The sequence below is a fragment of the Oncorhynchus kisutch genome, linkage group LG16 (genome assembly GCF_002021735.2).
Source record: "Oncorhynchus kisutch isolate 150728-3 linkage group LG16, Okis_V2, whole genome shotgun sequence".
NCBI lineage: Eukaryota > Metazoa > Chordata > Actinopteri > Salmoniformes > Salmonidae > Oncorhynchus > Oncorhynchus kisutch.
The window spans coordinates 16,731,738-16,867,586 of NC_034189.2; the positions used below are offsets into that span (position 1 = coordinate 16,731,738).

Consider the following 135,849-nt stretch of genomic DNA (forward strand, 5'->3'; position numbering starts at 1 on the left):
TGAGTCTGACCAGGGTCTCTACTGGTGTCAGGGAGAGAGAAGATCCAGACCCACATCTTCATCCATCAGTGATGATGTCTCTGTGTCTCTATTCACTGTGAATAGTGAGTCTTTTAGTTGTTGTTGCTGTTGTTGTTATCTTATCACTCAAACCTATTGAAATACCCACAGATTATCAGCCAAAGACCACACTGACTTCAGACAAAGAGAACATATTCACAGGAGACAGAGTGACACTGAGATGTACTGTAGATTCTCCTGGATGGAAGTTTTACTGGTACAGACACAGACCAGACTCTACACCAGTAACCACAACCTCTGGATACTCCTACACACTCAGCTGGGTCAGTGTCTCTGATGGAGGACAGTACTGGTGCAGAGCTGGGAGAGGAGACCCAGTCTACTACACTCTGTACAGTGACCCAGTCCAGATAAACATTACTGGTGAGTCGAAAACAGTTTTATGATAAATGGATGTTATTTTATATGGATAGACAGTAATCTATGGTATAATATTTGTCTGTTAACTGTATCACAACAATGATAGATAACTTGAAGCTATAGTGCAACAGTTTATTCAGTTAGTTGTCTGTGTTGTGTCTGTGCAGAGAGGCCTGTTGCTGTTCTGACCCTCCAACCCAACTGGACCCAGATATTCATTAGAGAGACTGTCACTATGAGATGTGACATACAGGGAGGAGGAGACACTGACTGGAACTACAGATGGTATAAGAATAGTCCGGTAGTGACCCTCTTTAGCACAAAGACTGAGTACAGAATCAGTCCTGTCTACATGTCTAACAGTGGATCATATACCTGTGAGGGTGTGAAGGGGAACAAGTTCTCCAAGACCAGTGAGGCTGTACAACTGACTGTGTCTGGTAAGTCTATCGAATCAAGTATAAATTAAATTGGGTTCAGTAGAATACTTTCTAAGACTGAAAGGTTGAAACCTGTCCTCTATCAAATCACAGATCAACCTCAACCTGTCCTGAGTATCTCTCCTCAGTGGCTGAACCCTGGAGACTCAGTGAGTCTGAGCTGTGAAGTTGACAAAACGTCTGCAGGCTGGAGGTTCTCCTGGTACAGGACTGTTCCCTACAGAGCTGGGTTACCCTCCCTATCAGACAAGTCTTACTCTCTACAACCCCTATCTGACAATGTGACTTGTGAAGACTCCTACACTCTGATCCCTGCTGGTCCTACTCACACAGGAGGATATGTGTGTAGAGCTGGGAGAGGAGACCCAGTCTATGATACATTCTACAGTGAACCTCAGTTTCTCTGGTCAGGAGGTAACTAACTGCATTGAAACTGTATTGAATCATATTTAAGTTACCCTCATGTGTCTATATAACTATAGGTCTGACTCTGTCTCTCTTTGTTTCAGATCTGCAGCCTTCAGCGTCTCTTACAGTAAATCCCAACACAACTCAACATTTTACATCAAAGTCTCTCTCACTGATCTGTGAGCTGAAGGGGAACTCTACTGGATGGAGACTGAAGAGACACACAGAGACAGCATGGCGGTCAGAGTGTCCATCTACCTGGAGATCAATAACAAAATCCACCTGCACCATCACATCATTGACAACATGGCACAGTGGAGTGTTCTGGTGTGAGTCTGGATCAGGAGAGAACAGTAATGCTGTCAACATCACAGTAAATGGTATGTCTATTGTACAACATTCACTAATCTTTCATAAATGCATGTATAATAATATGTTCAATTCTGTAACTGAATGACTGCATCTCATAAATATACACTCATAAGATGTTGATGTATTGTGAGTGATGACTCCAGATTTACAGTATTATTTATATATTACGATACACAGATGGTGATGTGATCCTGGAGAGTCCTGTCCATCCTGTGACTGAAGGAGACTCTGTGACTCTGACCTGTACATTTAGACATCAGGGAACAAATCCTAAACTCAAGACTGATTTCTACAAAGATGGAACACTCATCAAGAATGAGACCACAGGAGAGATGACCATCCCTACAGTATCCAAGTCAGATGAAGGATTCTATAAGTGTAAATCTGATGAAGGAGAATCACCAGAGAGCTGGGTGACAGTGAGAGGTGAGAAAACATTTATGATCACAAGTTAGTTACCTTTTTATTATCTGTGTTAAAATCATGTGATTTAAGTATTAATGTTAAAATAGTTTTAGATTTCCACTTCCCTAGAAAATATGATCTGTCAACTAAACTGTCAAAAGACGGGCCAGCCTACTTTATTTTCATGCTCTATACCATAAATATATATCCTCTCTGTCTGTCCTGTTCTCTCACCAGTCTCTCCAGTCTCAGATACATACAGGAATTGAATTACTTTATTTATTTTCCACCTCAGAGTCTGATGGTGTTGTGCTGTTCCCTCTCCAGTCTCTCCAGTCGTATCTCCTGGATCCTCTACATCAGTCCTAGTATTAGTGGTTGTGGGTCTGCTTGTTGCTGGTGTTCTACTGGTCATTCTCCTGGTCCTGCTGGTGAGATATCAAAACAGAAAAGGTGAGACTTTTGAAATGTATCATTTAATATTATTATGTTTAGGATAAAAATGTCTAAATAAAAATTAAAATAGTTGGAGAAAGTTCAGTACATAACACAATGTGTTTGTCATTACAGGTTCCTGTTTCAACAGAATATTCTGGTTAGTACACCTGTCTCTCAACTATATTGATACATACAGTATAACATCTTATCTGTGCTTCTTATGCTGAGTGTCTCTCTCCCTGTAGGCCCCCTCAGCCCCAGAGAACCAACCAGGACCCCCAACAGGACCAAGGATCTACCCAGGGTCAGGCTCCTGATACTGTTTATACATGTCTACATGGTCAGTCTCTCAGCCCAGACCTCTACCAGTCTCATCTCTGTAACCTCATACACTGACTGATCAACATCCACTTTGTATAACAACCAGCTTTGGGGACAAAATCATTTAAATTCCGGTCAATTCAGAAAGTAAACCAAATTCATTATACTTCCTGAATTGACTGGAATTTAAATGGAATTGATCCCATTGATCCCAATTGATCCCTAGTCAAGCTTAGGATAACCAACCTAAAAACCAAAACAAAATATCTCTCTTCTCTGACCAACAGGTGACACTAACATCTACGACACAATCAATTCCTCAGACAACAATGATAATGGTAGTGTAATGTAATGTTTTCAGTATGAATGTGTAGTAGTCTGCTGCTCTTCATTTAATATGACATGTAGAGTTTGACTAAGTGGAGGTGTTTGTGTATTATGTCTCAGATGTTGCTGGTGCTTCTGCTGCTGGACCAAGTCATGTGACTTACGCCCAGATTCAACTGAAAAAGTTGGACAAAAAAAAGAAAGGTGACCCTCAACTGTGACAAATGTAGCGGTGTATCCCAGAGGGAAAAATAATCTAATGTAATTGTACTGAAAAGAGTTGTGTGAGAAAATGGCGCTATGATTTGAGAACTGGAATACAGATGGTTCTTGTTGCTGCCTATCCTTGTATATTCTGCAATAATTGGCTGTTGAGACTGTTCTGTAATTATTATTTTTTCATGGCAATTCACTACAAAAGTGTAATCTACATTTCATGTAGATGTGTGTACATAAATATATATTTACAAATTCTATGCTCTTCCTTCTTCTCCTCAGAAAAGAGAAATTATCCTAAAGAAAATCCAGTCTACTCTGAGGTGAAGACAGGGAAAGCCACAGGTAAGACCCATTCTACAGGTTGGCAGTCATTAAAACCTTAATTCATCATTTCTGAGTTTGGGATGAAGAGGCAGAATGTTCAATAATCTAAGTCCTTCATTTGTTGACTGGAAATGTCCATTGTCAGCAGCAGCTGGACGTTTTGATGTGACCTATGCTGAGGTTGACCTCCAAAAGAGGGCCAAAGCCAAGAAGAAGAGAGGTAAGACTGAACATCCCTCCCTCCATATTCCCCTTATCAGAACCTCATATCTCTTTGACCCCATAGTGAATAACTGTATAAACGATTCTGCATATAACTGTATATTATTCCGTTTTTTATTCTAGATATTCATCTGTATATAACTTCATATTACTCTGTATGTCACTGTATATTATTCCATATATAACTGTATATTATTCCATATATAACTGTATGTTAGTCCATATAGAACTGTATATAACTGTATATTACTCTGTATATTATTCCATATATATAACTCTATATTACTCTGTATGTAACTGTATATTATTCCATATATAACTGTATATTATTCTGTATATAACTGTATATTAGTCTGTATATGACTATATTATTCCGTAAATAACTGTACACTATTCTTTATATTATTCTGTATATAACTGTTATATTATTCTGATGTGTTATCCTCACCCCTACAGAAACAGCAACCCCACCTGAGCCAGAATCTGTCTATTCTCTAGTGAAGCCATACACAGCCCCCGGTAAGATTAAATCAACAATCTATAGAAAGGATATGAAACTATATGTAAGTATGTCCTAACAAACTGGTGAGAAATGTTTCTGATCATGTTACCTTTTTATCATCAGTGTGATGAACTATGGATTCTAGTGTTGATGTTACGTTTGGATTTGCACTCTCAAAGCAAATATTATTTTGCAACTAAATTGTCTGAAGATACAGGCTGGCCAATTGGGAAGCAGAATATGCATTAAGCTAATTCCATCCATTTGTTGACTGGAAATATCCATTGTCAGCAGCAGCAAGACCTGTTGATGTGACCTATGCTGAGGTTGATCTCCAAAAGAAGAACAAAGCCAAGAAGAAGAGAGGTAAGACTGGACATCCCTCCCTCCATATTCCCCCTATCAGAACGTCGTATCTCTTTGACCCCATATATTGAAAAGCTGGATATTATTCTGTATATTATTCTGTCTATAACTGTTACATTATTCTGTATATTATTATGTATCTAACGGTTATATTATTCTGTATATAACTGTTACATTATTCTGTATATTATTCTGTATATAAGTGTATATATTTCTACATATTACTCTGTATATATCATTGTAATATTCGGCATATTATTGTGTATATATCTGTATATTATTCTGTGTATAAGTGTATATTATTCTGTATATAACCCTGTCCTCTATAGAAAGAGCAACCCCACCAGAGGCAGATTCAGTCTATTCTCGATTGAAGCCACGCTAATGCCCCGGTAAGACTAATAGCCATTTGTTATTGATACTAAAATGATATAAATCTGGAACTAATGTTCTAATATCAAATTCTAATGTATCTATTTAAAGTACAGTGGGGCAAAAAAGTATTTAGTCAGCCACCAATTGTGCAAGTTCTCCCACTTAAAAGATGAGAGAGGCCTGTAATTTTCATCATAGGTACACTTCAACTATGACAGACAAAATGAGAAAAAAAGTCCAGAAAATCACATTGTAGGATTTTTTTATTAACTTATTTGGAAATTATGGTGGAAAATAAGTATTTGGTCAATAACAAAAGTTTATCTCAATACTTTGTTATATACCCTTTGTTGGCAATGACAGAGGTCAAACGTTTTCTGTAAGTCTTCACAAGGTTTTCACACACTGTTGCTGGTATTTTGGCCCATTCCTCCATGCAGATCTCCTCTAGAGCAGTGATGTTTTGGGGCTGTTGCTGGGCAACACAGACTTTCAACTCCCTCCAAAGATTTTCTATGGGGTTGAGATCTGGAGACTGGCTAGGCCACTCCAGGACCTTGAAATGCTTCTTACGAAGCCACTCCTTCGTTGCCCGGGCGGTGTGTTTGGGATCATTGTCATGCTGAAAGACCCAGCCACGTTTCATCTTCAATGCCCTTGCTGATGGAAGGAGGTTTTCACTCAAAATCTCACGATACATGGCCCCATTCATTCTTTCCTTTACACGGATCAGTCGTCCTGCTTCACAGTAGGTATGGTGTTCTTTGGATGCAACTCAGAATTCTTTGTCCTCCAAACACGACGAGTTTTTTACCAAAAAGTTCTATTTTGGTTTCCTCTGACCATATGACATTCTCCCAATCTTCTTCTGGATCATCCAAATGCTCTCTAGCAAACTTCAGACGGGCCTGGACATGTACTGGCTTCAGCAGGGGGACACGTCTGGCACTGCAGGATTTGAGTCCCTGGTGGTGTAGTGTGTTACTGATGGTAGGCTTTGTTACTTTGGTCCCAGCTCTCTGCAGGTCATTCACTAGGTCCCCTTGTGTGGTTCTGAGATTTTTGCTCACCGTTCAAGATGGCGTAGCAGTAGGTCGTCCTGTCCTGTCGTGTCCCTGTATATATCGTTTATTTTTCGTTTTTTTACATATTTTCTCCACATATCTCTTTGAAAACATTTTGCTAAACCCTAAGCTTCCAAATACTCTCCTGCAACCCGACTCACCCAATGTAGCTATTTTTCCTAAGTATTTATATTTACTTCGGGACCCCTCAACTGAAGCTAGCCAGCTAACCAGCGGGTATGCTAGCGGTCTCCAGCTAACCGGTCATCAGCTAACCTGTAGTTCGGAAAGCTCTCGCCTGTTCGTACAACGTGACTTTAACCAGAGCACAACGGACCTATTTATTTTTCATCCCCGGATTCCCACCGCAAACGGAACATCTTTCAGCTGGAATTTTCAGCAACTAGCTATCTAGCTAAACCGCAACCTCGGATTACTCCTGGCTAGCGTTTCCACCCACTTAGCTTGAAGCTAGCCCGCCCGACCACAGTAGCATACTCCTGAGCTACAATACCCGGGCCCACGACCGGTCTACCGATGTCATCGCATGAAGAGGAATAAACAGACTCACCCCATCGCGACGTCCCCCAAAGGCTAACTCTCTAGCCCTCGCTATCTCCCTGCTTGCTAATTCGGCCTGCTAACTGCTAGCTTGTCCAGCTCCGGCCCGCTAACTGCTACCTTGTCTAGCCCGGGCCTACAAACTGTTAGCTTGTTAGCACAGGCCTGCTAACCGCCTGAATCGCCGCGTCTCAAACGCTCACCGGACCCATATTTACTTTCTATCTCTTTTGACTTTTAATTTGTTTATACCTTCCGGAAACCTGCCTCACCCAATGTGATACGGAATCGCTATCATTTTTTATTTATTTTTAGAACACACTCAAGAACCTCCAGAAGCTAACCAGCTAACTAGCTACAAGCTATTTAGTCATTGTTAGTTTTTTTTTTTTTTACCTGGATAACACTCGCCAGGCCAGCTTCCCTGCCCCATCCACCGCTGCCCCCTGGACACTGATCTCTTGGCTACATAGCTGATGCACGCTGGACTGTCCATTAATCACGGTACTCCATTCTGCTTGTTTGTTCTATCTGTTGGCCCCGTTGCCTAGTCTACGCCATTTTACCTGCTGTTGTTGTGCTAGCTGATTAGCTGTTGTCTCACCTACTGTTTTAGCTAGCTTTCCCAATTCAACACCTGTGATTACTGTATGCCTCGCTGTATGTCTCTCTCAAATGTCAATATGCCTTGTATACTGTTGTTCAGGTTAGTTATCATTGTTTTAGTTCACAATGGAGCCCCTAGTTCCACTCTTCACGCCCCTGATAACTCCTTTGTCCCACCTCCCACACATGCGGTGACCTCACCCATTACCACCAGCATGTCCAGAGATACAACCTCCCTCATCATCACCCAGTGCCTGGGCTTACCTCCGCTGTACCCGCACCCCACCATACCCCTGTCTGCGCATTATGCCCTGAATATATTCTACCATGCCCAGAAACCTGCTCCTCTTATTCTCTGTCCCCAACGCTCTAGCCGACCAGTTTTGATAGCCTTTAGCCGCACCCTCATACTACTCCTTCTCTGTTCCGCGGGTGATGTGGAGGTAAACCCAGGCCCTGCATGTCCCCAGGCACCCTCATTTGTTGACTTCTGTGATCGAAAAAGCCTTGGTTTCATGCATGTCAACATCAGAAGCCTCCTCCCTAAGTTTGTTTTACTCACTGCTTTAGCACACTCTGCTAACCCTGATGTCCTTGCTGTGTCTGAATCCTGGCTCATGAAGGCCACCAAAAATTCAGAGATTTCCATACCCAACTATAACATCTTCCGTCAAGATAGAACTGCCAAAGGGGGCGGAGTTGCAGTTTACTGCAGAGATAGCCTGCAAAGTAATGTCATACTTTCCAGGTCCATACCCAAACAGTTCGAACTACTAATTTTGAAAATTACTCTCTCCAGAAATAAGTCTCTCACGGTTGCCGCCTGCTACCGACCCCCCTCAGCTCCCAGCTGTGCCCTGGACACCATTTGTGAATTGATCGCCCCCCATCTAGCTTCAGAGTTTGTTCTGTTAGGTGACCTAAACTGGGATATGCTTAACACCTCGCCAGTCCTACAATCTAAGCTAGATGCCCTCAATCTCACACAATCATCAAGGAACCCACCAGGTACAACCCTAACTCTGTAAACAAGGGCACCCTCATAGACGTCATCCTGACCAACTGGCCCTCCAAATACACCTCCGCTGTCTTCAACCAGGATCTCAGCGATCACTGCCTCATTGCCTGTATCCGCTACGGAGCCGCAGTCAAACGACCACCCCTCATCACTGTCAAACGCTCCCTAAAACACTTCTGTGAGCAGGCCTTTCTAATCGACCTGGCCCGGGTATCCTGGAAGGACATTGACCTCATCCCGTCAGTTGAGGATGCCTGGTCATTCTTTATTATTTTTTATTTCACCTTTATTTAACCAGGTAGGCTAGTTGAAACAAGTTCTCATTTGCAACTGCGACCTGGCCAAGATAAAGCATAGCAGTGTGAACAGACAACACAGAGTTACACATGGAGTAAACAATTAACAAGTCAATAACACAGTAGAAAAAAAAAGGTCTATAAACATTGTGTGCAAAAGCATGAGGAGGTAGACGAATAATTACAATTTTGCAGATTAACACTGGAGTGATAAATGATCAGATGGTCATGTACAGGTAGAATATTGGTGTGCAAAAGAGCAGAAAAGTAAATAAAATAAACAGTATGGGGATGAGGTAGGTAAATTGGGTGGGCTATTTACCGATAGACTATGTACAGCTGCAGCGATCGGTTTGAAGTTGGTGAGGGAGATAAAAGTCTCCAACTTCAGCGATTTTTGCAATTCGTTCCAGTCACAGGCAGCAGAGAACTGGAACGAAAGGCGGCCAAATGAGGTGTTGGCTTTAGGGATGATCAGTGAGATACACCTGCTGGAGCGCGTGCTACGGGTGGGTGTTGCCATCGTGACCAGTGAACTGAGATAGGCTGAGATTTACCTAGCATGGACTTGTAGATGACCTGGAGCCAGTGGGTCTGGCGACGAACATGTAGCAAGGGCCACCCGACTAGAGCAACAGGTTGCAGTGGTCGTGTGGTATAGGTGCTTTAGTAACAAAAATGGCACTGTGATAAACTGCATCCAGTTTGCTGAGTAGAGTGTTGGAAGCTATTTTGTAGATGACATTGCCGAAGTCGAGGATCGGTAGGATAGTCAGTTTACTAGGGTAAGTTTGGCGGCGTGAGTGAAGGATGCTTTGTTGCGGAATAGAAAGCCGACTCTAGATTTGATTTTAGATTGGAGATGTTTGATATGAGTCTGGAAGGAGAGTTTACAGTCTAGCCAGACACCTAGGTACTTATAGATGTCCACATATTCTAGGTCGGAACCATCCAAGGTGGTGATGCTAATCGGACGTACGGGTGCAGGCAGCGAACGGTTGAAAAGCCTGCATTTGGTTTTTACTAGCGTTTAAGAGCAGTTTAGAGGCCACGGAAGGAGTGCTGTATGGCATTGAAGCTCGTTTGGAGGTTAGATAGCACAGTGTCCAAGGACGGGCCGGAAGTATACAGAATGGTGTCGTCTGTGTAGAGGTGGATCAGGGAATCGCCCGCAGCAAGAGCAACATCATTGATATATACAGAAAAAAGAGTCGGCCGAGAATTGAACCCTGTGGCACCCCCATAGAGGCTGCCCAGGACTGGACAGCATGCCCTCCGATTTGACACACTGAACTCTGTCTGCAAAGTAGTTGGTGAACCAGGCAAGGCAGTCATCAGAAAAACCGAGGCTACTGAGTCTGCCGATAAGAATATGGTGATTGACAGAGTCGAAAGCCTTGGCAAGGTCGATGAAGACGGCTGCACAGTACTGTCTTTTATCGATGGCGGTTATGATATCGTTTAGTACCTTGAGCGTGGCTGAGGTGCACCCGTAGCCGGCTCGGAAACCAGATTGCACAGCGGAGAAGGTACGGTGGGATTCGAGATGGTCAGTGACCTGTTTGTTGACTTGGCTTTCGAAGACCTTAGATAGGCAGGGCAGGATGGATATAGGTCTGTAACAGTTTGGGTCCAGGGTCTCCCCCTTTGAAGAGGGGGATGACTGCGGATGCTTTCCAATCATAGGGGATCTAGACGATATGAAAGAGAGGTTGAACAGGCTGGTAATAGGGGTTGCGACAATGGCGGCGGATAGTTTCAGAAATAGAGGGTCCAGATTGTCAAGCCCAGTTGATTTGTACGGGTCCGGGTTTGCAGCTCTTTCAGAACATCTGCTATCTGGATATGGGTAAAGGAGAACCTGGAGAGGCTTGGGCGAGTGCTGGGGGGGGCGGAGCTGTTGGCCGAGGTTGGAGTAGCCAGGAGGAAGGCATGGCCAGCCGTTGAGAAATGCTTGTTGAAGTTTTCGATAATCATGGATTTATCAGTGGTGACCGTGTTACCTAGCCTCAGTGCAGTGGAGCTGGGAGGAGGTGCTCTTGTTCTCCATGGACTTCACAGTGTCCCAGAACTTTTTGGAGTTAGAGCTACAGGATGCAAATTCTGCCTGAAGAAGCTGGCCTTTGCTTTCCTGACTGACTGCGTGTATTGGTTCCTGACTTCCCTGAACAGTTGCATACCGCGGGGACTATTCGATGCTATTGCAGTCCGCCACAGGATGTTTTTTTGCTGGTCGAGGGCAGTCAGGTCTGGAGTGAACCAAGGGCTATATCTGTTCTTAGTTCTGCATTTTTTGAACGGGCATGCTTATCTAAAATGGTGAGGAAGTTACTTTTAAAGAATGACCAGGCATCCTCAACTGACGGGATGAGGTCAATGTCCTTCCAGGATACCCGGGCCAGGTCGATTAGAAAGGCTGCTCACAGAAGTGTTTTAGGGAGCGTTTGACAGTGATGAGGGGTGGTCGTTTGACTGCTCCGTAGCGGATACAGGCAATGAGGCAGTGATCGCTGAGATCCTGGTTGAAGACAGCGGAGGTGTATTTGGAGGGCCAGTTGGTCAGGATGACGTCTATGAGGGTGCCCTTGTTTACAGATTTAGGGTTGTACCTGGTGGGTTCCTTGATGATTTGTGTGAGATTGAGGGCATCTAGCTTAGATTGTAGGACTGCCGGGGTGTTAAGCATATCCCAGTTTAGGTCACCTAACAGAACAAACTCTGAAGCTAGATGGGGGGCGATCAATTCACAAATGGTGTCCAGGGCACAGCTGGGAGCTGAGGGGGGTCGGTAGCAGGCGGCAACAGTGAGAGACTTATTTCTGGAGAGAGTAATTTTTAAAATTAGTAGTTCGAACTGTTTGGGTATGGACCTGGAAAGTATGACATTACTTTGCAGCTATCTCTGCAGTAAGACTGCAACTCCTCCCCTTTGGCAGTTCTATCTTGACGGAAAATGTTATAGTTGGGTATGGAAATCTCAGAATTTTTGGTGGCCTTCCTGAGCTAGGATTCAGACTCGGCAAGGACATCAGGGTTACAGAGCGTGCTAAAGCAGTGAGTAAACAAACTTAGGGAGGAGGCTTCTGATGTTGACATGCATGAAACCAAGGCTTTCTCGATCACAGAAGTCAACAATGAGGGTGCCTGGGGACATGCAGGGCCTGGGTTTACCTCCACATCACCCGCGGAACAGAGAGGAGTAATATTAGGGGTGGCTAAAGGCTATCAAAACTGGTCGCCTAGAGCGTTGGGGACAAAGAATAAAAGGAGCAGATTTCTGGGCATGGTAGAAATATTCAGGGCATAATACTAGTGGTCTTGGTCTTGAGACCACTCAGTATCTAGTGGTCTTGGTCTTGAGACCACTCAGTAATCTATGGTCTTGGTCCTTGAGACCAATCAAGAACACACAAATTTGGTCGTTATGATCGTGGTATAGGTCTCAATTCACTGGGTCGGGATAGTGGGACCAAATGTTTCTAGGTCTAAAACTGGGGTTACCAAACAGTATTAGCAAAACCCATAGGACGTTAGATAGACATTGCATCAGTGTCTACCTGTAATGTCAGCATTATGGCTATCTGTCGAGAGATGGGCAGCTTCAATTGAGGCCAGCTTCCCATTTAGAAAATCGTCAATTGTCTTCTACTATTTCTATGAGTTGGTAAAAAACAAACAGAAAGGGTTCACACTGCCACCTATTGTTGTTGTTTGAAATGTAAAAAGTCAAGGTTGGCAATTTACTGCCACCTGCAGTTATGGAATGTTTACTCACAATTATAATTCATTGTCTGATCCTTTGATGACCAGAATGGAATTATGTGATCCTTTCTTAACCCATAGGAAGTCCAACCCAGTTGAATACTTACAAATTGTGAAAGTCCTCAATAGTGCTGCTCATGCAGAAACATGCTTTTGCGCACTAGAGTCCTCTATCTTTGTCTATGAGGCAACCCAATTGGAGGAAGACAATATTCTTTGATCATTGGCTGATCACTCCCAAACCATAGGAATCCCCACCCAGTTGACTACTTTTTGATGGTGGAAGCCGTCAATGGCAATGTTTATAGTCAAATTAGTTTTTTTCCATCTAGCGTTCTCTATTTATCTCTATTTTAAAAAATGAAAAAATGAAAGGAAAAGTGATAACTAAACATTAACAACATAATGAATTAGATGCATAAGTAAAAGTCAATCAACATGTTCCACATTCATACAATCAACATTGAACATTTTACAGAGAACAATAGAGATTACATTTCTGTAAATTCAATTTAAAGGTTTTGAAAATTGGTTAAACATCATGTTTTTACTATTTAGTTAATTTGTTCTGCAAATACATTCACATATGAATCTGTAATAGGTTCATCAGAATGATCACTACTGTGCATCCCTTTACTGCTTATATTTCACTATGTTTCTGTAGTGACCCGTTTAGTGTGGTGGTAAGGAATTCAGGTATACAATAGAAAGAAAGTGTGTGAGAAGTATCTTTGTCTATCTGACAGATGCTGGAAGACATGTGTTGAAAGTTGGGAAAAATAGGATACAACTTAGAAAACAAATATAAACCCCTAAAGTGCACCAGTTCTGTAGAACAACCCATAAATTAATGATAGTTTTAACAATGTTTTGAGGCTTTACATCGTCTGTTTACATTTACATTGTTTACACACATTGGAGTAAAACCAGATTGTATTCTTCAATAATCAATGGGTATGAATGGGTATACATTATATCATTCATTTATAAGTACAAAAATGGACGTAGTAACTAAGTATTATAGCTTTAAGTTCAACATACACCTATAATGAACTTTCCAAAACAGCTACATTTATGGACATTTCTAAGGTTTCTGTATGTTGATATTCAGTGCTCTTTTCTCTCAGCTCTGCCTGAAACTACAGTGAAACCCTGTGTTCACCGGAGAGACAGTTACTCTGACGTGTTCAGCTGGGTCTTACAGTGACTGGAGCTATAAATGGTACAAAGACAACAGTGAGATTAGCTTGTCCCAGTATAAATACCATAATACCAGATCCACCATCAGTAGAGTTACTGAGTCTGACCAGGGTCTCTACTGGTGTCAGGGAGAGAGAAGATCCAGACCCACATCTTCATCCATCAGTGATGATGTCTCTGTGTCTCTATTCACTGTGAATAGTGAGTCTTTTAGTTGTTGTTGCTGTTGTTGTTATCTTATCACTCAAACCTATTGAAATACCCACAGATTATCAGCCAAAGACCACACTGACTTCAGACAAAGAGAACATATTCACAGGAGACAGAGTGACACTGAGATGTACTGTAGATTCTCCTGGATGGAAGTTTTACTGGTACAGACACAGACCAGACTCTACACCAGTAACCACAACCTCTGGATACTCCTACACACTCAGCTGGGTCAGTGTCTCTGATGGAGGACAGTACTGGTGCAGAGCTGGGAGAGGAGACCCAGTCTACTACACTCTGTACAGTGACCCAGTCCAGATAAACATTACTGGTGAGTCGAAAACAGTTTTATGATAAATGGATGTTATTTTATATGGATAGACAGTAATCTATGGTATAATATTTGTCTGTTAACTGTATCACAACAATGATAGATAACTTGAAGCTATAGTGCAACAGTTTATTCAGTTAGTTGTCTGTGTTGTGTCTGTGCAGAGAGGCCTGTTGCTGTTCTGACCCTCCAACCCAACTGGACCCAGATATTCATTAGAGAGACTGTCACTATGAGATGTGACATACAGGGAGGAGGAGACACTGACTGGAACTACAGATGGTATAAGAATAGTCCGGTAGTGACCCTCTTTAGCACAAAGACTGAGTACAGAATCAGTCCTGTCTACATGTCTAACAGTGGATCATATACCTGTGAGGGTGTGAAGGGGAACAAGTTCTCCAAGACCAGTGAGGCTGTACAACTGACTGTGTCTGGTAAGTCTATCGAATCAAGTATAAATTAAATTGGGTTCAGTAGAATACTTTCTAAGACTGAAAGGTTGAAACCTGTCCTCTATCAAATCACAGATCAACCTCAACCTGTCCTGAGTATCTCTCCTCAGTGGCTGAACCCTGGAGACTCAGTGAGTCTGAGCTGTGAAGTTGACAAAACGTCTGCAGGCTGGAGGTTCTCCTGGTACAGGACTGTTCCCTACAGAGCTGGGTTACCCTCCCTATCAGACAAGTCTTACTCTCTACAACCCCTATCTGACAATGTGACTTGTGAAGACTCCTACACTCTGATCCCTGCTGGTCCTACTCACACAGGAGGATATGTGTGTAGAGCTGGGAGAGGAGACCCAGTCTATGATACATTCTACAGTGAACCTCAGTTTCTCTGGTCAGGAGGTAACTAACTGCATTGAAACTGTATTGAATCATATTTAAGTTACCCTCATGTGTCTATATAACTATAGGTCTGACTCTGTCTCTCTTTGTTTCAGATCTGCAGCCTTCAGCGTCTCTTACAGTAAATCCCAACACAACTCAACATTTTACATCAAAGTCTCTCTCACTGATCTGTGAGCTGAAGGGGAACTCTACTGGATGGAGACTGAAGAGACACACAGAGACAGCATGGCGGTCAGAGTGTCCATCTACCTGGAGATCAATAACAAAATCCACCTGCACCATCACATCATTGACAACATGGCACAGTGGAGTGTTCTGGTGTGAGTCTGGATCAGGAGAGAACAGTAATGCTGTCAACATCACAGTAAATGGTATGTCTATTGTACAACATTCACTAATCTTTCATAAATGCATGTATAATAATATGTTCAATTCTGTAACTGAATGACTGCATCTCATAAATATACACTCATAAGATGTTGATGTATTGTGAGTGATGACTCCAGATTTACAGTATTATTTATATATTACGATACACAGATGGTGATGTGATCCTGGAGAGTCCTGTCCATCCTGTGACTGAAGGAGACTCTGTGACTCTGACCTGTACATTTAGACATCAGGGAACAAATCCTAAACTCAAGACTGATTTCTACAAAGATGGAACACTCATCAAGAATGAGACCACAGGAGAGATGACCATCCCTACAGTATCCAAGTCAGATGAAGGATTCTATAAGTGTAAATCTGATGAAGGAGAATCACCAGAGAGCTGGGTGACAGTGAGAGGTGAGAAAACATTTATGATCACAAGTTAGTTACCTTTTTATTATCTGTGTTAAAATCATGTGATTTAAGTATTAATGTTAAAATAGTTTTAGATTTCCACTTCCCTAGAAAATATGATCTGTCAACTAAACTGTCAAAAGACGGGCCAGCCTACTTTATTTTCATGCTCTATACCATAAATATATATCCTCTCTGTCTGTCCTGTTCTCTCACCAGTCTCTCCAGTCTCAGATACATACAGGAATTGAATTACTTTATTTATTTTCCACCTCAGAGTCTGATGGTGTTGTGCTGTTCCCTCTCCAGTCTCTCCAGTCGTATCTCCTGGATCCTCTACATCAGTCCTAGTATTAGTGGTTGTGGGTCTGCTTGTTGCTGGTGTTCTACTGGTCATTCTCCTGGTCCTGCTGGTGAGATATCAAAACAGAAAAGGTGAGACTTTTGAAATGTATCATTTAATATTATTATGTTTAGGATAAAAATGTCTAAATAAAAATTAAAATAGTTGGAGAAAGTTCAGTACATAACACAATGTGTTTGTCATTACAGGTTCCTGTTTCAACAGAATATTCTGGTTAGTACACCTGTCTCTCAACTATATTGATACATACAGTATAACATCTTATCTGTGCTTCTTATGCTGAGTGTCTCTCTCCCTGTAGGCCCCCTCAGCCCCAGAGAACCAACCAGGACCCCCAACAGGACCAAGGATCTACCCAGGGTCAGGCTCCTGATACTGTTTATACATGTCTACATGGTCAGTCTCTCAGCCCAGACCTCTACCAGTCTCATCTCTGTAACCTCATACACTGACTGATCAACATCCACTTTGTATAACAACCAGCTTTGGGGACAAAATCATTTAAATTCCGGTCAATTCAGAAAGTAAACCAAATTCATTATACTTCCTGAATTGACTGGAATTTAAATGGAATTGATCCCATTGATCCCAATTGATCCCTAGTCAAGCTTAGGATAACCAACCTAAAAACCAAAACAAAATATCTCTCTTCTCTGACCAACAGGTGACACTAACATCTACGACACAATCAATTCCTCAGACAACAATGATAATGGTAGTGTAATGTAATGTTTTCAGTATGAATGTGTAGTAGTCTGCTGCTCTTCATTTAATATGACATGTAGAGTTTGACTAAGTGGAGGTGTTTGTGTATTATGTCTCAGATGTTGCTGGTGCTTCTGCTGCTGGACCAAGTCATGTGACTTACGCCCAGATTCAACTGAAAAAGTTGGACAAAAAAAAGAAAGGTGACCCTCAACTGTGACAAATGTAGCGGTGTATCCCAGAGGGAAAAATAATCTAATGTAATTGTACTGAAAAGAGTTGTGTGAGAAAATGGCGCTATGATTTGAGAACTGGAATACAGATGGTTCTTGTTGCTGCCTATCCTTGTATATTCTGCAATAATTGGCTGTTGAGACTGTTCTGTAATTATTATTTTTTCATGGCAATTCACTACAAAAGTGTAATCTACATTTCATGTAGATGTGTGTACATAAATATATATTTACAAATTCTATGCTCTTCCTTCTTCTCCTCAGAAAAGAGAAATTATCCTAAAGAAAATCCAGTCTACTCTGAGGTGAAGACAGGGAAAGCCACAGGTAAGACCCATTCTACAGGTTGGCAGTCATTAAAACCTTAATTCATCATTTCTGAGTTTGGGATGAAGAGGCAGAATGTTCAATAATCTAAGTCCTTCATTTGTTGACTGGAAATGTCCATTGTCAGCAGCAGCTGGACGTTTTGATGTGACCTATGCTGAGGTTGACCTCCAAAAGAGGGCCAAAGCCAAGAAGAAGAGAGGTAAGACTGAACATCCCTCCCTCCATATTCCCCTTATCAGAACCTCATATCTCTTTGACCCCATAGTGAATAACTGTATAAACGATTCTGCATATAACTGTATATTATTCCGTTTTTTATTCTAGATATTCATCTGTATATAACTTCATATTACTCTGTATGTCACTGTATATTATTCCATATATAACTGTATATTATTCCATATATAACTGTATGTTAGTCCATATAGAACTGTATATAACTGTATATTACTCTGTATATTATTCCATATATATAACTCTATATTACTCTGTATGTAACTGTATATTATTCCATATATAACTGTATATTATTCTGTATATAACTGTATATTAGTCTGTATATGACTATATTATTCCGTAAATAACTGTACACTATTCTTTATATTATTCTGTATATAACTGTTATATTATTCTGATGTGTTATCCTCACCCCTACAGAAACAGCAACCCCACCTGAGCCAGAATCTGTCTATTCTCTAGTGAAGCCATACACAGCCCCCGGTAAGATTAAATCAACAATCTATAGAAAGGATATGAAACTATATGTAAGTATGTCCTAACAAACTGGTGAGAAATGTTTCTGATCATGTTACCTTTTTATCATCAGTGTGATGAACTATGGATTCTAGTGTTGATGTTACGTTTGGATTTGCACTCTCAAAGCAAATATTATTTTGCAACTAAATTGTCTGAAGATACAGGCTGGCCAATTGGGAAGCAGAATATGCATTAAGCTAATTCCATCCATTTGTTGACTGGAAATATCCATTGTCAGCAGCAGCAAGACCTGTTGATGTGACCTATGCTGAGGTTGATCTCCAAAAGAAGAACAAAGCCAAGAAGAAGAGAGGTAAGACTGGACATCCCTCCCTCCATATTCCCCCTATCAGAACGTCGTATCTCTTTGACCCCATATATTGAAAAGCTGGATATTATTCTGTATATTATTCTGTCTATAACTGTTACATTATTCTGTATATTATTATGTATCTAACGGTTATATTATTCTGTATATAACTGTTACATTATTCTGTATATTATTCTGTATATAAGTGTATATATTTCTACATATTACTCTGTATATATCATTGTAATATTCGGCATATTATTGTGTATATATCTGTATATTATTCTGTGTATAAGTGTATATTATTCTGTATATAACCCTGTCCTCTATAGAAAGAGCAACCCCACCAGAGGCAGATTCAGTCTATTCTCGATTGAAGCCACGCTAATGCCCCGGTAAGACTAATAGCCATTTGTTATTGATACTAAAATGATATAAATCTGGAACTAATGTTCTAATATCAAATTCTAATGTATCTATTTAAAGTACAGTGGGGCAAAAAAGTATTTAGTCAGCCACCAATTGTGCAAGTTCTCCCACTTAAAAAGATGAGAGAGGCCTGTAATTTTCATCATAGGTACACTTCAACTATGACAGACAAAATGAGAAAAAAAGTCCAGAAAATCACATTGTAGGATTTTTTTATTAACTTATTTGGAAATTATGGTGGAAAATAAGTATTTGGTCAATAACAAAAGTTTATCTCAATACTTTGTTATATACCCTTTGTTGGCAATGACAGAGGTCAAACGTTTTCTGTAAGTCTTCACAAGGTTTTCACACACTGTTGCTGGTATTTTGGCCCATTCCTCCATGCAGATCTCCTCTAGAGCAGTGATGTTTTGGGGCTGTTGCTGGGCAACACAGACTTTCAACTCCCTCCAAAGATTTTCTATGGGGTTGAGATCTGGAGACTGGCTAGGCCACTCCAGGACCTTGAAATGCTTCTTACGAAGCCACTCCTTCGTTGCCCGGGCGGTGTGTTTGGGATCATTGTCATGCTGAAAGACCCAGCCACGTTTCATCTTCAATGCCCTTGCTGATGGAAGGAGGTTTTCACTCAAAATCTCACGATACATGGCCCCATTCATTCTTTCCTTTACACGGATCAGTCGTCCTGCTTCACAGTAGGTATGGTGTTCTTTGGATGCAACTCAGAATTCTTTGTCCTCCAAACACGACGAGTTTTTTACCAAAAAGTTCTATTTTGGTTTCCTCTGACCATATGACATTCTCCCAATCTTCTTCTGGATCATCCAAATGCTCTCTAGCAAACTTCAGACGGGCCTGGACATGTACTGGCTTCAGCAGGGGGACACGTCTGGCACTGCAGGATTTGAGTCCCTGGTGGTGTAGTGTGTTACTGATGGTAGGCTTTGTTACTTTGGTCCCAGCTCTCTGCAGGTCATTCACTAGGTCCCCTTGTGTGGTTCTGAGATTTTTGCTCACCGTTCAAGATGGCGTAGCAGTAGGTCGTCCTGTCCTGTCGTGTCCCTGTATATATCGTTTATTTTTCGTTTTTTTACATATTTTCTCCACATATCTCTTTGAAAACATTTTGCTAAACCCTAAGCTTCCAAATACTCTCCTGCAACCCGACTCACCCAATGTAGCTATTTTTCCTAAAGTATTTATATTTACTTCGGGACCCCTCAACTGAAGCTAGCCAGCTAACCAGCGGGTATGCTAGCGGTCTCCAGCTAACCGGTCATCAGCTAACCTGTAGTTCGGAAAGCTCTCGCCTGTTCGTACAACGTGACTTTAACCAGAGCACAACGGACCTATTTATTTTTCATCCCCGGATTCCCACCGCAAACGGAACATCTTTCAGCTGGAATTTTCAGCAACTAGCTATCTAGCTAAACCGCAACCTCGGATTACTCCTGGCTAGCGTTTCCACCCACTTAGCTTGAAGCTAGCCCGCCCGACCACAGTAGCATACTCCTGAGCTACAATACCCGGGCCCACGACCGGTCTACCGATGTCATCGCATGAAGAGGAATAAACAGACTCACCCCATCGCGACGTCCCCCAAAGGCTAACTCTCTAGCCCTCGCTATCTCCCTGCTTGCTAATTCGGCCTGCTAACTGCTAGCTTGTCCAGCTCCGGCCCGCTAACTGCTACCTTGTCTAGCCCGGGCCTACAAACTGTTAGCTTGTTAGCACAGGCCTGCTAACCGCCTGAATCGCCGCGTCTCAAACGCTCACCGGACCCATATTTACTTTCTATCTCTTTTGACTTTTAATTTGTTTATACCTTCCGGAAACCTGCCTCACCCAATGTGATACGGAATCGCTATCATTTTTTATTTATTTTTAGAACACACTCAAGAACCTCCAGAAGCTAACCAGCTAACTAGCTACAAGCTATTTAGTCATTGTTAGTTTTTTTTTTTTTTACCTGGATAACACTCGCCAGGCCAGCTTCCCTGCCCCATCCACCGCTGCCCCCTGGACACTGATCTCTTGGCTACATAGCTGATGCACGCTGGACTGTCCATTAATCACGGTACTCCATTCTGCTTGTTTGTTCTATCTGTTGGCCCCGTTGCCTAGTCTACGCCATTTTACCTGCTGTTGTTGTGCTAGCTGATTAGCTGTTGTCTCACCTACTGTTTTAGCTAGCTTTCCCAATTCAACACCTGTGATTACTGTATGCCTCGCTGTATGTCTCTCTCAAATGTCAATATGCCTTGTATACTGTTGTTCAGGTTAGTTATCATTGTTTTAGTTCACAATGGAGCCCCTAGTTCCACTCTTCACGCCCCTGATAACTCCTTTGTCCCACCTCCCACACATGCGGTGACCTCACCCATTACCACCAGCATGTCCAGAGATACAACCTCCCTCATCATCACCCAGTGCCTGGGCTTACCTCCGCTGTACCCGCACCCCACCATACCCCTGTCTGCGCATTATGCCCTGAATATATTCTACCATGCCCAGAAACCTGCTCCTCTTATTCTCTGTCCCCAACGCTCTAGCCGACCAGTTTTGATAGCCTTTAGCCGCACCCTCATACTACTCCTTCTCTGTTCCGCGGGTGATGTGGAGGTAAACCCAGGCCCTGCATGTCCCCAGGCACCCTCATTTGTTGACTTCTGTGATCGAAAAAGCCTTGGTTTCATGCATGTCAACATCAGAAGCCTCCTCCCTAAGTTTGTTTTACTCACTGCTTTAGCACACTCTGCTAACCCTGATGTCCTTGCTGTGTCTGAATCCTGGCTCATGAAGGCCACCAAAAATTCAGAGATTTCCATACCCAACTATAACATCTTCCGTCAAGATAGAACTGCCAAAGGGGGCGGAGTTGCAGTTTACTGCAGAGATAGCCTGCAAAGTAATGTCATACTTTCCAGGTCCATACCCAAACAGTTCGAACTACTAATTTTGAAAATTACTCTCTCCAGAAATAAGTCTCTCACGGTTGCCGCCTGCTACCGACCCCCCTCAGCTCCCAGCTGTGCCCTGGACACCATTTGTGAATTGATCGCCCCCCATCTAGCTTCAGAGTTTGTTCTGTTAGGTGACCTAAACTGGGATATGCTTAACACCTCGCCAGTCCTACAATCTAAGCTAGATGCCCTCAATCTCACACAAATCATCAAGGAACCCACCAGGTACAACCCTAACTCTGTAAACAAGGGCACCCTCATAGACGTCATCCTGACCAACTGGCCCTCCAAATACACCTCCGCTGTCTTCAACCAGGATCTCAGCGATCACTGCCTCATTGCCTGTATCCGCTACGGAGCCGCAGTCAAACGACCACCCCTCATCACTGTCAAACGCTCCCTAAAACACTTCTGTGAGCAGGCCTTTCTAATCGACCTGGCCCGGGTATCCTGGAAGGACATTGACCTCATCCCGTCAGTTGAGGATGCCTGGTCATTCTTTAAAAGTAACTTCCTCACCATTTTAGATAAGCATGCTCCGTTCAAAAAATGCAGAACTAAGAACAGATACAGCCCTTGGTTCACCCCAGACCTGACTGCCCTCGACCAGCACAAAAACATCCTGTGGCGGACTGCAATAGCATCGAATAGTCCCCGTGATATGCAACTGTTCAGGGAAGTCCGGAACCAATACACGCAGTCAGTCAGGAAAGCTAAGGCCAGCTTCTTCAGGCAGAAGTTTGCATCCTGTAGCTCCAACTCCAAAAAGTTCTGGGACACCGTGAAGTCCATGGAGAACAAGAGCACCTCCTCCCAGCTGCCCACTGCACTGAGGCTAGGTAACACGGTCACCACTGATAAATCCATGATTATCGAAAACTTCAATAAGCATTTCTCAACGGCTGGCCATGCCTTCCGCCTGGCTACTTCAACCTCGGCCAACAGCTCCGCCCCCCCCGCTGCTCCTCGCCCAAGCCTCTCCAGGTTCTCCTTTAACCAAATCCAGATAGCAGATGTTCTGAAAGAGCTGCAAAACCTGGACCCGTACAAATCAGCTGGGCTTGACAATCTGGACCCTCTATTTCTGAAACTATCTGCCACCATTGTCGCAACCCCTATTACCAGCCTGTTCAACCTCTCTTTCATATCGTCTGAGATCCCCAAGGATTGGAAAGCTGCCGCAGTCATCCCCCTCTTCAAAGGGGGAGACACCCTGGACCCAAACTGTTACAGACCTATATCCATCCTGCCCTGCCTATCTAAGGTCTTCGAAAGCCAAGTCAACAAGCAGGTCACTGACCATCTCGAATCCCACCGCACCTTCTCCGCTGTGCAATCTGGTTTCCGAGCCGGTCATGGGTGCACCTCAGCCACACTCAAGGTACTCAACGATATCATAACCGCCATCGATAAAAGACAGTACTGTGCAGCCGTCTTCATCGACCTTGCCAAGGCTTTCGACTCTGTCAATCACCATATTCTTATCGGCAGACTCAGGAGCCTCGGTTTTTCGGATGACTGCCTTGCCTGATTCACCAATTACTTTGCAGACAGAGTTCAGTGCGTCAAATCGGAGGGCATGCTGTCTGGTCCTCTGGCAGTCTCTATGGGGGTGCCACAGGGTTCAATTCTCGGGCCGACTCTTTTCTCTGTGTATATCAATGATGTTGCTCTTGCTGCGGGCGATTCCCTGATCCACCTCTACGCAGACGACACCATTCTATATACCTTCGGCCCGTCTTTGGACACTGTGCTATCTAACCTCCAAACAAGCTTCAATGCCATACAACACTCCTTCCGTGGCCTCCAACTGCTCTTAAACGCTAGTAAAACCAAATGCATGCTTTTCAACCGGTCGCTGCCTGCACCCGCATGCCCGACTAGCATCACCACCCTGGATGGTTCCGACCTAGAATATGTGGATGTCTATAAGTACCTAGGTGTCTGGCTAGACTGCAAACTCTCCTTCCAGACTCATATCAAACATCTCCAATCGAAAATCAAATCAAGAGTCGGCTTTCTATTCCGCAACAAAGCCTCCTTCACTCACGCCGCCAAGCTTACCCTAGTAAAACTGACTATCCTACCGATCCTCGACTTCGGCGATGTCATCTACAAAATGGCTTCCAACACTCTACTCAGCAAACTGGATGCAGTCTATCACAGTGCCATCCGTTTCGTCACTAAAGCACCTTATACCACCCACCACTGCGACTTGTATGCTCTAGTCGGCTGGCCCTCGCTACATATTCGTCGCCAGACCCACTGGCTCCAGGTCATCTACAAGTCCATGCTAGGTAAAGCTCCGCCTTATCTCAGCTCACTGGTCACGATGGCAACACCCATCCGTAGCACGCGCTCCAGCAGGTGTATCTCACTGATCATCCCTAAAGCCAACACCTCATTTGGCCGCCTTTCGTTCTAGTACTCTGCTGCCTGTGACTGGAACGAATTGCAAAAATCGCTGAAGTTGGAGACTTTTATCTCCCTCACCAACTTCAAACATCAGCTATCTGAGTAGCTAACCGATCGCTGCAGCTGTACATAGTCTATTGGTATATAGCCCACCCTTTCTCACCTACCTCATCCCCATACTGTTTTTATTTATTTACTTTTCTGCTCTTTTGCACACCAATATCTCTATCTGTACATGACCATCTGATCATTCATCACTCCAGTGTTATTCTGCAAAATTGTAATTATTTGCCTACCTCCTCATGCCTTTTGCACACATTGTATATAGACTCCCCCTTTGGTTTCTACTGTGTTATTGACTTGTTAATTGTTTACTCCATGTGTAACTCTTTGTTGTCTGCTCACACTGCTATGCTTTATCTTGGCCAGGTCGCAGTTGCAAATGAGAACTTGTTCTCAACTAGCCTACCTGGTTAAATAAAGGTGAAATAAAAAAATTAAAAATCATTTTGACCAAACAGGGTGAGATCTTGCGTGGAGCCCCAGATCGAGGGAGATTATCAGTGGTCTTGTATGTCTTCCATTTTCTAATAATTGCTCCCACAGTTGATTTCTTCAAACCAAGCTGCTTACCTATTGCAGATTCAGTCTTCTCAGCCTAGTTCAGGTCTACAATTTTGTTTCTGGTGTCCTTTGACAGCTCTTTGGTCTTGGCCATAGTGGAGTTTGGAGTGTGACTGTTTGAGGTTGTGGACAGGTGTCTTTTATACTGATAACAAGTTCAAACAGGTGCCATTAATACAGGTAACGAGTGGAGGACAGAGGAGCCTCTTAAAGAAGAAGTTACAGGTCTGTGAGAGCTAGAAATCTTGCTTGTTTGTAGGTGACCAAATACTTATTTTCCACCATAATTTGCAAATAAATTCATAAAAAATCCTACAATGTTATTTTCTGGATTTTTTTTCTCATTTTGTCTGTCATAGTTGAAGTGTACCTATGATGAAAATTACAGGCCTCTCTCATCATTTTAAGTGGGAGAACTTGCACAATTGGTGGCTGACTAAATACTTTTTTGCCCCACTGTATGTCTCTATGTTTTATTCTTAGGGGATTGTTTTACTTCATGCAGGTCCTTGAGGGAGATGGAGGGATAAATAACTTTGTGTGGTGATATGTTACAGGTCCTTGAGGGAGATGGAGGGATAAATAACTTTGTGTGGTGATATGTTACAGGTCCTTGAGGGAGAAGGAGGGATAAATAACTTTGTGTGGTGATATGTTACAGGTCCTTGAGGGAGAAGGAGGGATAAATAACTTTGTGTGGTGATATGTTACAGGTCCTTGAGGGAGATGGAGGGATAAATAACTTTGTGTGGTGATATGTTACAGGTCCTTGAGGGAGATGGAGGGATAAATAACTTTGTGTGGTGATATGTTACAGGTCCTTGAGGGAGATGGAGGGATAAATAACTTTGTGTGGTGATATGTTACAGGTCCTTGAGGGAGATGGAGGGATAAATAACTTTGTGTGGTGATATGTTACAGGTCCTTGAGGGAGAAGGAGGGATAAATAACTTTGTGTGGTGATATGTTACAGGTCCTTGAGGGAGAAGGAGGGATAAATAACTTTGTGTGGTGATATGTTACAGGTCCTTGAGGGAGATGGAGGGATAAATAACTTTGTGTGGTGATATGTTACAGGTCCTTGAGGGAGATGGAGGGATAAATAACTTTGTGTGGCGATATATTACAGGTCCTTGAGGGAGATGGAGGGATAAATAACTTTGTGTGGTGATATGTTACAGGTCCTTGAGGGAGAAGGAGGGATAAATAACTTTGTGTGGTGATATGTTACAGGTCCTTGAGGGAGAAGGAGGGATAAATAACTTTGTGTGGTGATATGTTATAGGTCCTTGAGGGAGATGGAGGGATAAATAACTTTGTGTGGTGACATGTTACAGGTCCTTGAGGGAGAAGGAGGGATAAATGACTTTGTGTGGTGATATGTTACAGGTCCTTGAGGGAGATGGAGGGATAAATAACTTTGTGTGGTGATATGTTACAGGTCCTTGAGGGAGATGGAGGGATAAATAACTTTGTGTGGTGATATGTTACAGGTCCTTGAGGGAGATGGAGGGACACTTCATCAGAGGAGGAGCAGGATAAACCTGGGAATATGGATTATGCACACACACACACACGCAAGCGCACCCAAGCGCAAGCGCACCCACGCAAGCGCCCTCACACATACACTTACACATACACTTACACATACACTTACACATACACTTTATATGTATATATAACAACATCTATATTTGATTTAATATTGTTTTTTGTGTATAACTGCAACAGCTTTTAAACAATGATATGTTGTTATGGATATTATCTGCACCTACAGTAATTGTATAAAAAAAATAATTAAGTATACATTTTGACAGTAATGAAACTGGAAGGGATGATAGATGATCAGGGAAGCAGATCTGATGACACCGAGGTCTGAGGAAGCATTGACGGTCTGATGATCCTATGAACAGAGGGAGCCGCTCAGAGTAGAAAGACAGTCAGGGTCCGTAGCCTCAGCAGCACACCATACTGGTGATGCTTAGCTTAGCTGGCTAGCCACTCCTCTCCACTAACTCTATGTAGCACCCACTTGGGTGATGCTATTATGCTGCCACAAAGATGCTGGAAGAATAACATTAGCAGTTAGAGTATCTTATCCACTAGTCCCAGCCATCTCCTCATGCAGTCCTCTCACTTCTTCTGCTTTTCTCCAGTGTTATGACATTCTAGTCCATTCATATACACACAGTCTCCAAAGCTAGCTTGTTAGATAGCAATTGAGCCAAAACTGGCAAATTCGAACTTTAAAATCATTATTGATGACCAATTAATTATGGATTCTAAATTACCAATCAAAAAACTAAAAGCTGAAAAATGGCCATACAAAAAAACGTAAAGGCCCAGTGCCGTCAAAAAATGTGATTTCCTGTGTTGTGTATATACACTGAGTTAGGAATTACTGCCTAATATTCAGTTTGCCCCTTCCCACTCAGACCACTCCCAGACATTCATAGCATCATTCTTGTTTTACAAATTGCTCTTTGCTTAGAAACTATTTTTTATTTTTTATTTTACCACAATCACAGTAAGATTCTTACTTGTTACCCAGAAATGATTTGATATTGAGATAAAAGTGACTGCATTGGACCTTTAAAAACCACTAAATATGATTAAATGTGCAAAACATTTATGAGAACGATCATCCATGGCTTCCATAGCGGCACCATCATGGCTATTTTATATTTATTGTTTATGTTGTCAATGTCTGAAATGTATTATCTTTGATTCATTTTTCTGTCATTCCATGATATAATAACATATTTCTTTGTGATTTTTACAGAATACTTTCAGTATTATACATGTTTTTCTATTCAACTGTACTTTTTGAATATCTTTGCATTGCGCTTTTTTAATAAACTTCAGTTTTTCATCCACAAGATAGAATGAGTGGATGTTGTCATCAATGTCAACTCTTCCATACAACCTACTTTGTCCAGCCCTCCCTTCAGCCTAATCAAGTTATTGGGCTCGTCAACGTGTGAGTGAAAGGGTCAATCTGTGATTGGTACATCCATTTTGTGACTTTTAAATTAAAGACATGCTCTGGAAATTTGGAGACTACAAAGTACACTACATGACCAAATGCATGTGGACACCTGAACATCTCATTCCATAATCATAGGCATTAATATGGACTTGGTCCCCCATTTGCTCCTCCACTCTTCTGGGAAGGCTTTCCACTAGATGTTGGAACATTGCTGCCGGGACTTGTTTCCATTCAGCCACAAGAGCATTAGTGATGTCGAGCACTGATGTTGGCCGATTAGGCCTGGCTCACAGTTGGCGTTCTAATTCATCCCAAAGGTGTTTGATGGGGTTGAGGTCAGGGCTCTGTGCAGGCCAGTCAAGTTCTTACACACCGATCTTGACAAAACATTTCTGTATGGACCTCGCTTTGTGCATGGGGGCATTGTCATGCTGAAACAGGAGAGGGCCTTCCCCAAACTGTTGCCACAAAGTTGGAAGCACAGAATTGTCTAGAATGGTATTGTATGCTGTAGCGTTAAGATTTCCCTTCACTGGAACTAAAGGGCCTAGCCCGAACCATGAAAAACAGCCCCAACCATTATTCCTCCTCCACCCAACTTTACAGTTGGCACTATGAATTTGGGCAGGAAGCGTTTTTCTTGCATCCGCCAAACCCAGATTTGTCCGTCGGACTGCCAGATGGTGAAGACTGATTCATCACTCCAGAGAATATGTTTCCACTGATCCAGCATCCAATGGCAGTAAACTTTACACGATTCCAGACAATGCTTGGCAATGCACGTGGGGATCTTAGGCTTGTGTGCGGATGCTCTGCCATGGCAACCCATTTCATGAAGCTCCAGATTAAAAGTTATTGTGCTGATGTTGCTTCCAGAGGTAGTTTGGAACTCGGTAGTGAGTGTTGCAACCGATGACACACGATTTTCATGCGCTACGTGCTTCAGCAGTCGGCGGTCCCGTTCTGTGAGGTTATGTGGCCTAGCACTTCACGACTGAACCGTTGTTGCTCCTAGACGTTTCCTCTTCACAATAACAGCACTTACAGTTGACCGGGGCAGTTTTAGCAGGGCAGAAATCTTTCTAAATGACTTGTTGGAAAAGTGGCATCCTATGACGGTGCCACATTGAAAGTCACTGAGCTCTTCAGTAAGGCAATTCTACTGTTTGGGTATGGCGATTGCATGGTTGTGTGCTTGATTTTATAGACCTGTCAGCAACGGGTGTGGCTGAAACAGTCAAATCCACTCATTTGAAGGGGTGTCCACATATTTTTGTAAATATACTGTAGTGTATTACGTAGTATGAGCAGAAGTACTGTCTTACCCTAATTAGTAAGGAAGTCTGGGGGTTTTCTGGAAGCTGTGCTGCACCATTTTACCTTAATTTTCCCCACCTGGGCAAGCCCCCTAGCAATTTGAGTTCAACCAATGAGCTTCAGCCCCTTGCCATATGAGTGACATCTAGCAAGAGGTACATCATGCACCCACAGCAGTGTGAGAGAGAGAGCAATCTGCACATATGTGACGTAATACGCAATTTCAAGGACTACTTTTGGCTCATGAGCGATACTTTCACAACTACTTGCTAAAAAGTATACAAGTGTTGGAGAATCTCTTTAACGATATATACCCATTGAATCTTGAAGAATATAACTTAACCTTAACCTCATGAGCTTAGTTCAACTGCTGTACCCCATCAGCTGAAGACCCATTGAGATTTTCATAATGACTTTTTAAGGAAGGGTGTGCCTGAAAAGGACAGTTTTCTAATGTTATATCCTCTCTGCAGCAGTTCTGATGAGCTGGTCAGTACTGGTACTGTGTATCACTTCTTCTTTACCAAACCAGGAAAAGTGCTGGGGTGGCAACATTTCAGTTTCAACCACATTGCTGACAGCAAAACTCTATAATTGAATGTCTGGCATTACATTGGAATACCCCTGATAATAAAACCTAATATAATAGTATATACTATATTATAATAGTATATACTATTATAGATAGACTAGAAGAGAAATTCATTTTAGAATAAGGCTGTAATGTAACTAAATGTGGAAAAGGTCAAGGGGTCTGAATACTTTCCACAGTGTGTCTGTGTGTGTGTGTGTCACGGAGACCACCAGACAGGAAGTGACACAAGATGTTACCTGAAATGTAGAAGGGGACATTTGTCAGTAAGCTAGGACCCACTTCCTCCCAAAAACACACACGTTGCCGGGTTTTTCATGTACCTCAACCACACTGAACAATGAGCATGCAGGAGAACTCATGCAAACCTTCTGCAGGCATACGACACCTACATGAAAATCACACAGACACTGTTCTGATACCATCAGCCTGATCCGTACAGTAAAAGACCCCAAACACACCCACTCCTCATGGTCTAACTCTCAAGCTGAGTGAAGGGGTATTTTCAGAGAACGACTATAGAGTGTGACTTCCTTTTTAACTAACATACCGGGAGTATTCTAGAACAGCAGCGCTCATCAAAGGAAATCTCTTCTTTCTCTTCTCTACTCTTCTCAGTGTGTGTTTGTGGGTCTAGCTAGCTACCAGTCAATCACTTAGAGATAGGTAGGACGTACAGCCAGAGGAAACAGACATACAACTCCTAACAGAGATGTCTGGTGGTCCCCTCTCCTCCTTCTCCAAACAGGGAATACTCCTACTCTCTATCCTCCACTATGGTTAGTATTGTATGGACTCTTTACTTTCTGTTTCTCATGTTTTGTATCAGTAACATTTGATTGCATGATAAAGTTAGGATTAAACGGTTAACTTCCTTGTTGCTTTTAACTAACTTTAACCCTTATCCTAACCTTAAACTTTACACTAAACATTATTTTAAACCTAACCTTAACCTTTACACTAAACATTATTTTAAACCTAACCTTAGCAAACATATGCTTATCAAATGATAGTTTGTTGATAGTTTGACCATCTGTAGATCATCTACAGTGCATTCAGAATGTATTCAGACTCCTTCCCCTTTTCCACATTTTCTTAAGTTACAGCCTTGTTCTAAAATGGAATAAATAAATACAAATGCTCATCAATCTACACACAATACTTCATAATGACAATGCGAAAACAGGGTTTTAGATGTTTTTTAAAATATATTAAATATTGAAGAAACGGATTCCTTACTTACATAAGTATTCAGACCATTTACCATGAGACTCGAAATTGAGCTCAGGGGCATCCTGTTTCCATTGATCATCCTTGAGATGTTTTTACAACTTGACAGTCCACCTGTGGTAAATTCAATTGATTGGACATAATTTGGAAAGGCACACACCTGTCTACATAAGGTCCCACAGTTGTTAGAGCAAAAACCAAACCATGAGGTGGAAGGAATTGTCCGTAGAGCTCTGAGACAGGATCGTGTCGAGGCACAGATCTGGGGAATGGTACCAAAAGTCTGCAGCATTGAAGGTCGCCAAGAACACAGTGGCCTCGATCATTCTTAAATGGAGGAAATTGGAACCACCAAAACTCTTCCTAGAGCTGGACTTGGTCATGGAGGTGACAAAGAACCACATGGTCATTCTGACAGAGCTCCAGAGTTCCTCTGTGGAGATGGTTGTCCTTCTGGAAGTTTCTCCCATCTTTGCAGCATCTCACCAATTAGGCCTTTATGGTAGAGTGGCCAGACAGAAGCCACTCCCCAGTAAAAGGCACATGACCGCCCTCTTGGAGTTTGCCAAAAAAACACATAAAGGACTCTCAGAGCATGAGAAACAATATTCTCTGTTCTGATGAAATCAAGATTGAAATTTTTGGCATGAATGCCAACCATCGCACTTGGAAGAAACATGGCGCCATCCCTGGTGAGGCATGGTGGTGGCAGCATCATGCTGTGGGAATGTTTTTCAGCGGCAAATACTGGGACACTAGTCAAGATCGAGGGAAAGACGAACAGAGCAAAGTATAAAGAGATCCTTCATGAAAACCTACTCCAGAGTACTCAGGACCTCAGACAGGGGCGAAGGTTCGCCTTCTAACAGGACAATAACCCTAAGCATACAGCCAAGACAATGCAGGAGTGGCTTTGGGACAAGTCTCTGAATGTCCTTGAGCTCGGACTTCAACCTGATTGAACATCTCTGGAGAGACCTGATAATAGCTGTGCAGTGACTCTCCCCATCCAACTGGACAGAGCTTGAGAGGATCTGCAGAGAAGACTGGGAGGAAACCACAAGTACAGGTGTGCCAAGATTGTAGAGTCAAAACCAAGAAGAATCGAGGCTGTAATCGCTGCCAAAGGTGCTTCAACAAAGTACTTAGTAAAAGGTCTGAATACTTATGTAAATGTGATATTTCAGGGGGGGGTTTATATATACATTTGCACACATTTATTAAAACCTGTTTATGTTTTGTCATTATGGGGTATTGTGTAGATTTGATGAGGGGGAAAACAGGTTTTTATACATTTTAGAATAACGCTGTAACGTAACAAGTGTGGAAAAAGTAAAGTGGTCTGAATACTTTTCTGAATGCTCTGCATATGGGACTATCCAAATAAAGTGTGTCCAAATGACTCTTAAATTACACTGCAGGACCAGAACAACTGCTGTTATGTCCTACATACTAAAGTTTGTACTGCAGGACCAGAACAACTGCTGTTATGTCCTACATACTAAAGTTTGTACTGCAGGACCAGAACAACTGCTGTTATGTCCTACATACTAAAGTTTGTACTGCAGGACCAGAACAACTGCTGTTATGTCCTACATACTAAAGTTTGTACTGCAGGACCAGAACAACTGCTGTTATGTCCTACATACTAAAGTTTGTACTGCAGGACCAGAACAACTGCTGTTATGTCCTACATACTAAAGTTTGTACTGCAGGACCAGAACAACTGCTGTTATGTCCTACATACTAAAGTTTGTACTGCAGGACCAGAACAACTGCTGTTATGTCCTACATACTAAAGTTTGTACTGCAGGACCAGAACAACTGCTGTTATGTCCTACATACTAAAGTTTGCTTCCTTGTAACTGTTTTCTTTCATTCTTACTTAATGAAAGAAAACGTTGTTTAAAGGTTAATAATATATGATTGATTGTAGACTGCCATGTATGTATATGTTGTGACATGTTGTTTATATGTATGTATATGTTGTTTATATGTTGTGACATGTTGTTTATATGTATGTATATGTTGTTACATGTTGTTTATATGTATGTATATGTTGTTACATGTTGTGACATGTTGTTTATATGTATGTATATGTTGTTTATATGTTGTGACATGTTGTTTATATGTATGTATATGTTGTTTATATGTTGTGACATGTTGTTTATATGTTGTTACATGTTGTTTATATGTATGTATATGTTGTTTATATGTTGTTACATGTTGTTTATATGTATGTATATGTTGTTACATGTTGTTTATATGTATGTATATGTTGATTATATGTATGTATATGTTGTTTATATGTTGTGACATGTTGTTTATATGTATGTATATGTTGTTTATATGTTGTTACATGTTGTTTATATGTATGTATATGTTGTTACATGTTGTTTATATGTATGTATATGTTGTTTATATGTATGTATATGTTGTTTATATGTTGTGACATGTTGTTTATATGTATGTATATGTTGTTTATATGTTGTTACATGTTGTTTATATGTATGTATATGTTGTTACATGTTGTTTATATGTATGTATATGTTGTTTATATGTTGTTACATGTTGTTTATATGTATGTATATGTTGTTACATGTTGTTTATATGTATGTATATGTTGATTATATGTTGTTACATGTTGTTTATATGTATGTATATGTTGTTACATGTTGTTTATATGTATGTATATGTTGTTTATATGTATGTATATGTTGTTTATATGTTGTGACATGTTGTTTATATGTATGTATATGTTGTTTATATGTTGTGACATGTTGTTTATATGTATGTATATGTTGTTTATATGTTGTGACATGTTGTTTATATGTATGTATATGTTGTTTATATGTTGTTACATGTTGTTTATATGTATGTATATGTTGTTTATATGTATGTATATGTTGTTTATATGTTGTTACATGTTGTTTATATGTATGTATATGTTGTTTATATGTATGTATATGTTGTTTATATGTATGTATATGTTGTTTATATGTATGTATATGTTGTTTATATGTATGTATATGTTGTTTATATGTATGTATATGTATGTATATGTTGTTACATGTTGTTTATATGTATGTATATGTTGTTTATATGTTGTTACATGTTGTTTATATGTATGTATATGTTGTTTATATGTATGTATATGTTGTTTATATGTATGTATATGTTGTTTATATGTATGTATATGTTGTTTATATGTATGTATATGTTGTTTATATGTATGTATATGTTGTTTATATGTATGTATATGTTGTTTATATGTATGTATATGTTGTTTATATGTATGTATATGTTGTTTATATGTTGTTACATGTTGTTTATATGTATGTATATGTTGTTTATATGTTGTTACATGTTGTTTATATGTATGTATATGTTGTTTATATGTATGTATATGTTGTTTATATGTTGTTACATGTTGTTTATATGTATGTATATGTTGTTTATATGTATGTATATGTTGTTTATATGTTGTTACATGTTGTTTATATGTATGTATATGTTGTTTATATGTATGTATATGTTGTTTATATGTTGTTACATGTTGTTTATATGTATGTATATGTTGTTTATATGTTGTTACATGTTGTTTATATGTATGTATATGTTGTTACATGTTGTTTATATGTATGTATATGTTGATTATATGTTGTTACATGTTGTTTATATGTATGTATATGTTGTTTATATGTATGTATATGTTGTTTATATGTTGTGACATGTTGTTTATATGTATGTATATGTTGTTTATATGTTGTGACATGTTGTTTATATGTATGTATATGTTGTTTATATGTTGTGACATGTTGTTTATATGTATGTATATGTTGTTTATATGTTGTTACATGTTGTTTATATGTATGTATATGTTGTTACATGTTGTTTATATGTATGTATATGTTGTTACATGTTGTTTATATGTATGTATATGTTGATTATATGTTGTGACATGTTGTTTATATGTATGTATATGTTGCCCATGCAGTGTATGATGCATTTCTGGTGCATAATTACACTGTAAACACATTGTGTAATAATATTAATAGTTCAAATAATAATAACAATTATAATAATAACAATAATACATGGCATTTATATAGCGCTTTTCAAGGATCCAAGGTCTCTTACATGTGATGGTTGCATATCCACATAAACTCAGCAAAAAATAAACATCCTCTCACTGTCAACTGCGTTTATTTTCAGCAAACTTAACAAGTGTAAATATTTGTATGAACATAACAAGATTCAACAACTGAGACATAAACTGAACAAGTTCACACAGCCATGTGACTAACAGAAATTGAATAATGTGTCCCTGAACAAAGGGGGGGTCAAAATCAATAGTAACAGTCAGCATCTGGTGTGGCCACCAGATGCATTAAGTACTGCAGGGCATCTCCTCCTCATGGACTGCATCAGATTTGCCAGTTCTTGCTGTGAGATGTTACCCCACTCTTCCACAATGGCACCTGCAAGTTCCCGGACATTTCTGAGGGGAAATGGCCCTAGCCCTCACCCTCCGATCCAACAGGTCCCAGACGTGCTCAATGGGATTGGCTCTTCGCTGGCCATGGCAGAACACTGAAATTCCTGTCTTGCAGGAAATCACACACAGAATGAGCAGTATGGCTGGTGGCATTGTCATGCTGGAGGGTCATGTCAGGATGAGCCTGCAGGAAGGGTACCACATGAGGGAGGAGGATGTCTTCCTTGTAACGCAGAGCGTTGAGAATGCCTGCAATGACAACAAGCTCAGTCTGATGATGCTGTGTCACACTGCCCCAGACCATGACGGACCCTCCACCTCCAAATCGATCCCGCTCCAGAGTACAGGCCTCGGTGTGGAGCTCCTTCCTTCAACGATATAAGCAAATCCGCACATTCACGCAGATGAGCAGAGACCCTGGGCATCTTTCTTTTGGTGTTTTTCAGAGTGAATTGAAAGGCCTCTTTAGTGCCCTATGTTTTCATAACTGTGACCTTAATTGCCTACCGTCTGTAAGTGTCTTAACAACCGTTCCACAGGTGCATGGTCATTAATTGTTTATGGTTCATTGAACAAGCATGGGAAACAGTGTTTAAAGATCTGTAAAGTTATTTGGATTTTTACTAATTATCTTTGAAAGACAGGGTCCTGAAAAAGGGAAGTTTATTTTTATGCTGAGTTCAGTTTGTACGTGAGCAAAGGAGCATGTATTGATAAAGATCCACCCCCACTTCTCTTTTCCTGTAATCTCCTCGTGTTCTGCTGAATGTGGGGGAGGAGTGGACTTGAATAAAGTAAAGTGTGAAACCCATTAAATAATGAAATCCATTATTATCTATTTGGTGGTGGGGTAAGACTTTACATTGCAGTCTATTATTGTGTTATTATTTGTGTAGGCACACTACAGTGTAACATGAGTAATTACAATACTTTCAACACTCTACTTTCATTAACAATAATTACACAGTAATAAGAGCCCTGTAGTGTAAAGTGTAACCATTGATCAATGTCAGAATGTCATGTTGTGTATTTGTGTGTTTCAGGTGTGGGTATTTCTCTGTTCAACAAAGCAGTGGGGGACTCAGTGGAGCTGCCCTCAGGCTTAGAAAGGGAAGGTATCAAGTCAATGGAGTGGAAGTATAAAAAAATGGTCATTGCAGAATTTGATAGGAACATTTCCTTACCAAAATCACAGTTTAAGGGGAGACTAGAGATGAACGACAGTAACTTCAGTTTAACAATAAGAGAACTGTCACTGCAAGACTCAGGGGAATTTCTAGTTTCTGCCGCATCAAACAAAGGAGGACAGATTCCAACCAAGACCATCCATCTTCAAGTCCATGGTAGGCTGCTTTGTGTTATTCCATCTTTTTATCTTGTATAGTCTTTCTCCTGGAGGTATGGTCAATTTAGAATGATTATCTCTCTCTCTCTTTGTTTCTCTCTCTGTTTCTATCTCTCTCTCAGAGCCTATATCCAAGGTGGAGATCCAGAAGGAGATCAAGCTATTGGCCAACCAGTCCTGTTCAGTGTGGCTGCTGTGCAACGTGTCAGTCGGCTCCAACCTCTCCTACACCTGGGAGAGAGGGAATGAAACATATAGGGACGACCAGCAGATACACTTCTCTCTGTCACCAGCAGACGGAGACATCAGGGTAACCTGCAACGCCTCCAACCTAGTCAGTGAGAAATCTGCCTCTACAACAGTAAAGTGTAGTAATGACACAACCACCCCAGGTAACTAAATATCATAATAATGACATTGGGTAGATGTAATATACAGTATTATGTAGAACTTGTGATGACATTGAGTAGATATAATATTCAGTATTGTGTAGAACTCGTAATGACATTGGGTAGAAAATATATACAGTATTATGTAATACATGTGATGACATTGGGTAGATGTAATATACAGTATTATGTGGTACATGTGATTACATTGGGTAGATATATTATACAGTATTATGTAATACATGTGAGGACATTGTGTAGATGTAATATACAGTATTATGTAATACATGTGAGGACATTGGGTAGATATAATATACAGTATTATGTAATACATGTGAGGACATTGGGTAGATGTAATATGGAACTCTGTAGGCTTTAGCATATTGCATAGTCTAATCCAGTATTTCCCAGCTCCAGTCCTCCAGTACCCCCAACAGTACACATTTTTATTGAAGCTCCGGTGACAAGCACACATTATTCTACTTGTTATTAATCATCAGGCCCTCAATGAGTTAATTAAGGAATCATTTTTCTGGTGCTACAACATAAAATGTGTGCTGTTGGGTGTACTAGAGGACTGGAGCTGGAAACCACTGGTCAGTGTTAATCCTGGTCCTGGGGACCCAAATTGGTGCACATTTAGGTTAATGCCATAACACCACAGGAGTGATTCCACTAAGGTATGATGATGAGTTGATTAGTGGAATCATGTCTAGGGCAAGAAATGAAACGTGAACCCCTTTGGGTCTCCATGAGCAGGTTTCAGAAACACCAGTCTAATCACATCTGTGTTATAGAGTATGACACATGGATGGAGTGGTATAGGATCTACATCGTGGTACCAGTAGGCGTCGCTGTATTGCTGATCCTCACTGTAGCTGTGGCAATGTATTACTGCAGGGGGTGCTGTAACACGGGTATGTACAGCATAGGGGTCTCATCCTTACTTAAAGGGACATTTAATGCTCTGGAAGTATTCTTAATATCCCTTAACCCAAAATGTTGGCCTTAGGAATATTATGAATACCAGAAAAAGTGTGTAATTTATTCATTCTTGGGTATGTTTGTAGATATCCGGTTTGGTATCTATCTGATTGTTTGATATATTGTTCTTGTCATACACAGCCGATCTAACTGACGACACAAGAATGAAAGATGTGAGTATGCATTGCCAATATTATGTATCTGAATGTGTCTAAGCCCATGTGGGTCGTTCCACCCACGGTTGCAAAGGGAGGGAATGTTGCTGGAAACTTTCAAAGTTTACCAGTAAACTACCAGAATTTTGGTAACTTTCAAGGTTTTTATGTAATTTATGTAACTAGTGCCCCTTTTGGGTATTTTAGATTTTCACAGGTGTCTACAATTATCTCTGGCCCCCTGTGTGGCCTTATTACATGTAAAATATATGAAATAATTAAATAAGATGATTTTAAAATACAAAAATCGAATCACAAAGCTGTAAAAATGTATCTGAAATATAACATTGATGTTAAATATGAGGGTTTCAGCATGAAATATCCTTTATAAGTGAGGCGTGAATATTTAATTAATAACAGAACGACGTAAATGCAGACACAGGAAGATACTGAGGAAGTGACAGACATAGGGGAGGCAATCAATAAGTAATCAAGTCCAGTGGAGTTCCATGAAACACTGACGCGAGTAACGATGGTGACAGGTGTGCGTAATGATGGGCCGCCTTGCACCCTCGAGCACCAGAGAGGGGGAGCTGGAGCAGGCGTGACGTTATATTTGTTTTACACACTTGTCTGTTGTGAAAAATGTTAATAGAAGAGTTACAGAGTTAATTGCTATTTTTTTAAATTAATTACTATATTTTCTCTTGAACCATATGGTCTATCCACTAGAAACTCACAGACAATATGGACACAGCAGAGGTGTAAAGTACTTAAAAGTACTACTTAAGTAGTTTTTTGGGGTATCTGCACTTTACTTAACTATTTATATTTTTGACAACTTTTTATTTTACTCTGCTATATTCCTAAAGAAAATAATGTACTTTTTACTCCATACATTTTCCCTGACACCCAAAAGTACTCGTTACATTTTGAATACTTAGCAGGACAGGAAAATGGTCCTATTCATGCGCTTATCAAGGGAACATACCTGGTCATCCTTACTGCCTCTGATTTGGGGGACTCACCAAACACAAATACTTTGCTTGTAAATTATGTCTGAGTGTTGGAGTGTGCCCAAGGCTATCAGTAAATTTAAAAAACAAGATAATTGTGCCATCTGGTTAGTTTAATATAAGGAATTTGAAATTATTCATACTTTGACTTTTGATATTTCAGCAATTAGCAATTTGATATTTGAGCAATTACCTTTCATACTTAAGTATATTTAAAACCAAATACTTTTAATCGTAGTATTTTACTGGGTGACTTTCACTTTTACTTGAGTCATTTTCTACTAAGGTACCTTTACTTTTACTCAAGTATGACAATTGGGAACTTTTTCCACCACTGGGACACAGATATATATATAAAAAAGAATACTATATGTAATATATCTTTTTTAAAGTTATTCAAATATAAATTAGCAAATTTTACCATAGATTGCCATATATTTTCTGTTGACTACCAAAATTACTGAAGATTCAGAAAACGTAGTTTTGTAACCCTAGTTCTACCAATTCAGGGCCTTTTGAGAAAGCGTATCTTGGTCAAAAGAAAGTTGTAGATTTCACAAAATGTTTACATTCTGTCATAAAAAGCCGGTTCAACTCCCTGAAAACACGTTTTCCAATCTCAAGAGGTATTTTTTTAAATAAATACCATAGTAAGTGCATATTAAGTGTGTTTCCTCCAACACATTGTTGCGGCTGGCTTCCGGGTTAAGCGAGGAGGACGCATTGCTAGTCCGTATGGGGGTTGCAGCAATGAAACAAGACAGTAGCTAACAATTGGATATCACGAAAAAGGGGGTAAAATAAAAAATAAAAAAAACATATTCCTAGAAGGCACAGGGTGCACGAAGGGACATGTCAAAATGTTGCATTTTGCCACTTTAGCAAATTTGTATTCATATAAAAATGCAGATTTATGGAATTCTCCACGTAGTCTAAAGGGTACTTCATGTAATATCACAGCCTTTTAAAATTACAATTTACAATTTCTACATAAAATATTATTGGGATGTTCCTCTGGATTATACTGTTGAAGTCAAAAGTTTACAGACACTTAGGTTGGAGTCATTAAAACAGTTTTTTCAACCACTCCACACATTTCTTGTTAACAAATTATAGTTTTGGCGAGACGGTTAGGACATCTACTTCGTGCATGACACAAGTAATTTTTCCAACAATTGTTTACAGACAGATTATTTCACTTATAATTCACTGTATCACAATTCCAGTGGGTCAGAAGTTTACATACACTAAAGTTGACTGTGCCTTTAAACAGCCTCGAAAATGACAGAAAATGATGTCATGACTTTAGAAGCTTCTGATAGGCTAAATTACATAATTTGAGTCAATTAGAGGTGTACCTGTGGATGTATTTCAAGGCCTACCTTCAAACTCACTGCCTCTTTGCATGACATCATGGGAAAATCTAAAGAAATCAGCCAAGACCTCAGAAAAACAATTGTAGACCTCCACAAGTCTGGTTTATCCTTGGGAGCAATTTCCAAATGCTTGAAAGTACCACCTTCGTCTGTACAAACAATAGTATGCAAGTATAAACAACATGGGACCACCCAGTCATCATATTGCTCAGGAAGGAGACGCAATCTGTCTCCTAGAGTTGAACGTACTTTGGTGCGAAAAGTGCAAAATCAATCTCAGAACAACAGCAAAGGACCTTGTGAAGATGCTGGAGGAAACAGGTACAAAAGTATCTATATCCACAGTAAAAGGAGTCCTATATCGACATAACCTGAAAGGTTGCTCAGCAAGGAAGAAGTGACTGCTCCAAAACCACCATAAAAAGCCAGACTTCGGTTTGCAACTGCACAAGGGGACAAAGATTGCACTTTTTGGAGATTTGTCCTCTGTTCTGATAAAACAAAAATAGAACTGTTTGGCCATAATGACCATCGTTATGTTTGGAGGAAAAAGAGTGAGGCTTGCAAGCCGAAGAATACCATCCCAAGCGTGAAGCACGGTGGTGGCAGCATCATGTTGGGGGGGTGCTTTGCTGCAGGAGGGACTGGTGCACTTCACAAAATGGATGGCATCATGAAGGAGGAAAATAATTTGGATATATTGAAGCAACATCTCAAGCCATCAGTTAATGCTTGGTAGCAAATGGGTCTTCCAAATGAACAATGACCCCAAGCATACTTCCAAAGTTGTGGAAAAATGGCTTAAGGACAACAAAGTAAAGGTATTGGAGTGACCATCACAAAGCCCTGACCTCAAACCCATAGAACATTTGTGGAGAGAACTGAAAAAGAGTATGCGAGCAAGGAGTCCTACAAACCTGACTCAGTTACACCAGCTCTGTCAGGAAGAATGGGCCAAAATTCACCCAACTTACTATGGGAAGTTTGTGGAAGGCTACCCAAAACATTTGACACAAGTTAAACCATTTAAAGGCAATTCTACCAAATACTAATTGAGTGCATATAAATTTCTGACCCACAGGGAATGTGATGAAAGAAATAAAGCTGAAATAAATAATTCTCTCTACTATTATTCTGACATTTCACATTCTAAAAAATAAAGTGGTGACCCTAACTGACCTAAAACAGGTAATTTGTACTCGGATTAAATGTCAAGAATTGTGAAAACTGAGTTTAAACGTATTTGGCTAAGGTTTATGTAAACTTCTGACTTCAACTGTATGTATCAACTGGTAGCTCTGGAGACTGTCTCTGATGTGCAGGCACTCTTTCGTGGAACGACCCATGTTTGTGTACTGTATTACACTATACTGTGTACTGTAATGGTTGATTGCTGTGTATTTTTTAGCAGTAATTTTGTGTTTTTGTGCAATGTTCATCCATTTTGTTTATTGGTTTAAGTACCTTTTTCTGTTTTTATTCCAGACAAGAACAAACAGTCAGGTAATGTCCATCTATGAGACCGTAGAAGATCTGGCTGTCCCAATTCTGAACATGGTGAGAGCATACCTGATATCTTTGAACATAAATAAAATAAAACAGTCTCTGTGTGAAAGGGAGACTATGTAGTCTACTTGGAAATTGTCTACATTTCATAATGCTGAAACAGTTTGTTCTTGGTTGCTTTTAACATTTAGCCGCAGACTCTATATGACAAGATCACATTTGGACGCCAGCCAGAAGACCCCTCTTCTTCCTACCAGGAAGTACTGTGAGCTGAACAGGATGTGGTCATAAGCTGTGCTTCTATAGATATAGAACCCTCTGCATCTTCTGCATCCTACATGTGTACCTTCTGTAATAGATGTTACAGTTTCATTTCATCACAACCTGCACATTTCTGTTTTTATTTTCTTACTTGTTCAGAACTGCAACCTTCATCTGTTCATGGTCATTGTGTGGTACAACTTGTTATTTTCAAGATAGTCAGTGTTACATAACTTTTTGTTAGGTTCTATTGCATTCTATTGATACATTAACTGTTTATATTTGTGTAATAACGACTAATGGCAATTCAAAACTATATTCTTAAAGATTGCCGGGGTTTCTGTTTGGAAACAAGTTATTTATGTTTGTATATATTGTAGTTTAGATGTGTCTATTGTACAGTAAAATGTTTTACATTCCACAGACATGCTTTGTGGAAATCACATAGGCCACATTCACATCAATTCATCATATACTCACTAACTATCTTTTGTTGTTGTGTGAAATCAGACAATGAATAGACCTTATTAATACAATAATACCGTCTTTACATATTGAGAAAAGGGAGAGAACATCCTAATAAATACAATGATTTGTAGAAATCATAACGCATAGATCATATACTGATTCACAGTAAAGAGTGCAGTATTTGAGAAAGGCTACCTTCAAGTGATAGAAAAACATTAATTACAACAGAAAAAAATATATATTTTCAGGTGTGTGAATAATAATAATAATAATAATAATATATGTATTATATATAGCACTTCCATTTAAGAACCTCAAAGTCACTGTAAAAAACTGATTGGCTTCAACAGCTTCAGATGGTAAGGCATTGAGGTAGTATAGGTAGGCAGTAGCTTGAGTGGGGGAGCATACAGTGGCTTCACCCCCTTGGCATTTTTCCTATTTTGTTGCCTTACAACCTGGAATTAAAATAGATTTTTGGGGGGGTTTGTATCATTTGATTTACACAACATGCCTACCACTTTGAATATGCAAAATATTTTTTATTGAGAAACAAAAAAATAGATAACTTGAGCGTGCATAACTATCCCCCCCCCCCCACCCAGTCAATACTTTGTAGAGCCACCTTTTGCAGCAAGTCTCTTGGGGTATGTCTCTATAAGCTTGGCACATCTAGCCACTGGGATTTTTGCCCATTCTTCAAGGAAAACTGCACCAGCTCCTTCAAGTTGGATGGGTTCTGCTGGTGTACAACAATCTTTAAGTCATACCACAGATTCTCAATTGGATTGAGGTCTGGGCTTTGACTTGACCATTCCAAGACATTAAAATGTTTCCCCTTACACCACTCAAGTGTTGCTTTAGCAGTGTGCTTAAGGTCATTGTCCGGCTGGAAGGTGAACCTCCGTCCCAGTCTCAAATCTCTGGAACACTGAAACAGGTTTCCCTCAAGAATTTCCCTGTACTTTGCACCATCCATCATTCCTTCAATTCTGACCAGTTTCCAGTCCCTGCAGATGAAAAACATCCCCACAGCATGATGCTGCCACCACCATGCTTCACACTCGAAAAAATCTCAATTTTAGTCTCATCTGACCAGAACTACCTTCTTCCATATGTTTGGAGCCTTTTTGGAGTTTGTGCTACAGGATGTAAATGTCTGTTTGAAAAAGCTAGCCTTTGCTTTCCTGATTAATGTCCTCCTTGCCTGGTCTGTGAGTTGTGGTGGGTGGTACTCTCTGGCAAGGTTATTGTGGTGGCATATTCTTTCCATTTTTGCTCCGCAGGATGTTCAAAGTTTCTGATATTTTTTTATAACCCAGCCCTGATCTGTACTTCTCCACAACTTGTCTCTGACCTGTTTGGAGAGCTCCTTGGTCTTCATGGTGTCGCTTGCTTGGTCGTGCCCCTTGCTTAGTGGTGTTGCAGACTCTGGGGCCTTTCAGAACAGGTGTATATTTATTTTTATAAATGTTTTATTTATTTCACCTTTATTTAACCAGGTAGGCCAGTTGAGAACACCTTTATTTAACCAGGTAGGCCAGTTGAGAACACCTTTATTTAACCAGGTAGGCCAGTTGAGAACAAGTTCTCATTTACAACTGAGACCTGGCCAAGATAAAGCAAAACAGTGCGACAGAAACAACACAGAATTCCACATGGAATAAACAAATGTACAGTCAATAACACAATAGTGTGCAAATGAAGTAAGATTAGGGAGGTGAGACAATATATAGGCCACAGTGGCAAAATAATTACAATTTAGCAATTAAACACTGGAGTGATAGATGAGTAGAAGATGAATGTGCAAGTAGAAATACTGATGTACAAAGGAGCAACAACGAAAAAATAAGAATATGGGGATGAGGTAGTTGGGTGGGCTATTTACAGATGGGCTATGTACAGGTACAATGATCTGTAAGCTGCTCTGACAGCTGATGCTTAAAGTTAGTGAGGGAGATATGAGTCTCCAACTTCAGGGATTTTTGCAATTTGTTCCAGTCATTGGCAGCAGAGAACTGGAAGGAAAGGCGGCCAAAGCAGGAGTTGGCTTTGAGGGTGACCAGTGAAATATACCTGCTGGAGCGTGTGCTATGGGTGGGTGCTGCTATTGTGACCAGTGAGCTGAGATAAGGCGGGGATTTACCTAGCAAAGACGTATAGATAACCTGGAGCCAGCCGTAGAAAAATGCTTCTTGAAATTCTCGATTATCGTAGATTTATCGGTGGTGACAGTGTTTTCTAGCCTCAGTGCAGTGGGCAGCAGGGAGGAAGTGCTCTTATTCTCCATGGACTTTACAGTGTCCCAGAACCTTTTGGAGTTTATGCTACAGGATGCAAAAAAAATTCTGAAAAAGCTAGCCTTTGTTTTCCTAACTGCCTGTGCATATTGGTTCCTAACTTTCCTGAAAAGTTGCATATACTGAGATCATGTGACAGAGGCTGGAGTTTTGGTTTGACGGCTTCGATGTTCAACTCCTCTCTATAGGTAGGCTGGAGTTTTGGTTTGACGGCTACGATGTTCAACTCCTCTCTATAGGTAGGCTAGAGTTTTGGTTTGACAGCTCCGATGTTCAACTCCACTCTATAGGTAGGCTGGAGTTTTGGTTTGACAGCTCCTATGTTCAACTCCTCTCTATAGGTAGGCTGGAGTTTTGGTTTGACAGCTCCGATGTTCAACTCCTCTCTATAGGTAGGCTGGAGTTTTGGTTTGACAGCTCCGATGTTCAACTCCTCTCTATAGGTAGGCTGGAGTTTTTTTCAACTCCCGAATGTGTAGTACACAACTTGTTGATGCTTCGACTCCTGTAAAAATGCACGAAAATAGACATGTGATGTACATACCCACTGGTCAAACACTGGTTGAATCAACATTGTTTCCATGTCAATTCAACCAAAACAATATGTTTGAGGAGATTGAATCAATGTGGAAAAGTGATTGTATTTGCAAAAAATCATCAATGTAAGGGCATTTCATCTTTTTTTTCACCTAATTTTTCACCTAAATCCAATAGCATGCAGATTTTTGGGGGTTGATTTCATGTTGAATTCACAATAGTTGACAACTGATTGATGTCTGTGCCCAGTGTGAAGTAGATTCTAAAGAAAAGCTACTTACTTGTTGAACCTGATTGATAAGCATGTGAGGGACTCTATGATAGACATAAAACAAGGCAGTCAGTGATATCTTCTATTTTGCACCTAGTACACAAAAGATTGGGCCTGCATTTCAGCTTGAATTTAAATTAAGGGAGCATATATTTATACACAAGGCACTGTGAAATTTTATAGAAATTCAAATGTGTTGTCATTCAATTCCCACTCACCTCTGAAAATATATGTTAAAAGACATCCGAACAGAAATCCTAAGAGCAATTTTATGATCCCGGGGACGCGGTTCTCCCCCTCCACCACCATGTCAGGCTTTGGCTGTTCATCTGAAGACATAGGGAGAGAAAAAAATAGTATGGTATCAAGGTAAGAACACAAATAAGGACTCACTTTGTTCAAAAATTCAACCGCAAGCTTGACCAGCTTCTCCAATAATTCCTCCCTGTCTCACTGCATAGCTGGCTGGCATAAGAATTCCTCACCCAAAGATTGATGAATACATCAGTTTTTCCTGGTCAGGTCATGTGTTACTGAAATATATACTGGCCCTAGAAATGACTATACCTTGGCATATCTCCCTCACAACCTTAGAGGCGTTAGTGAGCCCGTTGCTGGCAGTACAGATGAAGATGACATTTCTGTTGGGGCTGTAAGACGCCCAGACAACAGAGACGTTAGCGTTGGGACCCCCCCTCGAGAAGGAGCCGTCAAACGAAGCTTCTGGCTCCCAAGAAAATCTGGTGTCCTTCACCGAAGAGGAGCACTGAAGAGCCATCACACAGTGTCCGTCCTTCAGAACGCTGAAGACCTTTTGAACACTAGGCTCAACGAGACGCTCTGGACATTTGAAGAGAAACGAAGGAAGGTCTTGTAAATAGATAGCACATTTTACATTAGAAAAAAATGCAATGAAATTTGAATAAAGTAGAGATAAAAATGAAAAAAAACACTGAAAATATTTTAAAGAATAGTTTTGCCTATAATAGGCTAGCATACTAGCGAAATGTACAAAACGTCAAATTCCCAAACTCTGGAGGGTGTTTATGCCCAACGAGTTACATTTTTGGGGACTCTTGACATTTTTGGCTCACTTTGCGCCCCTTGAGGCAAATCTTGTATAGATCTTACAGAGTGCTCCTTTAAAACAGGGCACAGTTGTGACTGAGACTCTTACCTGTCACAGTGAGCGGTACCTTACTGATCTGCTGCTCCCCCTGACTGTGTGTGAGGAGAACAGAGTAAACCAGTTCATCCCCTCTCTGAACATCTCTGATCTCCAAGTCACCAGACGAGGTGTTGAGACTCAGTCGACTCTTAAACTTCCCGAACCATTCTGTGTTGCTATTTCTGCTCCTGAATGTTGCGATCCAGGTGTCGTTGTTGTATATGGACCACGTTATCTTGGTGATGTGCCAGGATGGATTGGCTCCAGAGGATAAGGTGACAGACTCTCCCAGGTAGCCAATGGTATCTCCCATCACCACTGAAACATAACAATCAATCTGTTACTGTAATAAAATGTCTGTTCTGATGGTGGTGTTTACAGGAATAACTAGATGAATCATTTATTTAATAGTAATATAACAGTATATGTTTCTCTTTGGATATAAAATAATCATCATCATCAATATTCTGATGGTATCAACATAAATTACTATTTACATTATTAGCTAAATTAATTATTATTCAGCAGAAAAAACTGCAAAGCAGGTTGTATGATAACTGTAAATTAATTGAAACAGGAATAGTATAGATTTAGGACACATATGACATCATTCACATGACTATGTTTTTTAAATCTGGAACTTTCTCTGAGTTTCCTTTTTCTGTTTCGATCATGTGGTGAGACTTTCGCAATACATATCAAATGGAGGATTTGGTATCTTAACCTTAAACACATTGTATCAAAGCTAGAACAATGTTGTCAAGACACAGAACTCTGTGGCCTTTTGAAAAACAGGAAACACATTTTTCCAAATGTATTTGCCTTCTCAAAACCTAAATGCATTCACCCACACTATATTATACTTCAAAATTGCAAATATATTCAACAAAAGAACACGACTTCCTGCAACAGGATGAATGCAACCATACTTATCTCTTGAGTCCAAGCAGACAAAACAGTATGTTTTAAAAATCCCAGATCAATACATTTTTTTTGCAGTCACTAAATCATGATGTTCAAAATTGGAAGTATAGCTATTCAAAGGTGCAACATTATGGGAAATGTCTCTCCATTTTATGCATAGATCACCAAACAATGTCATACACATCAAATCAAATGTTATTACAGAGCTTTTTTTAAGTATTAAAAGAAGAACATTGTGTGCAGGATTCATTCATCGGTATCATCATCATCACAATTCAATTCCATGTTTTCAAAACAAAGGCTGGTTTTCTCATAGTTTTGTAGACTTTCCATTGGCATATGGAAACACAATCCACAATAGAAATAGAAAGGATAGGTGAATAGAATGGAGCAAAATAACTGAATCTTTAGGCCTCAATCCACACCAAAGCAAAGCTCTATAATGGAAGGTCACAATGTTGGAGATGATGACTTAGGTGTAACCCACAGTTACATATAGGTAACCCAACTCGAGTCTCTTTTTTGTTACCTTTATTTAACTAGGCAAGTCAGTTAAGAACAAATTCTTATTTTCAATGACAGTGGGTTAACTGCCTGTTCAGGGGCAGAATGACAGATTTGTACCTTGTCAGCTCGGGGATTTGAACTTGAAACCTTTCGGTTACTAGTCCACCGCTCTAACCACTAGGCTACCCTGCTGCCCCATATCTTGTCTAGATCTTTCCATATATTGTACATGGTTTGACACTGATGGAATTATTTACTATTCCATGCAGTAATATGTATTTACTGATTGTCGGGAACAGTGAATAAAATTGCACACATTTCTCTTCTGATGAAAACAATGTGTTTATGTTCTGTGATCCAAACACTTAGCAGTGAATTGTGTTTTCAGTTATGACATTCGTATTTAATATTTTGGAAAAGGTGGTATGCAAGTCAGGTACAAAGTCAAGAAACTGATCAGAAGTTCTATATATGTATTTGATCAGTTGATCATTGCTGTTCTGCTATAGATACAGTACGTTAAACGCGATTGAGAAGAACTATAATACTAGATGTGATATGGACAGAGGAAAGTTGACTGTATATCTTGATGTTTTGCTGCACACCAGCAGTGGTGGAAAAAGTACCCAATTGTCATACTTCACCAAAAGTGAATATACCTTAATAGAAAATGACTCAAGTAAAAGTGAATGTCACCCAGTTAAATTCTACTTGAGTAAAAGTCTAAAAGTATTTGGTTTTAAATATTCTCTTAATAAGTGTGTGAATTGAAATAATGTTCTGTCCTGCTAAGCATTTGAAATGTAATAGTACCTTTGGGTGTCAGGGAAAATGTATGGAGTAAAAATGATTTCATTTTCATTAGGAATGTAGTGGAGTAAAAGTTAAATTGTCAAAAATATAAATAGTAAAGTACAATACAGATACCCCCAAAAACTACTTAAGTAGTACTTAAAGTATTTTTACTTAATGAAGTACTTTACACCACTGCACACCATTAGATTTCTTAAAGTGAAAAAGGTGACATCATGGCAAGTGCCCTCGTCAGGGTTTGAGGTCAATCCCATTTAAATGTAGGAGATCATTTGAAAGTCCAATTCAAAGATTTTCTTTAAATTCCAGTAATATAATTTCAATTGACATCCTAGATTGAAATGGAATTCACCTCAATCCTGCCTCTTGTAGCTAATTTCTGAAAGATGACAGACAATATCAACAACAACAGACATTTATCAACACTACCAAGCAAAATGGAAAAGTACATTAAGCAGCCTACCTGATAAGACTGTTAGGAGAGAGAGAACTAAAAGTTCTACACGTATCATCTTCAACAGGACTTTTAAAATGGACCCTGTTCGTCTCTGACATAGCGTCTTACTTATAGCGTCAACTTCCTATTTCTGCCATTTACAGCGCCTCCAGAAGGTGTTCACACCACTTGACTTTTTCCACATTTTGTTGTGTTACAGCCTGAATTTAAAATGGATTCAATTGACATTTTGTGTCACTGACACAACAGCCCATCATGTCATCATGTTTCTTTGTAGAACATTTTATAAAATAAAAAATGCCTTAAGTCAATAAGTATTCAACTTTGTTATGCCAAGCCTAAATAAAAATAAAAATGTGCTTAACAAATTGCATAATAAGTTGCATAGACTTATTCTGTGTTCAGTAATAGCGTTTAATGTGATTTTTGAATGACTACCTCATCTCTGTACCCCACACATACAATTATCTGCAAGATCCCTCAGTAGAGCATTGAATTTCAAGCACAGATTCAAGCACAAAGACCAGCGAGGTTTTTCAATGTCTCGCAAAGAAGTGCACCAATTGGTAGATGTGTTAAAAATAAAACAAAATAAAAAGCAGCCACTGAATATCCCTTTGAGCATGGTGAAGTTACTAATTAGGCTTTGAATGGTGTATATATACAACCAGTCACGACAAAGCTACAGGCGTCCTTCCTAAGTCAGTTGCCGGAGAGGAAGGAAACTGCTCAGGGATTTCATCATGAGGGCAATGGGGATTTAAAACTGTTAGAGAGTTTAATGGTTGTGATAAGAAAACTGAGGATGGATCAACAAAATTGTAGTTACTCCACAATACTAACTTAAATGACAGTGAAAAGAAGGAAGCCTGTACAGAATACAAATATTTGAAAACATGTATCCTCTTTGAGCAAGGCACTTAAGTAATACTGCAAAAACTGTGGCAAATAAATAACATTTTCGTCCTGAATATAAAGTGTTATGTTTGGGACAAATCCAACACAACACATCACTGAGTACCACTCTTCATATTTTCAAGCATGCTGGTGGCTGCATCATGTTATGGGTATGCTTGTCATCGGCAAGAACTAGGGAGTTTTTAGTATAAAAAGAAATGGAATACGCACAGGCACAGTCCTAGAGGAAAACCTAGATCAGTCTGCTTTCCAACAGACACTGGGAGACAAATTCACAGAGCAGCAGGACAACAACCTAAAACACAAGGCCAAATTTACAGTGGAGTTGCTTTAAAAGATGACATTGAATGGTCTAGTACATTTCTTGTTGTTGCCTAAATCGGCTTTGAAAATCTATGTCAAGACTTAAAAATGTCTAGCAATAATCAAAAATCAACTTGAAATAGCTTGAAGAATTTAAAAAAGAATAATGGGAAAATATTGTACATTTCAACTGTGCAAAGCTTTAGAGACTAATCCCAAAACACTCACAGCTGTTATCGCCGGCAAAGGTGCTTCTACAAAGTATTGACTCAGGGGTGTGAATACTTACTGTATGTAAATTAGATACTAATGTATTTAATGTTTTATACATTTGCCAAAAGATCTAAAAACATGACTTTGTCATTATGGGGAATTGTGTGCAAGCCAAAAAAAGTAGCGCACACAGTTCTTTGTGAATAAAATATTCCTTAGCATGAACTCGAACTATGAAAATAATTATCAATATCATCCCAATACGAGGCTAGCAGAAACAAAAAGAGGCTCATTTAAGAACTATTCTAGGGCACGTGTTATAAGCCTATCGAGGCGTATAACAGAAACCTCCCTCTCCCACCCCCCCTTTTCACAGTAGTTAACCACAGTCATTTTCTGTTAAACTTGCACCTGCAAAATGTTCAGTGGAAGAAAAAGTACACAATTGTCCTACTTGTGTAACAGTAAAGATACCTTGATTGAAAATGGCTCAAGTAAAAGTCACCCAGTAAAATACTACTTGAATAAAAGTCTAAAAGTATTTTGGTTGTGTATCAAGGAAGGAAAAAATACAGATACCCCCAAAAACGACTTACTGTAAGTGGTATTTAAAAATATTTTTACATAAGTACTTTACACCACTGAAAATGTTCACAAAGAGGTGATGACGGCCCAGGGGAAGCAGTTGATACACTATTTAAGACCATTTATGTATTAATATTAGCAGAATTGAGAAGTGTTTGAGTAGAGGAAGTATCTTCTGCGTGACTGGCGTAACACTACTCGTTTCAACCCCTTTTTCCACAGAATTGACTGACATTTAAACAGCAAATGAATCATGCCCCCCACACACACCCACGCAGAGCTTCCATGACAATGTGGTCTGTAGGGTCTCTCTGCTGACATGAAACTTCCCTCCTGTTTCCAAACAATGTTGAGGTCAACTCTGCTCTCACTAAGAACATACAATACATTGTGATAGAGCGTGAGAGAGCAAGAAAGAGCGAGAGAGAAACAGACAGACAGAGAGAAACAAGCAGAGAAAGAGAGAGACAGAGAGAGGGGGGGAGGGGTTAGGGGTCTTTAAACAACGCCACAGAGCATCATATCAAGAGATCATTTATTAAAAAGGCTGGAACAATTTTGTCCTAAAATGATCCAATATTTAAAAAAAAATTCAACTTCAAATGTCTTTACATCACATTGGTCTTAAAAAACAAGGTTTGGGACTTCACTTCGACATGAAATGAAACAAAAGAAAATGCAGCAAAAAATGTAACTTTACAAAACGTCATGTAACTACATGCATCAGGGTTCATAATGAAATGAAGGTCTAAGAAACATACCGTCCACATGTAAAAAAAGGGATCAAACCATTTATACACAACAGACTACTGTAGCTGTTAGCCGCCAAAAAGGACAAGAACCATTGTGTGTGCAGGACCTATTAGGACTGTTACTGATATTCACCTCAGCCTGTGAATCGAAACAAATCATTAAGCACAATGTCACATCTTAGTCACACCTTAGTCACACCACGCACTCAACACAAGAGGCTGCTGAGGGGAGGACGGCTCATAATAACAGCTGTAATGGAGAGAATGGAAAGGTATCAAATACTATTCCATTCCAGTCATTACTATGAGCCCGTCCTCCCAAATAAGGAGCCACCAACCTCCTGTGACAACGGTGTTTTTATTATTTTGTACTTCTGTGTTTTGGTCACATGTTCAGAACAGTAGTCATGTGGTACACTATGGCTCTGTCCCAAGTATCGCTCCTTCCTCAAAGATGTCACTTGACTTGTTCACGTCCCTTCACCGATGTGATGACTGGTATATGAAACATGGTGGAAACTCCCTCTAGCCCATGCCTTTACCAATCCCATGCTTTCAGACTTGTGGGAAGTAGTACAAAATTGCACACTTCAGGAGAAAATAGATGTTATTGGGACGCGCCCCTGTATCTGGACTTGAGTGGGATTTGGCACAAAAAAACTAAATAATGTCTCATGACAAGTGGTTCTGTTTTCTTGTATCTGTTCCTCCTCCTTCATTATAAAACCAACACTGGAATACAGATAAAAAGTCCAACATAATATTATCCATTAACGTCACAAAAACATTGTATTTCTTAATTTAAAAAAATCTAAAGCTGGTTAGTGTTTCACCTAAACATTCGTCAGCTGTCTCTTGAAGAACCCACAGTAAGCAGATTTAGTCCAATAAAAATAACAGTCCGTTTATTGGTCTATTCAGTGATATTTCAATCACCTGATTGGTTGATGTAGTAGCTGATTTGCAACTACAGTTTTTACTTGAAACGTGACTTTTCTAGTTATTTTTCATACATGTAAGTGTTCCTATTCACATGTATCTGTTCCTTGAGCCTATACTGCTTAACAGCCCATCAGCTTATTGGTTAGTAACATCAGGGGCGCAAATGAAGTATTAGAAGTGGGGGGGACCTAATTATTATTATTATTATTATGTTAATTTTTGGTCTGATAAACACTCCAAACAGCCTATCCAACCACTCGGAGGTGTCCGCATGGTCCTAAAGCACACCGTTGCATCGTTTTGTATCACATTCCAATGATAAAACTGGGGAGCACAAAATGCAATTTCAGAATGTGTGTGTGTGTGGGGGGGCATGTTCCCCCGTCCCCAGTGAAAGTTGCGCCCCTGAGTAACATAGTAATGTCAACTTCAATAGGCTGGTTGTGAATGTAGTGCAGTTATTGCCAAGGAATGACAAACATACTGGTCCCAATGACTGTAACAAAGTAACACACACACACACAGTTAATTAAACAGGACGGCCACAGAGGTCTCTCCTCCAGCCCTTGGTGGCAGACGCCACATACATTTCCACTGCTTTGTGTGAAAAGAGATAGCTGTCTAGACAGTGCTACATCTAGGATGCATCTGAAATAACCCTCCATTCCCTATATAGTGCACTACTTTTGACCAGGGCCCATAGAAAATAGGGTACAAATGTAGCACACTATATAGGGAATAGGGTGTGTATATATGCTGTGGAATGTAGAACCAAGAAAGTCTACTATGAGTTTTTCTAACCAAAAGCCGGGGATTTTGAGAAAACACAGCAATTGAGTTGCGTTGAACAGTCATCATCATCATCGTAAAGGGTTTGGGGTGGCTTTAAATCACATAAGGTGGTTATTACATCGTTATAAACAGAGCTATGAGCTGTATTAAGGTCTGTGTAAGTGTAATAACTCATTAGGACTCTGCACAGTCTTGGTAACAGTATCAAGCTTACATGGTGTCAACACACTCAGGTCTAGGTGAAGTGTCTGATTGGTCAGTTAAAAACAGTAAGAGAGGACCCAGAGAGTTGGGCTCTGAGTAAAATTGAAAATGTGCCACTCTCTCTGTTCCTTTCCCCATCTCATATTCTCTCTACCTCTTCATTCTCTCCTTCTTTCTTTCTTCACCTTTGTGTCTTCTCTCCCTCTCTCGCAGAGGTCAACGCTGAGAGTTGGGCTTTGAGCAAATTTGAAACATAGTCTCTTTTCCTCACTCGTATCATCTCTTCTCCCACCTCTATCCTTTAATTTCTTGTCTTCTCTCCATTTCTACACAGAGGTCTCCGACTGCAGCCTCATGACGAACTTGTGGCTCTTGGGGTCGATAAACTCCTCCCCCAGGTGGAGGAATGGGAGGGGCGCCACAGTGACGACCAGGGAGAAGTCGAGTCGGCGCAGGGAGAAAACCAGACCCGGGCGCAGGGCGGACGTCACCGGCTCCTCGCTCACCAGGGTCCACTGGCGCCCCCTACCATTCTCCCGTTGGTACTGCATGGTAGGGCCTGGGGAGAGGTAGCGCTCTAGAAAGGCCTGAAAGAAACACACAGAGAGAATGAGATAAGACAGTCTGACAGGGTGCCACATCTTGTCATATCGAAGGTGGGGCAACAGCCATGGGTTCACTTTCTCTCAGGGGAATGTTAAGTAGGCTAAATATGATTCATCGAGTGAATCAGGCTTATTCTAATCCCGTTATGGTCATGAATACCTCAAGTTGAATATCAGGTCATGTATGGCTGTTATTTTTAGTGGTCATGTCAAGGGTATAGAGATCACATCAAGAGTGTATGAATCTAAGGGGCCATGTTGTAAGTGTGTAGGGGTTATATTAAGGGTGTAGGGGCTATATGAAGGGTGTAGGGGCTATATGAAGGGTGTAGGGGCTATATTAAGGGTTTAGGGGCTCACCTTGGGGGTCATGTTAAGGGAGTAGTGGTCAGGTTAAGGGTGTAGTGGCTCACCATGGGGGTCATGTTGTGCGTGATACAGAACTGCAGGTGGTTGATAATGCTCTCCATGCTGTGATAGGGCTGCTGGCGCGTGGTCCTCAGGTACTTCTGCATGGCCCGGGCCATGGGGGCAAAGATGGCCTGAGCCGCCTCCCGGGGGTCCATCACCTCACGGGGGTGTTTGGGGGACGAGGCGGCCGGCTCGTCGTCCTGGAGACGCTTGATGTGCGTGAAAGCCTCCTCTACCGCCACCACCAGCCTGGGAGGAGGTAGGGCATGTGTTATGGATGTGACGTTTTAGACTGGCATACACTTCCTGTATGCCTTGTCTTGGGGGCACCAATGGCAGCCTTTTTAAGCATAAATGGCAGGTTTTAAGTACTGCCACCCCTGTCTGACAAGCTCAGTGTGTCTCCTCTCCTCACCTGGCCTTGCGCTTGCGGACTCTGCGCTCCATCTCTGCCTCCTCGTAGTAATACTCGTTGTGGGAGTTGTCTCTCCTGCGGGCCGCCGCAGCGATCATCGCTCTGGACTGACCTGTCGAGTTATTGGTGCTGTTCTCTGGAGGATAAATCACAATCAAGAAAAAAACAATCAACATAAAAAATAAATGCTATTCATTGAGCAAAGAAATGGCATCACTATTGCAAGACAATAAAGACAGGGGTGAAAAGTGAGTGAGGGAAAAAAGGGATGAGAGGAGGAGATGAGGAAGGAAGGAAGGATAGTGTCGAGGCTTACCTTCTCCCAGAGTGTAGACTTTGAAGCCAGAAGTCTTCTTAGAGAGGATGGACTTGGGCAGGTTGAGGAGAGCAGGGTTGTAGACTGGGAAATCACTGTAGTACTGGTCCAGCACCCACACTGCTGCTCTCTGGATACTGGAGAGAGAGACACACGGGAACCTTTAATGACCTGCCATTACTATTTCAAAATGTGTTTTATTCATTTAACTAGGTAAGTCCGTTAAGAACATTCTTATTCGTTTGACCTACACCGGCCAAACCGGGACAACTGTGCGCCACCCTACGGGACTCCCAATCACGGCCGGCTGTGATACAGCCTGGATTCAAACCAGGGTGTCTGTAGTGATGCCTATAGCACTGAGATGCAGTGCCTTAGACCGCTGCGCCACACGGGAGACCCAAGTGGCATACGTTCTAATCATCATCAACACTAAGATCATCCTCATCAACATTACCACCATTATCATCAGTAGCATCATCGTAATTATCCCATCTGCAACGTATTCAAACATCAGACAAACGTTTAACCTTCAATAGTGGCACCTGTAGCACAGACTACAGGACATATATGGTACTGCAGCTATTATCGATCACCTGTCAGCTTCAGCGCCCCTCTAAACCCACTAGGGTGAGAAGCAGATAACTAGTGGAGCAAACACAACCTCTCCCATTGGACCATACTCATAAGTGCCATCCAAATAGCTTGATGCAACCTAAACACTCACCATACAAATGACACACATATGCAAATAGCCTCAAAAACAGGCTGATGAGGTAATGCAGGTTTCAGCATCATTCAGTCAGCTGAACTAACGGTCTCTGAAACTAGCACCAAAGCTGGGATTATGGTATGAAACATGCAAATTAACACCCCAAAAAATAGTACCTGCAGATACAGGAAAACCACACTAACACACTAAAACACACACATGAACAAACTCACATTCCATGCTTTATGAAAAACTACACATGCACAAACAACATTTATGAAACGTCACAAACACACCCACCTGAGGTGTCCCACGTTGTAGAAGCGACTAGCCCCATCTGTGGTGCGCACCATCTTGAGGCAGAAGGCAGGCTGCAGGTGTCTGACCTCCAGCAGCACTAAGGCCAGGTACTGGATGAAGAGCAGGGCGTCTACCAGCGACGCCGCGTACCCCACGATACCCCTGTAGTCCCTCTCCCGGGGCTCCAGCACGCGCACGCCGTAGAACAGCCAGTAGGACGCTACGAAGAGGAAGACGAGCGCCAGCAGCAGGCAGCGGAAGACGTAGAGGCGGGGCAGGGTGGCGCCCGGCGGGCGCAGAAACAGAGCCCAGGTGGAGATGAGGAGGACCAGGAGTTTGAAGGCCAGTGAGACGTAGAGGCCCTCGCAGGGCGTGCCGCAGGGCTCCAGAGACTCACGCCACAGCAGCTGGGGCAGAGCCAGGAAGGCCAGGGGAGTGACCAGGGCGAAGAGGCCCAGGACGGCGCCCAACGCAGGGCCCAGGAAACGACGGCATTCCAACGGGGAGGACTCCTCGAGCTCCTTGGAGACGCGGGTCAAGTCCTCGTTAGAGACGCTGTGTTCTGACGTGCCAGTCTGCACGGTGGTGGTCTCACCCCAGTTATCGTCCTGGAGTAGAGAGAGGTAGAGAGAGAGAGAAAGAGAGAGAGAGAGTGCGAGATAATTTTAGCATATGTTTGGAGGTCATAGGGAGAGGAAATATTACCTGAACAAATGAGACAAGAGGATAATGAGAAGGAGACAGATTAGAGAAAGACAGAGAGAAAGTCAAGTAAAGGTGGAGGATGACAGAATACAGACAGATAGATGGTCAGGGTAGTGATGGTAAATGTATTGTAGGAAAGGACTGAACTCTGACCCTGTCATCTCCACGGGTGGACTCTGTGTCCAGTAGAGGCTCTCCGGGGGCCTGGATGGTGACTGACTTGTCTCCACGACTACTGCCGTCTCTGCTTTTGGAGCGGTGCCTGTCCCGCCTATCCCTGAACATCACACACAGAGACAGAGGGTTAACCCTAAAACAGGTCCTACTTCCTAGAGGTTAACCAAACCCCATCGTCTAAAATATATCACACACACTCAAAGCTTCTATAACGTATGATATGTGGTCACACGCAAGTTAAAGTGCATTTACAAGAGACTGAGTGTGTTTGAGTGTGTGTGTGTGTGTGTTCTGCATAAGTATACACTGAGTGTACAAAACCTTCCTAATATTGAGTTGCACCCCCCCCTTATCCCTCAGAACAGCCTCAATTCGTCAGGGCATGGACTCTACAAGGTGTTGAAAGCGTTCCACAGGGATGCTGGCCCATGTTGACTCCAATGCTTCCCACAGTTGTGTCAAGTTGGGTGGATGTCCTTTGGGTGGTGAACCATTTTCACCACGGGACACTGTTGAGCTGTAAAAAACCCAGCAGCGTTGCAGTTTTGACACAAACCTGGCACCTACCCGTTCAAAAGCACGTCAATCTTTTGTCTCACCCTCTGAATGGTACACATACACAATCCATGTTTCAATTATCTCAAGGCTTCAAACTCCTTATTTAACCCGCCTCCTCCCCTTCAATAAGTGTAGATGAAGTGGATTTAACCAGGGACATCAATAAGGGATCATTGATTTCACCTGGGAAGTCTATATCATGGAAAGTGCAGGTGTTCTTAATGTTTGCTACACTCAGTGTATATATCATGTATGTGTTACCCACCTGTGCTTCCTGGAGCTGCGGGAGTGCGAGGACTTATAGGAGTAGCCTGAATACTGCGACTCGTTGTCCATGTCGGAGGCCGGTGGGCGGGGTTTGCCCCTGTGGGTCCCTCCTCCCCCCGTGCCGCGCTCCCCGGCTCCGCCCAGCTGACTCTTGCGGTGGCTGATGGACTTGGAGGAGAGGGCCAGAGGCAGGCGGAGGAGCTCAACCTTACTCCTGAGGGAATCTATCTTGGAGGCCGGAGGAGAGGGGGAGGACAGACCTGACGGCAGGAGGGAGAGGAAGAGCAAAGGGAGAGAGAAGGAGGGGAAAGAGGGGGAGGAAGAGAGCGAGAAAGAGAGGAAGAGATATAAAACTGTTTATTAATCAAATCACACTTTATTTGTCACATGGGATGACTAAAACAAGTGTAGACCTCATCAGGAAATGATTACTTACAAGCCCTTTACCAACAGCGCAGTTCTAGAAGAGTTAAGAAAAGATTTGCCAAATAAAGTAAAAGTATAACAATATATAAAAAGTAACACAATAACGAGGCTATATACAGGGGGTACCGGTACTGAGTCAGTGCGGGTGTACAGGTTAGAGGTCATTTGTTCATGTAGGTAGGGGTGGAGTGACTATGCATAGATAATAAACAGTGAGTAGCAGCAGTGTACAAAACAAATGGGGGGTCAATGTAATCATGATTAATTGTTCAGCAGTCTTTTGGCTTGGGGGTAGAAGCTGTTAAGGAGCCTTTTGGTCCTAGACTTGGCGTTCTGGTACCGCTTGCCGTGCGGTAGCAGAGAAACAGTCTATGACTTGGGTGACATAATATGAACATTTTATTACCATGTAATGCATTTTATTACCATGTTAATAGTCCTATCAGATAGGCAGGCTGTCACAACAGGACTGAAGGGAAGGTCGTGGAAAACACCAGAGCTCAAAGGGATGTAACCTTGATATAGCGCTCTTTAAATAGGATTCCAAACAACAATGTCTGTCTGGGATAGTGTCATGAAACAACTCAGTGAGTTGTCAGCTTGCTTTCGTCCGATAAATTAGGATTATTTCACAGCCCGTGTCACAAGACACACATGGAAGGAAGGATGTTCCCTCATTGGGAGCTGGGTTAGAATAAGAGTTGGGTTAAAATAAAGTCATTTCTTGAAGCAGCTGAAGAAGCCTCACGATGAAGTTGTGGAAGGACTTCAGAGGTTTTACCTCTATGGTATCCCCCTGTGGTACAAGCCCAATATTACCCCTCATACATTAGTTCAGATGGAAAATACACACCATTTAACAGCAACAAATTAGTTTCACCAAGCTGACAGGAGCTTGTTACTGCCTTTCATATTCCTGTTTGTGCATGCACTACACACATACACACACACTAGAAATACACACAGACACTGCATTCCCCTACCATCCCCTGTGGTCTCCGGAGCAACAGAGCTTGGCTATTACTATGGGGATGAATGAGAGACAATGGGTGAGGGGATGGGGGCTTGTTGCCATGGTGACCTGACTATCAACTCCCCACCCTCTCTCTCCCTTGCCTCTTCGTCTAAAAGCACTCGATCAGAAACACTTTTTCCCCATTTTGATTCCGCTAGAATGTGTTGCAAAGACCAATCTCCAATGCCATTTTAGCTGGACCAGTATGTCTCTCTCTTGTCAGAGAGGCACTGATTCCTAATGTGATAATGTGTAGTGAATAACCACCTCTGCACTCTATTTCTGTCGTTCTCACTCCAATTCACTCAACTGTTTATGGGACCACATAATAGGTTTCATGTGAGAGTAAGACATGAGCTCCCTGGTTAAAAACACACACACACACGCTATTCATACAAATGCCAATGACATTAGCTAGAATTCGACACAGGGTTTGTAGAGGCCTAAGAGGCATGATGTGAGTTACGACCAAACCATTTGAAGAGCAACAAGAACAATGTGAGGCCTTTTGCAGAAACACCTACCCAGAAAAATCAACTGTGTGCCCCGGTGTTTTAACCATTGAATGAAATCGCTGAAGAAGAATGAAACGCTTATAACCGACAGCAACCCACATCTAAAAACAGACGTGACCATGTATCACTCCCAGGGGAATAGGGTTGTTTTGAGAAGAACTGAGCTACACGAACCTAGCAGGAACCATAGGTCTAATCAAACTAATCACAACAGACAGCTTCAGAAACAGAAGGATGCTAGGAAGTTATACATTGGGATATTAACATTGCTAACAGAGGGTGTAAGTTAATATTAATGTCAGCCGTAAAGGTTATTATAACTTGAGGATGCCTGGAGCACCATTACTGAGTTCAATCAGAGTTCACCCTCTGAACTGTTTAGAGCGGCTGGCATTGCTTCCCAAGCAGCAAGGTATTATTGTGATGGGTGTGTGGTCATGGGTGTGTGTTGTAGCCTATTGAGGACATTACATGCACTATTATTCTCAATTTCCTCTGACCCATTTAACACCAAACACCTTCATTTGACCTTTATTTAACTAGGGAAGTCAGTTAAGAACAAATTATTATTTTCAATGAGGGCCTAGTTAACTGCGTTGTTCAGGGGCAGAACGAAAGATTTTTACCTTGTCAGCTCGGGGATTCGATCGTGCAACCTTTCGGTTACTAGTCCAACGCTCTAACCACTAATAGCTGCCGTATTAATGCAACAACACAAGTCTAGAACCCAACCACCAGTTTGTGGGACTAGTGAGAGTGGAATATTGTGTGTTGTAGGTTGTGTGTGTGGTAGGCTGTGTGTGTGTGTGTTCCAACTCTCTGCAACCATTTGACTGTAGGTTCCTGATTTAGGCAACACACAAATGCTCTGAGCGTTCCATCTGAAACCTTAACAGATACCACCTGTGACTTCAAAACACTTCAAGATTGTTTTATGGGCTAAAAACAACCAAATGTAGGTTATTTGGTAACCCAGCACTGGTTAAGTAGTAGACAGAACATGTTATTTTGACCCAGCCAGCTGGGTTGCGTTGGGATTACCCAAACATGGGTTCATTTAGCCATCAGTTGGGTATTTTTACTCTCACGCTGGGTTGACCTAGCAGCTGGGTCTTTTTTAATATAACCCTTAGGTTCTGTTCTGGAGGCGTGATGTATTAGGGGTGTGTCTTTCAGCTAGCTCTTATTGCTCACCCATGAGATTAAATGTCATTCCCGTTCATCATGTTAAGTTTACATTGTGCAAATGCAGACTTTATTATTTTACACACATTATGGTACACCACCGTATTGTATCCCAACAATAGGCTTTTAGGGAATTCATACACTTCTGTAAGGATCATTAAAAATTTAAATGTTCAACCTTAGCATATGATAACTATACAACAGAACAGATGAACAGGAATGACATTTAGTCTCATGGGTGGCTAAAAATAACTATCTGAAAGCCACGCCCCTACTAAATTAGGCCTCCAATCTTCTGATCTGACCTGCTGGGTCATATCTCAATAACCTAGCAGTTTTTTTTTTTTTTTAAGAAAACAACCCAACTAACTGACCCAACACCTGCAACCCAGCAGTTAGGTCAACCAAACAAACCAGCTTTTTTGTGTGTGTAATAGGCTTTAAAAAGTTCTACAGTCCCAGGTGGCACTGCTGTGTCTGAATGCCTGCGGCTCCCATCCCTTCCACAGGCCTAGATGAAAGCCTCGGTGAGGTAGTCGGGATCTGGGGGGTGGCGCCGCCTCCGCACAGAAGAACTAAATTAATCGACCCACAGGCTTCATGGGGCCTATCCATTACGCACCGGCTCATTCCTCTGGTTGACACAATGAGCCGCATGCAACTCAGAAACGCAGGAATTACGAAAGGGTGATAATAACCTATTTTACTGTAAACCTATTATTGGCGTTTACCCAAAATATTACGTTTCTCGGTAAAGGTTAATACGAGGCGACATGTCATACCTCGTCTTGAAATAATGTATCAAGTCTCACGCCCATGCAGCAGCACGGAGATGTGGGTTGTCGATACAGATTTTAGGGGACTAGGCTACATTGAGTCTGGTTGGAAAACCACAGCATGCTGCATTCATCAACAAACTACTCTAAACCAGTTTTATACATGTGCGCATATTTGGCACACGTACGTAAAAGTGCAATTTGGGTGGAAAACTTAATGTTGTTGCCTGGAGACATGCAATTCAAACTCATGAGATTCAAATCTGATATTACTTTCTGACAGAACCGCAAATCAAGCCAGATTGGCGCATTACCTGTAAAACAATGTCGACGGATGAAGTTATAATTAAATATGCAAATAAATTGGCCAATTGTCCTTTCCATCAATGCCACTTCATTAATCATAAACAACCAGCCAGCAATTCAAGGATTTGAATTGAAATATTAACGGTCTCTGAGTGCTTTAGAAGCAGTGAATGACAAACCTGGCAGGAGAAAGAAAATGTTTTAATGAATTTTAACAAAAAAAATAAAACACTCCGAGCAGTTCAGAAAGCTTACCTTTATTTTCAAATGTGCTACCCAAATTGGTAAAAAGGGAATTGTAGCCAAAAAATCTCGACACAAAGAAAATCCCAAACAGTGATTAAAATCAGGCGGCTGGGATGTACACATATCCACATTCAGTTTCCTTCCCAACTGCACCTTCCAGGGACGAAGGGTATGTAACTTAATCGCTCTTCAAATACGATATCCTTTTCTCAACTGAAAATCATCCAGGCTATACAAAAGACATGAGACGCATCCCATTCTCGGTTTCTGCATCTGTTCTTCGCTGGGAGCCCCGCTGCGTGTGTGAATACGGACATTCATCACCGAGAGGGGTGCGCAAGACAGTTAAACGCTCCACATGATACGCAAAGCTTTTGTGTTACATTAATAATCACATAATATAATTCATAGAGAAAATCCAAGTGTATGTTATATCAGGTAAATGATATCAATTCCATTTCGCAGTTATGCGAAGTCAAAATATATTGCGCTTTTGTTCTGTGGTTCCGTTTAACGGCAAAACAATGCCGCCGGGTATGGGACAAACGCTCGCTCCCCTATCCAAAGGGCGAAAATCCGCTACAAGGTCCCTTCAGCCAGTTTTTATTTTGGTTTCTGTGTCCTAGTATGGAAACGGTTACCCTCTGTCTTTCTGGATAACTAGGATTCGATTAGTTTTTCATTCATTCAAAACCCTCTTGCTCTTTGCTTTCCAACCGTAAAATCAATGGCCGGCCTCCCTCCACTCACTGGAGTCCTCAACAACGACGCTCCGCCTCCTTACTCCTCCACCGCCGCCTCTCTATCTCTCCTCCCCCTGGTTCTGTTCATTCTCACCTTCACTTTCGCTGGTAGACGAGCGGAGTGCAGGGCATAATCCTTGCTCCCATTTCACCTCTATGAAGGACAATCACAGGACTGCAGTTTGTCCAATGAGTTTTACTACAGACGCTTAGACCTAATCCTCTCCAAACTGTCCGTTTCATTTAAAGCTGCCTCTGACCCGTGGATGCTCCTCAATTTAGCAAACCTAACAGATGTAGGCCTATTCCACGTATTCTGTGCTCCAGAATTAGGCCTATGACCCAAAACCCTACACTTATTTAATAATTACATGTCCGAATTTGGAAAGACATATAGATAGGGCTCAACGCATGTGCAGCAGTGCATTTTATGCGATTTCTCATGCGTCAGTTGTAGTGCAACAACACCTGTGCCGCATTATAAAACACATGTTTAAACACACTTTACTCTGACATGCATTGTCTGCTCGACTGGAAAGTGCCTTAGGCCTACTCAGAAACCTACCACCCATGCATGCACAAGTCCCCATAAAGATATAATATATCCAAATATATCCTCTTCCAACTCCATCGTGTGAATCTCAATTGTTTTTTGCTCTCCTCACCTCCTTTTCAAAATGCATGTGACCTTAGACCACTGCTCCCGACCACTGCATCTCAGTGCGAGAGGCGTTTGGCTGGGGTAGGCCATCATCATAAATAAGAATGTATTCTTAATTGACTTGCCTTGTTAAATAAAAAGGTAAAAAAAATATATAAAAACATTTCAATTGGAAAAAGTCTGTGGTTCCTCCTCTCATACACCACATGACCAAAATGATGTGGACACCTGTTCATCAAACATCTCATTCCAAAATCATGGGCATTAATAGAGAGTCCCCCCCCCCCCTTGCTGCTATAACAACCTCCACTCTTCTGGGAAGGATTTCCACTAGATGTTGGAACATTGCTGTGGGGACTTGCTTCCATTCTGCCACAAGAGCATTAGTGAGGTTGGGCACTGATGTTGGGTGATTAGGCTTGGATCGCAGTCTGCTTTCCAATTTATTCCGATGGGGTTGAGGTCAGGCCTTTGTGGAGGCCAGTCAAGTTCTTCTACACCGGCCTCGACAAACCATTCTTTATGGACCTCGCTTTGTGCACAGGGGCATTGTCTTGCTGAAACAGGAAAAAGCATTCCCCAAACTGTTGCCCCAAAGTCTAGAATGTCATTCTATGCCAGAGTGTTAAGATTTCCCTTCGCTGGAAATAAGAGGCCTATCCCGAACCATTATTCTTCCTCCACCAAACTTTACAGTTGGCACTAAGCATTTGGGCAGGTAGCGTTCTCCTGGCATCCACCAAACCCAGAGTTGTCCGTCAGACTGCCAGATGGTGAAGTGTGATTCATCACTCCAGAGAACGCTTTTCCACTGTTCCGGAGTCCAATGACGGCAAGAGTTACACCCCTCCAGCCAATGCTTTGCATTGTGCATGTTGATATTAGGCTTGTGTGCGGTGCGGCTGCTCAGCCAAGGAAACACATTTCATGAAGCTCCCAACAAACAGTTCTTGTGCTGACATTGCTTCCAGAGGCAGTTTGGAACTCGGTAGTGAGTGTTGCAAATGAGGACAGATTATTTTTACTCACTATTTCGCTTCAGCGGTCCCGTTCTGTGAGCTTGTTGCAGCCCCAGTATACCACTTTGCTGTTTGCTCCTAGAGGTTGCTACTTCACAGTAACAGCACTTACAGTTGACCGGGGCAGCTCTAGCAGGTCAGAAATGTGATGAACTGACTTGTTAGAAAGGTGGCATCCTATGACGGTATTACGTTGAATGTCACTGAGCTCTTCAGTAAGGCCATTCTACTGCCAGTGTTTGTCTATGGAGATTGCATGGCCGTGTGCTCGATTTTATACACCTGTCAGCAATGGGAGTGGCTGTAATAGCCGAATCCACTAATTTGAAGGAGTGTCCACATGATTTTGTATATATTGTGTACCTTCTCCTCCAATGCATTTTGAGAAGGAAGCAGGAGAGAGGACGTGAGCAGTCAAGGAAATACAATTGAGATTCACCCATCATGTTAGTGGACAAAGGTCCGTTTGGATTTCCCCTACTGAATATAATATTTCCTGGCCCTCAACATCAATACTTGGCTTACTTGACATAAGCCCTTGGCTCCTTTCCTATAAGGCGAATACAGTCGGCCATTCGGGGCAAGTTTTCCCAGGTCAAACCAATTGAGGCTGCTCACTGTCACCTCCACAGCTCTCCTCAAAGTGGTCAACTTCAATGATATGGGAGGCCCTAAAAGACAATACATTTGTCAGGCCCTTGAGAGAGAAATTGGCCTGATATTTCTGTACTCTATAGTGGATGTATAATGTGTGAATAAATATGCTTACTGGTGGCTTCACTTGATTCAGGATCTGTAAATGTTTATGGTAGAGTTAGTTTCTTTCTCGTATCAACGAAGGTGGGTGAGTTTGAAAAAAGGATTGGGTCCTAAGGTCTTTTTAATGTCACAATACACATGAATCTGCAACAAGACTTAATTTTCCTTCTTCGCAGCTAACAACCGCACCATTTATTCAAACGTGAGAGAAAATAATGTACACTTTTTTTCATATCTACAAAAATAAAATCAAAAGAAAGGACAAAGGCTTTCCAGGAAAAATACAAGATTGTGATTTCTATATTACATAAGTGAAGGAGATTAAAAGAGAAAAGGATCATTAAAGACATGTGTATGCATGCCCTAGTTTGTTGTGCAGCGGTTTGACAAAGGGAGGAACCATCAGTTCTAACCTCTATACGAGAGAGATGGTTAGAGAACTCAAGACAGAAATGTAGGAAAAACACAGACAAAAGACCAGAAGAAAAATAACTTAATCAAAAGAGTGAGTAAACGAATGTCGAGCTAAGAGACAGAATGAAAGTAAGAGTCTGGAATCGTCCACCATGCCAAGGTAAACGAAAAATCTGCATCCCCTCTGGAGCCCCAACACACACTGTAGTGTCACAGACATATCGTATGCTGACCACACACACACAGTAGTGTCACACAGACATATCATATGCTGACCACACACACACACTGTAGTGTCACACAGACATATCGCACGCTGACCACACACACACACACACACACACTGTAGTGTCACACAGACACATTGTACGCTGACCACACACACACTGTAGTGTCACACAGACATATCGTACGCTGACCACACACACTGTAGTGTCACACAGACGTATCGTATACTGACAACACACACACTGTAGTGTCACACAGACACATTGTACGCTGACCACACACACACTGTAGTGTCACACAGACATATCGTACGCTGACCACACACACTGTAGTGTCACACAGACGTATCGTATACTGACAACACACACACTGTAGTGTCACACAGACACATTGTACGCTGACCACACACACACTGTAGTGTCACACAGACATATCGTACACTGACCACACACACTGTAGTGTCACAGACATATCGTACACTGACCACACATACACACTGTAGTGTCACACAGACATATCGTACGCTGACCACACACACACGGTAGTGTCACACAGACGTATTGTATACTGACAACACACACACTGTAGTGTCACACAGACATATCGTACGCTGACCACACAGAGGGTTAACAGACTTCCTCTCCCAATGAATACAAGTCGTCTGTGCAAAAGGTGTCTTTCAGTCCAAACCTATGCCACTCTGTATGAAGGAACATCCCTTCATGTTTTTTTGTGCCAGTACAGCAAACACTAGTCATGGTATAGTAGTATAGAGGGGATTCACAGTATTACACACACAATACAGTACAGCGTTCTTTAGGAAACGATGACGACATGATAGACATCTGTGCATTCATTGAACATGTATCCTTTTTCGTAGTGGTCATCGCTGTATGTCTAGGAGTAGCGCTGCAGACGAGACAACAGCCATTCAGTAGAGAACAGTGCGGTAGTAGTGTTACCACGACGCGTTACTGAGGTCACCGGGAAGATGTTGTCGCTACAGACAACCCATCCCGTAGCTTAGCAGCTGTACATACATGCAGGACTTGCTGCATACGTCAGAATGACTGACCAACCGCCATCTTGGTTATCCCTTAACAACAACAACACACCTCTTCCTTCATGGCGCTTCTCTCCTGTGTGATTATCAAACATATGTATCACATAACATGAATGATTTTATGGATGAATGAGGACTGTGCATGTTGTGATCTCTTTACTCCTTCCTTCCTCTTGGCCCAGTGCAATAAACCTGAATATATAGATATATAGACACAGTCCTTCGATCAGCCTCCATGGCAGGCATACTGTAAAGCAACCAGTGGTAGAGAACTGCCATCTTGGCTCAAACTAGGTGCAGCTTTGACTCCCAATGGAGCCGGTGATCTGTCCAGTGTCCTATCCCTCACCAATCCAATCAGCTTTGGCGTATGGATACATGACAGAGGATGCATTGTGGGTAAAGTGCCGGGTTCCTTCAGTTGTCCAGTCGTTATTTTGTCAAAACATCAGTCACTTCTCAACTCTCTCCCTTGAACCCAGTGTTCTTTTCAAAGTATACTAACTTCTCCTTCCAATGTAGCCAACCTTATTCATTCCATTCAACATTTTATCCTTGACATTACTCAATTTAGATTTGTCTCACTTCTTGTACTCTTTGCTTCTTCACACAACTGTTTCATCACTGCTTCTCTCCATTTCCCCCCTTCATCTGTCCATCCTCTCGTCCCAGGACTCTTTCCTGCTCCGCAGAGGTCAGAGTTCACCCTAACTCCATGCTGGGGGCAGCCCCTTGGGTGTCAGGGGCATCAGTCCTGCATCAATTCCTGGTCTCCCAGGGCAACGCCAACGACATCCCGGTACTTCCTGGATTCTGCTCCCATGAGCAGTGCGTGCTGGGATTTGACTGATGGTGAGGGGTGTGAGAGGGGGTTAGAGGGTAAAGGCTGGGGTCCCAGTCCATCAGTGTGTGTGTGCGTATGTCTACGGCAGGGTGGGGGTAAGTCTGTTAAGTCCTCACTGAAATGACAACGTTAGAATCCAGTGGAGAGGATCTTCAGCTTGGCTGGCTCTGCTGGGCTCGCCTCCTTTCCTGGAGGGAGAGAGAGAGAGAGAGAGAGAGACATGTCAATAACAGAGCTGATGTAAACACAGACAAACCAACAACCAGAAAGGTCCATAGTGAATTTGAAGGTTTAAGAAATGCCTTTATGAAATGTGGTATCCAGACCAAATCTTTCCACAAAACCTCTTCTGTATGACCCTGACCTCTTCTATCTAACCCCTGAACTCACCGTCCCCTGGGTCCCGGTCCAGAAACGGTGTCCTGACGACGGTTGCCTGGATATGAAAGAGGTCACCAGACTCTGGATTGACAGGTGGCTCTCTCAGTGTTTTCAGGAGCTGGTGATGAGCTGTCTCTATGTCCTGAGGGGGTTATGAGGGGAGAAAACGACAAGTAAAGATTAGCATGGAAATAAAGTCCAAGTGTGTGTGTTTAAAACGCCTTACCCTCAGCTGGTGCAGCTTTCTCATCAACTCCTCGATGGTGTGGAAAATGTCATCCACGTTTTTGATTATATGGCTCTGGAGGCTCTTTTGTGATTGACTCTGCCCTTCCTGCCGACTCAGATTTCCCCTCTCCGATTGATTGTCCGCAGACATGATGGAAGCGACCTGCCCTTCTTTCTCATGAGTCTGTACGGGCGATGAAATCACTTCCTGTTCCAGATCAGGAAGTTCAGTGGTGGTCGGGTCGTTGACCTCATCTGTGTGACTCTCGTCCAGCAGTCCCTCTCCCTGCTCTGTAGGCATCACCAGGTAGAACACGTTTCCTGCAGCACAGTGGGTTTACAGAGTTGCAATGAGCCCTCCGGGAACAAAAGTCAATCTCCATGTTAAATTGACACTACAACTGTGAAATCTTATAGTATGCAGCTAGAGGGTTGTGTTCAGTAGGTATGAATTGGAAAACGTTAAAAAAATAGAAAAACGAAAGTGAGTGTTCTTATTGGACAAATTCAGGAAGAACCATACGATTTACGTTTCAAAATAGTTCTCTGGACACGACTCTGGTATAGTAGTCACAAACCTCAGACAGAGAGACTTGGACCTAATGGAAGATATTCATGAAGGTTTGAAGAGGACAACTAGACTGACGACTGGAGCATTACCCCGTACACTGGCCTCGCCTCTCGGCTCAGGTGATTGGTCAGAGTGGAGGGTGACATCTTCAGTGATGTCATCAGGGATAGGGGAGCCCGCAACCACAGCTGAGGACAGATGGAGTGAAAGAGTGAGTGTAAGTGGAAAGAGGTGATATTGTATGAGAGTGTGACAGACAGAATGAGATCCGAAAACCAGATCAGCTGAATCTAACAGAGGAGTGTGACCACGCAGAAGGTAAAGGAGGAGTGTGACCACGCAGAAGGTAAAGGAGGAGTGTGACCACGCAGAAGGTAAAGGAGGAGTGTGACCACGCAGAAGGTAAAGGAGGAGTGTGACCACGCAGAAGGTAAAGGAGGAGTGTGACCACGCAGAAGGTAAAGGAGGAGTGTGACCACGCAGAAAGTAAAGGAGGAGTGTGACCACGCAGAAGGTATGGGTGGAGTGTGACCACGCAGAAGGTAAAGGAGGAGTGTGACCACGCAGAAGGTAAAGGAGGAGTGTGACCACGCAGAAGGTAAAGGAGGAGTGTGACCACGCAGAAGGTAAAGGAGGAGTGTGACCACGCAGAAGGTAAAGGAGGAGTGTGACCACGCAGAAGGTAAAGGAGGAGTGTGACCACGCAGAAGGTAAAGGAGGAGTGTGACCACGCAGAAGGTAAAGGAGGAGTGTGACCACACAGAAGGTAAAGGAGGAGTGTGACCACGCAGAAGGTAAAGGAGGAGTGTGACCACGCAGAAGGTAAAGGAGGAGTGTGACCACGCAGAAGGTAAAGGAGGAGTGTGACCACGCAGAAGGTAAAGGAGGAGTGTGACCACGCAGAAGGTAAAGGAGGAGTGTGACCACGCAGAAGGTAAAGGAGGAGTGTGACCACGCAGAAAGTAAAGGAGGAGTGTGACCACGCAGAAGGTATGGGTGGAGTGTGACCACGCAGAAGGTAAAGGAGGAGTGTGACCACGCAGAAGGTAAAGGAGGAGTGTGACCACGCAGAAGGTAAAGGAGGAGTGTGACCACGCAGAAGGTAAAGGAGGAGTGTGACCACGCAGAAGGTAAAGGAGGAGTGTGACCACGCAGAAGGTAAAGGAGGAGTGTGACCACGCAGAAGGTAAAGGAGGAGTGTGACCACGCAGAAGGTAAAGGAGGAGTGTGACCACGCAGAAGGTAAAGGAGGAGTGTGACCACGCAGAAGGTAAAAGAGGAGTGTGACCACGCAGAAGGTAAAGGAGGAGGGTGACCACGCAGAAGGTAAAGGAGGAGTGTGATCACGCAGAAGGTAAAGGAGGAGTGTGACCACGCAGAAGGTAAAGGAGGAGTGTGATCACGCAGAAGGTAAAGGAGGAGTGTGACCACGCAGAAGGTATGGGTGGAGTGTGACCACGCAGAAGGTAAAGGAGGAGTGTGATCACGCAGAAGGTAAAGGAGGAGTGTGACCACGCAGAAGGTAAAGGAGGAGTGTGACCACGCAGAAGGTAAAGGAGGAGTGTGACCACGCAGAAGGTAAAGGAGGAGTGTGACCACGCAGAAGGTAAAGGAGGAGTGTGACCACACAGAAGGTAAAGGAGGAGTGTGACCACGCAGAAGGTAAAGGAGGAGTGTGACCACGCAGAAGGTAAAGGAGGAGTGTGATCACGCAGGAGGTAAAGGAGGAGTGTGACCACGCAGAAAGTAAAGGAGGAGAGTGTGACCACGCAGAAAGTAAAGGAGGAGTGTGACCACGCAGAAGGTAAAGGAGGAGTGTGACCACACAGAAGGTAAAGGAGGAGTGTGACCACGCAGAAGTTAAAGGAGGAGTGTGACCACGCAGAAGGTAAAGGAGGAGTGTGATCACGCAGAAGGTAAAGGAGGAGTGTGACCACGCAGAAGGTAAAGGAGGAGTGTGATCACGCAGAAGGTATAGGAGGAGTGTGACCACGCAGAAGGTATGGGTGGAGTGTGACCACGCAGAAGGTAAAGGAGGAGTGTGACCACGCAGAAAGTAAAGGAGGAGTGTGACCACGCAGAAGGTAAAGGAGGAGTGTGACTACGCAGAAGGTATGGGTGGAGTGTGACCACGCAGAAGGTAAAGGAGGAGTGTGATCACGCAGAAGGTAAAGGAGGAGTGTGACCACGCAGAAGGTAAAGGAGGAGTGTGATCACGCAGAAGGTAAAGGAGGAGTGTGACCACGCAGAAGGTAAAGGAGGAGTGTGACCACGCAGAAAGTAAAGGAGGAGTGTGACCACGCAGAAGGTAAAGGAGGAGTGTGACCACGCAGAAGGTAAAGGAGGAGTGTGATCACGCAGAAGGTAAAGGAGGAGTGTGACCACGCAGAAGGTAAAGGAGGAGTGTGACCACGCAGAAGGTAAAGGAGGAGTGTGACCACGCAGAAAGTAAAGGAGGAGTGTGACCACGCAGAAGGTATGGGTGGAGTGTGACCACGCAGAAGGTAAAGGAGGAGTGTGACCACGCAGAAGGTAAAGGAGGAGTGTGACCACGCAGAAGGTAAAGGAGGAGTGTGACCACGCAGAAGGTAAAGGAGGAGTGTGACCACGCAGAAGGTAAAGGAGGAGTGTGACCATGCAGAAGGTAAAGGAGGAGTGTGACCACGCAGAAGGTAAAGGAGGAGTGTGTGTAATCAAACATTCAGATGTCATTCTGTAGAGTCTGACTTCATTTGATCATATTAGACACCAACGTGGCTCCACAAAGAAACAAGCAGTAATTTAATGAAAATGGACAACAATATTAGGTTACTGTCTAAATCTTCTGTCCTCGTTACCTTTCCTCACAACATGCACACTGGGGCACTCCACCTCCGAGGGCGGGGCTTCTGCGTGCTCAGCCCCCCATTGGCTGGGACTGACGCTAAGGAGAGTCTCAGAGGACGGCGGCCTCTGATGGTCATTGAACGGGGTCCTCTCATTGGCTGCCTCGTTTGTGTGCGTGCCATCTGAGCCGTGACTCCACCCATCTTCCAGGTCGCGGAAAATCAGCTGCCTTAGCGTCTCCACTGAAAAGGCAGAAAAGTGGTATTGAATAAGTGGAAAGTTGATTCTCAACCAAACACATTCTAGTGACGCTAGTACATACGTAAACAAAATTATATTTTAATATGTTCAAGTCAAGTCTCTTGCTTTCTCACCGTCTTCAAGAGCTGCCTCTGCTACTCCAATTCGTCGCTTGACGTAGTCCTGCCCCTCCCCGCAGAAGAAAGCTCCTGATTGGTCCGTTGGTGTGGTGCGTGCGAGCTCGTTATCCTCATCGTTAGGGGAGTCCGTCTCCATGAAAACCACCTGCTCCGTCATCGAGTCGTCTAGGGAGATTAAAGATCATCAATGTGATGAACGACAGAGCAGAGTTGGGGAATGATAGAGAATATTACTGAACAGAAATATCCTACAGAAATAAATATTTATATCTGTAGTCACTATAATCCACTCCAAAAACATACACTTCCTTACTAACACAATTTGTCTCACCTGATTGATAGACATGGCTGCCAGTTGAGACAGGGGAAGCGTTGCCAAGACTTGGGGAGCTGAGAGAGAGATAAAGGAGAGAGAGATAAAGGAGAGAGAGGGCGAGAGGAGAGAGAGATAAAGGAGAGAGAGGGCGAGAGGAGAGAGAGATAAAGGAGAGAGAGGGCGAGAGGAGAGAGAGATAAAGGAGAGAGAGGGCGAGGAATGAGTGAGAAGACAGAAGAGAGATCAATGAGATGGAATCAGTACTGCTTAAGACAACTATAGCGAATGGTCTGCAATGCTATCAGAGTCTACAGATCTTCAATGTTAATTGTTAGAAACGGGCCAGTGTAAGGATTACTCACAAAATAGGTGTGGATCTGTTATTGGTCGAAGGTGAGGAGCCAGCAACCAATGAGATGGTCTTTTCAAGTTGGTCCTTCCAGCTGTGAAAAATAAAATGGCACTCAAAACGTCCACCAAAGTTTTTCCATGTGATGAGTAAAATGCTGCAGGTTAAAATCCTGATGAACCTCTATCATGTATATTATCTGTAAACTAATCTCTATTCCTGGTATAGATATGGATGATGTAGATGTGCTCACATGTTTTTCTCTGAGGACGTCCCCGCTACCAGTTCATAGATCTTTCTCTCTGTGGTGCTGATGACGTACAGGGCCTTGTTGTCTGAGGGAATCAGACTCAATCAAACCATCATCATCACCACAGGGATAATAAAGCCATTATCTTATTATCTTGCAAAATGATTGAGATCCCATTTCCTGTTATTACATTGTTGTTACAGCATTAAACTGTTGTCTAAATCTAACCCAGATCACTGATTCATCTATACACAACCATTGTCCACTCCACACTTTGTCCCATAACCCCTGACCTCTAACCTCTTACCTGTGGCCACAGAGCGCACCAGGAGGGAGTCTAGCTGGACCACGGGGCTGAAGGAGGCCTTGGTGTCCCCGCTACCACCTCCTCCCCCCAGCCAGCGGGAAGGACAGCGCAGTAGCAGCCGGTCGTCTGGACCTCTCTGGAGCAGAACCAGCAGGTCTGATAGCAGCAGGGCCTGGATCTCTGATAGATGAAGGAGAACCAGAACCATACGGTTAGAACCCTTACAGAACACTGAACACTAGAACTTAGAACCTGCAGGTCTGACAGCAGTAGGGCCTGGATCTCTGGGAGGGAAAATAAATCAAGTCAAAGATACTCACCCAAAAAGTTAACAAGGCACAAATGATTCAACTCCCAGTGTATTATCTGGTGACTGAAGCAACAATACAGCAGAATCAGAACAGTGACTCCAATATGGAATACATGTCTGGGACAGTGTCTCCAGGGGTCTCTCGCAGCTGATTCCTTTTAGCTCTGGACAGAGGAGCCAACAGAATCTAAAGCACAACAGTTCTATCTGTGGAGTGTTGTGGGTCTTACCTAAAGTTTTGTCTTTATTGACTTTCCAGGTGAGAGGACCCTCATGGATCATTGTCTTACTGGTCAGGTCCAGACTCTGACAGGACAGAGGACATCATCAGAATAAAGCTGTTATACTATGTGTTGGAGGAAGAGACTAACTTTGAAGAGGTGGTAAATACTAACTTTGAAGAGGTGGTAAATACTAACGTTGAAGAGGTGGTAAATACTAACTTTGAAGAGGTGGTAAATACTAACTTTGAAGAGGTGGTAAATACTAACTTTGAAGAGGTGGTAAATACTAACGTTGAAGAGGTGGTAAATACTAACTTTGAAGAGGAGGAAAATACTAACTTTGAAGAGGTGGTAAATATTAACTTTGAAGAGGAGGAAAATACTAACTTTGAAGAGGAGGAAAATACTAACTTTGAAGAGGTGGTAAATACTAACTTTGAAGAGGTGGTAAATACTAACTTTGAAGAGGTGGTAAATACTAACTTTGAAGAGGTGGTAAATACTAACTTTGAAGAGGTGGTAAATACTAACTTTGAAGAGGTGGTAAATACTAACTTTGAAGAGGTGGTAAATACTAACGTTGAAGAGGTGGTAAATACTAACTTTGAAGAGGTGGTAAATACTAACGTTGAAGAGGTGGTAAATACTAACAACTCTGAAAAGGAGGTACCTTGAACTGTGGCGTGGGGTCCAGCCTGCGCTGGTATTGGTTGAGTCGTTGCCGGTGTTCAGTCTCCCTGACGACTTCATTGACGGCCTGCAGAATCCCGCGGCAGCAGGCCTGTGCACGTTGGAGAGGCGGGAGGTCTGTGCAGCCAGCTGTAGGAAGACGTTACACCCAGTGATATCAAACATCAAATAGGACCAGTTAGTTCAAAGCAGTAGCTATTCTTAAAACACTACTAAGACTAACCTACTCGCCTAACTACTAAGACTAACCTACTCGCATAACTACTAAGACTAACCTACTCGCCTAACTACTAAGACTAACCTACTCGCATAACTACTAAGACTAACCTACTCGCCTAACTACTAAGACTAACCTACTCGCCTAACTACTAAGATGAACCTACTCGCCTAACTACTAAGATGAACCTACTCGCATAACTACTAAGACTAACCTACTCGCATAACTACTAAGATGAACCTACTCGCATAACTACTAAGATGAACCTACTCGCATAACTACTAAGACTAACCTACTCGCCTAACTACTAAGATGAACCTACTCGCATAACTACTAAGACTAACATATCACCAACTACTAAGACTAACATATCACCAACTACTAAGACTAACATATCACCTAACTACTAAGACTAACATATCACCTAACTACTAAGACTAACATATCACCTACTACTAAGACTAACATATCACCAACTACTAAGACTAACATATCACCAACTACTAAGACTAACATATCACCAACTACTAAGACTAACATATCACCTAACTACTAAGACTAACATATCACCTAACTACTAAGACTAACATATCACCTAACTACTAAGACTAACATATCACCTAACTACTAAGACTAACATATCACCTAACTACTAAGACTAACATATCACCTAACTACTAAGACTAACATATCACCTAACTACTAAGACTAACATATCACCTAACTACTAAGACTAACATATCACCTAACTACTAAGACTAACATATCACCTAACTACTAAGACTAACATATCACCTAACTACTAAGACTAACATATCACCAACTACTAAGACTAACATATCACCTAACTACTAAGACTAACATATCACCTAACTACTAAGACTAACATATCACCTAACTACTAAGACTAACATATCACCAACTACTAAGACTAACATATCACCTAACTACTAAGACTAACATATCACCTAACTACTAAGACTAACATATCACCTAACTACTAAGACTAACATATCACCAACTACTAAGACTAACATATCACCTAACTACTAAGACTAACATATCACCTAACTACTAAGACTAACATATAATATAACAGTAACTTAATGAAGACCACTGGTGCTAAACTGTCAGACTATCAGTGTGTGTGATGTTGTCCAGTAACAGAGGGTACTTGGTGAGTATGAGTGTGAGAGAATCTCTATATAAATAAGAAAGAGAGAAAGAGAGATATGGAGGCGGATGATGGATCCTACGTACCCTCTGTGTGTTTGATGATGTTGTCCAGTAACAGAGGGTACTTGGTGAGTCTCTGTGTCTCAGACACCAGCAGGTCCTTCAGCTGCAGCCTCCTACAGTGAGGACTGGCCTCACACTCCTGACAATACATCCATCAAACAATCAAATCAATTCATGGAAAAGCCATTGTGACTGCATGTATGTGTGTTACCTGGGTGATGCGTGTGTGTTACCTGGGTGATGCGTGTGTGTTACCTGGGTGATGCGTGTGTGTTACCTGGGTGATGCGTGTGTGATACCTGGGTGATGCGTGTGTGTTACCTGGATGATGTGTGTGAAGCGGGGGTCTTTGCGCTGCTTGTTCTTAATGAGTTCCAGAGCCTGAGACTGCTGGCTGCACAGGTGGGACGCCTGCTCCTGAAACTCCTCCCCCGCCACGCCCTCAAACTAACACACAGGTACACACCGATATCCCAGTCAAAACACAACACAATATACACTGAGTGTACAAAACATTATGGACACCTGCTCTGTCCATGACAGACTGACCAGGTGAAATCTATGATCCCTTATTGAAGTCACTTGTTCAATTCACTTCAATCAGTGTAAATGAAGGGGAGGAAACAGGTTAAAGAAGGATTTTTAAGCCTTTTTGACAATTGAGACATGGATTTTAGTTTAGTTTATTAATTCGACCATTTAAAAAAACAAGCACACGCAACTTGAAAAAGCCATACGTGCACATGAATAAAATCATGGAGGATAACACACAATACAGTCTGGGACTTATGTCCACTGTGGTCCTTTTGAGACAAGATGACTACTAGACAAGATCCAACACAGTATGTCAGTGAAATAATAAAACAACAACAGAGAAGAAGAACCTCTATCTCATCATTCCAGTTACATCATAGGGGTTATTCATATGGGCACAGAAGACATCAAACATCTGTTTAAAGCTGCACGGAGAGGATGTTGTTTTTATGGGCAGAGGCAACTCATTCCATTCTGAGGCTCCAGTATACAAGTATACATGGATTGTGTATGTGTGCCATTCAGAGGGTGACTGGGCAAGACAAACTATTTAAGTACATTTGAACAGGGTATGGTAGTAGGTGCCAGGCGCACCGGTTTGTGTCAAGAACTGCAACGCTGCTGTTTTTTTCACACTCAACAGTTACCCGTGTGTATCAACTATGGTCCATTACACAAAGGACATGCAGCCACCTTGATAACCGTGGGAAGCATTGGAGTCAACATGGGCCAGCATCCCTGTGGAACGCTTTTAACACCTTGTAGAGTCCCTGCCCTGAAAAATTGAGGCTGTTGAGGGCAAAGGGGGGTTACAACTCAATATTAGGAAGGTGTTCCTAATGTTCGGTTCACTCAATAAGAATATGATTGAAAACTATTGGACAGGTGTTATCAACAGCTGAGCCCTCAAACTGACCACTAACAGTGTAACACTCCATCTCACTGATGAACATGCTAACACTGGAAATATGTGACCAATAACATTTGATTTGAAGGGATAGTAAAACAAAGACTGAGGGAGGGAGAGATGACATTTTTGACATTTGAGTCATTTAGCAGACACTCTTATCCAGAGTGACTTACAGTAGTGGGTTCATACATTTACATACTGGTCCCCCTGGGAATAGAACCCACAACCCTGGCGTTGCAAGCACCATGCTGTACCAACTGAGCCACGGGACTGGGATGATGTGATTAGCTAGTTCAACTCACCCTGGCCAGCATGATGTCACCGATGCCCTGAACGATGGGAGATTCCCTTTTCTTCTTCATGGCTTCACACAGGCTCACTGCAACGCAATAACAACGGTGGAACAACGTTGATTAAACAATAAAATCATTGAAGCAACATTGATCAAACACAATAACATTGAGCTTAACGTCAATGAGACTGACTACCAAATCAAAGGCAACGCTAAAACAGTGCTTCTCTACCATGCAGCACCTAAATCTATCAAAACATTATGTTTACACAGCGATGCCACAAACAGAGAACCTCTTTAATGCAACACAATCTTATCAGATCTTTAAATCCACATGGCCTGAATACCTATTGACAGAACTGAGAAACACACACTGACCATGTAGTTGGTAGACCTGAGGCAGGTTGGGGAAGATGCAGGCCAGCTCGTCAGAGCTCAGAACACACCTCATCTTCTGGAAAAACACCTGATCCAAGACCCTGAGAGTACGCAGGTGAGACGCCTCTGTCGTCAACAACTCTGAGGAGAGACGACGGAGGGAGGGAGGAATGGCGGGAGAGGTGAGAGGAAGGGGGAGAGACGACGGAGGGAGGGAGGAATGGCAGGAGAGGTGAGAGGAAGGGGGAGAGACAGAGAAGAATGTAAATATAACAATCTAATAATATTTCCTTCTGAAAATAACAGAATAGGAGTTGTAAGGGAAGACCCCCCTGAAGTGGACAAAAATGAATGGCAAGTCATTGGCACCGGACAAACCATATACACATTGGTCAATACCACCCAATTGGACGTAAATTCGTGCAAAGTTGATGGCAAATGTCATATGGCTATTGCCAGTTGTAACACTTCAAAAATCCAACAGGGGGTGAGTGCGCTCCACCGTGGTTTTTCATATTGGAAATGGACATCAAGTCAACATCCAAAAGCAAAATTTTGAAAAAATGATTTATTTGTCCAAAATTATCACCCCTTAAAAAGTGCTTTCTGGACCGTTTTTTTTTTTACATGCGCATAAGAAATATGTTTTGTCCATTTACAATGTGATTTCATAGGAAGTCAAAAGTCAAAAGTCAAAAATGTCAAAATATTGTAAAAAACTTCACACACCCTTAAAAAAGTGCTTTCTGGACCGTATTTCAAAATTCTTTCAATTTTTGTGTCAATTACACATGTATAAGAACTGTATCAACACACTTTTGTCCAATTTTATTAGCCTAATTTTTATTTTATTTTTACATGCGCATAAGAAATATGTTTTGTCCATTTGCAATATGATTTCATATGAAGTCAAAAGTCGAAAATGTGAACTTTTAAAAAAACTTATCACCCTCGTAAAAAAGTTCTTTCTGGACCGTTTTTCAAAATTGTTTCTATTTTATGTCAATTCATCATGTGTAAGAACTATATGAATATACATTTGTAAAATTGTATTATCATAATTTTTTTTTAACTTGTGCATAAGGAATATGATTTGTCCATTTGCAATATGATTTCATAGGAAGTCAAAAGTCAAAGTCAAAAGTCACTTTTTTTGGGGCCAAATACCATAAGAAATTTGACATGCTCAAAAATCCTGCAGAAATGCACAATTGACTGGCCAGATGAACTCGGGATGGCCTGGCAGTGATAGTTGCTCCTTTCCATCGCTCATTGTGTTGACTTCATCATGTCCATTTTGTGATGTTTTTTCACTGTTGAATCATATTGCAAGTGTACGGGCATTTGCAATATGGTTCAATGGGCATTTACCATAAGAAATTTGACATGCTCAAAAATCCTGCAGAAATGCAAAATTTACTGGCCAGATGAACTCGGGATGGCCTGGCAGTGATAGTTGCTCCTTTCCATCACTCATTGTGTTGACTTCATCATGTCCATTTTGTGATGTTTTTTCACTGTTGAATCATATTGCAAGTGTACGGGCATTTGCAATATGGTTCAATGGGCATTTACCATAAGAAATTTGACATGCTCAAAAATCCTGCAGAAATGCAAAATTGACTGGCCAGATGAACTCGGGATGGCCTGGCAGTGATAGTTGCTCCTTTCCATCGCTCATTGTGTTGACTTCATCATGTCCATTTTGTGATGTTTTTTCACTGTTGAATCATATTGCAAGTGTACGGGCATTTGCAATATGGTTCAATGGGCATTTACCATAAGAAATTTGACATGCTCAAAAATCCTGCAGAAATGCAAAATTGACTGGCCAGATGAACTCGGGATGGCCTGGCAGTGATAGTTGCTCCTTTCCATCGCTCATTGTGTTGACTTCATCATGTCCATTTTGTGATGTTTTTTCACTGTTGAATCATATTGCAAGTGTACGTGCATTGTTGTGCAACTGGTAACCCAAAAATAAAAATATGGTGATTTCATTATGTCCATTTGTTTATGTTTACTTACTTTTGCAAAGTCACTGGGCATTTGCAATATGGTTCAATGGGCAGGTACCATCACGAATTTGTCATGCTATAAAAATCCTGCAGGAATGTGAAATTGACTTGCCTGATGAACACAGGATGGCCTGGCAGTGATAGTTGCTCCTTTCCATCGCTCATTGTGTTGACTTCATCATGTCCATTTTGTGATGTTTTTTCACTGTTGAATCATATTGCAAGTGTACGGGCATTTACAATATGGTTCAATGGGCATTTACCATAAGAAATTTGACATGCTCAAAAATCCTGCAGAAATGCAAAATTGACTGGCCAGATGAACTCGGGATGGCTGGGCAGTGATTCTGGTTAATCTCAGTCGCTCGTTAGGGTTGATTTCAGAATGTCACTTTGGTGATGGTACCTCACTGTTTAAACATATTGCAAATGGACAAGAGTCACCAGCAAGTCACCATCCGTCAGTCAATTAGATATCATTCTGACACCAAACTGATACAAACTGACACCAAACCCACTTTTTCCAACTCGTTTAGTAGCCAACTATCACATACTTCAGAGCTGGCCCAAAATTCACAACGCCTTCGGTTCAAACCATAAAAAAAACATAAAAACACGTAGTTACGTTCTAGCTGCGGGTCCATTTCTTATGTTATGTGTAGGCCTAGCTGAGGCGACCCCGAATCAACACAGGTAGACCTCGTAGTGGCCTGATGGACTGTCATCGAAGACAGGTTCATACGACATTCATAACCCACATAGGCTTCAGGTTGAATTTAGGGGTGCAGGCAATGTATTCCTATGGGGAGAGAAGTCAATGCAAACTCTTTGAAGTAAACACCCTCTTTTAACTATTAAGGGTTAATGCCACACGGTCAACGTTAGGCTTGCACGGATCGGGAGGACCTTAGGACCGTACCCGAGGTCGAATTGTGCTTCTCACCCTAACGGTTCTCTCACTGTCACCCAAAAGCAAATGACGTTGTGGGGCAGGCTTCATTTTGGGCCTACTTTTCTAATGGTCGCTGCGCCTAGACCGAGCGAGCTACGGTCAAGCGGGATATCTCGTTGAACTCGGCACGGCCTAGAGATTATGTTTATGCCATTGCCTGCTCTCTGTGTCTTTGAGCACCGCACTTTATCACTCCATCCTTGCTGTGTGTGTATGTGAAAGCTTTTCTTTGACATCTGTTGGGAGAAATGACTGATTTACAGTTCATGAGGGTTACCTAGTCACACATATGAAGTTTTGGAGAGATGTGACTTTTCTAACCCTTCAAAACAGACAGTGTGACCCAATTAAAGGCACTTCCGGTTGGCACAGGAAGCTATAAGTCAACACATGTCTTGATTGACATAAACACTTAAAGACTTAAAACTCAGGATTCTGTAAGTTAAGAATTGACTGATCTACGATCTACACAGTGTTGAATGTAGTCATTTTCACCTTTGAAGGTTATGTACATCAAAACACCTTTAGGGTTAATTTAACCACTTCCGTTTGCTCCAGGAAGCTTAGAATCGACACAGGTAGACCTCATAGTGGTCTGATGGACTGTCATAGAAGACAGGTTCATTAGGCATTCATAACCCACATAGGCTTCAGGTTGAATTTAGAGGTGCAGGCAATGTATTCCTATGGGGAGAGAAGTCAATGCAAACGGTTTGATGTAAACACCTTCTTTTAACTGTTAAGGGTTAATGCCACACGGTCAAGGTTAGGCTTGCACGGATCGGGAGGACCTCAGGAACGTACCTGAGGTCGAATTGTGCTTCTCACCCTAACGGTTCTCTCACTGCCACCCAAAATCAAATGGCATTGTGGGGCAGGCTGCATTTTGGGCCTTCTTTTTTTCAAAGTCGCTGCACTCAGAACGAGCTACGGTCAAGCGGGGCGTCTCGTTGAACTCGGCACAGTCTGGAGACTATGGTGATGCCATTTTTTGTGTTGATTTCAGAATGCCATTTTGGTGATGGTCCCTCTCCGTTTAAACACATTGCAAATGTACAAAAGTCAACTAGCAAGTCAGTGTCCATCAGTCAATTAGATGTCATTATGACACCAAACTGATATCAATTGACACCAAACCCACTTTTTCCTACTCATTTAGAAGCCAACTATCACATATGTCAGAGCAGGCCCATAATTCACAGCGCCTTCGGTTTAAAACATAATAAAAACGTAAAACACATAGTTACGTTCTAGCTGCGGGTCCAGGTCGGACATTATGTGTAGGCCTATGTGAGGCGACCCCGAATCCCGAGTTTCGGCTCGATAGGTCCTTCGGTGCCCGAGTAAAACCCTAATTGGTGCTGAAAATCCACTTTTTTCCATGCCTTGCTACGGGGTCCTTGAATGAGCTATCGGACAGAAACGTTGGGATCTGTCTCTATGGGACGAGCCGGTTTCAATGCACCTAGCCTTGCGTCTCTGAGACTTTTCTAAATGTCGTCATTTTTGTAATGGTCAAAATGAATTGAAATCATTGCAAATGTACGAGGCTGTTTCTCGGTCCGAGAACCTTCTAGAGCCACCTAACTCACCACGCACTATTGACCGGAGGTCTAGAACAGGATTCTAAAGTTTCGGAACTCTAGGTCTGACGGTTCTTTTTTAGCTCGAACAAAGCTAACTATTGCAGTCACTGTCTGTCTCTACGCACCCCAATACGTCCCTCCATCCAAGTTGTGTTTTAGGGTGATTTATTTTTCCTTTGAAATTTTATGGGAAAAATGACTGATTTACAGTTCATGGGGGTTGCCTAATCACATATATGAAGTTTTGGAAAGATCTGACTTTTTTAACCCCTCGAAACAGCCCAAGAGACACCAATTATGGCACTTCCGGTTGGCACAGGAAGCTATAAATCAACACATATCCTCACTGGGGTATGCTTTTACAGAATCCTGAGTTTTAAGTCCTTACGTTAAGAATTGACTGATTTACACAGGGTTGAATGCACTATGTCTATCAAACTGCAGGCAGGGTATGGATAAACACTTTTAGGGTGATTTTAACCACTTCCGGTTGGTCCAGGAAGCTTAGAATCAACACAGGTAGACCTCGTAGTGGCCTGATGGACTGTCATCGAAGACAGGTTCATACGAAATTCATATCCCACATAGGCTTCAGGTTGAATTTAGGGGTGCAGGCAATGTATTCCTATGGGGAGAGAAGTCAATGCAAACTCTTTGAAGTAAACACCCTCTTTTAACTATTAAGGGTTAATGCCACACGGTCAACGTTAGGCTTGCACGGATCGGGAGGACCTTAGGAACGTACCTGAGGTCGAATTGTGCTTCTCACCCTAACGGTTCTCTCACTGTCACCCAAAAGCAAATGACGTTGTGGGGCAGGCTTCATTTTGGGCCTACTTTTCTAATGGTCGCTGCGCTTAGACCGAGCGAGCTACGGTCAAGCGGGATATCTCGTTGAACTCGGCACGGCCTAGAGATTATGTTTATGCCATTGCCTGCTCTCTGTGTCTTTGAGCACCGCACTTTATCACTCCATCCTTGCTGTGTGTGTGTGTGAGAGCTTTTCTTTGACATCTGCTGGCAGAAATGACTGATTTACAGTTTATGAAGGTTACCTAGTCACACATATGAAGTTTTGGAGAGATGTGACTTTTCTAACCCTTCAAAACAGACAGTGTGACCCAATTAAAGGCACTTCCGGTTGGCACAGGAAGCTATAAGTAAACACATGTCTTGATTGACATAGAAACTTACAGAATCCTGAGTTTTAAGTCTTTAAGTTAAGAATTGACTGATCTACGATCTACACAGGGTTGAATGTAGTCATTTTCACCTTTGAAGGTTATGTACATCAAAACACCTTTTGGGTTAATTTAACCACTTTCGTTTGCTTCAGGAAGCTTTGAATTGGCACAGGTAGACCTCATAGTGGTCTGATGGACTGTCATATAAGACAGGTTCATAAGGCATTCATAACCCACATAGGCTTCAGGTTGAATTTACGGGTGCAGGCAAAGTATTCCGATGGGGAGAGAAGTCAATGCAAACGCTTTGAAGTAAACACCTTCTTTTAACTATTAAGGGTTAATGCCACACGGTCAACGTTAGGCTTGCACGGATCGGGAGGACCTCAGGTACGTTCCTGAGGTCGAATTGTGCTTCTCACCTTAACGGTTCTCTCACTGTCACCCAAAAGCAAATGACATTGAGGGCCAGCCTTCATTTTGGGCCTACTTTTCTAATGGTCGCTGTGCTTAGACCGAGCGAGCTACGGTCAAGCGGGGCATCTTGTTGAACTCGGCACGGCCTAGAGAATATGGAAATGCCATTGTAGGCTTTGTGTGTCTTTAAGCACCGCACTTTGTCACTCCATCCTTGCTGTGTGTGTGTTTCTGTGTGTGTGTGTGTGAGAGAGAGCTTTTCTTTGACATCTGTTGGGAGAAATGACTGACTTACAGTTCATGGGGGTTGCCTAATCACACATATGAAGTTTTGAAAAGATCTGACCTTTTTAACCCTTGGAAAATGCCACTGTGACACCATTTAAGGCACTTCCGGTTGGCACAGGAAGCTATAAATAAACTCATATCCTGATTGAGGTATGCCTTTACATAATCCTGAGTTTTAAGTCTTTACGTTAAGAACTGAGTTATTTACGGAGGGTTTAGGGAGTGTGTGTTATTTCAGAAAATCATAAAAAAATCACAGAAATCTCGCAGAGCTCCGCAGCACACTTTAAAAAGATTCGTAAGAACACCCTGCAACTGGATCTGTAACCGTTGAAAAAAAAAAACACCTATCCGTGAACATCACCAATCTGTCGTTGTACGATTTCTCTTAAATGACGATAGATAAATGGCTGTTTTTTTTTTTTATTGACACCGGAGGCTCCTTGACTTTGACGTGAAGTGGAAAAATAATTTCTCTATTTTCATTTTGGACCTTTAATCCCAGATAACTCCATAACTCAAAAACCGTTGAGGCCTAGACGCCATCTTGTTCGGGGCCAACTGCCCGTTATGCCAAACCTACGCTCACCGAGTTTCGGCTTTGAAATATTTTCAGTTTTCGAGATAAGGCCCCGTCGTGAATCGTGATGTTTTGTCCAATAGCAATATGATTGCTTATGCCCTCTTGTGGGAATTTCCGGGACAGCGGCAAAATGACCAAAATCGTATTATTTTTGTAAAACGGAAACCGAATGTCCGACAAAGTTCATTTGATGACTTCCCGGTAGGTCCGGCCCTGCCGCTCGGCCCGACGCCGTCCGCGAATTTTACAAACGATTTCGGACGTCTAGTAAGGGACTGTACATTTCCAATATGGACTTTCTCACTAACCATATGGCACCTGCCGAAATCTTCCCTTAAGGTATGTTAGTTCCAGTCAGATATACAGTGGCTATGTTTAGACAGGATATAGGAACAGTTGTAGATGCATAAGGTTTTCACATGTTCCTCTAGGCCTGAATGTATCCTTGCACATTCCTCTGCTGCTACCCAAAGGTCAAGCAGTGGATGTTTACCGTAAATGACGGCCTGTCGGTCCACCTCTCGGGGACAGAGTGTAGCCAGGACCTGAGGGGCCACTGTCTCTTGCCAGTTGTGACTCTCCACCACGTCGTCCTCTAGGGCTGGGGCATCAGGGAGCAGGGCCACCGGGGACTCCTCAAACCTACACACACACGCACACACACACACACGAGAGAGAGAGATGTTTTAATATACTTCCAGGTCGATCAAAGTTGAAAACCTCAGTAGGTTGTAGTGATGACTTACTGTCGTCTAGACGACCGAGGGGTGTATGGAGGCGTGGGGTTCTCCAAGGATCTGAGGAGGAAAAACCAATCAGATCTGGTTCTATTCTGTTGTCTTTATTCTGTGCTACAATGCTGCTGCTCAACCCCGTCAGGAGCATGTGGTTCCTACAGTGTGTTCCGAAACAGTGTCTGTGTGTGAGTTTGTGCAACGTGTGTGGTTTCAGATATGTGTGTATGAGCAAGACGTGTGTGTGTGTGTGTGTGTAGTCTCACCGTGCTGAGCTACTGGTGGCTGAGGAGGAGGCGCTGTGGTGTAGGGGTCTCAGGCCCGGCCCATCTATCTCCTCCCCACAGTCCTCCATGTCCACGTCGCTACGGGAACGAGGGACTGTCTCCACTCCTGAAGCCCCGCCCCGCCGACGCCCCTCCCCCTGCGCCTTCAGAGACTCACTACGAGCCAGACGCACCGACACCATAGGGCTGAGAAAAAGACAGTGAGAGAGAGAGAAAGAGAAACACATAAGTAAACATGTACAATCTTGACACACAAACAATTGTGCACAATAGACCTGACACACTCTCTCTCTCTCGGATACCTGTCCATACTGTCCTTTCCCAGGCTGCTGGAGGACAGTCTCTGGAGGTCTCCCTCGTCCCCCTCCTCCCCGGGGATCTCTGGGTGGTTCTCAAACTGCTGGATGATGTTCCTCACACTGCCAGGACGCACTGAGAGGAGACGAGACAGGGGACACACACACACACACACACACACACACAGAACATCAAATCAATCTAATATATTTTCTAAAGCCCATTTTAGAAATCAGCAGTTGTTACAGTGTGCTTTACTGATACCCAGCCTAAAACCCCAAAGTGACAGCAATAACAGTACATCAAGTCTCTTTGGATAAAAAAAAGTGTTTGCTAAAGGGCATTTATAATGATATATTATCATGTTTTAAAATAAGCTGAGAAAACACTGGAAAAAAAACAAGATAAAATAAGATATTCAAAATAATAAATGACACACCTTCAGTGGGAGACAAGGGGACATGGAACGCTGGGAAATCAAAGTGAAGCAAAAGAAAACATGAGACAAAAAAATGATCAACGAGGGTCAAAACGAAGGATGAGATAATGGGAATTAAACCATACTGTTACGATGAAAACAGAATGTGTGTGTTTGTCTGGGTGTCTGTCTCGGTGTGTGTGTGTAGTTACTGGACTGGGAGGTGCTCCTGGGCTTGCCGATATACTTCAGGATGGGGTTTCTCTTCCTGTCCTCTCCATCCTTTTCTTTCTTTGCACTGCTCAGCTGTAGAAGTAAACAACAGTAAAGCTCTGATGTAAAACAATCATTTCGAGCACATCTTGGACATTGAGAACGTTTTTTTTTTTTACATAGTAAAAATTCAAGCAAATGTTTCTTTTTGGACAAGTGCCTACTGAATATGACCCAGAACACAGTATTCGACCTTTGACTCCAGCTCCTACCTTCTTGGTCTTGGGGAAAAAGGCGAGCCACTTCTCCTTCTCAGTGCTGAGCCCTGGAAACACCCTGGAGTCCCTCAGCTTAATGCCCGAGTGACGGAGGTACAACAGCACCGCAGAGGCTAGAGGAGAACTGAGGAGGGAGAGGGAAGGAAAGAGAGAGGCAGTGTGAGGGCGAGAGAGAGAGGCAGTGTGAGGGCGAGAGAGAGAGGCAGTGTGAGGGCGAGAGAGAGGGGGGAGGGCGAGAGAGAGAGGCAGGGGGAGGGCGAGAGAGAGAGGCAGGGGGAGGGCGAGAGAGAGAGGCAGTGTGAGGGCGAGAGAGAGAGGCAGTGTGAGGGCAAGAGAGAGAGGCAGTGTGAGGGCGAGAGAGAGAGGCAGTGTGAGGGCGAGAGAGAGAGGCAGGGGGAGGGTGAGAGAGAGAGGCAGGGGGAGGGCGAGAGAGAGAGGCAGTGTGAGGGGGAGAGGGGCGGAGGGCGAGAGGCAGTGTGAGGACGAGGGCGAGAGGCAGTGTGAGGACGAGGGCGAGAGGCAGTGTGAGGACGAGGGCGAGCGGCAGTGTGAGGGGGAGAGGGGGGAGGGCGAGAGGCAGTGTGAGGACGAGGGCGAGGGCGAGCGGCAGTGTGAGGGGGAGAGGGGGGGAGGGCGAGCGGCAGTGTGAGGGGGAGAGGGGGGGAGGGCGAGAGGCAGTGTGAGGACGAGGGCGAGCGGCAGTGTGAGGGGGAGAGGGGGGGAGGGCGAGAGGCAGTGTGAGGGCGAGAGAGAGAGGCAGTGTGAGGGCGAGAGAGAGAGGCAGTGTGAGGGCGAGAGAGAGAGGCAGGGGGAGGGCGAGAGAGAGAGGCAGTGTGAGGGCGAGAGGGGGGGCGAGTGTGAAAAAGGTAACGGGGAAGAGAAAGAAAGAGAAACAGACAAAGAAAGGAAGAGAAATGACAGAATGGAGAAGGGTACGTTTACACAAACAAACAAGCATTATTATTCAATCACGTTCCAGCAACAGACATGAGACGCTCCGACTTTTATTACCTTCTGTCGTCTTCGTGCTTCGAGCTGCAACACACAGAAAAACAACTGTTAGCTTCTTCACTCTCGCACTCTTCTGCTCAAAAACAACAACCTCTCTTTTAATAAGGTCTCTGGCTTAGTTCCAAAGTGGCTCGGTCCTGTTGAACAAGGTGCAAAATAAATAAATCCTTGCTGATAAAGAAACAAGGTGACCTGTTTTGTATCTACCTAGCAGTGAGTCATGTGATAGGAGTGAGTAGGTGTGTGTAACAAACATAATGTGGGTAGGGCAGCCGCGGCTAGAGGTTACCTGCAAAGCCTCCCGAGTGATCAGTGATCACACTCTGACCTTTGGTACGGTGAGATGTTGAGGCTAGTTGAGCTCCCTCTACTGCCAGCTGGCTCGGTCACTGTCCTACCGTAGTTACTGTTTTGCTATGCTAACACTGAACCATCGCAGCAAAGCACAAAAGTAACAATGTGTGTTATTTGTTGCAATCTTAGCAGTCCTATTTACTGTGTCTCCCTTAGAATGCATTGCATATATAGGGGCCCCAGACTTTTTCCTGATAAGGTCACATGGGATAAACATGTTGTATCATAGCTAGACGGTCCAACTCACAGTATCTCCCAGAGAGCAGTGACCTGTCTGTCCACCACCTGTTTCTCCTTGGCTGGGTCTCCATCCAGCTGCTGCAGGTCTCCCTCTCCAAACAGAGAGCCCAGACCCATCATCTGCTTGTTCCTACACAAACACATGCGCCAGAGCACACAAGGTCAAAGTTCACACAACTTTCAATACACACAAACTACAGCTGGGACGAAAAACCGAAAATGATCCAAACCGACCGATCCCCTCGTCGCAGGCATTATGCTGATATCGTTCCTGAGCTGACAAGGTAAAACTACGTTGTTCTGCCAATTAACCCCCTGTTCCCCGGGCAGCGATGACGTGGATGTCGATTAAGGCAGCCCCCCCCCCCCCCCGCACCACTCTGATTCAGAGAGGTTGGGGTAAATGTGGAAGATACATTTCAGGTGAATGTGTTCAGTTGTACAACTGACTAGGTATCCCCACCTTCCCTTTCATTACGATAAGTAGCCTATAACAGAGAAATGTGAAGATTGAAATGAAATAAGTTTGATAATATGGGTGGTTGTTAATGGGACAGTCGATCTGGATTGTTGTCCATATCGCCCAACTCTAACAAACAAAATAACATACACACGGCCATTATCTGCATTTAGCACAAGCCTCAATGCACACACCAATGGGTTTCATATACACACACACTGTCAAACACAAGACACCCCTCTAGATGATTCAGCTTGTTCCATACACTGTACTGTACCTGTAGTCCTGTATTTGGTCCTGAATGTCAGGTAGCACCTGCTGTTGGAGCTCAGACAGTGGTCCCCTGATGTCCTCCTGGGCATGGAGACGACTCTCTGAGACAGGACACAACACCTCACAGTAAGACTTATTACAGACTGAACTAGAATCACAACCCTGTACTGACAGAGTTGGGGAGGGGCGGCAGGGTAGCCTAGTGTTGGACTAATAACCGAAAGGTTGCAAGTTCAAATCCCCGAGCTGACAAGGTACAAATCTGTCGTTCTGCCCCTGAACAGGCAGTTAACCCACTGTTCCTAGGCCGTCATTGAAAATAAGAATTTGTTTCTTAACTGACTTGCCTAGTTAAATAAAGGTAAAATAAAATAAAAGTTAAGACTGACCACTTTACACAACTACCATTACTGGTCATGCGCTGGAGGAGTTTGTAAACTACCAGGCAAATCGAACCCAGTGTGTTAAGGCAGACGGTTGTAAGTCTGACACCATAGAGCTGCAATGAGGTGTTCCTCAAGGATCCATTTTAGGTCCCCTGTGGTTTATTATCTAGATCAACAACATTGGGAGACATAGAGACATTTTTATGCAGGTGACACTGTTTACTTATTAAGTGGCAACAATTTCCCTTTAGCTTTTGGCAAAGCTCAAACGGCTTTAAAACATCATTCAAAAGAATCTGGAAGATTTGAAGCTTGTTCTGAATTCCTGTAAAACAAAATGCATGGTATTTTCCAAGAGTAAACACTCTGAAAACCATGGAATTAGTACCTTGGAAGGACATTCTATAGAGCACGTCAAAACGTACAAATAACTGGGATGAGAAGTTGAGCTTGTTTTTCCTTTGCAGTCAGAAAATAGTTGATTAGTTGTGCTTTTCTCTCCGTGTTGAACTATGGTGATACTGTTCATGTCCTCAAGCTCTATACTGAAGGCTCTTGACTGTGTATCATGCAGCCTTATTTTTGTCACCAATCGCTACAGTGCTGTCGGGTGGACATCACTAGCAACACGCAGACTCAAACACTGCTCATTTTATCTGTCCTCTCTTCTAACTCGAAATTAAAACAAGCTCTGATCTTAATCTGTTTTATGCTAACAGTCCCCAAAAATGTTTACAGAGAATGGAAAAAGGTCATTTCATTGCTCAGCCCCCCCTGGTCGTGGAATTCCCTCCCAGCCAACCTAAAACCCCAGGACCTGGTGTCCCTGGAGGAGGTCAAAGGGCAAATAGATGAACAGGTTGTTGAGACATGTAGCTGTTTCTAGTTGTCACCCCATGTCACTAGATTGCGTTGCCTTCTGTGAGGAAACGTTTTACTTCACACACCTGCACTGTTTGCTGTTGTATTTGTGCTGTTGCCAGTCTTCCGTCTGTTGTCTGTTTTGTCTTACATTGTTGGCTTCTTGCCAGGCCATCATTGCAAATAAGAATTTGTTCTTAATTGACGTGGCTGGTTAAAGAAAGGTTACCTCAAAATAAAACCATCACAGTAACGTTAGTATGTTGTGTTGGATCTTACCTATATCAGCCAGGTACTCTTCTCGTACTCTGATTTTTAACGGCTGAAAATTAAATAAAAAATGTAAGGAACCGTAACTACAACCGTTACTACAAGAGTACTTTAAAATCTTGCAAGATTATTAAATGGTCCGGTCTAATTGATTAAGACTAATTCACCAAATGAATTAACTGAATAAACCACTGAGAGACGCACAGCGTCAGGGTCCAGGAAGTGGGAGCAGATCTGAGGAGCGAGGGCACGGGCGTCTTTAGGGCTGGAGCCCAGGTAGGCCTCCACCGACAGGTAGAACAGCTGTTGTAGAGAGACGACACACACACCTGATTAGTTCCCATGTAAGAGAAGGAACAACCGTCAATAGCAGTCCTTAGGGTCAGAGTACTGACCAGTGGGTTGGGATCCAGTAGCTGGCTGAAGACATATCTCATGAACACCGTCATATGGGCCGGTCTCGACTTGAGAAGCTCTATGTCCTGAAATGGACCGTCCATCTGAAGTAGGGAAAGACAGAGGAAGGGGAAAGAGAGGGAGAGAGACGTAGAGAGAGAGAGAGGGAGATTCATATAGTTCCACAGATGTGAGATGCAGGATACGTAGATGAGGTAAGTGATGTTTGCTGATAAAGACGGTCTCACCTCATTGAGTGCATAGCTGTTGTCCTCTTCCTCCTCTTCCTCGGGGCCAATGATCTGAGTCTTCCCAGCCTGCCAAAAGACAGGTCACAAAGGTCAGGATTAGGAAAATAAAACCTTTGGCATGTGTGTGTGTAGTTGTGTAGGAGACATTGTTCACATCACTGACTCAGACTAGACGGTATATATGCAGTGCATGTGTGCAAATCTTCTCATTGAATCAGAATGTGTGTGCGTGTGTGTTTGTGAGTGGAAGAGTGTGTGTGTTGGTATCACCGAGTCAGAGAAGGTGTGTGTGTCGGAGCCCTGTCTCCAGCGTAGGGGGGTCCTGAAGAAGGAGGGGGAGGAGTGGGGGCTCTCACAGGTCTGGGGGAGAAGGGGGTGGAGGGGTGAGAAGGACCATCTCGCCCCTCTCTCTCATCAGTCATTCATAAAGGTCTGGTGCATCTGGTGCTGACATTACTTACCTCAAAGTCTCCTTCACTTGAGTCCACCGACAGCCGAGCTGCCGATAAAATGAGAAATTATATACATTTGTACAGTGGTGGGAAAAGTACCCAATTGTCATACTTGAGTAAAAGTAAATACACCTTGGACACTGATCCTGATAGAAAATGACTCAAGTAAAAGTCACCCAGTAAAATACTACTTGAGTAAAATGATTTGGTTTAAAATATACTTAAATATAAAAAATAAATGTAATTTCAAAAATATGCTTCAGTATCAAAAGTTAAAGTATAAATCGTTTAACATTCCTTATATTACGCAAACCAGAGGGCACAATTTTCTTGTTTACTGATAGCATGGGCTCTAACACTTAGACATAATTTACAAACAAAGCATTTGTGTTTAGTGAGTCCGCAAGATCAGAGGAAGTAGGGATGACCCGGGATGTTCTCTTGATAAGTGCGTGAATTACACGATTTTCCAGTCCTGCTAAGCATTCAAAATGTAACAAGTTCTTATGGGTGTCAGGGAAAATGTATGGAGTAAAAAGTACATTATTTTCTATAGAAATGTAGTGAAGTAAAAGTTGTCAAAAATATAAATAGTAATGTACAGATACCCAAAAAAATCTACTTAAGTAGTACTTTATTTAAGTACTTTACACCAGTGCATTTGTATCATAAAAACGCACACAACTCAGAGAATCATAGACAAACAAATCCAATACAAACCATCTCCTGCTATTACATAGTTGGACACAGCTTCGGGGCGAGTTCCATCCTTGAGAGACAAAGAAATAACAAATAACAAACGTTATAAACTAAGGTAATGACAATCTAATATATAGTATCTAGTGGGGACATGAGAGATCTAGTTAAGCGTTGTTAGGGGTCTGTTGTCATGCACACAGGCATCTCACCAGATCTTGCTTGATTTTAACCCGCACTTGTTGGGTGCGCCTCTTGGCACTATCGATTCGCTCCTCCAGTGATGGGGAGGGGTTCCGTGACAGCTCCTCCATCAAGTCCTGCGGGATTGGTCAGAGTGACATTATCAGAGGCACTGATAATAGTCAATGATGATTGGTCAAACTAAATAGATACTCTCATAAGCAGTGTCCTTACTAGAGGTCGACCGATTAATCTGAATGGCAGATTAATTAGGGCCGTTTTCAAGTTTTCATAACAACCGGAAATCAGTCATTTTTTTACACCTTTATTTAATCTTTATTTAACTAGGCAAGTCAGTTAAGAACACATTATTATTTACAATGACGGCCTAGGAACAGTGGGTTAACTGCCTTGTTCAGGGGCAGAACAACAGATTTTTACCTTGTCAGCTCAGGGATTCAATCTTGCAACCTTACGGTTAACTAGTCTAACCACCTGCCTCTCGCCACCTCTCCTTCCAGTTCTCTGCTGCCAAAGACTGGAACGAACTACAAAAATCTCTGAAATTGGAAACACTTATCTCCCTCACTAGCTTTAAGCACCAACTGTCAGCAGATGAGCAGCTCACAGATTACTGCACCTGTACATAGCCCACCTATAATTCAGCCCAAACAACTACCTCTTTCCCTACTGTATTACTGTATTTATTTTATTTATTTTGCTCCTTTGCACCCCATTATTTTTATTTCTACTTTGCACATTCTTCCACTGCAAATCTACCATTCCAGTGTTTTACTTGCTATATTGTATTTACTTTGCCACCATGGCGTTTTTTTTGCCTTTACCTCCCTTATCTCACCTCATTTGCTCACATCGTATATAGACTTGTTTATACTGTATTATTGACTGTATGTTTGTTTTACTCCATGTGTAACTCTGTGTCGTTGTATGTGTCGAATTGCTTTGCTTTATCTTGGCCAGGTCGCAATTGTAAATGAGAACTTGTTCTCAACTTGCCTACCTGGTTAACTAAAGGTGAAATAAATAAATAAATAAATGAGAAGCCCACCTGTTACGCGAATGCAGTAAGAAGCCACGGTAAGTTGCTAGCTAGCATTAAACTTAATCAAAATCACTAGTTATAACTACACATGGTTGATGATATTACTAGTTTATCTAGTGTGTCCTGCGTTGCATATAATCGATGCAGTGCGGATTCGCGAAAAAGTACTGTCGTTGCTCCAACGTGTACCTAACCATAAACATCAATGACTTTCTTAAAATCAGTACACAGAAGTATATATTTTTAAACCTGCATATTTAGCTAAAAGAAATCCAGGTTAGCAGGCAATATTAACCAGGTGAAATTGTGTCACTTCTCTTGCGTTCATTGCACGCAGAGTCAGGGTACATGCAACAGTTTGGGCTGCCTGGCTCGTTGCGAACTAATTTGTCCGAATTTTACGTAATTATGACATAACATTGAAGGTTGTGCAATGTAACAGTAAAATTTAGACTGATGGATGCCACCCGTTAGATAAAATACAGAACGGTTCCGTATTTCACTGAAAGAATAAACGTCTTGTTTTTGAGATTATAGTTTCCCGGATTCGACCATATTAATGACCTAATGGTCGCATTTCTGTGTGTTATTATGTTATAATTAAGTCTATGATTTGATAGAGCAGTCTGACTGAGTGGTGGTAGGCAGCAGCAGGCTCGTAAGCATTCATTCAAACAGCACTTTTGTGCGTTTTGCCAGCAGCTCTGCTGTTTATGACTTCAAGCCTATCAACTCCTGAGATTAGGCTGGTGTAACCGATGTGAAATGGCTAGCTAGTTATCGGGGTGCGCGCTAATAGCGTTTCAACCGTCACTCGCTCTGAGACTTGGGGTGGTTGTTCCCCTTGCTCTGCACGGGTAACGCTGCTTCGAGGGTGGCTGTTGTCGTTGTGTTCCTGGATCGAGCCCAGGTAGGAGTGACGAGAGATACAGAAGCTATACTGTTACACTGGCAATACTAAAGTGCCTATAAGAACATCCAATAGTGAAAGGTATATGAAATACAAATGGTATAGTGAGAAATAGTCATATAATTCCTATAATAACTACAACCTAAAACTTCTTACCTGGGAATATTGAAGACTCATGCTAAAAGGAACACCTTTTAGCATGATATGATATATCATCATATGTTCTCGTGTTCTGAGCAAGGAACTTAAATGTTAGCTTTCTTACATGGCACATATTGCACTTTTACTTTCTTCTCCAACACTTTGTTTTTGCATTATTTAAACCAAATTTAACATGTTTCATTATTTATTTGAGGTTAAATAGATTTTATTGTTGTAATTGTCTTTTTTTACATTTTTATTATTATTTTTTATTTTATTTTTTTAATCGGCCGATTAAATTGGTATCGGCTTTTTTTGCACCCCAATAATCGGTATCGGCGTTGAAAAATCATAATCGGTCGACCGCTAGTCCTTACCATTGCATATTCAGTGGGCCACAACATTACAGCTAGAAATGCAACATATAGAACAGGTATGTCTATATTCCAGATCAGTGTCCATTCTAAGTGGGTTTGATTGTATGGGTTTGCAACATTTCTCCATATTCCCAGGTTTTCCAAAAATCTTGGATGGAGAATTACAGATTTCCTAACAATTCTCTACTGATTCTGGGAATCGTTTAACAGAGACATGAAACCCTGGGACTTAAATTCGATTTTTTTATTTTCACTTCCTTGTTTATATTGTCACGATCAGCAAGGCCCCGCCCCAAAATAATTTTCCAAGGGCGGGAAAAACCAGACCCCGCCCGAGCGCACCCCTGAAAACGAGCGCACCCTATGACTGTTACCTGGAGCTCAGCCTCTCCCTGTTCCAACATGTTCCTGAGGATCTGAGTGGCGTGTTTCTGTACATCTAGGTTCTAACACAATGACAGAAGAGGAGAGGGAAAAGAAACGTTAGGCTCCTCCTTGTTGACCCATGTTATACCACATTGGTTTGAACATCTGGTCAGTATTATAGTCAAGCTGGTATACCAGTCAGTATTTGTAAGGCAATGGTCCAGGAACAGTATTTATAAAGTGTCTGAGAATAGGAGTCCATATAATCTTATTCCTTATGATCCAAAATGTATAACTGATCCTAGATCAGTACTCGTTGTCTGAGACACTTTATGAATACAGACCCAGGTGTGGTGCTCACCTGTAGTGGTTTGTTGATTCTTTGGGAGGGGGTGCTGGTAAGTCCGGGGGGCAGGGGTGGAGGTGGTGGTGGCGGGGCTTCACCTCCCAGTGACGTCCTCTGATTGGGTAAGAGGTCAGCGGGGAGGGGTTGTAGGACGAGGGCGGCTGCTGAAGGGGGCGGTCCTTGAAGTGTCAGGGCAACATACGGCCCAGCTGGAAAGAGAGAAAAATAAAAAGAGAGAAAGAAAGAAGGAAAGGAGAAAGAAAGATAATTTAATAAACAGCTGTTGGCAACGACATTTTACTGACAGCATAGACCTAAAGTCATCATAACCTTAACCATCATCGTGACAGAAACCAGTGACACTCACACTTGATGAGCTTCACCACCTCCTGGTGAGACATGGACGACACCAGCGAGCCGTTCACCTGAGAAAGAAAGAGAGAAGGCAGACTAAGTCTGCTGATTGTATTGAGTCTCTGATGACCGAGACAGAGATGGTTTTTAGTTTACATTTGAAATGAGGCGTAACCTTAATGATTCTGTCTCCCTCGTGGACCCCTGCCTTGACTGCTGCACCACCTGCATGAAGAGACAGGTGAGAAACATTCCAGAACCATCATATAAGACGTGTAGAAATGAAGTCAGTTACTGTGTGGATGTGTGTCTGACCTGGTCGGACATTCTGCACCAGCTTGATCCTCTCGCCACACACGGTGAAGCCAAACCCCAGCTGGTCTTTCTGTACCACCACACATCTCTGAACCAGACCTGGACCTGAGAGAGGGAGGGGGAAAGAGAGGGAAAGAGGAGGAGGTGAGAGATGCGAGAGGGAGATGGAGAGAGACAAAGAAAAGGGAGTTGAAGAGAGAGATAAAGAGGGAAAGAAATAGAGAAGTAGAGAGATGAGGGATAGAGAGAGAGAGATTAAGAGAAGACCATTCAAGTCAGTTGGGCATACCATGAACCAGTACTAAACTGCTATATGAAATCACATTTTCAAATCAAATTGTATTTGTCACATGCGCCGATTACAACAGGTGTTACCGTGAAATACTTACTTACAAGCCCTTAACCAACAAAGCAGTTCAAGAAATAGAGAGAAGAAAATATTTACTAAATAAACTAAAGTAAAAAATATAAAGTAACAAGTACATAAAAAGTCTATAAACAGGAGGTACCGGTACCGAGTCAAAGTGCAGGGTAGAGGTTAGTCGAGGTAGTTTGTACATATAGGTTTGGGTATGCCACATCTGTGCTACAAACCTAGCCTCATAATTACCAGACGGATGCATGAAACATTCATGTAAGCTTGTGAGATCAGGTGGCTTGTGAGGCTACTACAAACCCCATGTACCTGTGTTCTCAGGGGGGATGTCAGCTGGAGGCTCCCCCTGCTGGCCGCTGGAGGTGTTGCGCTCCGAGTCTCCTATCGTCAGGCTGCTTAGCCTGGAGGGAAAAGCAGGACATGAGGAACATGAGACAGAGTAGGGTGAAGTCGCCCCTAGACGCTTGATCTTGGGTCCGTTCAGCATTTCCCCCACCAATGGTTAAGGTTAATACTGGGGGAGGGGAAGCTGATCCTAGATGAGTACATAGGGGAAACGTCACCCCAGAACATGTGAGACACGCATAGGCTACACTGTTGAAGGAGGGCGTGAGGAAAGAAGGAGAGGTATGTCTGGCAGGAGGACGGAGGGCGTGAGGAAAGAAGGAGAGGGATGTCTGGCAGGAGGACGGAGGGCGTGAGGAAAGAAGGAGAGGGATGTCTGGCAGGAGGACAGAGGGCGTGAGGAAAGAAGGAGAGGGATGTCTGGCAGGAGGAAAGAGGGCGTGAGGAAAGAAGGAGAGGGATGTCTGGCAGGAAGGAGGGCTTGAGGAAAGAAGGAGAGGGATGTCTGGCAGGAAGGAGGGTGTGAGTAAAGAAGGATAGGGATGTCTGGCAGGAAGGAGGGTGTGAGTAAAGAAGGAGAGGGATGTCTGGCAGGAAGGAGGGCTTGAGGAAAGAAGGAGAGGGATGTCTGGCAGGAGGACGGAGGGCGTGAGGAAAGAAGGAGAGGGATGTCTGGCAGGAGGACGGAGGGCGTGAGGAAAGAAGGAGAGGGATGTCACACCCTCCTTCAACAGTGTAGCCTATGTGTGTCTCACATGTTCTGGGGTGATATTTCCCCTATGTACTCATCTAGGATCAGCTTCCCTTCCCCCAGTATTAACCTTAACCATTGGTGGGGGAAATGCTGAACGGACCCAAGATCAAGCGTCTAGGGGAGTAAAGAAGGAGAGGGATATCTGGCAGGAGGACGGAGGGCGTGAGGAACGAAGGAGAGGGATGTCTGGCAGGAGGACGGAGGGCGTGAGGAACGAAGGAGAGGGATGTCTGGCAGGAAGGAGGGCATGAGGAACGAAGGAGAGGAATGTCTGGCAGGAGGACAGAGGGTGTGAGGAAAGAAGGAGAGGGATGTCTGCAGGAGGTAGGAGAAGGAGGGTGTGAGGATAGAAAGAGAGAGAAAGGAGGGATAGACAAGATGAGATGGAGTGAGGTAGTAGGAGATAATAAAGAGGAGTGGTATAGGGCAGGGACACAGAGTCTGCATCTCAAGTCGCCTTTCCCTGGATCCTATCTCCTTGCCTCCTTCTCAACCATATTGGAGAAGGCCCAACGTTTATTGAGCCAGAGCTATAGGTGGGTGGAAGGAGAAGGAGAGGACACCAGGGGGTAGATAGATGGACAAAGTGCCAGGGCTATAGGTGGGTGGAAGGAGAGGACACCAGGGGGTAGATAGATGGACAGAGTGCCAGGACTATAGGTGGGTGGAAGGAGAGGACACCAGGGGGTAGATAGATGGACAGAGTGCCAGGGCTATACAGTGGGGGGGGGGGGGGGGGGGGGGGAGTATTTCGTCAGCCACCAATTGTGCAAGTTCTCCCACTTAAAAAGATGAGAGGCCTGTAATTTATCATAGGTACACTTCAACTATGACAGACAAAATGAGAAAAAAAATCCAGAAAATCACATTGTAGGATTTTTAATGAATTTATTTGCAAAACGAGTATTTGGTCACCTACAAACAAGCAAGATTTCCGGCTCTCACAGACCTGTAACTTCTTCTTTAAGAGGCTCCTCTGTCCTCCACTCGTTACCTGTATTAAATGGCACCTGTTTGAACTTGTTATCAGTATAAAAGACACCTGTCCACAACCTCAAACAGTCACACTCCAAATTCCACTATGGCCAAGAACAAAGAGCTGTCAAAGGACACCAGAAACAAAATTGTAGACCTGCACCAGGCTGGGAAGACTGAATCTGCAATAGATAAGCAGCTTGGTTTGAAGAAATCAACTGTGGGAGCAATTATTAGGAAATGGAAGACATACAAGACCACTGATAATCACGCAAGATCTCACCCTGTGGGGTCAAAATTATCCCAAGAACGGTGAGCAAAAATCCCACAACCACACGGGGGGACCTAGTGAATGACCTGCAGAGAGCTGGGACCAAAGTAGCAAAGCCTACCATCAGTAACACACTACGCCGCCAGGGACTCAAATCCTGCAGTGCCAGACGTGTCCCCCTGCTTAAGACAGTACATGGCCAGGCCCGTCTGAAGTTTGCTAGAGAGCATTTGGATGATCCAGAAGAAGATTGGGAGAATGTCATATAGTCAGATGAAACCAAAATATAACTTTTTGGTAAAAACTCAACTCTTCGTGTTTGGAGGACAAAGAATGCTGAGTTGCATCCAAAGAACACCATACCTACTGTGAAGCATGGGGGTGGAAACATCATGCTTTGGGGTTGTTTTTCTGCAAAGGGACCAGGACGACTGATCCGTGTAAAGGAAAGAATGAATGGGGCCATGTATCGTGAGATTTTGAGTGAAAACCTCCTTCCATCAGCAAGGGCATTGAAGATGAAATGTGGCTGGGTCTTTCAGCATGACAATGATCCCAAACACACCGCCCGGGCAATGAAGGAGTGGCTTCGTAAGAAGCATTTCAAGGTCCTGGAGTGGCCTAGCCAGTCTCCAGATCTCAACCCCATAGAAAATCTTTGGAGGGAGTTGAAAGTCCATGTTGACCAGCAACAGCCACAAAACATCACTGCTCTAGAGGAGATCTGCATGGAGGAATGGGCCAAAATACCAGCAACAGTGTGGGAAAACCTTGTTAAAATTTACAGAAAACGTTTGACCTCTGTCATTGCCAACAAAGGGTATATAACAAAGTATTGAGATAAACTTTTGTTATTGACCAAATACTTATTTTCCACCATAATTTGCAAATAAATTAATTACAAATCCTACAATGTGATTTTCTGGATTTCTTTCTTCTCATTTTGTCTGTCATAGTTGAAGTGTACCTACGATGAAAATTACAGGCCTCTCTCATCTTTTTAACTGGGAGAACTTGCACAATTGGTGGCTGACTAAATACTGTTTTGCCCCACTGTAGGTGGGTGGAAGGAGAGGAGAGGACACCAGGGGGTAGATAGATGGACAGAGTGCCAGGGCTATAGGTGGGTGGAAGCAGAGGACACCAGGGGGTAGATAGATGGACAGAGTACCAGGGCTATAGGTGGGTGGAAGGAGAGGACACCAGGGGGTAGATAGATGGACAGAGTACCAGGGCTATAGGTGGGTGGAAGGAGAGGACACCAGGGGGTAGATAGATGGACAGAGTGCCAGGGCTATAGGTGGGTGGAAGGAGAGGACACCAGGGGGTAGATAGATGGACAGAGTACCAGGGCTATAGGTGGGTGGAAGGAGAAGACACCAAGGGGTAGATAGATGGACAGAGTGCCAGGGCTATAGGTGGGTGGAAGGAGAAGGAGATGACACCAGGGGGTAGATAGATGGACAGAGTGCCAGGACTTGGAGGAGAGATCGTGTGAGGAGAGACTGCTGGAAGTGCAGTTCTGTAATCTGTGCTTAGTTTCTACGAAACTCAACAAACTGAGCAGAAAACTCACCAAGCAGCAAAAGGGCTGAAAGCGAAGCATCAGAAAGAGAGGGAACAACAGAGAATACAGAAAGGGACCAAGAGAGAAAAGGAAAGAAAATGAGTTTAGGATAAAGTAGAAGACTTAAAGTGGAGAAACACTGACAGACAGGAGATAAGGCTGGGAGATATGATTGCTAGGCCACATCTCCATTATTTCAAACTTATGGGCAATTCACCATTTATAAATATATGTTTTTTTAATGTTCTCTCTAAATAAGCGTTGTTGTACAATGAAAGGTCAAATACACTGCATTTCATACAGTCAGCAATAATCTAATGAATTCATGGTTTGTGAAGTTATACCCAGGCTAAATATGAGCTTTCCACAAAAATAAGACCCACTAATAACTTAATCAAAATAGTTTAACCTCTCCAACTGTTTGAAAAGCATGTTAGCCTGTCCACCTTGTTCAGATGTTGAAATCAAGTGGCCTACCTTATTCCTCAGAATGAGAACGAGTTGCCAATTCCTTATATAATTGTTCTGTATGCTTATTGCACATTTATAAAACACAGACTAGACAGCCAGTATAACAGTATTTGGCTAAAATGCTGCTAGCGGTACGTGGTAACCCAATGCAGATTATTCGTTATCCAGAATCAATGTTAATTGATACTCTCGTTTTATTAGTGTCTGTTCTGTGGGCAATTTGAGGAGTTGAGACATAAAATGGAAGAGTTCATTTATCCTCTATTACAGCAAAAATAATGTCTGAATGTGTTTTGGGGTCCATATGACCTACTCTGTTGGACCAAACCTCAAATGCAAATAGCGGAAGATGTGATCTCTCAACATTGAAGAATTTGTTCTTAACTGACTTGCCTAGTTAAATAAATGTATAAATAAATTGTTGGCGTGAGGCGGGGGGAGGGGCTTGGTGTGTGTGTAAACCATAGAGGAAGAGGCTAAGCTAGAGGTTTCACTCTCGCTAAAATATGTCCAAAATAAGCTGCGTTTCTATAGGCTTATTTTGGACCTAAACTTGTCGCCTGACTTCCCGACAACGATTCCCAGACACAGACACAGACACAGACACAGACACAGACAGACAGACAGACAGACAGACAGACAGACAGACAGACAGACAGACAGACAGACAGACAGACAGACAGACAGACAGACAGACAGACAGACAGACAGACAGACAGACAGACAGACAGACAGACAGACAGACAGACAGACAGACAGACAGACAGACAGACAGACAGACAGACAGACAGACAGACAGACAGACAGACAGACAGACAGACAGACAGACAGACAGACAGACAGACAGACAGACAGACAGACAGACAGACAGACAGACAGACAGACAGACAGACAGACAGACAGACAGACAGACAGACAGACAGACAGACAGACAGACAGACAGACAGACAGACAGACAGACAGACAGACAGACAGACAGACAGACAGACAGACAGACAGACAGACAGACAGGCAGACAGGCAGACAGGCAGACAGGCAGGCAAACAAACAGGCACACAGAATAATGGGCAGTGAGCCGTAAAGGACGTCACATCAAAGGTGATAAAGCTGCCTCCCAGCTGAGAATAGCCCTGTACAGAAGGCTAAGCTGAGGGGATCCCAATTTAACACAACATCCAACAGAGATGCACAAGCGTACAACTAGGCCTTCAAGTTGTAACGAGTTGTAACGAGGCGCTGTGTGTGGTATATTGCCAAAGGCTAAGTGCTGTTCTTAAGCAAGACAACGCAGAGTGCCTGGATACAGTCCTTAGTCGTGGTATATTGGTCATATATCGCATACCCCTGAAGTGGCTCTTTGCTATTGTAAACTGGTTACCAATGTAATTTGAACAATAAAAAGTTATTTATCATACCCAATCAGCATTCAGTGTTCAAACCACTTTATAATATGTTATGTTCAAATATCAGGGTTCTCCCCAGGATTTTTTAACAAGGTGGTACTTATTTATGTTCATTACAAAGTGGCACAGGTAGTCCACAAGGTAGCGCAGTGTCACTCATGCACAATTTAGGGAGAACCTTGATAATAGTCACTGGCTGCCTATCTGTAGTCACTGCCTCTCCCCTTCTCAAAGCACATTGCATTTCCCTCCCCTCTGATATACTCCTCCAAGGCATTTTGGGAAGGATACAAGGAGAGGACATGAGGAATCAAGGAAATACATTTGTCCCATCTGTCATTAGCACCACCATCACCAGCAGTCAGTCCTACCTGTCCAGTGTTGAGGTGGGGGTGCGGAGACTCATGGCTGCAGACGGCTCGAGCGCGTCCATGTCCTCTCCGGAGGTCCAATTATGTCACAGCAGGGTGACCATCTCCTTTGTTCTTCAAATTTCTTCCACAGAGTTCCACAGTGCTGCCGCCTGCTACGTTTCAACTCCTCACGTCAGCTAGTGGGGAGCTTATTCCGTTCAGAGACTGCTCTGAGCACCTTCCTCATGTTTTCACAGGCAATCTCCAAGTACCTTACAGTTGAAATGGGGACCCCGGCAAATTGATACAGTGTTAGAACTATCTAGTGCCACAGGAAAATATTAGAAATAGCTGGTGGGTGGGGACACCTTTAAGGTGGGTGCCCCCTTCAAGCAAGATGCATGCAATTCAGACACCACTGACTGTGCAATGTCTACTTTGTTCATTCAGTCTTAAAACAAAGTGTCATTACATAGCAATCAACACTAGCAACATGAACAAAACATTTTTAACAAAACATTTTTTTTAAAGGTAAAAGGCTTGTTGTTGTGTTTCCCCGTCTATTTTTTTACTGTTGTTTTTTTCTCTTTACTTATCTATTGTTCACCTAATATTTTTTTTTACTTAAAAATTGCACTCTTGGTTAGAGCCTGTAAGTAAGCATTTCACTGTAAGGTCTACCTACACCTGTTGTAGTCAGCGCACGTGACAAATAAACTTTGATTTGACGTGATAACTGTCACAGTAACTTCATCAATTATGAGCTGGTGACAGTGATGCTTGGTTCGCTGTCTGATATCTATGTAAACAGCTCCTATTCTACTTTCTGAGATACATCAGCTAGTAAGCATCCAAAACGAAGGACACAAATGCAATTCAAACTAGTATCATTTAAATCTAAATAACGTTTGAAATTATATTCTTCTAGTTTATTATGTTGACACTGCCAAGCCAATTAACGTCAGCTAACGTTAGACAACTCTACTCGCATTATCCTCAGTAAATTTGTTTCCATCCCCTGCGAGCTAAATTTAGTTACAGAGTCCTTAATGCTAGTTTACTGTTGTGGCTCTTCCAGAAGACCAATAGTACATGTTTGTCTGTTTTAAGGTCCAGTGAACTGTTCCAAGAAGCTGGCTAAGTGCAACATTGATATTGCACAATTCAACCCGTCTCGTTCAATACATGGTGCAGATTACCTAGCGAAGTGTCCAGTTTGTTATCTAGCTTGTTTGAGAGAAGACTATCCGCTGTAAACAGAATGGCATCTGACCTGACTGGACGTTGCACTGCAACACGACACCACTAGCTTGCCTTTGTGGCTAGAAGCTGGAGCCTGTGTATTGCTAGTTAGCAATGCAAAGTTAGTTAGCTACTTTGCCAGGGCTAGCTGTTGGCATGTCAGTGAACGATGCAAAGAAATGTTTCTGATTAACTATCCTAAGCAGACAAGCGGCCTAGCTAGCTGATGTTATTGACACCCAGGATAAAATGCAGTGATGTTTGCTAGCTGACTAGCTAACTAACGTTAGTTAGCGCCTTACATCAAGTTAGCCATAACCATAAGGCTGGCTTACCATCATGTCAAGCTCTATAGACAAATATTGTTTCGATGTAAATGAAACACTTGCTGTTGCCAACAAAATGACGGTTATTACTGCAGCACTCACTTGTGTAGAGAATACTTGTTTTTTGATAAGCAAATAATGGCTGGTTACCTAGTTAATTCTGATAGAGGCCGAATGCCATCCGCGACATCACCTACGCTCTGTGACTGGGCACAAGCGCGTTCCGTCGTCTATGACGCCGACGCGACAGGGGTCTAGCTGAAGCTAAAGAATTAGCCTGCCACTCAAATACATTCGCAAGGTAGAATCTGAAACGCTGCGACTGAGGCCAGTTATCCTTCTTGAATGTAATAATATGTCCAGTGCCCTATTCGTAACAATGTGTTCATTAAACTCGCATTCATTTCTTTATGGAAAGACAGTCCATTCGATTCGTCGTGGCTTTCCAAACAACTCGCTTCATATGATCAAACTGGTTCATTCTATTAGGTGAGATCCCATTGTCCTATATTTCCTCGCATTCCCTGATTAATCCACATTTCTGATTGCATTAATATGTTCATGTATTTAATTGCAGCCTTCAAACCGATGTTCCATATTATGTTGTTATTAGCTAGCTAGTCCTCTCCCAGACAGTATTTGGTAGTTGTGTATGGATATCAAACCATGTCCGAAGAGCAAGACAAACACAAGACGTCACCAACTGGTCATACTCCAGTATTGCAACAGTCCATACAGAATGACCGGTCACCAGAATGACCGGTATTGTATCAATACAGCCTATTAACAGCTAAAACGTTTTGTATAATTTGCTGGAGCCCAGGCGGTGTAAGATCTGACCTACGTCTGCGACGCCTAGGCACAGGAATGCGACCTATGTCTGCAACTGGGGGCTGAACCAGGACACAACGTTTTGGAACGTTTAGATATGCAGTATGTGTTAACATGCCTCACCGACATGTAGAACAAGGAATCATTGTTGGTTCTATTTGTATTTGTATTTAAACTGAGCAATCATGGGAGAAAGGCCTTGGTCAGGGAGGTGACCAAGAACCCGATGGTCACTCTGACAGAGCTCCAGAGTTACTCTGTGGAGATGGGAGAACCTTCCAGAAGGACAACCATCTCTGCAGTAATTCACTAATCAGGCCTTTTTGGTAGAGTGGCCAGACAGAAGCCACTCCTCGGTACATGACAGCCCGCTTGGAGTTTGCCAAAAGGCACCTGAAGGACTCGCAGGCCATGAGAAATAAGATTCTCTGGTCTGATGAAACCAAGATTGAACTTGTTGGCCTGAATGCCAGGCGTCACGTCTAGAGGAAACCTAGCACCATCCCTACGGTGAAGTATCGGGGTGGCAGCATCATGCTGTGGGGATGTTTTTCAGCGGTAGGGACTGGGAGACTAGTCAGGATCAAGTGAAAGATGATCGGAGCAAAGTACAGAGAGATCCTTAATGAAAACCTGCTCCAGATTGCTGAGGACCTCAGACTAGGGCGAAGGTCACCTTCCAACAGGACAACGACCCTAAGCACACAGCCAGAGCCCAGACTTGAACCCGATCGAACATCTCTGAAGAGACCTGAAAATAGCTGTGCAGCGATGCACCCAATCCAAGGTGACGGAGTTAGAGAAGATCTGCAGAGAAGGATGTGAGAAACTTCCCAAAAACATGTGTGCCAAGCTTGTATCATCATACCCAAGAAGACTCGAGACTGTAATCACTGCCAAAGGTGCTTCAACAAAGTACTGAGTAAAGGGTCTGAATACTTATGTAAATGTGATATTTCTGTTTTTTATTAGTAATACATTTTTTTATATAAATAACAACTGTTTTTGCTTTGTCATTATGGGGTGTTGTGTGTAGATTGATGAAAAATAACAATTTAATCAATTTTAGAATAAGGCTGTAACTTAACAAAATGTGGAAAAAGTCTGAATGTACATTATAGCAATCCGTAAGTCTATGACGTGCACGCAACCATTGGTTGATGCATGCAACGTCTTAGCACAGGAGCGCGACCATAACCTACTCTTTAAATACAAGGGGACATTCCAGAACATCGCCGATGGAGGCATGAGGGTGAAGACTTGAATTCATGACATACTACCAAATGTCGTATGGGGCAGGGGGATTTGTGAGAAAATCCTTTTCGCTAGCTAGATGAAGTGGTTGCGCTGCGTAAAAGTGCGTGCCCTGGCTCCGAAAAGGTAACGGGAAGAAATATGAAAATGCAAGATAAAACAAGTAGGTAAGAATAACAGAGATGATTTGGGCATGTACCACACCTACCACTGCATCCAGCACATCCTCCTAACCACCACTTCTATCTCATCCCAGTTTGGTTGTTTCGCTCCCTCAACCTCTAGATATGAGTAACTAGGCCCCCATTGAACAGGGGGATGGAATACGGTATTGACACTATGGGACAGTTTCCCCGACACAGATTTAGTTCAATCCTGGACTAGTCTAGGAGTATCCTTGGTCTAATCTGAGTCTGAGAAACCAGTCAAGGTGGTCCATTTGTCTTACCCAGTTTTATATCACAAACGTGTCATTTCTATGTGGACCCGTTCTACAGGACAGTAAGCTATATTTGTGTCTGGGCCACATGAGATTGGTGGCATCTTAATTGTGGAGGACGGGCTCTTGGTCAGCAATATGGAAGTGATTGCTTCCTACAAGAGCCCAAAACGTGCACATTTCTAGCCATCTTTGAAAAGGGAGTCAGGTAAAGAGCGTCTTTTTGTGTCTTAAAGGGGCAGTGTTGTATTTTGAGACATGCTTGAATAAGCTAAGTAGCCAATAGGCAGAGGGTAGCATAATTTGTCTGATTCTCTGTAATACTATAATGGAAATAATAATTGTATTTGGTAAAAGGGTTTCTTGCATCAAACAACACAACATGTTCAGTCACCTTGTGTGAAGGACAAGTGGATAAACAGGTTAATGTCAAGACTTGCGTGTTTTTTCTAAAGTCTCATGGAATTAAGGCCTACATTGAATAACACACATTGGCTGCTACTGTAGGCTGAATGATGGAACCGCTATTTCCATGTTCAAATGTTATATGATACATTTTATCCATTGTTTTTATGGTAGGCCACTCTGGTAGGCCTACATTATGATCAAACACCCACAGTAGCGCACTTGACCACTGTTAAAACAGTACATTAAAGTGGGTACAGACTCAGTGTTCACAAACATGCGCTGGAAGTTGCACAGAAATCTCGCAAGGTTCAAGTTTGCGCTCAGCAGACCTGAAATTTTCTCAGTGCTGAAAGATTAGAGGGAACATTGGCAGTGATGACAGTAGATATCACTATAAATCAATGATCAAACCAAGATGGCGTAGCAGTCAGACGTATTTGTCCTTCGTCTTGTGTCCCATGTATATATATTTTTCTTCGCATATCTTTTTATATTTTTCTAAACCCTTACTTCAAAATACTCTCCTGCAACCCGCCTCACCCAATGTGGTGTGAACCTGCTTTTTCTCTAAAGTATTTTTCTCTGCCTCTATTACTGGAATCTCTCCAACATAAACTAGCCTCTTCAAAGTAGGATACACTCTAGACCCAAACTGCTACAGACCTATATCTATACTACCCTGCATCTCTAAGGTCTTCGAAAGCCAAATTAACAAACAGATTACTGACCATTTTGAATCACATCGTACCTTCTCCGCTATGCAATCTGGTTTCCGAGCTGGTCATGGGTGCACCTCAGCCACGCTCAAGGTCCTTAACGATATCATAACCGCCATCGATAAGAGACATTACTGTGCAGCGGTATTCATCGACCTGGCCAAGGCTTTCGACTCTGTCAATCACCACATTCTTATTGGCAGACTCAACCGCCTTGGTTTCTCAAATGATTGCCTCGCCTGGTTCACCAACTACTTCTCTGATAGAGTTCAGTGTTTCAAATCGGAGGGCCTGTTGTCCGGACCTCTGGCAGTCTCTATGGGGGTGCCACAGGGTTCAATTCTCGGGCCGACTCTCTTCTCTGTATACATCAATGATGTCGCTCTTGCTGCTGGTGATTCTCTGATCCACCTCTACGCAGACGACACCATTCTGTATACTTCTGGCCCTTCTTTGGACACTGTGTTAACTAACCTCCACACGAGCCTCAATGCCATACAACTCTCCTTCAGTGGCCTCCAACTGCTCTTAAACGCAAATAAATGCATGCTATTCAACCGATCATTGCCCGCACCTGCCCGCCCATCCAGCATCACTACTCTGGACGGCTCTGACTTAGAATACGTGGATAACTACAAATACCTAGGTGTCTGGCTAGACTGTAAACTCTCCTTCCAGACTCACATTAAGCATCTCCAATCCAAAATTAAATCTAGAATCGGCTTTCTATTTCGCAACAAAGCTTCCTTCACTCATACTGCCAAACATACCCTCGTAAAACTGACCATCCTACCGATCCTTGACTTCGGCGATGTCATCTATAAAATAGCCTCCAACACTCTACTCAGCAAACTGGATGTAGTCTATCACAGTGCCATCCGTTTTGCCACCAAAGCCCCATACACTACTCACCACTGCGACCTATACGCTTTCGTTGGCTGGCCCTCGCTTCATACTCGTCGCCAAACCCACTGGCTACAGGTTATCTACAAGTCTCTGCTAGGTAAAGCCCCGCACTATCTCAGCTCGCTGGTCACCATAGCAGCATCCACTCGTAGCACGCTCTCCAGCAGGTATATCTCACTGGTCACCCCCAAAGCCAATTCCTCCTTTGGTCGCCTTTCCTTCCAGTTATCTGCTGCCACTGACTGGAACGAACTGCAAAAATCACTGAAGCAAAGGTTAAGAATAATGACGGCCTACCCCGGCCTCCCCTAACCTGGACAACGCTGGGCCAACTGTGCGCCGCCCTAAGTGTTACACAGCCTGGGATCAAACCAGGGTCTATAGTGACACCTCTAGCACTGAAATGCAGTGTTTTAGACCACTACGCCTCTTAGGAGCCATTATATCCACATTGCAGAACAGTTTTTTAAACCATTTTTTTATCAGCCCAACTGTAGCCTAAATAATACATTATCTACAGTTTGATATTTCATCCACAGTGAGACAGAACTGTCTTTTCAGTTGCTTGGTGAAGATAAAGGTAATGTAACAATACTTTTACATTGTCAAAGAGCAACTGAATACATTTTACACAATAGTTTCTCTCCCTCCTCTCCCACACATTGACAAACACCAGGCGTGCGGAGTAGGCCAGGTAGAGCAGGAAGTTGAGAGTGGTGAGCACGGCAACCGTCACCAGTGTGGGCTGCTGCCAGGTCTGGGAGCAGTTGTAACCAATGTTTGGCATATGGTGATCTTAGGCTTGTGTGCAGCTGCTCGGCCATGGAAACCCATTTCATAAAGCTCCCGACGAACAGTTCTTGTGGCATTCTGGAACTCGATAGTGAGTGTTGCAACCGAGGACAGACGATTGTTATGAGCTACATGCTTTCTTCACTCTGCAGTCCCGTTCTGTGAGCTTGTGTGGCCTACCACTTTGTTGCTCCTAGACGTTTTCACTTCACAATAACATCAGTTACAGTTGACTGGGGAGTCTCTAGCAGGGCATAAATTTGATTAACTGACTTATCCAATGACGGTGCCACATTGAAAGTCACTGAACACTTCAGTAAGGCCATTCTACTGCCAATATTTGTCTATGGAGACTGAAATAGCCAAATCCACTAATTTAAAGGGGTGTCCACATACTTTTGTATATATAGTGTACATTATCTCAGGAATTCATATGCAAAAAAAACAAATCTCTTTCTAATCTTGAAATCATGAGAGGTAGGGAGGAGGGCTTTATAGGTTTGGTTGAGTTCAGGATCAGGCTCAACTGTTGCGATTGAGGAACCATGTAAATGGATTAATACTTTTAGGCTCCACTGTTGAGATTGAGGAACCTTGTAAACAGTGTCGTGGGAATTCTAGTTAAAAGAGAGACTGCGGATTCTTCAAACAATCAAACTTTAATTTAGATTAATTATTGCCATAATGGAGCTGGTCACCCACGACCCGTAGAGATTGTTGAGAGCCCAACGAGCATAACTGAAACACCGCATTTTATAGTTAAGACATCCTCCTGAATACGTGACAAACAACAGATGTGTGGAATGGGTCAAAAGGTTAGGATTTGTATGAAATACATGAATAATTCACAGATAGAATCTGCTGTGAAGACTGTTCCCATTGTATAGAAACCAGGGTTTGGACCCCAAGACGAGGTTATTCTTATCAGCTCTCCATACCAGAGCCATCTCCTCCCTGGTACCTCATAGTACACAACCACCAATTCAATATATGGAATGCAGGCTGTAGATATCCCCAAGCCATCATAGAGTTGAAGTCGGAAGTTTACATACACAGCCAAATACGTTTAAACTCAGTTTTTCACAATTCCTGACATTTAATCATAGTAAAAATTCCCTGTCTTAGGTTAGTTAGGATCACCACTTTATTTTAAGAATGTGAAATGTCAGAATAATAGTAGAGAGAATGATTTATTTCAGCTTTTATTTCTTTCATCACAATCCCAGTGGGTCAGAAGTTTACATACACTCAATTAGTATTTGGTAGCATTGCGTTTAAATTGTTTAACTTGGGTCAAATGTTTTGGGTAGCCTTCCACAAGCTTCCCACAATAAGTTGGGTGAATTTTGGCCCATTCCTCCTGAGAGCTGGTGTAACTGAGTCAGGTTTGTAGGCCTCCTTGCTCGCACACGCTTTTTCAGTTCTGCACACAAAATTTCTATAGGTTTGAGGTCAGGGCTTTGTGATGGCCACTCCAATACCTTGACTTTGTTGTCCTTAAGCTATTTTGCCAAAACTTTGGAAGTATGCTTGGGGTCATTGTCTATTTGGAAAACCCATTTGCAACCAAGCTTTAACTTCCTGACTGATGTCTTGAGATGTTGCTTCGATATATGCACATAATTTCCCTCCCTCGTGATGCCATCTATTTTGTGAAGTGCACCAGTCCCTCCTGCAGCAAAGAACCCCCATAACATGATGCTGCCCCCCCCATGCTTCACGGTTGGGATTGTGTTCTTCGGCTTGCAAGCCTCCCCCTTTTTCCTCCAAACATAACCATGGTCATTATGGCCAAACAGTTCTATTTTTGTTTTATCAGACCAGAGGACATTTCTCCAAAAAGTATGATCTTTGTCCCCATGTGCAGTTGCAAACCGTAGCCTGGCTTTTTTATGGCAGTGGCTTCTTCTTTGCCAAGCGGACTTTCAGGTTATGTCGATATTTGACTAATTTTACTGTGGATATAGATAGTTTTCTACCTGTTTCCTCTAGCATCTTCACAAGGTCCTTTGCTGTTGTTCTGGGATTGATTTGCACTTTTCGCACCAAAGTACATTCATCTCTAGGAGATAGAACACGTCTCCTTTCTGAGCGGTATAACGGCTGCGTGGTCCCATGGTGTTTATACTTGCATACTATTGTTTGTACAGATGAACGTGGTACCTTCAGGCATTTGGAAATTGCTCCCAAGGATGAACCAGACTTGTGGGGGTCTACAATTGTTTTCTGAGTTCTTGGCTGATTTCTTTTGATTTTCCCATGATGCCAAGCAAAGAGGCACTGAGTTTGAAGATAGGCCTTGAAATACATCCACAGGTACACCTGCATTTGACTCAAATGATGTCAATTAGCCTATCAGAAGCTTCTAAAGCCATGACATCATTTTCTGTAATTTTCGAGGCTGTTTAAAGGCACAGTCAACTTAGTGTATGTACATTTCTGACCCACTGGAATTGTGATACAGTGAATTATAAGTGAAAGAATCTGTCTGTACACAATTGTTGGAAAAATTTGCGGCAAATACAGTAAAGTAGGCAGCAGTGAACACCGCTAAAGCAGTACTCTTTAATCCAGGTGTGCTGGATATGGTGGAATATGTAGTGGAGTGATATCTAAACGTGCAGCAAGTTACAGCAGTCTACTATCTGTTAGAGGAAAAATCCACCCTAAACCCGAATCCAAAATCCTCCCTAATAAACCCCTAAATCTAATAATTTGTGAGAACAAATGTTTATTTTTTTCATTATAATAAGGTTGGTAGCAATACAAGACAATGGTTGTGGAAATCTGTTGCAGCTCAAGTCAAAATCTAATTGTATTTGTCACATACACATGGTTAGCAGATGTTAAGTCGACTACACAACCCACAATGCAATGCTCTCTCTATGGGCTGGGTGGCAAGCTAGTAAACGTAGCTACACACAATAATGCAAAAGTCAATATCAGCATGTGAAGTAGCTAGTTAGCTGTAAAACCACTTAAACAAAGTGCATTATCAATTTAGCAGTCTACAAACTCACCATGTTCAACCTGCAGATCGATGTTGGGGCGGCAGGGTAGCCTAGTGGTTAGATCGTTGGACTAGTAACCGAAAGGTTGCAAGTTGGAATCCCCGAGCTAACAAGGTTCTGCCCCTGAACAGGCAGTTAGCCCACTGTTCCTAGGCCGTCATTGAAAATAAGAATTTGTTCTTAACTGACTTGCCTAGTTAAATAAAGGTAATAAATACAAATGTTCCTTGCAGAGTGTTCCTTTGCAACAGCACCATGCAATGCACTCTGGACTGAGGAGGCAGACAAAAAAAAGAGAAACGAGTCTGTCATTGGCCTCATCAATAAGTGCATCGATGATGTTGTCCCCACAGTGACCATACGTACATACCCCAACCAGAAGCCATGATTTATATGCAGCACTGAGTTAAAGGCTACAGCTGCCTCTTTCAAGGAGCGGGACTCTAACCCGGAAGCTAATAAGAAATCCCGCTATGCCCTCCGACGAACCATCAAACAGGCAAGCGTCAATACAGGACTAAGATTGAGACGTATTATATCTGACTCTCGTCGGCGGTGGCAGGGCCTGCAAACCATTACAGACTACAAAGGGATGCATAGCCGAGAGCTGCTCAGTGACATGAGCCTACCGGACGAGCTAAACTACTTCTATGCTCGCTTCGAGGCAAATAACACTAAAACATGCATCAGCTGTGAACATTCACAAGGCCGCAGGGCCAGACGGATTACCAGGATGTGTACCGCGAGCATGCGCTGACCAACTAGCAAGTGTCTTCACTGACATTTTCAACCTCTCCCTGTCCGAGTCTGTAATACCAACATGTTTTAAGCAGACCACCATAGTGCCTGTGCCCAAGAACACTAAGGAACCTTGCTAAATGACTACCGACCCATAGCACTCACATCTGTAGCCATGAAGTGCTTTGAAAGGCTGGTCATGGCTCACATCAACACTGTCATCCCAGAAACCTTAGACCCACTCCAATTTGCATACCGCCCCAACAGATCCACAGATGATACAGTCTCTATTGCACTCCACACTGCCCTTTCCCACCTGGACAAAAGGAACACCTATGTGAGAATGCTATTCATTGACTAGAGCATAGCGTTCAACACCATAGTGCCCTCAAAGCTCATCAATAAGCTAAGGACCCTGGAACTAAACACCTCCCTCTCCAACTGGATCCTGGACTTCCTGACGGGCCGCCCCCAGGTGGTGAGGGTAGGTAACAACACATCCGCCACACTGATCCTCAACACGGGGGCCCCTCAGGGGTACGTGCTCAACCCCCTCCTGTTCTCCCTGTTCACTCATGACTGCATGGCCAGGCATGACTCCAACACCACCATTACATTTGGTGATGACACAGCAGTGGTAGACCTGATCACCAACAACAACAAAAAAGCCTGTAGGGAGGAGGTCAGAGACCTGGCCGTATGGTGCAAGACAAAGGAGATGATTGTGGACTACAGGAAAAAGAGGACAGAGCATGCCCCCATTCTCATCGACAGGGCTGCAGGGGAGCAGGTTGAGAGCTTCAAGTACCTTGGTGTCCACATCACCAACAAACTAACATGGTCCAAGCACACCATGACAGTCATGAAGCTGGCACGACAAAACCTATTCCCCCTCAGGAGACTGAAAAGATTTGGCATGGGTCCTCAGATCCTCAAAAGGTTCTACAGCTGCACCATCGACAGCATCCTGACTGGTTGCATCACTGCCTGGTATGGCAACTGCTCGGCCTCCGACCGCGAGACACTATAGAGGGTAATGCAAATGGCCCAGTACATCACTGGGGCCAAGCTTCCTGCCATCCAGGACCTCTATACCAGGCGATGTCAGAGGAAGGCCCTAAAAATTGTCAAAGGCTCCAGCCAACCTAGTCATAGACTGTTCTCTCTGCTACCACACAGCAAGCGGTACCGGAGCATCAAGTCTAGGTCCAAGAGGCTTCTAAACAGCTTCTACCCCCAAGCCATAAGACTCCTGAACATCCAGTCAAATGGCTACCCAGACTATTTGCATTGCCACCCCCTCCCCTCTCCACACCACTGCCACTCTCTGTTGTCATCTATGCATAGTCACTTTAATTAACTCTACCTACATGTACATACTACCTCAACTAACCAGTGCCCCTGCACATTGACTCTGTATCGGCAACCCCCTGTATATATATTGTAGTTTTTTACTTCTGCTCTTTAATTACTTGTTTCTTTTCTCTTGTTCTTATCTGTATTTTTTTTAAACTGTTGGTTAGGGGTTCATCAGGAAGTATTTCACTGTAAGGTCTACACCTGTTGTATTCGGCGCATGCAACTAATAAAATGTGATTTGATTTGATGCATACACACACACACATGATAACATACGCACTATATACACACATGCACATTTATTTGGTGCTGTAGATGTGTAGTAGTGGTGGAGTAGGGGCCTGAGGGCACACAATGTTTTGTGAAATTTTTCAATTGTATATACTGCCTTAATTTTGCTGGATCCCCTTAATGGGGAACCATAATAAATACAAACTCAGTAACTCAGCTTTTTTTCAATGAAATCTTTGGAAATCTGTGGTGTTTCAAATCCACTATCAGAGGAAACAAATCTGATCTTAGTCTCTGTGTCATCTGTCTGGTGTAATTTCAGAAGAAGCCAGCTACTCAAAGTACTAGGAGGATCTTAGCTTTGGCCCAATGAAAAGGGATGAAGCTGAGACAAACGAGTGGTGAGTTGTGAGACTGACAGCAAACACCAATGCCAATAGAGGGAGTTGGCATCAAGGAGGACATGGCTTATCCTTTCAGCTTGACTTCAAGGAGTGCATCTGAATCAATTGTATTTCCTTGATTCCTCTCGTCCTCTCTCCTTGCCTCCTTCTCAAAACGCAATGGAGAAGAAGAGATAGGGGAGGAACCTCCGATCTTCTGCACCAATGTGCTTTAAGGAGGAGACTAGGAGGGAGGATGGGAGGAATCAAGGAACTAAAATTGACATTCACCCCAGGGCTTTCTATCTCTGAGTTTTCTCTCTCTGACTGTCATATCATCATTAGTGTGAGAATAAATGTACTGGAGTAGAACATATGACTAGGTGGTCATCAATTAACAGGCCTAACAACCAAAATAAGCTGGGTTGTATTTATTAGTGCTTAGCGTAGCAAACATGTATTGCACCATAGCAAAAAGTTTTACACCGTAGCAAAAGGTTATTCACCGTAGCAAAAGGTTTTACACCGTAGCAAAAGGTTTTACACCATAGCAAAAGGTTATTCACCGTAGCAAAAGGTTTTACACCGTAGCAAAAGGTTTTACACCGTAGCAAAAGGTTTTACACCGTAGCAAAAGGTTATACACCGTAGCAAAAGGTTTTACACCGTAGCAAAGCAAAAGGTTTTACACCGTAGCAAAAGGTTTTACACCGTAGCAAAAGGTTTTACACCGTAGCAAAAGGTTTTACACCGTAGCAAAAGGTTATACACCATAGCAAAAGGTTTTACACCGTAGCAAAAGGTTATACACCGTAGCAAAAGGTTTTACACCGTAGCAAAAGGTTTTACACCGTAGCAAAAGGTTATTTATTTTTTATTTTACTAGGCAAGTCAGTTAAGAACAAATTCTTATTTTCAATGACTGCCTAGGAACAGTGGGTTAACTGCCTGTTCAGGGGCAGAATGACAGACTTCTACCTTGTCAGACTTGTACCTTCCGGTTACTAGTCCAAAGCTCTAACCACTAGGCTACCCTGCCACACCGTAGCAAAAGGTTATACACCGTAGCAAAAGATTTTACACCGTAGCAAAAGGTTTTACACCTTGCAATGGAAAACAAGTGTTTGTTTCTGTTTGGACCAACTGAGGTAGACCCTCTCAGTTTCAACCCTTTTGCTTTAGTGTCGTCCTAGTGAATATGACAACCCTGCTCTCAGGCTTATAAAAATTTACAGAGAGTCATGTTGATGGAATGTGTGTACCAGACTAGGAGAGTATGTCCTCGGTTGCAGACAGAAAAGAACTGGCTGGGAACAATTTCCAAGAACTGCTCTCATGTATAGAAATGTAAAACCGAAAGTCATGTTAATAGTTTCTGTTTCACAGTTCTGGATGCTCTGTGAATCACCTGGCCCTAAATCTCTCTTTGTTTCTTATGTTCTTGCAGAACACTGGATAAGGACAGGATAACGCTGATCCTCTCCTCAGACACAACTAAAGATTCTGAGCAAGTGAACTTCTACTGTATTCCTACTGTATTAATATTGTATTACAGTACATATTCCCCACTCCCCTGTATAACACCTCCCACCATGCCGTTGATAGTGTTGCTCATCTCCCAGCTGCTGTGGGTGCGTGTGGCTGCCCTGTTGATCTCCTGCGTCATCTTCAGTGTGTCGGCCCACGGGGCCTCCCTCCCCGGGGTGGGAGACTGGTGTGTGTTCTGCTGGGCTTACAGCTTCACTAGAACCCTGCTGGTGCTGCTGATGGAACACTTTGGCTTCCAGGCCCAAGGCCCCGTCTCCTGGAATAACTTCCCTATCACCATGGCCTGCTACGCCACCCTGCTCTGGACTCTCTGCCTCCATCATCTTCCCCGTCTACTTCCTCAAGGGCCAGCAGAACCACAGGGAGGCCTGAACAAACGCATCTTCTCCAAAGTCTTCTCCTGCCTGGTCACGTGGCCTACCTGTGGGAGGTGACCCTGACACGGGCGCTGCAGGGTGAGGTGGCGGGCTGCATGGCCACGGCTCCAAGCCTGCTCAAGATGTGAAAGACCTTCATGGCCTGCATCATACTCATGCTGGTCAGCGATCTGGTGTCGTACGATCAACACACAGCTCTCCAGTGGTGCATGGCAGTCTACTGTATCTGGTTCATCCTGTCTGTGGGTGTGGTGGTGCTGTGTGTTGGTGAGTGTATTGGCTGCCTCCCATTCCCCTTTACACGCTTCCTGTCAGCCTACGGTCTCCTGGCTGTTGTCATTTACCTGACCGCCACCATCATCTGTTCCGTGTTCCAGTTTGACAAGCTTTCCAACCGTCCCCAAACCTGGCAGCCGCCCACACTGGTGACGGTTGACGTGCTCACCGCTCTCAACTTCCTGCTCTACCTGGCTGACCTGGCCTACTCCGCACACTTGGTGTTTGTCAGTGTGTGAGAGAGGAGGGAGAGAAACTATTGTGTAAAATGTATTCAGTTGCTCTTTGAAAATGTGAATTTTTCTCTTTATCTTCAACATGCAAATGAAAAGACAGCTCAATAATATCTGACTGTAGATAATGTACTATGTCCGTTGATTAATGTGCACTGTCCCTGTAAAAATAAAAAATAAACTAAACTAAACTATGTGGGCTTCAGTTAGGATAATATATATATTTTTTTAATAACAATGCTGGAATGTGAATATACCTGCACCATCAGAGGCATATTTCAGAAATTTCACCTATGTATTTCATTACATGGGTTATTGTTAGATGATTGTCACTTTAACGATGTACCGTTGCAACAGCACAGGCATTTTGAAAAGTTATTTTCCACCAAGGTATCTATGTGATGTGATCAGCCTGTCAGAGTGTCTGTTTGAGCTGCTCTGCTAGTGTTTTGAAGCTAAAATAAATGTGTCTGCCTTGTTTGATGCTCTTTAATGCAGTCTAATCTTTAATGATTAGACTGCATTAGTGATTATACAGGCTGATACAGAGAGACTCATCCATGCTTGTATTACAAGTCAACTTGACTACTGTAATGCACTCCTGTCTGGTCTACCCAAGAAAGCCATTAGTCAACTGCAAAAACATACAGGATGCTGCAGCACTGGTACTGACCAAGATCAGATTGAGAGCACACATTACACCGGTTTTAAAGTCTCTGCACTGGCTGCCTGTGAGTTTTAGAAGACATTTTAAGATGATTCTATTGGTTTTCAAATCAATCCATGGTTATGCACCCCAATATATATCAAACATGCTTTTAAATTATGTACCCAATAGGTCCCTCAGGTCCTCTGCCACTGGCCTTTTAACTATCCCAAAGCCTAGGACCAAGAGGCATGGAGAGGCCGCCTTTAGTTACTGTAACCGCTACCTCTGGAATAGCCTGCCTGAGAACCTGAAGGGGTTTTTAACCACACCTTTTTAGCTTTGCTTTTCCTTAGAGTGCTTTTTCGTCTTTCAGCTGTAGTATTTCTATTTAACTGTTTTATGTTTGATGTGTTATAAATATTAAAAATGTTTTATTTTTTCCTGTGATGCGCATTGTGTTGCATTCATGTCTGAAATGTGCTATGTGTATATATATATATATATATATATATATATATATATATATATATATATTGATTTGATTTGATTGTTGATCATGCTATTTTATTGAACAAGTTGTCCTCAAATCGGCCTGGGCCCTGACGTCTGCTCTTGGTTTCATCAGTAGCGGTCTGTGGGTAAAATCACTGGGGAAGTCAAACCTGAAGAAAAACAATATTACAACCTATGTGTTGTGATTGTTGCGTTGCTTTCTCTACAACCTGTTAGTTTGTATGTCTTGCCACTGTGATATATAGTGCATACGGAAAGTATTCAGACCCCTTGATTTTTCCACATTTTGATACATTACAGCCTTATTCTAAAATGTATTAAATTGTCCCCCCCTCCATCAATCTACACACAATACCCCAAAATGACAAAGCAAAAACAGTTTTTTAGAAATTTGTGCTTCCCACAATAAGTTGGGTGAACTTTGGCCCATTACTCCTGACAGAGCTGGTGTAACTGAGTCAGGTTTGTAGGCCTCCAGGCTCGCACACGCTTTTTCAGTTCTGCCATCACATTTTCTATAGGATTGAGGTCAGGGCTTTGTGATGGTCACTCCAATACCTTGACTTTGCTGTCCTTAAGCCATATTGGAACAACTTTGGAAGTAAGCTTGGGGTAATTGTACATTTGGAAGACCCATTTGTGACCAAGTTTTAACTGATGTCTTGAGATGTTGCTTCAATATTGCTTCAATGTATCCACATATTTTGTGAAGTGCACCAGTCCTTCCTACAGCAAAGCACCCCCACAACATGATGCTACCACCCACCTTGCTTCACGTTTGGGATGGTGTTCTTCGGGTTGCAAGCCTCCCCCTTTTTCCTCCAAACATAACGATGGTCATTATGGCCAAACAGCTCTACTTTTGTTTCATCAGACCAGAGGATATTTCTCCAAAAACATACGATCTTTGTCCCCATGTGCAGTTGCAAACCGTGTCTGGCTTTTTTATGGCAGTTTTGGAGCAGTGGCTTCTTCCTTGCTGAGCGGCCTATCAGGTTATGTCAATATAGGACTCGTTTTGCTGTTGATATAGATACTTTTGTACCTGTTTCTTCCAGCATCTTCACAAGGTCCTTTGCTGTTGTTCTGGGATTGATTTGCACTTTTCGCACCAAAGTACATTAATCCCTAGGAGACAGAAGTGTCTCCTTCCTGAGCGGTATGACGGCTGCGTGGTCCCATGGTGTTTATACTTGCGTACTATTGATTGTACAGATCAACATGGTACCTTCAGCCATTTGGAAATTGCTCCCAAGGATGAACCAGACTTGTGGAGGTCTACAATTTTTTTCTGAAGTGTTGGCTGATTAATTTGGATTTTCCCATGATGTCAAGCAAAGAGGCAGTGACTTTGAAGGTAGGTCTTGAAATACATCCACAGGTACACCTCCAATTGACTCAAATTATGTCAATTAGCTTTTAAAGCCATAATTTTCTGGATTTTCCAAGCTGTTTAACGGCACAGTCAATTTAGTGTATGTAAACTTCTGACCCACTGGAATTGTGATACATTGAGTTATAAGTGAAATAATCTGTCTGTAAACAATTGTTGGAAAAATTACTTGTGTCATGCACAAAGTAGATGTCCTAACCGACTTTCCAAAACTATAGTTTGTTAACAAGAAGTTTGTGGAGTGGTTGAAAAACTAGTTTTAATGACTCCAACCTAAGTGTATGTAAACTTCCGACTTCAACTGTAAGTATTCAGACCCTTTACTGAATACTTTGTTGAAGAACCTTTGGCAGTGATTACAACCTCGAGCTTCTTTGGTATGATGCTTGGCACACCTGTATTTGGGGAGTTTCTCTCAAGCTCTGTCAGGTTGGACGTGGAGCGTTTCCAGATCTCTCCAGAGATGTTAGATCGGGTGTCAAGCCCGGGCTCTGGCTAGGCCACTCAAGGACATTCAGAGAGTTGTCCCGACGCCACTCCTGCGTTGTCTTGGCTGTGTGTTTACGGTGTGACGACCCTCCCACTCTGTCTGCCGTGGTTCTCTCTTTGTTCTTGTTTCCTTATTAGGATGCCGGTGGGCGGAGTTGGGAGGGTCGTCAGCTACATGGGAAACACCTGGGCCCGGTGTGTCCCAGGATAAATACACCACTTCCCCATTCATAGGGGAGTCTCTCTCCATGCAGACACTTTGATCGTTTTTGTTGTGTTTCTTGGTGGTTTTTGGGTTGTTTGCTTTAGCACCTTTCAACACCCTGCATTATCACATTCATGCATGCGAAACACTCACTTACACTACTGATTACTGATTACACACACCATTGTATATTTTCCTTAGTTGCTTTATTTAATAAATATATATTTTGTTACTCCTTACCTCCACGTTGTCTCCCTTTTGTTATGGGCTTTGAGCCGGTTCGTGACAACGGTCATTGTCCTGTTGGAAGGTGAACATTTCCCCAGGTACAGAGTGCTCTGGAGCATGTTTTCATCAAGAACCTCTCTGTACTTTGTTCCTTTTATCTTTCCCTCGATCGTGACTAGACTCCCAGTCTCTGCCACTGAAAAACATCCCCACAGCATGATGCTGCCATCACCATGCTTCACCTCAGGGATGGCGCTAGGTTTCCTCCAGACGTGACACTTAGCATTCAGGCCAAAGAGTTCAATCTTGGTTTCATCAGACCAGAGAGTCTTGTTTCTCATGGTCTGAGCATCCTTTAGGTGCCTCTTGGTAAACTCCAAGCAGGCTGTCACATGCCTTTTACTGATGAGTGGCTTCTGTCTGGCCACTCTACAATAAAGGCCGGATTGGTGGAGTGCTGCAGAGATGGTTGTCCTTCTGGAAGGTTCTCCCAACTACACAGAGGAACTTTGGAGCTCTGTCAGTGACAATTTGGTTCTTGGTCACCTCCCTGACCAAGGCCCTTCTTGCTCAGGTTTGCCTATTGATGTGCTTGTTTTTATATTGTGCAGCGCTCATTTGTAAAAGAGACTTTATTCTCAATATGACTTCCCTGTCGAAATAAAGGTAAATAAATATACCACTGGTGTTGGAAAGTATCAGTGTTAAAAGGGCAAAAATTTGAAAAGTGTAAATTCAACACATTTGTCACGAATCCTACCGAAGATGGTGCCTCTTCCTGTTCGGGCGGTGCTCAGTGGTCGTCGTCGCCGGCCTACTAGCTGCCATCGATTCTCTTTTTTGTTTCTGTTAGTTTGGTCTGATTGGTTACACCTGTTTTGAGTTTAGTTTTGTTTGTGGGCTATTTAAGGGCACTAGGCCCGCCGGCTTTTGTGCGGGCTTGTTTTCTGTTCATGGTGTTGGATTATTTGTGGATTCTATTTTTCCGGGCAGTTTAGTCCTTTGTTTTGGACTGGGTCTTTTATGCGCCATTGTGTTTGGTGTGTCCGTTTTCACTGTCTGTGGAATAAAGATCCACGTTCTGAACTAACCTGCTCTCTGCGCCTGACTCCTCCACCCACTACTCCTAGAAGCCGTTACAGAAGCCCGCACCATACAATGGAGTCAGCAGAAGCAGGGACCACCCCTCTACCATCAATGGAGGAGTGCGTCCATCATCATACAGCTGTCCACCATCGGATCGGTTCAGCGATGGACCAGATGATGGAGAGGATGGAGCGATGGGAGAGGAGTGGTCTCCCGACGCCCACTCCAGCTCCCCCACAGACGACGCAACCCACTTCTCCCATGTCATCGTCTGGTTCCAGCACGTTGCGTCTCACCCCCCCGAGGGAGTACGATGGAGCGGCGGCTGGGTGCCAGGGATTTTTGCTCCAGCTCGAGCTCTACCTGGCTACCGTGCGTCCGACTCCCTCGGGTGAGGAGAGTGTGAGCCTCCTTCGTCTCCTTTTTGTTGGGTAGGGCCCTGGACTGGGCCAACGCTGTCTGGAACGGCCCAGACTCGCCTCGGGACCACTACCCGGAATTCACCCGCCGTTTTCGAGCTGTGTTCGACCACCCACCGGAGGGCCGAGCGGCGGGTGAGCGACTGTTCCACCTCAGACAGGAGACGAGGAGAGTGCAGGACTTCGCGTTAGAGTTCTGGACCTTGGCTGCTGGTGCGGGGTGGAATGACAGGGCCCTGATGGACCATTACCGATGCAGCCTCCAGGAGGACGTCCGCTGGGAGCTAGCTTGTCGGGACACCACACTCTCCCTCGATGAACTTATAGACATGTCGATCCGACTGGACAACCTGCTAGCTGCCCGCGGGCGTTCAGAGGGGAGAGAGATTAAAGTAGATGTCACGTGTCAAAATTTTGATTGATGACCCTATGTGAACCTATGTGAACTCTATGTGAACCCTATGTAGTGATGACGTGTGCATGTCTTCTGGTCAGGCAAGCCTGGTTAGGTGGGGGCTATGGGGTGAGTAAGGGTCCATTTGACAGGCCGTTAATGATTGATGACCCAAGCCTGATAGGCAAGCCTGGTTAGGTGGGGGCTATGGGGTGAGTAAGGGTCCATTTGACAGGCCGTTAATGATTGATGACCCAAGCCTGATTTATGACCCTATGTAATGATTTATGACCCTATGTCATGTAGAAGGGTGCATGCCCAGGGTTGAGTAAGTGACCATGTGTCAGGTCAACCTGTTACTGTTTCTCACGGTTTGGGTTGGTTAATGCCCCTTATAAAGCGCCTGAACAATTCCTGTTTAAGAGTGCACAAGATCTTAAGAATAACCATGGAATTTGGGATCGGTACCAAACAAGTGATGACGGTAACAACTGAAGCAGGCCCTCGGGTTGCCCATAGAGCAAGGGCAAAGTATCAACCAGCAATATATGATGCGCCAAAAAAACGTTTTTTAAATGTGTATAGAACCCAAATACCGCCAGCAAATGCTCTGACAGATCAAGTGTTGATGTCTAATGGCCAGCAGTGGGGGTATCGGTTTGATTACCTGGCCTGTAGAGTGACCCTCTATACGGTAGATGAAGGAGAAGAATATACAGACCAGACTGTAGGCTTGGAATATGGTGTTGAAGACTGGTCGGTTTTTCGCAAGGTTGTATGTCCTGAACTGAGCCTTATCACCAAGGGGTATAGTGTGTTCACGGGCCACGAGACCCGTTGGGAAGGTACCCCTGACTCCTCAGGACAAATATTTCACAGGGTGAAAATACAAAGAAAGAATGGCCGACCGTGCGGCAGCGTGGAGTTCTATATCGGCACCGAGGCAATCCGAAACCACAACCTTAGGGGTGGTGGCCTGACTGGGGATACCCGACTGCGTCTACTTATTCCTTTTAAGAGTTGGGATGTACTGGAATTGAAAATGTTGCAACCGTTGGATGCTCTCTTTGTACAGAGCCAACAGCGTCAGAGCCTTGTTCATTTAAAGAAGTGCATAATATATACGAATCGTAAAGATTACGATGCAAAAGAGCCTCAAGAAGATACAGCGTCAGAAGAAAACTAAGTAAGCGGATGCTTTAACCCCGCCCCCCCAGATACCCAAGGGCCTTGTTCTACAATAAAAAGAAAAAAGCAGCCAGTTCTTCATTTCAGCATACACCATGGATCTCCAGACCATCTACGAGGAAGCCACTACGTCATGGGGGCCCGACACTAAAGACTCTATGCCACGAAGCCCTACACTCTACGCACCCCTGGCAAGACCCGTGACACCCCCGACATTTACCCAGCCTGAGGATGTGTTTGATGGGGTGGCCAGTACTATTTTTGTGGATACAATCAAGGCCTCTGTAGCTACACTTTTAAACGTGGTGATTGGCGAATATATACGAGAAAAATGCATCGGCTGTGAGATCAATCATCCCAGCCAGCGTCGTCATCCTTGCCTCTACGACCCTCCTAGATACTACTTTTTCAATCATTTTGAGGAGCTGGTGAAAAGACTGTGGTCCTGCCGTTTTATACCAGCGCTGGTCATCGCCCTGGAGTCTATGGGTATTGCGCCGTCTATCCCTAGAGTTTACGGGGTAACCGAAGCCTTCCTACATGAACTGAAGGAGGCCATCTTCATCCATGAGAAACTCAAAGAAATCCGACACACCCTGGTGGACGACAACAAATACAGGGAAGCTGTGGTGGCTGATGTGATGCTTTTCTGGCTCAATAAATCCCAAGAGACCGAGTGACATTTTGTTTATTTAGAGCTATGGGTAACTATGTGTCTACGATGTTTGAGCGAATAAATACATTTTTTCTTTTGAGAGACCTTACAAATGTTATGCATCAGATTATTGAAAATAAAGTGAACAATGTAAAGTTCTACACAACCCACAATACAGGGGTTATTGTAGAGCGTGTGTTAAAAATGGAGCAAATCATGAAACATGTCCGACATACGGGCGAGAGTTTACAATGGTCACATATGGTATCAAGGCTTGTTGAGGATTCTGAAGAACTAGAAATAACTTTGGCTAAGATTTTACATTATTTGTTTGAACCACCCTTTAATGTGAATGTGTATCATATTTGTTGTTTATATACTTATATATCAGACGTGTGTGTTTTAAAAATTCAGCGAAACAAACCTGTAAATCTAAACAATATATACAGGGTGTTGCATGCTGTGATTGTTGAGAAAACGGGGACTTGTATCTTGCAACAAATCCTGAATTGTCTGTATACGTAATAATTGTTGCATTCTTAAAATAAAAATTCACAAACTGAAATGTTGTCGTTATATGAAAGTGGCTCATTACAGTTATTGTACCTCAGAGAGGCAAGAAGGATGGCTGAGCAGCTGTTGAAAAACATATATTATAATCCCTCTAACCCCGGGTCTTATGGGGGTAAAGAGCGTTTACAGAGAGCTATAGTCGAAGAAACAGGTAGTCTGTTAAGCGATGCTAAAGTGAATGAATGGTTATCAGAGCAAGATGCCTACACTCTACATAAACCTGTAAGAAAACATTTTCCAAGAAATAGAGTTTTTTCTACGCATCCATTATCCCAATTTCAGGCGGATCTATGTGACATGCAGTCCCTTGCCGATAAAAATGATGGAAATCGCTACATGCTAACGGTTATAGATATTTTCTCTAAATTAGCCTATGTAAGGGTGTTAAAAAATAAGAGCGGGGCAGAGGTGACCAGGGCCTTTGAATCGATCTTGAAGGCAGGAGGCGCCCCCAAGAAAGTGCAGACGGATGGCGGAAAAGAATTTTTTAATAAAACATTTCAGAAGCTAATGAATAAGTATAATATAGTACATTTTGCTACAGGCTCTGATTTGAAAGCTTCGGTTGTGGAACGCTTTAATAGGACTTTGAAAGAGCGGATGTGGCGCTATTTTACAGCTCACAACACCAACCGATATACAGACATAGTTCAGGATTTAGTAAACGGGTACAACCACAGCTACCATAAGACTATACGTATGAAGCCCTCGGAGGTCTCTTCGGAAAACTCTTTTCAAGTCTTTAAAAATATGTATGGTTTGTTCCCACTTCGCCGTAAGAAAAAAATGACTTTTAAATTCCTAGTGGGTGACTTGGTGCGTATATCAAAGTTGAGGGGTGTTTTCGACAAAAAATACGAACAAGGCTTTAGCTCGGAGTTGTTTACCGTTACCGAATGTCTGCCACGCATTCCGCCGGTCTACAAATTAAAAGATTATGACGGGGATCTTATAGAGGGATCTTTTTATGAGAAGGAATTACAGAAGGTCCAGTTGGGTAAAGACAAAGTCTTTCACGTGGAGGAGATTCTAGATCAGAAGAGAGAAAAGGGTAAAAAATGGTTACTGGTCCGCTGGAAAAACTGGCCTCAAAAGTTCAACAGTTGGGTATTGGAGCAGGATGTGGTGGAGGCAACGGGGGTTAATTTAAACCCCTAGTCATGATAACTAGCGCATCATTCGCGTGTACACAGTTGGGCATCATGGAACACAGCGGCTTCTACCTGACTCTCCCCAGTAATGCGTCGGCACAGATATATCGTAATAATCAGAGTTCGAAGTATACAACCAATTTTCCAAAGCCTATAGAGTTATCAGAGGCTTGGGAAGTAGGTCTCAGCGAGATTACATACCCCCATAGTTGGTATAATATCAAAGCTAAGGACCGTGATTTTTATTGCAAAAGGTTCTCGGAACCTGCGATACTTATTAAGCTTAAAAAAGGTTTCTATAGAACCGTCGACAGGATCGTCTCAGAGTTGAATGAACACCTAACCCTGAACAAGATGGAAATATTCCTATTCTACAATCCAATCCATAAAAGGATACAAATCTCAGGGCCTGCTAACGGAGGTATAAAGACCAGCGGTAATTTATCCTACATGTTGGGGATGGGTCCCAATAAATGGACGTATGTGAACGATAAATTATTCCCATTCCCTGCGGATATACATGCAGGCTTTTACAACATATTTGTCTATACCGACATCATAACCTATCAAAGGGTCGGAGACAGCTGTGTGCCCCTCCTGCGAACAGTTCATATAGACGGCAAGGATGGGGACATCGTCACTGTCAATTATGACAAGCCGCACTACGTACATGTCAGCAAGAACTATATTGAAAACATTCTGGTTGAGCTTAAAACGGATCAGAACGAAAACATTGAATTTACTTATGGTAAAACGATTGTAAAACTCCACTTTAGACCCACCAAAACCTCTCTACATATATAATAGCTGTATTATATTTATAAACATAATACAAATAAAAGTGTTATGGAGCACCATCAGCTCGACCCTAACCGTTATGTTTCATACTATGTGGATCAAGTGGGTAATGGACTACCAGGATATCATGGAGCGCCGACAATGTATGGTTCGGGGATAGGAGGTATATTCCGTAACCTCTTCAGGATGGTTTTACCGTTTATGAAGAGAGGCTTCAGCATAGCCAAACCACATTTAAAATCAGCGGCTAAAAATATAGTAAGTGAGGTTGTAGCCAATGCTATGACCCGAAGGGCGTCACCAGAGGTGGAGCATCAAGAAGGCTCGGGGCTTATGATATTGTCTCGAAGGCCAAAAAAGAGACCCCCTGGTTTAAGGCGTAGACCTGCACCTAAAAAGCGGCGGTTAACTGTTAAAAGAACCTCAGTAAGTCAAAGACGGGGTAAAGTGAGGAGGTCTGTACCAAAACAGGCTAAAAGAATACTAGGAAGTATTTTCTAAAAGAATAAGTGACATGGCTCTTTTACATCGAATGTCCTCTGAAGCTATAAAGACAGAACTTGATCTTTTCACGGCACCGTTAACGCAGCATTCAATAGATAGATCCAGTTATGTGGAGATAGCCCCTCTCTCTGCTATTACCGATAACGGGCCTATCGAATTTTTCATACCAGGCCATGGTGACAACTATCTGGACCTCAACAACACCTTGGTGCATTTACGTCTAAAAGTGACCAAAAGAGATGGGTCTAATATTGCAGACGATGCCAAAGTGAGTCTCATTAATTACCCCTTGGCCACCATTTTCTCCCAAGTTGATGTGACTTTGGGTGAACGCCTAATCAGTCAAAGCAGCGCTACATACCCTTATAGAGCCATCATGGAGTGTTTACTAAACTACTCCGAAGACACTCTCAAAACCCAATTTAGCGCCGGGCTGTTTAGCAAGGATACTGCAGGAGCCTCTATGGAATCGACAGACCCTTCCACCGGTGCAAACAAAGGACTAGCGGCACGAGCTCGCTACTGCGCCGAATCTCGAGAGTTTCATTTGCTAGGCCCTATACACTCTGACATTTTCTTTCAAGAACGGTTACTCTTAAATTCGGTTGATTTAAGATTAAAATTAACCAGGGCCAAGGATGATTTTTGCCTGATGTCTCCCCAAGACGGGGATTTTAGTTTGAAAGTGTTGGGGGCAACCCTTTTTATTAAAAAAGTATCTGTATCTCCGGCCGTGCGCCTGGGTCACTCACATGCTTTGATGAAAGGAAATGCCCTTTACCCTCTCCAAAGAATTACCATGAAAACCTTTAGCATACCTGTGGGCAGTAGAATCTGCAGTCAAGAAAACCTATTTCTAGGCCCTTTACCTAGATATGTGGTTATAGGTCTGGTTGATCACGCCTCTAATACGGGCAGTTTAGATAAAAAAAACTTTAATTTTCAGCACTTCAATGCAGAGTATGTAGCGCTCTGTCAGGACGGACGTCAGGTTCCGGCGAAGGCTTTCCAACCACAATTTAATAACAACATATCTGTGCGAGAATTTTACAATCTATTCCTGGCTACAGGGCGACATCTAAAAGATCTCTCTTTACCTATTGACAGAAATGATTTTGCAGAGGGTTACACATTGTATGCTTTCAATTTATCACCTGATGATGACACCTCAGGAAATCTGTCTGTGGTGTCCCAAGGTAACCTCAGGCTGGAAATGCGTTTCCGTACACCTTTAGCCTGTACAGTTAGCATGATTGTTTACGCATGCTCTGATTCAATCTTGGAAGTGAATGCCCGAAGACAGGTCTTAGTGGATTATTATTAAGGACCTTTGAACAAAGACATGAATACCCAAGAGTTGGACGGGCTCATGAGCCGCTTGATTGGAAAACAATTTTGTGGAGTGTTGGCTTGTGATGAATTACCTATGGAGATATGGTCTGAGAGGCCTGCAATGTTTATTGTCAATACCCATCCTAAACACATGCCTGGTGAACATTGGCTAGCTATGACATTAGAACAGGAAGGTGGACGAAAAATCTCAACTTTTTTTGATTCCTATGGCTTTCCCCCCGGTTTTTCACATTTCCCTAAATCTATTAAAGATTTTTTGACCCTAAACGGTACAAAGATCTACTACAACATCAAACAAGTGCAAGATAACCTTTCCACTACATGCGGTCACCACTGTGTATTTTACCTGTGCCAAAGAGCCCGGGGAGTTTCTTTTGAAGATGTTATGTCTCTTTATAAGGATGATTTAAGAAGTAATGATAACCTTGTATCTTGTTTTGTTAGAAAATATCAAAAGTGTTCAAATGTGTGTCCTTTAAGAACGCGTAATCAAGGCGTATGCTCACGTCATATGTTTCAAGAATGCCACAAATGTTAACTTGCTTATTTTTCAAAGAAAAAATTTATTGAATTTAATCATAGTCATTCAAAAGTCATTTTCAAAAGTCTAACCACGCCGAGAGATCGGGTTTAGGAAAAGGTCCTGAGACGTTCATGGGAGTAAATGAGTTAGCATCATCGCTTTCATATGGGGCCGGTGTCGTTGGGGCATCTTTAGGGGTGCTGTATCTCGTTGAAGGCTTTTGTTTTAAAGCTTGAATCTGTTGACGAAGCTTATGGTTGGGTACACCGGAGAGGGGGATGTTGAGGATTGCCAGGGCCTTAAGAAACTGACGCCAGCCGGGAGGCCTTCGGTCATCAGCAACCTTGTGGGCAGCCGTGGTACTTTTAAGCAAGTCCTGCATATGGGACCCCCTAACCACAGAGCCCTGAAGGATAAACTCTCCAGAGTCGTTCCAAGCAGCTATCCCCTTTGAGTCTTTTATCTTGTTCATAATGTATTTAACATTCTTCCTGTTACGTAAAGGCACATGTGTCAGTAGGTCATGCATAACTTTATCTTCAAATGGCATTTGAGCTTCACCCGACATATTATCTCCACTAGGTAAGATCGACGGTACAGGCCTTACAGGGGCATGGCTATCGTTAGGTTCGACATCTGTTAAAGGGTCCGGTAGGGAAAGGGTTAAATGGTTAGTCTCTCTCTCCCCTTGCTTTACCCGAGTCAAATACCTTTGCATTAGGTTTGTGTATTTTTGAATCTTATCATAGGGGTTCAATCCTTTTCGGTTCAAAACATCCTTCATGGCCGTATCCAAATCATTTTCCGCTGTTTGTCTGATATCTTCAGGACCCTGCATTTGTTTTTTAAGTCTATCCAACTCTTGTTGAGGCACCAAGTACATTTTAGTGGCCATCACACCACGTGTTCAACCCCCACGTCTGGCCGCAATAAGGCTGGTGATGAAGGGCACGGCTATACTGAGTAAAGGTAGAAGAAAACCCCCAGACTGTTGTATACTATGTCTTTTCTTTTGAAGACTGGCCCTTTTATTGGCAAAGAGTTTGATCGCTGTCTTTTGTCTCCTTAATTTTTTCAATTGGTTCAGGGTGAGTGGAATGCGTCCTTTGAGAAGATTCAAAGCAATCTCACATAGGGCTAATATGAGATCTGAAGAACAGCGACCCAAGATGGCCTTCCGTTCTTTAGCTGTAGAACCCACTAGCCTTCTCAAGAGGGGGAGGTTTCTTTTTAAACGCAGAGACATAGCGTTTACTTTTTAGGAAGGTATGCAGCAGGCCTCTCCCCCGGAAACAGCCCTGTACGTAGCCTAAGGTGTTCTGGAGTATTTGCTTTTAAATCCACGATTAAATAAGAAAATGGCTCTTTGGTAGCGTCCTCATAGCTCTCCATAAAGTATGATTTCCGTCCAGGGTACATCTGCTGAGCTAGAGTGCTAATTTGCAGTTTGTCTCTAGGATTTTTAAACAATACCATGTAGTTGGCATTCAAGCTAATGGTCCGACTATTTTTACCTTGGTGAAACACATTCTGGACCAAGTAAAGCACGGACAGGTTTCTATGATGAGTATATTGGGTAAAAGCTCGTGCAATTTCAGGGTGTTCGCTACCAGCAAATAGCATATCGTCCAAAACCAGCAGATTATTTACATGTGGGGGGAGAAGTTCATCATCAGACAGAGAATCGGGTATTCCTTCAACAAACTTGATTTTTATTGTCTTCAATAATTCATCATACAGAGGTTGGTAACATGAATAACACCATACAATATTGTCAGGCTTTTGAGATAACACATGTTCAGAATTCTCTAAAATACTTTTTACAAAAAAAGTTTTACCACTGTTTGAAGGGCCTGCAATTAATGCTGAAAAAGGCAATTGTAGACGGGGGTCAAAACCCTCGACAGCAGTCCTAATATCTTAAGCTTTAAGACACACTGGGGCTTGTAGCATAAGTCAGTAGCCAAAGGGCAATGTGGTACCGTCAGGCAATAGCTGTCTCTTGTCATAGACTACCCTGAATCTTTTAGTGAGTGGTGCGTTTCTTAGATGGAACCCCTTTTTATCCCTCACTATTTTGTTGTAGGAGCTCAAAATCTCCAAGTCACTATTCTTGTCCTTTACGAACCCCTCGACCAAGCGCGTGATTGATTCCAAGTTTACACGCGGTGTATTTTCATAGTTTTGAGTCACGCCTTTGGCTTTCAACACCACGTGATTGGCTTTAGTCCTAAAAGCATAGCTTTTTGGACCACATGAGGACCATTCTGTAATATGGTCACCCTCTTCGAGTTCACTCGTTAAACCCCCAAGATAGTTGCTAAGTGGGGGGGTCCAATCCCCCGGTTTGCTTACATAGACCACAGAGTCTGTGTCGTGGTAAAGAACCCGCCTCTGAAGCTGTTCCATGAGGGTGTACAGTTCAAGGCGGCCATAGGCTGTGGTAAATGCTGCAAGAAACACATTTACATTACCCGGGGGTAGAACCCACTTTTGGTGGCGCCTCCATTGCACCAAGGCAATGTCTTGACTCAAGAAGGAAAAATGTGAAATTTCGTATTGGTCCGAAAAAACAAATTCCAAAAATTCTTCGGGGTCTTTAATGATCGAAGTTGTTAGCATATTGCATCTCTGCGCTAATTTCCCCCAAAGGGAGTTCAAGTACAATTTCGACACATTTCTTTTGGTTTTGTTGACCTCTATTCTGTCAGGGTCAAGAAGTATGCCTTCTCTGTCATGGTAGTCTTGAATGTACTGGTCTTTACTTTCTTGATCTGTGACCGATGCAGGATAGCCTGAAGCCATCTGCTTGCATCTCAAGAAGGTTTTGATGTACTCTTTAAAAAGTGTGTCTGATTCCTGGAAAAGTTCCACACTTCAAAGATTTTGGCCACACGATACCCCTTCTCTAAAGCCTTAGAGAATTCTACAGTGACCCATACACCGGTCAGGGCTCTTTCTTGATCTGTGTGATCACAGGGGTTTTCCTGGTTGTGGTTTTCACAGCATGTGCGACAAAGGGGAAAGAAAAGTTTTCCTTTAGGACCCTTGTAAGGCAACACAGGTATAAACAGCCCCCTAGGACGGTAGACAGTCGCTTTGATTAAACCAAAATAATTTTGGGGTTCGTCAAAGTCGCTGTGAATAATTTCAGGATGCCCTATAGGATAGAATGAGGAACTCATTACATGAGGATATAGGGATGTAAAATCTACATAGCCTATTGTCTCGTCGGGTTGAGCTACATAACGCAATGTCAAAGCATTGGTCCGGCCTCCAAACAAGGCCTGTCGCGGTTCCAGGGGCTCTGGAGGGTCATAATG

The 135,849-nt window shown here is 42.9% G+C and overlaps 5 protein-coding genes and 1 pseudogene across 11 annotated transcripts in view; 3 read left to right on the forward strand and 3 right to left on the reverse strand.

The window, feature by feature from the left end:
* LOC109906211 (basement membrane-specific heparan sulfate proteoglycan core protein-like) overlaps positions 1-27,866 on the forward strand; it is a 258,730-nt gene extending 230,864 nt beyond the window's left edge. Inside the window, exons 17-47 of the mRNA XM_031793088.1 lie at positions 172-444; positions 609-881; positions 975-1,295; positions 1,391-1,669; positions 1,839-2,087; positions 2,394-2,519; positions 2,637-2,661; positions 2,750-2,844; positions 3,113-3,163; positions 3,273-3,356; positions 3,651-3,713; positions 3,841-3,915; positions 4,374-4,436; positions 4,711-4,785; positions 5,115-5,165; positions 13,870-14,208; positions 14,373-14,645; positions 14,739-15,059; positions 15,155-15,433; positions 15,603-15,851; positions 16,158-16,283; positions 16,401-16,425; positions 16,514-16,608; positions 16,877-16,927; positions 17,037-17,120; positions 17,415-17,477; positions 17,605-17,679; positions 18,138-18,200; positions 18,475-18,549; positions 18,879-18,941; positions 26,474-27,866. Coding sequence (XP_031648948.1) covers positions 172-444; positions 609-881; positions 975-1,295; positions 1,391-1,669; positions 1,839-2,087; positions 2,394-2,519; positions 2,637-2,661; positions 2,750-2,844; positions 3,113-3,163; positions 3,273-3,356; positions 3,651-3,713; positions 3,841-3,915; positions 4,374-4,436; positions 4,711-4,785; positions 5,115-5,165; positions 13,870-14,208; positions 14,373-14,645; positions 14,739-15,059; positions 15,155-15,433; positions 15,603-15,851; positions 16,158-16,283; positions 16,401-16,425; positions 16,514-16,608; positions 16,877-16,927; positions 17,037-17,120; positions 17,415-17,477; positions 17,605-17,679; positions 18,138-18,200; positions 18,475-18,549; positions 18,879-18,934 — 4,277 coding nt within the window. The 3' untranslated portion in view covers positions 18,935-18,941; positions 26,474-27,866. The remainder of the gene's footprint in view (positions 1-171; positions 445-608; positions 882-974; positions 1,296-1,390; positions 1,670-1,838; positions 2,088-2,393; positions 2,520-2,636; positions 2,662-2,749; positions 2,845-3,112; positions 3,164-3,272; positions 3,357-3,650; positions 3,714-3,840; positions 3,916-4,373; positions 4,437-4,710; positions 4,786-5,114; positions 5,166-13,869; positions 14,209-14,372; positions 14,646-14,738; positions 15,060-15,154; positions 15,434-15,602; positions 15,852-16,157; positions 16,284-16,400; positions 16,426-16,513; positions 16,609-16,876; positions 16,928-17,036; positions 17,121-17,414; positions 17,478-17,604; positions 17,680-18,137; positions 18,201-18,474; positions 18,550-18,878; positions 18,942-26,473) is intronic.
* A 2,547-nt stretch (positions 27,867-30,413) lies between these two features.
* Positions 30,414-43,590, forward strand: LOC109906399 (SLAM family member 5-like). Its single transcript, XM_020504075.2, has 7 exons — positions 30,414-30,657; positions 36,650-36,949; positions 37,074-37,343; positions 38,138-38,257; positions 38,466-38,497; positions 42,357-42,428; positions 42,569-43,590. Exons 1-7 carry the CDS (start codon positions 30,591-30,593, stop codon positions 42,644-42,646), a joined length of 939 nt encoding a protein of 312 aa, XP_020359664.1. The 5' UTR covers positions 30,414-30,590; the 3' UTR covers positions 42,647-43,590.
* A 1,854-nt stretch (positions 43,591-45,444) lies between these two features.
* On the reverse strand, positions 45,445-50,217 carry si:cabz01074946.1 (uncharacterized). 2 transcript variants are annotated; one of them, XM_020504074.2, is made up of 7 exons: positions 50,090-50,217; positions 47,392-47,700; positions 46,782-47,054; positions 46,433-46,543; positions 46,225-46,258; positions 45,840-45,911; positions 45,445-45,788 (listed from the first exon to the last, which is right to left on the reverse strand). In XM_020504074.2, the coding sequence occupies exons 1-7, from the start codon at positions 50,136-50,138 to the stop codon at positions 45,782-45,784; spliced, it is 855 nt and encodes a 284-aa protein (XP_020359663.1). In that variant the 5' UTR covers positions 50,139-50,217; the 3' UTR covers positions 45,445-45,781. The 2 variants fall into 2 exon arrangements, with proteins under 2 accessions (XP_020359663.1, XP_020359662.1); XM_020504073.2 differs by having other exon boundaries at positions 45,445-45,911.
* Positions 50,218-52,620: 2,403 nt separating this feature from the next.
* vangl2 (VANGL planar cell polarity protein 2) lies at positions 52,621-65,098 on the reverse strand. The gene is made up of 8 exons (XM_020504072.2): positions 63,737-65,098; positions 59,257-59,518; positions 58,410-58,533; positions 57,552-58,159; positions 56,540-56,676; positions 56,224-56,359; positions 55,811-56,057; positions 52,621-55,379 (listed from the first exon to the last, which is right to left on the reverse strand). The coding sequence occupies exons 2-8, from the start codon at positions 59,325-59,327 to the stop codon at positions 55,119-55,121; spliced, it is 1,584 nt and encodes a 527-aa protein (XP_020359661.1). The 5' UTR covers positions 59,328-59,518; positions 63,737-65,098; the 3' UTR covers positions 52,621-55,118.
* Positions 65,099-66,995: 1,897 nt separating this feature from the next.
* Positions 66,996-107,580, reverse strand: arhgef11 (Rho guanine nucleotide exchange factor (GEF) 11). Of its 6 annotated transcripts, none has more exons than XM_031791876.1 (43): positions 107,054-107,580; positions 105,354-105,607; positions 103,118-103,132; positions 99,506-99,597; positions 98,821-98,925; positions 98,681-98,730; positions 98,519-98,576; positions 98,167-98,360; positions 97,814-97,885; positions 94,978-95,085; positions 94,790-94,838; positions 94,079-94,116; positions 93,888-93,977; positions 93,615-93,683; positions 93,366-93,470; positions 93,175-93,273; positions 92,980-93,022; positions 91,458-91,554; positions 90,728-90,850; positions 90,127-90,150; positions 89,110-89,239; positions 88,837-88,930; positions 88,646-88,675; positions 88,212-88,341; positions 87,889-88,095; positions 87,635-87,685; positions 87,382-87,530; positions 79,861-80,001; positions 79,493-79,569; positions 78,068-78,193; positions 77,768-77,885; positions 76,271-76,419; positions 75,607-75,682; positions 75,067-75,246; positions 74,763-74,844; positions 74,523-74,603; positions 74,176-74,234; positions 73,839-74,009; positions 73,476-73,706; positions 70,728-70,826; positions 70,066-70,388; positions 69,849-69,981; positions 66,996-69,646 (listed from the first exon to the last, which is right to left on the reverse strand). In XM_031791876.1, the coding sequence occupies exons 2-43, from the start codon at positions 105,413-105,415 to the stop codon at positions 69,588-69,590; spliced, it is 4,389 nt and encodes a 1,462-aa protein (XP_031647736.1). In that variant the 5' UTR covers positions 105,416-105,607; positions 107,054-107,580; the 3' UTR covers positions 66,996-69,587. The 6 variants fall into 6 exon arrangements, with proteins under 6 accessions (XP_031647736.1, XP_031647737.1, XP_031647738.1 ...); XM_031791877.1 differs by having other exon boundaries at positions 107,006-107,580; XM_031791878.1 differs by lacking the exon at positions 103,118-103,132.
* A 10,255-nt stretch (positions 107,581-117,835) lies between these two features.
* LOC116353963 (myeloid-associated differentiation marker homolog) lies at positions 117,836-121,405 on the forward strand (annotated as a pseudogene).
* Positions 121,406-135,849: the final 14,444 nt, after the last annotated feature.

Bases quoted from the DNA above. Each gene is read 5' to 3' on its own strand.
- LOC109906399 (XM_020504075.2), top strand. From the start codon at position 30,591: ATGTCTGGTGGTCCCCTCTCCTCCTTCTCCAAACAGGGAATACTCCTA. The intron at 30,658-36,649 runs GTTAGTATTGTA...TGTGTGTTTCAG, and splicing joins ACTCTCTATCCTCCACTATG to GTGTGGGTATTTCTCTGTTC. The intron at 42,429-42,568 runs GTGAGAGCATAC...TTTAACATTTAG, and splicing joins CTGTCCCAATTCTGAACATG to CCGCAGACTCTATATGACAA.
- si:cabz01074946.1 (XM_020504074.2), bottom strand. From the start codon at position 50,138: ATGATACGTGTAGAACTTTTAGTTCTCTCTCTCCTAACAGTCTTATCA. The intron at 47,055-47,391 runs GTAAGAGTCTCA...TCAAATGTCCAG, and splicing joins GGTACCGCTCACTGTGACAG to AGCGTCTCGTTGAGCCTAGT. The intron at 46,544-46,781 runs GTATAGTCATTT...CTATGTCTTCAG, and splicing joins TGTGAGGGAGATATGCCAAG to ATGAACAGCCAAAGCCTGAC.
- vangl2 (XM_020504072.2), bottom strand. From the start codon at position 59,327: ATGGACAACGAGTCGCAGTATTCAGGCTACTCCTATAAGTCCTCGCAC. The intron at 58,534-59,256 runs GTGGGTAACACA...TGTGATGTTCAG, and splicing joins CGCAGCTCCAGGAAGCACAG to GGATAGGCGGGACAGGCACC. The intron at 55,380-55,810 runs GTGAGCCACTAC...TGTTTCTTTCAG, and splicing joins CGCACAACATGACCCCCATG to GCCTTTCTAGAGCGCTACCT.
- arhgef11 (XM_031791876.1), bottom strand. From the start codon at position 105,415: ATGGACGCGCTCGAGCCGTCTGCAGCCATGAGTCTCCGCACCCCCACC. The intron at 79,570-79,860 runs GTCAGTGTGTGT...ATTGCGTTGCAG, and splicing joins TCAGGTCTACCAACTACATG to TGAGCCTGTGTGAAGCCATG. The intron at 75,247-75,606 runs GTAAGACCCACA...TTCATCTATCAG, and splicing joins CAATAAAGACAAAACTTTAG to AGATCCAGGCCCTGCTGCTA.